The sequence below is a fragment of the Vulpes vulpes genome, chromosome 15 (assembly GCF_048418805.1).
Source record: "Vulpes vulpes isolate BD-2025 chromosome 15, VulVul3, whole genome shotgun sequence".
Classification (NCBI taxonomy): Eukaryota; Metazoa; Chordata; class Mammalia; order Carnivora; family Canidae; genus Vulpes; species Vulpes vulpes.
The window spans coordinates 60,383,433-60,509,290 of NC_132794.1; the positions used below are offsets into that span (position 1 = coordinate 60,383,433).

Sequence of the window (125,858 nt, forward strand, 5' to 3'; positions counted from 1 at the left end):
TCTGATCTTTCTTTTTTCCTTCCTTCCTACTTTGGGCCTAATTAGTGTTTTTTTCTACTTCTTAGAGGTGTTAAGTTAGTCTTTTTTAACTTGTGATTTTTCTATTTCTTAATATATGTATTTATCACTATGAAGTTCCCTCTCTGAGCTGCTTTGGAGCATCTCATGGATTTGGTAAGTTGTGTTTCTATTTTGATTTTTTTTTTGAGATATACTTTGATTTCTCATTTTATTTCCTCTTTGACCCATTGGTTGTTTAGGAATGTGTGTGGTTTCCACAGATCTGTAGATTTTCCAGCTTTCCTCATGTTACTGATTTCTAGTTTTATATTGTGGTTGGAAAAGATCTTAGTGTGATTTCTAACTCCTTAAATTTGCCAAGACTATTTTGTGGTCTATCATAATAGAGAATGCTTCATGTGCGCTTGAACAGAATTTGTATTCTGCTGCTGCTATTGCATAGACTGTTCTAAAGATGTCTTAGGTCCATTTAGTCTAATACATAGTTCAAGTCCAATGTTTCTTTGTTGATTTTCTGTCTGTATTATCTATTCATTGTTGAAAGTGGGGTGTGGAAGTCCCTTACTGTTGTTGTTGTCTATTTCTTCCTTCATATTTATTAGTATGTGCTTAATATGCTTAGGTGCTTCAATGTTGGAGATATGTGTGTGTATATATATATATATATATATATATATATATATATATATATCTGCGTTCTTTTGGTTTCAACTTGCATAGAATATCTTTTCCATTCCTTCACTTTGATTCTATTTGAGACTTTAGAGCTGCTGTGAGTCTCCTATAAGCAGCAGGTATTTGGGTCTTGTGGGGTTTTTTGTTTGTGTTTGTAAGTCACAAATTGGCTAGATGGATAAAAACAATTAGAGAATTTGAATAAAATGTATGAAGTGTAAATGTAATGAAATATAAATAGCTACATTTAAAGTATTGATATGTAGGACTTACCAAGTAAGCCACTTTATTAATTTTTGGTTTTTTGTATGTCTATTGCTTTTCCCTCAATCTCTAACTACTTTTGTATGTTAATTTCCATGGTGGTATGCTTGGTTTGCTCTTTTGTCTTTTGTAGATCTACTGTAAGATTCTGTTTTGTCATTACATTGTAAATTACATAAAACATAGATAAAACAGCGTATTTTAGACTGATAGCTATTTATCTTTGACCTAGAAAGTCTCCACCTTTTTGTTCCTTCTTTTTATATTACTGATGTTACAATTTACCTCCTTTAATGTGTTATTTAATGTGTTAACTATTTACAGTTATTTTTGCTAGCCTTTAACTTTTATACTACTGTTGAGTGATTAATACACCATCCTAATATAAAGTTACATTTTTCTAGTCTATTCTTCACTTTTACCAGTGCTTTGTGTATTTTCATGTGGCTGATGAGTGTCTTCATTTCAGTCTGAAAAGCTCTTTTCAGCATTTCTTGTATGGCAAGTCTGGTAGTGAACTACCTTGGCTTTAGTTTGTCTGGAAAGGCCTTTATTTTTCCTTCATAACAGAAGGATAACTATTCTGGATTAAGTATTCTTAGCTGGCAATTTTTATTTTTCCAGACTTTGAATATGTCATTCGATCCTTCCCCACCTGTAGAGTTTCTGCTGATATCCTAATAGGGGTTTCTTTATAGGTTACTTTCTTTTTTTACTCTGGCTGCCTTTAAGATTCATTCTTTATCATTGATTTTTGATAGTTCCATTGTAATGTCTTAGAGAAGGTTTTTTGCATTGAATAACTTTTTGCATTGAATAGGATGTTCTATTAGCTTCGTGAACTTCTATGTCCTCTTCTTTCCCCAGGTTTGGCAAGTTCTCAGCTATGATTTCTTTAAATGAATTCTGTCCCCTCCTACTTCTCTTCTGTTCTGGAACCCCAATTATTCAGATACTTGCCTTTCTCATGGAAACTGATGGCTCTTGTAGGCTTGTTTCACCTTTTTAAAATCTTAGCTCCCTCCTTTCTAACTGTATTATTTCTATATTCCTACCCACCAAGTTACTTCTTTGTTTTATCTGGTGTGCCCTGTGCAGACATATTGCTCTTCATCTCATTCACTGAATTTTTCAGCTCTATGATTTCTATTCAGTTTGTGTACCTAAATTTTATATTTATATATATAGTTTTATATTTTCATATATAACTTTACATATATTTATATAAACTATATATATAATTTCATTCTTTCTGATAAAGAACTTCTGTTCATTAATTTTATTCTTATTTCATTGAATTTCCTTTGAGTTTTCTTATAAATCATTGAATTTCTTCCTAATAACTACTTTTGAATTCATGAATTAGAACACAATATTCCATGCCTTTGAGTTTGGTTACTGAAGAATTGTTTCTGTGATAACATATTTCCTTGATTTCTCATATTGTTCATAGTTACATGCTTCTGCCTTTACATTGGAAGTAGCAGACACTTCCTTAACTAAGCTCTTATACTTTGGTTCTTACTATTCTGGTTCTTACTATTCATCATGCTGGCTTTTAGAAACCTGTCTTTTGTATTCCAGAAACCTGTCTTTGTTGTTATAGCTCAAGTTTGTGGTTTCTCCCCTTTGCCCTTGACTAGGTCCAATTTCTTGAGTACATCCCCTGTCTGCTGGAACTCACTCTCACAGGTGCACTCAGGAACACATACAAGGATGCAGCAGAGTAAGGGGTGTGTATTTGGCAGTCAGGGTTTTGGGGATAACCTGCCCAAGCCTTTTAAGAACTGATTCTCAGTTTAGTATAGCCAATGGGTCCTGTGAATGTAAGTCCCATTGGCTTTCAAAGCTAAGTGTTTGGAGGGCTCATCCTTCAATTGTAGATGTTAAAATTTGCAAGTGTTCAAACACTTCATTCCTCAGGTAGGTTACCATACCAGGGGTGGAGTTATGGCAAGTCTGTCAGCCTCTTCTACCCATTTTGATTTTGTTTTTTTTTTTATTATTCACTTGATATGTAAGAGTTGCACAGGGTTTTTTTCTATATATCTTTTATAGGAAACTGCTACATATGTTGCTGTAGACTTGCTGTGTCCAAGGTAAGAGGTGAGTTCAGGAGCCTCCTTCAGTGACATCTTGGTCCACAACTCCTTCATTCCTTTTTACTTTTTTTCCTTTTGCTCCTATGATTGGATATTTTCAAAAAATTTTTAAAGATTTTTTTAGGTATTTATTCATAGAGACACACAGAGAGAAGAGAGAGAGACAGAGACACAGCCAGAGGGAGAAGCAGGCACCATGCAGAGAGCCTGACGTGGGACTCGATCCAGGGTCTCCAGGATCACACCCCAGGCTGCAGGCGGTGCTAAACCACTGCACCACCGGGGCTGCCTGATTGGATATTTTCAATGGATATTTTCAATTGATCTATCTTCAAGCTCACTGATTCTTTTCTGCTTGGTCAAATCTGATGTTGAAGCTTTCTAACAAATTTTCAGTTCACTCATGATATTCTTCAGCTCCAAAATTTGTTTGGTTCTTTTTTGTTTTCTCTTTGTAGACTTCTCATTTTGTTCTTGTATTCCTGATATTGTTGAATTGTTTCTGTGTTCTCTTGTAGCTCTTTGAGCATCAAGAACAATTATTGTAAACTTTATATTAGAAAATCCCTGGATCTCCATTTCTTTGGGACCAGTTAGTGGAGATTTACTGTAATCTTTTGGTAGAGTTGTGTTTCCTTAACTCTTTGATCCCTGTAGCTTTGCATAGGTGCCTGAGTATTTGAAGCAGTCACCTATTCCAGATTTTATGGACTAAATTTAGTAAAGGAGGCCTTTCACCTGTAGGGAAGGGCATGCTGGAACATACTGTGACCCTGGGTCTAGTGGTGCAGGGTATCAAGTGCAGGGGCATGTGGCAGCACTGGGTCTAGGGGAATGTGATGTCTCTCTACTCAAGTTGCTAGGATCCAGATAAAAAACTGCATGGATTGGTAAGCATTGTGGGTGTCTGCAGTGGCTTCAAGGGCTATTGGATTCCTCAGTGGTGCCTCCTGATCCAGCATCTGGGGATCAAAGTAGACAGCAGTGGTGGCTGGAGCTGGTGATGTGCACACACTCAAGTGTGGAGGCTAACTACAAGTGCCTGTTTAGTGTAAAAGGCCAATTGCAGACACACAAGTTATAGTTGTGGGAGCCAGGGTTTGCAGCAAAGGCTAGGGTCAACTGTGGGCACACTGGAAGCTGCAGGTGCCCTGAATATCACTGTATACCACCTTGGCTGCTGTAATGGCAACTTTACCTGAGACCACAAACATCGGGGAGGCCCTGTTTGTGTGTTCTCCCCTGGCTGCACAGTCTCCCCTCAGACATGTGCACTGCACTGAAGGACAGTGATGCGTGTTCAGACATGTGCATTATTAGAAGGGTCAGCCCTGAGTATGCACACAGCAGTGGAGGTTAGCCAAAGGAATCTAGGCCTGGTTTCTTGCATTTACACAGCCACAGAGGTCTGGATTGGTTGCCAGTATAATTTCTGGGCTCCAGAAGGGGCTGTGGGAGAAGTTAAGAGTGAAGAGGCCCTCAGCTGCCACCAGTGAGTGTGAATATCTGAGGTAAAAGCAGGTCCATAGCAGCTGTGCTGGCTATTAGTTTCTTTGGTGGTGAAAGCTATCAGGTTTGTCTGCAGAGCAAGTCATTGGGAGCCACCATCACTCCCACTGTGTGGCTTATACATACAGCCTTTGCTTTTCTTCCTTGTTTCTAGCCATCACTATGTACTAAGTTTTGCCACTCCAGGTCCTTCATGCAGCGCTTTGAAAGGCTAGGGAAGCTGGATCCTCACTCACCAAGAGAGGGGAACTCTTTCTAGCTGAGAAGTTGACTCTTGGTGCTAAGCAATGCCAGCTTACGGAATAGGATGATGCAGGCAAAATGAAGCTGTCTCCCGCCCACACACACTTTTTTTTTTTTTTTTTGCAGGTATTCCCAGGTGTTTTCTTTTTTATTTCTCTGTGTTGCTAAAGTTTCTTAAGTTGGTTTCCAGAGCTCTCTCAGAGCTGTTTTTGTTCATGGATAACAGTCTAATTTTTATCTTTGTTGGGGGACAGAGATTAGGGTCTCCTACACCACCATTTTAGTGACATCACTCTTGAATTCTATTAAATATTGTCACATCAGCTTCATTATTTCAATTCAATCTTTTTCATCTTTTTTTTTAAAGATTTTATTATTTATTTATTCATGAGAGACACAGAGAGAGGCAGAGACACAGGCAGAGGGAGAAGCAGGCTGCATGCAGGCAGCTGGATGTGGGACTCAATCCCAGGACTCCAGATCACTCCCCGGGCCAAAGGGAGGTGCTCAATTGCTGAGCCACCCAGGCATCCCCAGTCTTTTCCATCTTGATCAGTGCCTACACTAAGGAACTGCCTTTCTAATGACTGGATCAAGGAGCTTCCTTGCCCCCTGTAGAATCTTTCTGATCTTTAAACAAAAAGTCCAAAGTGACTTTGGTTGTAGTCGGTAATTAGCCCTGAAATCATCAACTTCATTTGTCTTTTTTACTTTCAAAACCAAAGTGACAGGTGTGTTCTCTTGGCAGTTAGCCAGCCCTTCTAGTATCATTGTTCTGTCACCAGTAAACATGCAGTTTGGAGTTTGAGATGAAAGCCCTGGTGACTCCATAATAATTTTCCAAGGCTGGGAGTTCTGATAGCATTTTGGGAAGGTTACCACTTTGTTTTCCTATGGGTAAAAGCTCCCATACACCAGATTCTTCGGCAAATAAAGGTGATCAAAAATGAGTCTCTTAGCAGTTATGTGGGCAAATGTATACCACTTTACCCATCACTACTTTCCAAAAGAACAGCCTATCTTTTTAAATCACTGTTTTCCATGGCAACTTCTTCACATTGAGAGTCACAATAGTACAAAGGTGGCCCATGAAAACCCACAACTTTTGTTCCCAAATTATTCTTTCAAGCAGCCCACACAATCCCAGGCCATGTCAGCCTTTTCATCCCTTCCATAGTGGAAAAGAGCCTTTGGAGAGGTCAATGAGAACAGCTCATTCAGGTTTTTGGGTTTTTTTTTTTTGTGTGTGTGTGTGTGTGTGGTCATTTTGGGGGAAAAAAAGACCAAATATTTTACAAAGCAGTAGAATAAGCCCTGAAAACTTCTATATACTTCAGCACAAAGCTAGTGCTGAAATCCCAGCACACTGAAAAGTTTCCCTGCAATAATGTTGGTTTCAGAAGGCTAGAGGAAAAACATGAACAAATAATTTTCTTGTTGAAAGAATTATTTGTCCCTTGGTAGAGCTGAAAGCCTGCACAGCATTTCATAATAGAGTCCTTGGGAATAATCTGAAACAAAATAAACTACATTCATAACCTCATTCATCACTCAACAAATATTGATTGAACATCTACTACATGCCAGGCTATATGGGGACTTACGGTTTCCAAAGATGAATCAGCCCTGTATCCTTAACTATAGGGATCTGGCCAAACTGGTTGAAAAGGAAAACCATAGCATTAGCAGCATCAACATGATAATTCCTAGTAAGTACTAGGAACTAAGCTACATATTCTTATTTTTCATCTCCCCAGCAACCTACCAAGAAAATACAGATGATGTATTGTAAGTGATATTCTAGTGTACTGGCCAACACATACACAGCTAGGTGTGTAGGAGAGTCAAGGTAAAAATCCAAGCCACTTTGATTGCAAAGTCTGTAACTTAACACTATAATATAAACTCAGAGAAAGGACACTGGCAGTTCTAAAGAGAGAGAAATTACATCTCGGCCTTTTTTGTAATTTGGGGGTATTGGAAACCATATTTGCCTAGACTTGGTGTCATATTTATGCACATTTAACATAAAATTTTCCTCAGCCTAGGAACAATTCCAACATCTTTCTTCAGTTTCTCAGGGCTGATTACAATTTTAGGAAAAGTTACCGATTAGATTATGGATTTTAGCATCTTTGTGGGTTTTGTTGTGGGGGTTTGGGGTTTTTGTTGTTGTTGTTGTTTTGTTTTTTTAGATTTTATTCATGACATGCACAGAGAGAGAGACAGATTCAGAGAGAGGCAGAGACATAGGCAGAGAGAGAAGTGGACTCAATCTCAGGACCCTGGGATCCTGACCTGAGCCAAAGGCAGACACTCAACCATTGAGCCACCCAGGAGTCCCTGGATCTTAGCATCTTTGGATGAAACCTGTCCTGAGGTAATCAGTCCCACTCTGTTCTAGGACACTGTCTGTCCTATTTGCCCACTTCTGTCTCCTTTCTCTTCCATGGGGAAACTTACTAGGTGGTTCCCATAGGGTTCATTCACATCATCATCATTCTTCAAGAACATGATCTGATCCATATGGCCAGAATATTCCATTCCCACTGACCAACCAGTGATTGATCTGGTTGGGTTTCATGCCCATATGTGAATGAATCAGTATCCCCTGGGAATTTTTGCTACCTCAGAAGAGTCTTTTCCTACCAGGTATTAAGTTGGAAGAGTATACCATTTACCATCTTGTCTAACACAAAGGGCTGAGAGACAGAGTGAGGGCACTCTAACAATATTATTGCAGCCTAGGTCCCACATACCTGAAGCTAACCACACACTTGGTCTTTTCAGTACAGAGCTCCAATAAGTACCCTCTCCATAAGCTTAGTATGAGTGGGTTTCTTTCACTGGCAAGCACAAATTATGAATAATACATTAAAGCAGTTGTCTACAGGCTTCTTTGATTATATGTACCCTATCGCTAAATTTTGTTCACCCTCAAAATATATGCATGTGTTTATTATATTCTTGTATTGCTGTTTTAATATATAGTGTAGTTATAAAGAATACATAAAATATACATTATAATAAAGTGATTAAAAGTTAAATATAAATAAAAGTCTTAATGTTTTCTTTCTAAATCCCTTTGAATTGTCTTGCAAAGTAAAGCCCCTGAATAGTTACCTCCCTTGTTAGAGATCACTGAATAAGTGGAGACTGGGCAAGGCTTGACAGTGCTGAGAAGAAAATCAGAGCTCAGATATTAAAAATGGAGCAGTTCCTAGTGGTGATGGACTCTGTGGTAACACTTTGATGGTGGGTGATATATATCACTAGTAAAAATCACAGATATTGAGCCTTGAGAGAGTGGGGAATTTATGGGACAGAATGACGAGTAGCTCAGTAATGTTCTCTACTTTTCAACACCTTCAGAGGAAGCCCTCTGTACTCTCCCCATGGAATTAATTACTCTCTCATAACTCAACTTTGGCTCCCATCACCTTGTATCATAGATAGGTAATAGCCTATCTATCTCTTTCACTTAACTGTAAACATTTTAATCCCACTTCACTAATGTCTGCATCCGTAAGGTTTGCCTAACATGGCACTGGGAAACTTCTGTGATGAACAAATGCATGCATTACATCAGTCTAGAGCCAGAAAAAGAAATCAATTTAAGGCTCTTGCTTGGCAAGAGATAAGATAGTAAGAATTCCAATGTATTACTTCTTAGCCGAGGGAACTTCACATTGAGCTTTATATGGGTAACTTTAAAACTTTGTGGATAAGATCTGCAGCCTGAGTCTACCGCTTCAAAAGAAGAGACCATCTCTTATGCTTTCTCAATGACTCATTAAAATAAATGATAATAATAGCAAACATTCAGTATATGTGATAAGCTCTTTACATGCACCAACTAGAAAAAATATATATGTGCTATTATCCCTGATTTACATATGTGAGAACTGAGACTTTCAGAGGTTAAATAACTTGACTGAATTCACAGATTTGGGAGTCAAACAGAATTATGACTTCAAAGCTGTGCTGTATTAGAGTTTTCATTTTTAAAGCAGTGCTATGTCCTCTAAATTGCCTTGGCTGCAATCTTTCTCAACCAGATCTGGATCCTCATTGGCTATAGTTCCATTTAACCCCTTTGCTGACATTCTGCCTCAGCTTCTAGGCCTGTAGTAGAGCACTTCTACCTGATGCTACCCTATCTGAATCCTGATTCTAGCAACTCTCTGCTGCTGCCACCTGGCACCTAGAAGTACAGAGGCCACTTCAGCCCAAGTCATTCTTTACCAGCACTGTCCAATCAATAGCCACGTATGTGACTAAATTTCCCAGAGGCCACATTAATAAAATAAAAATAAAGGAAATTAATTTTGATATATTTAACCAATATATCTCCAAAATATTAACTTTGCAATACCAATAATTTGTTAATGAGGTATTCTACATTCTTTTCCATCAAAATTAGCATGTATTTTCTATTTACAGTACATCATAATTTGCACTAGCCACATTTCAAGTGCTCAGTAATCACATGTGGTTAGTGGTTACTGAATTTCTCCATTTTAGCTTTAGACATTAAATCCATTAGCTAATGTGTTCTACCAAATTAAACTGGATTATAACAGGAGTTTATCACTTGAGAGCCAAACTGATATAGCAAGGAAAGTATAGGCTTTATAATCAGATGGTCTTGAATTCAAATCCCAGCAAAATGATACAAAAAATCTTCACTAACTGGTTGTTTATAACAGTGAAAAATCAACATTTCTTAAAAATTGCCTTCACTAGTGTAATGGATAAAAATTGTGGTATCTTTCCATGATGGCATATTGTACACCATTTAAATGAACAAACTAAATCTACATGTGTGCACAACATGGATATAACTAAAAAAATGACTAGTGCAAAAATGTATTAAATGATAGGATACCTTCAGTATGAGACCATTTTTTAAAAGTTTAAATACATGTAAAATAATATAATGTTTATAGATATACACTAATGAAGTGAAATTAGAAAGACATGCCTAGAAAGCTATATATTCACTTGGGAATACTGGTTCTCTGGGAATGGAAGGCAGGAAATGGGATAACAATGTGGAAGGGAAGACTTCAATAGTATTTGCTATGACTTACTGAGGAGGAGGGAAAAAATTCTAAGACAAGAACTTAATCAATTAACAAATAATACCAAGAAGTCCCTTGCCTGAAGAACACTACATGTATACCCTCTCTTAGCAGTTTTGAGGAAGCAAAACCAGTAAGTACAATTCTTAATCTAGAAAATTTGTAGACAAGCTTCTATTTGGAAATCAGTTTTCCAAGGTAGCCCATCTTCCTACAAGGCAAACCCATACTTCAAAAACACTGGCTTGGAGAAGGTTAGAGAAGCACAGGGGGATGACTTACTAAATATTGAACTTACCACTTAGACAAATCTGGGAAGAAACACCTTTCTGAACAATCTAATGACTTATGTGAAATGGAGCATGACAAAGAAGTGCCTTCACAGGCTGCTCAGTCTGTAGGATTTCTACTTGGAGCTATATAAAGCATAAGAAAGCTTAAAGTAATTAATGCAAAGTTAATTGCCTTGCAAGCATTGGAAATTTAATACAATGCTTATAAGAGATTTATTCCTGAACATATTTTTTATCAACGTCTCCTAACCCATCTGTGCTTCTGCAATGAGGCTTCTATGCTAAATTGCTACGACTATCTCCATTTGCTCCATAATAATTATGTAAAACTTTTTTTCTGCCTATCCCAGTTCAATTTAAACACTGATTAAATGAGAAGTAAATTACTGTGGTGATAGTATTGATAGAATCATCATAAACTGGCACTTACCCATGGAAACAAACTGTCCACTAATGAAGTAATTGTACTCTTTATTTTGGGGTTGAGAACATTTCATGTAATCAGATGAAGTGCATACACATTCATGGGTCTCAATAAATGGCTATGTTATAAGAACAACAGGAAACTAACTTCAAGTTTTTATAGCATATAGGCTCTAGTTAGAAAATGAGTCCAGGGAAAGAGAAAATATATAATTTACCTTACCTACTTGGACAATGCTTATCCTGCCAAGTTAATATGTCTTCTAATGAAAGAGAATAGAAACAATTAATTCCCTGAAGAATAAAACATGCACATTCAAAGTAATAGAAATCCTGAGAAAGTTTCTACAAAGACCATAATAGCCTTCCACAAACCAGCATGCCACTGGTCCCTGCAGATAAACTCAACTGCTTATTAAAGATATTTTATGGTTAATCTTTATTTCCATGGTGGATTTTAAAAAAGAAGTGGGTGAATTAGCCCACTTAGACCCTTTTTTAAAAATCACAATATTAAACCAAAAAGAGACAATTAACCATACCACAGCTTTTCTGGAGATGAGTCTGGATTGGATCTGGCTGAATAGAATTCTTTGCAGCTGAAGAATACTTTACTGTGCAGTCTCATCTTTCTGGGACCTGTGCTGAGGGATGACAGATCCTTTAACTTCCCTAAAATATAACCCATGGATATCTAAGAACATGCTTTTCAAAACCTAGAACGATAACCTCTCTTGATGGATAAAGCTCATTACTAACTCAGGCAAGTACCTCAACCCATGTAATAGGAGTAAACTAGGACCAGACATAACCTGGATCCATCAGAAATAGAGGCATCACAAATATAGGCAATCAGGTGTGCATAGGCCAGGAGCAGTCAGAAAAGACAAAAATGCCTGAACTTCTTAAGAAAAAACATTCCCAGGCAGAGATGAGTCCAAACTTCAGCACATTTTAAAATATTTTTTTGTTTCTAATTATGAAGTTAATATGTTCTGATCTAAAGTAAGATCCAAACAAAATAACATTTAAAAACATCCATGACCCCATTTGTTCTTTCAGTGCTATACATAATTAAGAGGAAGGTCTCTCAACTTCAGAACTATTGACATTTTGGACCACATAATTCTTTGTTGTGGGGGACTGTCCTATGCATTGTAAGATGTTCATCAGGATCCCTGTCCTCTACTGACCAGAAGCTAGCAGCATAACCCAATGTGGCAGTCAAAAGTGTCTCTGGACATTGATAAATGTTCCCTGAGAGGCAAAGTAGCCCCCAGTTGAGACCACTCTTTTAGAGGAATTACATAAAACTCTGAAACCAGCAACTTTCACTTAATATATTTTCCTCTTTCTATGTAATTAGAAACATTTCTGCAGCATCTTTTTTAACGGCTTCAGATCAGTCTATTACATGATGCACTATAATGTATTCAACTGGTCCTTAATTTAATGTTCCAATGTTCTATAATATGATGAAGATCTCTGCACATACATATTTTGGCACATAATTATTTCCTTAGAATATATTAAGATTTTGGGGTCAAGGTTTTTTACTTTGTTTTTATAACCTCATTTTAAAACTTTGACATACTGTTCGTTGCGTCATTTTCTGTTTGAGACTGGTGTCAGCCTTTACTTGGGATATTTTCTCCCACCCTAATCCATGAGTGTAGGGATTGACTTCCTTATGTTCACTACAATATCCACACAGTGCCTTGAACAGTGCCCAACATACTACGAGCTCAATATTTACTGAATAGAAATATGGATAAATCAAAGAATAGCAGTTAAAATTTCAAACACGATGCAAATTACTAGTTTTGAAACTTACTTTGTCCAAAAAAAGCACATTTGAGATTGATCCTAAAATAAGCTATAGATGTATTTTGATTTCTGAGAAAAAAGGAAGAGTATTAAGAAGAGGCAGATTAAAAGTCTAAGACTTGAATACTTTCGAGTTTCAAGTTTGCAGCTGAAGTGAAGAAATTTTGGTGGAGGTAAGGAAGTAATGAATTATTTATTGAATACCCCTACCTCTGGATGTTCTTTAGAAGTCAATACCTGTTCAACTGTCCTTACGACTGTATAGCTTCATTCCTGGGAAGAAGAAAAAAAAAAGGCAATGTGGTTTCTTTGAATATTTTCATAAGTCAAGACTAAGAAATTTAGAAGATGCTGCTGCTTTGGCCAAGTATTTGTCTTGTAATGGAAACATTCTAAAGTGACATTGTACTATGTACTTGTCCAAATCTAATTAGTGGATCTTGAATCCCAAAGTCATTGGGGAAAATATAAATCTAGTTATAACAAGCACAAAAAATGCTTCAAGTAATAGTCCATTCTGCAGTTATGTCCACCCATAGATGGTACAATACACTTCTCAGAGTAAAAACCCCAACTCTCTTCACTCTTAGATTCTCTCCATCTATCGTTGAAGTAGGTGAGTTCTATTTTTTGTGATAGGCTACACCTTGACAAGAGGATAAATGGAAGGGCAAGAATATGGTATGTGCCTCATTTAAGATTCAAGATCCAACTCTCTTCACTCTTAGATTCTCTCCATCTATCGTTGAAGTAGGTGAGTTCTATTTTTTGTGATAGGCTACACCTTGACAAGAGGATAAATGGAAGGGCAAGAATATGGTATGTGCCTCATTTAAGATTCAAGGAGAAGTCCTAGCCAGGATGTTCATAAGTGAAAGAATTAAAGAAGATAAACTATGTAGATCCTGGCAAATGGACCATACCATCCTTCCTGCTTTATTCCAAAGCCACATCAGTTGAACAGGATATTAATCAAATTCCAATAAAAAATATTAAAATTATTGTCTTTGTACTCCATTTTCTTTTAAAACTTAAGAAACCTCCAGTTAACTATCATAGTGGAGTCACTAAGTAATTGGAAAATTATGTAACTACCGCTGAAATTACACAAACATCATGCCAAAAATATTCCTTACTTTGGAGAACAATTTAATAACAAAGAATTTGAGTGTTTAGTAAAATTCTCTTTGAAAAGGCATTATTTGAAAACCTCTTTGCATTAATTGCCTAAATTAAGAATTCCTAGATGTATTAGATGGTAGTCATCAACCTTGGGAACATTAGAATCACCTGGTAGCCTTTTTCCTTTACAGCTTTGAATTGACAAAATTGCAAGATATTTAAAATGTACAACTAGGAGATTTGATATACATTGTGAAGATTCCCTCCATTCAGTTAATTAACACATCTATCACCTCATATGTTTATCCTGTTTTGTGTATAAAAAACATTTAAGTTCTATCCTCATAGCAAATTTCAATTAAACAATAGTGTTATCAACTACAGTCACCATGTTTTATATTAGACTCTCAGAATTTATTCAACTTACAACTGAACCTGTACCCTTTGACAGACTTCTTCCTATTTCCACCTCCTCCCACCTCCAGCAAACAATTTTCTACTTTTTCTATGAGCTCAACGTTTTTGCATTTTCTTAATATTAGTAGTATTAGATTCCACATATAAGTGATATCATGCAGTATTTGTCTTTCTCTATCTGCCTATTTGACTTAGCATAATGTCCTTCAGGTCCACTGTTGTCACCAATGTCCATATTTCTTCCTTTTCGTGGTTGGATAACACACACTACATTTTCTTTATCCATTCCTCATCCAGCAATGGACACTTAGATTGCTTCTATGCCTTGGTTGTTCTAAATACTGCTGCAATGAACATGGGAGTACAGATACCTCTTCAGTGTAATTATTTCATTTCCTTTGGATATATACCCAGAAGTAGAATTACTGGATATGATAGTTCTATTTTTATTTTTTTTAGAAATCTCCGTATTGTCTTCCATAGAGGCTGTACCAATTTACACTGCTACCAACAATGTATAAGAGTTACTTTTTCTCCACATTTTTGCCAGCATTTATCTCTTGTCTTTTTTATAAGAGTCATCCCAACAGGTATGAAGTGACATCTCGTTGTATTTGTGATTTGCATTTCTATGATGAGTAATGATTTGAGAATCTCTTCATGTACCTATTGGCCACCTGTATATGTTCTATAGAGAAATGTCTATTCAAGTCCTCTACCTATTCTTTAATCAGATTTTTTCTATCAAGTTATATTAGTTCCTTATGTATTTTGGGATATTAATTTCTTATATATGATATGCAAATATTTTTTCCATTTGGTAGGTTGCCTTTTCATTTTATGGTTTCCTTTGCTATGAAGGAGCTATATAGCTTGATATAATCCTGTTTGCTTATTATTGGTATTGTTGCCCTTACTTTGGCTGTCAAATCCAAAGAATCATCACTATGTCCAGGAGCTTACCACCTATGTTTTCTTCTAGGAGTTGTAGGTTTCCATATCTCTTGTTCAAATATTTAATTCATTTTGTGTATTGTGTAAGATCGTTGTCTAGTTTCATTTTCTCGCATGTGGCTGTCAAGTTTTCCCAATATCATTTATTGAAGAGACTATCCATTCCCTATTGTATATCCTTGGCTCGTTTTGAGAAATTGACCACATATACATGTATTTATTTCTGGGCTCTCTATTCTGCTTTTATGCAATATCACACTGTTTTGATTATTGTAACTTTGGAACTTAACTTGATATCAAGGAACATAATGCCTCTAGATTTTTCTTTCTCAAGATCATTTTGACTATTCAAGGTCTTTTGTGACTCCATAAATATTTTATGACTGTTTATTCTACTTCCATGAAAAAAGCCATTGCAATATTGGCAAGGATTGCATTGAACTTGTAGATTGCTTTGGTAAATGAACATTTTAATAATATTAATTCTGCCAATCCAGTACTATGGAATATTTTCTTATTTACCTATATCTTTTCAATTTCTTCATTCCATGCCTTATAGACATCAATGTACAGGTCTTTAATCTACTTTGTTAAGTTTATTTTTAGGTACTTTAAACTTTTTGATGCAATTGTTTTCTTTCTCTGATACTTATTAGTGTATAGAAACAACCAATTTTGTATGTTGGTTTTCTATTCTGAAACTTTATTGAATTCATTTAATTATAACTTGTTTTTGGTGGAGTCTTTAGAATTTTCTGTATATACCATGCCATTGACAAATAGTAACAGTCTTAATTCTTCCTTTCTGATTTGGATGCCTTTTATTTCTTTTTCTTGCCTAATCACTCTGGCTAGGACTTATAGAAATATGTTGAATAAATATGGTGAGAGCAGACTCTGTTTTGTTCCTAATCTTAGAGAAAAAAGCTTTTAGCTTTTCAATGTTGAGTATGATGTAAGCTGGAGACTTGTTATATACCGCCTTTATTATATTGAGGTGCACTTCCTCTATACCTACTTTGCTTTTGTCATAAACAGTTGTAAAATTTTCTCAAATGCTTTTTCTGCCTCTATTGAGATGATCATACAATTTTAATCTTTCACTTTGTTAATATGGTATAGGCTATTATTGATTGATGGATATTGAGCCATCCATCTGTGCATGCTTGGGATAAATTCCACTTGATCACCATGTACAAACTGTTTAATATACTATTGAATCCAGTTTGCTAATATTTTTTAAAAGTTCATTTATGTAATCTCTACAACCTAGGTGGGGCTTGAACTCTGACCTCAAGAGCAAGAGTCACCTGCTTCTCTAAGCCAGCCAGACACCCCTCAGTTTGCTAATATTTTGTTGAGAATTTTGCATCTATGATCATCAGGATTATTGGCTTATGATTTTCTTTTCTTTCTAGTGTTCTTATCTATTTTGGTATCAGGTAATGCTGTCCTCATAAAATTTGAGCACATTCCCTATTCTTTTTTTCTTAGAGCTTGACAAAAATGAGTACTAATTCTTTAAATGTTTGGTAGAATTTAGCAGTGAAAATATCTGTTTCTGGACTTCCTTGTGTCCAAAAGTTTTTAACTACTAAATTAGTCTCCTTGTTCATTATTAGTCAGTTCAGATTTTCTGTTTCTTTATGATCAGTTTTTATGGGTCATATGTTTCTAGAAATTTATCTATATTCTTTAGGTTATCCAGTTTGTTAGCAGATATTTGTTTATAGTATCTTCTATGATGTTTCATATTCTGTAGTTTCTGTGTACTGCCACATCTTTCATTTCCGATGTTGTTTATTTGGGTCTTCACCCTTTTTTTCTTAGTCTAACTAAAGGCTTGTCAATTTAGTATATCTTTGTTTCATCTCTTCTGTTTTTCTGATCTCTATTTCATTTATTTCTTCTTTGGTCTTTGCTTCCTTCCTTATGCTAATTTTGGGTTTTGTTTGTTCTTTTTCTGGTTCCTCAGAGTATAAAGTTTGTTTTTTTGAAATCTTTCTTGTTTCATGATGCAGGCATTTACCATGCTGAACTTCCCTCTTAGAATAGCTTTATGTTGTATCCCATTAGTTTTGGTATTTACATTTTCATTTGTCTCAAGGTAATTTTTATTTCCTTTTTTATTCTTTGACACATTGTTCAGTAGTATACAGTTTAATCTCTGCGTTTGAATTTTTCCAGTTTACTTCCTGTAATTGATTTCTAGTTTCAAACCATTGTGGTCAGAAATATGTTTGAATTCAGTCTTTTAAAATGTACTAAGACTTGTGGCATAACATATATTCTGGAGAATGTTGCTTGTGTACTTGAGAAAAAATGTGTATTCCATTGCTTTTGAATGGACTGCTCTGTATATGTCTAAGTCTATCTGATCTAACATGTTAAGGCCACTGCTTCCTTACAAATGTTCTGATTTATCCATTGGTGAAAGTGGGTTATTAAAGTCCCCTAGTATCTTTGTATTACTATCTACTTCTCCCTTTAGGTCTCTTTACATTTGCTTTATATATTTAGGTGCTCCTATGTTGGATGATTAAATATTTACAAGTTATATCCCCTCATAGATTCGACCACATAATCATCATATAATGATGTTCTTCGTCTCTTAATACAGTGTTTATCTGAAAGTCTATTTTGTCTAAGTATGGCTGTCCCAGCTTTCTCTTGGTTTCCATTTGTACAGGATACCTTTTACCATCCCTTCACTTACAGAATATGCATGTCTTTACATCTGAAATTAGTCTATTGTAAGCAGGATATAGATGGTTCTTGTGTTTTTGTTTTTTATCCATTCAGCCCATCTATGTCTTTTGGAGAATTTTATCCATTTACATTCAAATTATTTATATTTAATGCCATTTTGTTCATTGTTTCTGCTTCGTTGTTCATATATTCCTTCCTTTTCTTGCTCTCCTTTGTGATTTAGTGACTTTTTTTTTTTTATTGGTTTGCTTAATTCCTTTCCCTTTGTCTTTTGTGTATCTAATGGAGATGGATTTGTGTAGCTATGATCAGTAGGCTTACAAAAAACAACTTGTAAGTCTATTTTAGATTGGTAACATAAGTTCAAACACATTCTAAAGCTTTTACTTCCCCTACCCTTTCAACCTGTTTTTAATATCACAAACTTTTATCATTTTATCTTGAGTATGCATTACCAAGTTATTGTGCTTATGGTTATTTTTATTATTTTTATCTTTTAAACATCATTTTAGCTTTATAGGTGATTATCCTCCACTACTACACCATGAAATTATTCTGAATTTTACTACGTATTTACCTTTACCAATAAGATTTACACTTTATGTTTCCCTATTAGTAATTATCACCCTTTCATTTCACCTTAATATGTCCCTTTAATATTTCTTGTAAGCCTGGTTTAATGGTGATGAACTCCTTCAGCTTTTCTTTGCCTGGAAAAATCTTCATCTTTCCTTCAATTCTGAAGGACAGTTTTGTCAGGTAAACTATTCTTGGTTGGCAGGTTTTTTTTTTTTTTTTCTTTCAGCACTTGAATATATATCATGCCACTTCCTTCTGGCCTACACAACTTCTGCTGGAAAATCTGCTCATAGTCTTGTATACAAGTTGATTTTCTGTTGTTGCTTTTAAGATTCTCTCCTTGCTTTTAGCTTTAGGGAATTTAATTATACTGTGCCTTTGTGTTGTTCTCCTTGAGTTGATCTTATTTGGACCCTCTGGACTTCCTTACCATGGAGCTCTACTGCCTTCTGTAGATTAAGGTTATTAGCCATTATTCTTCAAATATATTTTCCACACCTTTCTCTTCTTCAGGGACAATTATAATGTGAGTTTTGATCCATGTGATGCTTTCCCATAAGTCTGTTAAGCGATCTTCACTCTTCAATGTTTTTCTTTATTGTAATATAATCAACATACAATGTTAGTTTCAGATGCACAACATAATGATTCAACACTTTTAAACATTATTCAATGCTCACCAGTGATAAATGTAGTCACCATCTGTTATCATACATTATTACAATATTATTGATTATATTCCCTATACTGTAGTTTTCATCTCTGTGATTTGTTTCATAACTGGAAGTTTTGTACTTCTTAGTCATCTTTATCCATTTCACCCATCCCCCTACCTGCCTCCCCTCTGGCAACCACCAGGTTATTCTACTTAAGAGTCTGTTTCTGTTTTTGTTTGTTCAGTTATTTCATTCTTTAGATTCCGCATATAAATTAAATCATATAGTATTTCTCTGACTTATTTCCCTTAGTATAATATCCTCTAGGTTCATTCATATTGTCAATAATGGCAAGATCCCATCCTTTTTTAATGGCTAAGCAGTGGCCCATTGTGTATGTGTGTGTGTGTATACACACACACACACACACACACATACTTTTATTGATTCACTTACGGATGGACACTTGGGTTGCTTCCAAATCTTGATTAGTAAAAATAATGCTGCAATAAACATAGGAATGCATATATCTTTTTGAATTAGTGTTTTCATTTTCTTTGATATGTGCTTGGTAGTGGAATCACTAAATCATAAGGTATTTCTATTTTTAATTTTTCAAGAAACTTTCATACTGTTTTCCACAGTGGTTGCACCAATTTACATTCTCACTAATGGTGCATGAGGGTTTCTTTTTTTCCACATCCAGCACTCGTTTTTTTCTTGTCTTTTTGATACTAGCCATTCTGACGGGTAAGAAGTGATAATTCATTATGGTTTTGATTTGCATTTTCTTGATGGTTAGTGATATTGAGCATTTTTTCATGTGTCTGTTTGCCATTTTTATGTATTCTTTGGGAAAATGTCTATTCAGATCCTCTGTCAATTTTTTAAATCAGATTATTTGATTTTTTTTGGTGTTGAGTTGCATAAATTTTTCATATATTCTGGATTAACTTCCTATCAGATATTATTTGCAAATATCTCCTATTTACTGGGTTCTTTTGTTTTGTTGATAGTTTCCTTTGCAATGCAAAAACTTATTTTGATGTAGTCCCAGTAGTTTACTTCTATATTTGTTTCCCTTGCCTGAGGGGACATATCCATAAATATGTTGCTAAGGACAATATCCAAGAGATTACTCCCTATATTTTCTCTTAAGCACTTTATGGCTTCAGGATTCATATTTAGGTCTTCAATCTACCTTGAGAGGTTTTCGCTTGTTTGTTGCAGGGAGGGGTTGGTGTATGGTATAAGAAAGCAGTTCATTCTTTTATACGTAGCTATCCATTTTTCCTAATACCACTTAGTGAAAAGACGGTCTTTTCCTCATTTTATATTATTGCCTCCTTTGTCATAGACCACTTGACCATATACATGTAGGTTTATTTCTGGGTTTCTATCCAGTTTCACTAATCTACTTTTTTCGCCAGTGCCATACTGTTTTGATTACTATATCATGAAATCTAGGGTTATAATATATCCAGCTTTTCTTTCTCAAGATTGCTTTGGGTATTTGAGATCTTTTGTGGTTCCTACACATTTTAGGATTATTCTAGTTCTCTGAAAAAAGTTGGTATTTTGAAAGGGATTGCACTGAATCCATAGAGTGCTTTGGATATTTTGAACATATAACAATATTTTCAACCCATGAGCATGGTATAAACTTTTCACTTATTTGTGTCATCTTCAGTTTAACAATATCTTACATTTTGGTCTTTCACCTCCTTGATTAAATTTATTCCTAAGTATTTTATTCCTTTGGCACAATTGCAAATGTAATTGTTAACTTCCCTTTCTATTATCCATGTTTAGTGTATAGAAATTCAACAGATTTATGTATATTCTGTATCCTGCAATTTTACTTAAATATTTTATTAGCCCTAATAGTTTTTTAGTGGTGTTGTTAGGGTTTTCTATATATAGTATTATATCATCTACAAGTAGTGAAAATTGTATTTCTTTCTTACCAATTTGGATGCTGTATTATTTCTTGTCTGATTGCTTCCAGTACTACACTGAATAAAAGTGGCGAGTGGCCATCATTGTCTGGTTCTTGAAGTTTTCAGTTTCCCACCAATAAGTAAGATGTTAGCTTTCAGTTTGCTATATATGGCCTTTCTTACATTGACATATGATCCCTCTCTACACACTTTGTCAAGAGTTTTTATTGTGAATGAATGTTGAATTTTGTCAAGTCTTTTTCTGCTTCTATTAAGATAATCATATGGTTTTATCCTCCTTTATTATATCACATTGATGGTTTTGTGAACATTAAACTACTCTTGCATCCCTGTAATAACTCCTACTTGAGCATTTTTTTTTTAACATATTGTTGAATTCTGTTTGCTAAGATGTTGAGGATCTTTGCATCTATGTTCATCAGAGATATGGGCCAATTGTGTCCTTTGTTTGTAGTGTCTTTGTCTGGTTTTGGTATCAGGGTAACATTGGCCTTGCCGTATGAATTTGGAAGTTTTCCTTCCTCTTTCACTTTTTGGAATAGTTGTAAAATAGGAAGTATTAACTCTCCTTTAAATGTTTGGTAGAATTCACCTGTGAAGCCACTGGACCCAGGATCTGGGAAATTAGATTACTGATCTAATTTCATTGCTGTTAATTGGTCTGTTCAAGTTTTCTATTTCTTCCTGATTCAGTTTTGGAAGATTGTATATTCCTAAGAATTTATTCATTACTTCCAGGTTATCCAATTCGTTGGCAAAAAATTATGATAATCCTTTGTGTTTCTGGTGCTGGCTAGTTCTCCTCCCTCACAGCTGATTTTACTTGAGGCCTCTTCTTGATAAGTCTGGCTAAACATTTATCAATTTTGCTTATGTTTTCAAAGAAACAACTCCTGGTTTCATTGATCTTTTCTATTTGCTTTTATTTCATTTATTGTTGTTCTAATCTTGGTTCCTTCCTTCTACTAACTTTATAATCTGTTCTTTTTTAGTACCCTTAAGCATAAGATTAGGTTAGATTTTTCTTGCTTCTAGAGGTAGAGTTGTATCACTATAAATATCCCCCTTAGAACTACTTTTACTGTCCTAAAAATTTTGGACCATTTGTTTTCATTTTTGTCTCCATGCATTTTTTTTCTTGATTCACTCACTCATTGCTTAGTAGCACATTGTTTGCCTCCATGTATGTGTTCTTTCCAGATATTTTCCTGTAATCAACTTGTTTCATACTTTGTGATTGAAAAAAATGCTTGATAATTTCCATCTTCTGAAATTTATTGAGCTATGTTTAGTGGTCTAACATGTGGTCTCTCCTGGAGATGTTCCATGTGCATTTGAAAAGAATGTGTATTGCTTTTGGATTAATTTTACTGTATATATGTTAGGTCCATCTGGTCCAAAGTCATTCAAAGCCATTTTTCCTTGCTGCTTTTCTGACTGTAGGATCTTTAGATTAAGTGGTGTGTTAAAGCTCCCCATTACTGTATTACTCTGAAACAGAGATGAGCAGTATGCCTGATAAAGAATTCATTTAGCTCTTTCGACTTTCTTGTTCATTTGGAACTTATCTGTCTCATTTTGTCTATTTCTCTGTGTATTAGGAAGACCCACTACATCTCCTGGTCTTGAAAGTTGTTACCTTGTGTATAAGTCCTCTGGTTCCCCATAGCAAAATCCTCCCAGGTTAACAGAACCAGCATTCCAGGGAGGTCTCCTAGCTGGGCTGCATGTGCCCTAGTGTGGGTGAGCTGCATTTGAATTCAGCCTGCTGCAATGACCTATTTTGCCTGCTGTGTGTGCTTGAAGCAGGGTTTGGTCACTGGGCAGAGTCTGCTCCTTTTCTGTTAAGAGGAGCGTGTGAGATGGCTATGGGCTTATAGGTAGCTAGGTAGGGCTGCCTGTCAGACAAGGTGTCTTGCAAATAGCCTGTCTGCCACTGGGGCATGAATGGCAGGACTTATTCCCTGCACAGCCACCTAAGAGGCTCAGCTGCCAGAACAGCAGGCACATTGGTGTGTGTGGCTGATTCTCCTCCCCAGTGCAGTAGTTGGGAGTGGTGCCTGTCCCTGCTAGGATTGCTTGCAAGGTAAGACAGACAGAGCAGGAGCTATTTTAGAGGTATTCTTATGTTTGCAATACAATCCTCTGTTTTCATTTTCCTTGACCATGTTGACTTCTACATTATTAGGTAAAATAGCCACTTCTCTGTCTTGACAAGTGGTCCTATATATGAGAAGTCTATCAGGCTGGTCCCAGCTCCCTTCATAGTTGTCCAAGCTGCCTTCTTTGTTGTTAGCAGCCTCTAGTTGAAGGTGGGCCAGAATCTATCCCAATGTGTCCATCCCAAAGTGGAGGCTCTCAGTCATTACCTAGATGCAGGCTGATTAGAAGGCAGACCCTTGGGCAGGCAGACCCTCGGGCAGCCCGGGTGGCTAGCGGTTTAATGCCACCTTCAGCCCAGAGCCTGATCCTGGAGACCTGAGACTGAGTCCCACATTGGGCTCCCTGCATGGAACCTACTTCTCCCTCTGCCTGTTTCTCTGTCTCTCATGAATTAAAAAAAAAAAAAAAAAAAAAAAAAAAAAAAAAAAAATTAAAAAAGGCAGCATACCCTCAGGCAATAGGTGAAAAAGTATGCAGTTAAGCCCCTTCCAGGAAAACACTGGGAGTTGGACATTTTTGCCTGCTCCCTCTGCTCTGTGCCCACATGTATGTATAGCTGCAAGTAGCTACTCCTGTGCCCCTTAAGAACTACTTCTTTATTTGCTACTGTCCTGCGGGACTCATGAATGCAAGCCCCAATTCTATGAGAGCCAAGTGATTAACAGGTATGTCCCTTGGGCAGCAGTGCAAAAGCTGGGGCACAAATGTGTGTACAAGTTTCTTCCACAATGACGCTGGTAACTTCAAGTGGCTGTAGGGAGACAAAAGGAGAGATGTCCACTAGTTTCCTCAGTCTCCAGGGAATGCAGGTTGCCCCTAGAGGTGTGCTAAAGCCTGACCTGCAGTCAGCAGCTTTCAAGTATGCAGATGGTCCCCTTTTAGTTAAAAAACTAGGAAATACATGATTTTGCCTGCTCTCTTTGCACTGGGCCTAGAGAGGGTAGCCACACCAAGTGTTCACATGCCAGTAACCACTCCTTTGTTTGCCACATTCTTATGGGACCCAAGTCTCACTGGTATTCAGAGCTAGGTGTTCTGGGAGTCTATCCCTCAGGTGGAAGTCTTAAAAGTTGGGGAATGAGATGTGCAGTCCAAAACCCTTCACTCCATAGGGAGAAACTACGAGTTGGGTTTTTTCCTGATCACTGGTCTTGTGCTAGGTAGGGTTTAAGAGTGTGTCTCTTTCACATCCATTTCAATGTAGCTATTTTTTCACTTGGCCAATGTGTAAGTCACTTAGTTTCTGGATTTTTTTCAGCAGTAATTGCTACATATGTAATTGTACATTGTATGTCCATGGGTGGAAGTTCAAGAGGCCTATGTCAGTCAACCCTCTCATCTGGTAGCTTGTTTAAAAATACCCATGCCTGGGTCTCATCCCAGAGATTCTCATTTAATTTGCCTGAGATATGGCTCTGGCAATGTTAATTGTATGGCTGCCCCATATGATTCTAATATGTCAGAAGACTTTAAGGCCTGCTCTCTGGATGCTACTGTAGCTCATCCTCAACTATTTTGACCCAAACATTCCTGAATGCCTAATCTCTACGTCTCATTAAGCCAAAGGAAGTAAAATCACTTAGTAGGATCCACATTATTTCTGAGATTCCATTTACCAGTAGGAATGAAATGTTACCATATATGTTATGCATTTTGAGAACATGAAGATTCTTTTCGCTATCAGTTGTGAGACAACTCAGCATATTGAGCATCTTCGAAGCCACTTCTAACCTCAGATGAACGCTGAAGGTTGTCAGAATCTTTCAGTCCTGGGGAAAAAGAACTGTTGTTGGCAATAATCTCAACAGTCCTGGAGAATTTAAAGAATTGACAAAAGAACGATAAATACCAGTAAATTTTAAAAGTCCTATAAACTATAACAAGACTAATACAATTCCCAATGATTCAAACTTCTCAAGTATAACGTGAACTAATTATTTTGTTGCTAAATGAGGCGAACAATGCCTCATACCTAGCAGACACATTTTAAAACCTAATGAATAAACATTGAAATTGAATAAACAATAGAAATTTATTGCCCCAATAAATAAAAGCAAGCATTGATAAAATTTTAAATTTTTCTTTGGATAACAGGACTAACATATATTTCAGGCCCAATAAATATTTCTTCCAAAATTATAAACTGTAATTATTGGCATTGCTATGCTAATTTTTTAAAAAGACTGTGAATTTCAAAACCATTTCATTAGACTTGCTGTCTTAATTACACTCAAACTGGGAGAGATGATCACCTGTCCGTCCTGGAAGAACTGGTAAGAAAAACGATCCATTCCAGTCACAAAATAAAAAAATAAAAAAATAATCAAATTACTCCATAAAAATCTATCCAATTTTCCAGAACACCTTTTGGCGCTAGACTTTCTTTTTTTCCTTGAATGAATAAACATATATTGAGCAATCACCTGTGTGCCAGGTATAATACTAGATGCTGTTTAGAATATCAGCTAGGGGGAAATCCCTGGATGGTTCAGTGGTTTGGTGCCTACCTTTGGCCCAGGGTGTGATCCTGGAGTCCTGGGATCGAGTCCCACATTGGGCTCCCTGCATGGAGCCTGCTTCTCTCTCTGCCTGTGTCTCTGCCTCTCTCTCTCTCTCTCTCATGAATAAATAAAAACCTTTAAAAAAAATCAGCTAGGATGGAGTCAGAGTTTAATTCTAAGCTCTGCTCATTGTTAGTGACATGGATCAAGCTATTCAATTTCTCTTAAGCTCATGTTCCTCATCTGCAGAATGAGGAATGATTAAAGGGTTGTGAATATTCTAAGATATTCTATGCAATGTACCTGGCTGTAGTAACTGGCCTTAGAGTCTTACAACTCTTGAACTAGATGGTACGACACGTATGCAAATGTCAGCAATGATACTGAGAGGTTTTGACCTACATATTCTTTTTTAAACTATTTATTTATTCATGAGAGACACAGAGAGAGAAGAGGCAGAGACACAGGCAGAGAGAGAAGCAGGCTCCTCGCAGGGAGCCCAATGTGGGACTCAATCCTGGATCTCCAGGATCATGCCCTGAGCCAAAGGCAGACGCTCAACCACTGAGCTACCCAGGTGTCCTGATATTTTCTCCTTTGCAATGTTTTCCCCTACATAATTTTCATTTCCACTATATAGTCTTCTAATGTATTTTCTGGTAGTTTTTCTAGTGTATCTTCTAAGAAATAGGGGAATTATATTGCTACTAAGTCAAAAGCTATTAGCTCTGTTGTTTTGGTAGTATGAAGAATCTGAGGGCACTGAAGAGAAACTCTGAACAATGCAGACACCTATAGTTTAACAAAACATTGAATATGTTGTATTATCCTTTTGCTTGGCAAATCCTTTTAATTAGGTGGGCTATCTTTAATACTCCCTACATTGCATTCCTTGTATCATGAGGGCACCTGGGTGGCTCAATCAGTTAAATGTCCAACTCTTGATTTTGGCTCAGGTCATGATCTCTGGTCCTGGATCAAACTCCACATGATGCTCCATGCTCAACAGGGAGTCAGCTTGGGGATTCTCTCTCCCTTTTCACCACCCCCAACTTGTGCACACTCTCTACAGAAAACATCTTAAAAAAGAGAGAGAGAGAGAGAGAGACAGAGAGAAGGAGGAAATATATAACAGTCTCATTAGATGTACATTAGAAAATTGTGTTAAGTACCACACACTAGATAGGCATACTTTTCATTAGTGTTCCTAAGCATTGAATGCTTGGCACCAAACTAAACATGTATCACTTTATTGTAATATACTAAAGCAAGTATTTAAAAGAATTGAAAACTGAGTTCCTCAAAAAACTAAAGAGCCTATCTCTTGTATTTTTTGGTTGGCTAATATTCTTTGGAGCAATACTCTTTAAGTATTAACTGATTCTTACCAATTCATTGTCCTTATTTTTATTTGTATGTTCTGTGGCTCCTGAAGTAAACTATTTCTTCCACCAGCAAAGCAAGTTACAGGCAAAACCTCTTTAAGAACTCTGCCATACAGTCTATGCTCAGTCCCTCCTGGGATTTCTTGACAAGTGAATGCATCAGCCAAACCCAGAAATGCAGGCTGATCTATCACCACTAAACAAGTAGGCATAAGCAAAATTTGGTATGCCACCTAAGAAAACCCTGCTGTTCAGCAAATCTTCCCTACAGTGCAGATTTGATTAATGCTGAAGTCATAGAATGCTTCTTTTCGTATTGTAGTTCACTATTCGTAATTTATTCTTTGTATCTTTCAAGTTATTGGTTATTTAAAAAATAAACTCCAGTAAACCTCACATATGTTTTCCATTCAGTCACACTTACCAAATATCTTCTATTCACCAGGCACCCAATATGTGCCTAGGATAAGATAGAAACCATCCCTGCACCTTTGGAGATTATGATAGTAGTGGGCTGCCTGGGTTTGCTGAATGATATGGAGGTCTATTAAGATTTTTTTATTACTAACATTGAAAAAAGAAACCTACTGGCAAGATCATAGGGAAGCCACAGAATCAATGAGAGGTCAGAGAATGAGATCCAGTAACTGGAAGGTTATGCAGCAGAAATATCACTTTCAATCCCCGTATGATAGCTTCAATTAAGATATATAAGCCAGGGAAAATTTTGGAGCAGGACTCACTTGGTGGCACCAGAAAGTAAGAGATTTTTACATTCAGAACATAATACATTTTTAAGAAAAAGGTCATTTCTTTCAAAACAAATTCATCAACAGACACAGAAATTATTCAAATCAGCCTGAGGCTAATTAATACTCAATATAAAGACACACAGAGCAAAATTTTAAGTCACCTTTTCAATTCTATCACACAGAATAAAAATAGTGATTTTAGAAAATTCTTCCTACAGACTTTGAAACTGGGTTCTATCTTTTTTAATATCAACTTTCCCCTTATCAACAATTTTAATTCAGCAGGCTACTATGTTAATTTTTACAAGGCAGTCTTCATTCAATATTAGAATTTACACTATAAATCTGTGTAATTAAAGTCTGATGCATTCTTTTCAAACTTCACTTAAAATGTAATCTAAAGGACAAGGGAAAAAAAACCCATATATAAATTAGCCCTTAAAATTATGGGTGACAATTCACTGTTTTAAACTACTAGCTGACCAGTAGGAAATATATTGCCCCTCTCCATCTTCATAACAGAGAATGGGAAATAGTATGCTCATAATAAGTAAATTTTCTAGGTGACACTAAATGCTAAAAACTAACATTTTAAACCCTATGTAACCCTGTCTTTGTGGACTAAGTGCACTGCACTCAATTTAGCCATAGCTATTCCCAAATCCTAATACCCTCCACCTTTCTCCCAAGACAAAGTGCATTACTATGAGTTTTATGTGGTCACACAGCCAATCCTATTAATTAACATTTTAACACTAGCTCCAACGATAGTGGCCTTGAAATGATTACTTTAGATATATTACCTGATTGGTTCCTCATAAAAAATCCTGAGCTTAGTCATGTATCATTTCCATTTTCCCAATGAAGAAACCAAGGCATAGTCAAGTTGACCATCACTCAAGTAACTTTTACAATCCTCTCTCACAGCAATCACAGGAACTTGTGAGGACCAGATCTGAGGCTCTGGATAAATCCCTTCTACACACAGGCACTTGCATGAATATAAACCACTGCATCCTCCATCTTCTGTGTGATAAAAAGGCAAGTTACCTAAAAATTTTTCAATCTATAAAAGGAGAATGCTACTTCATAGGATATGATGGAAATAGGCCATCCTTATCTAACTTCTACCTACAAGATAAACATCTTTCAAGGTTTTCCAATTATAAGAAATGATCTGAGTTTTCTTTAAGTAAACTCTACATCCTGACATCATAAGTTGCATGCTCTCCTGACTGAACCAGCCATATGCTCCTCAATTAGTTTCTTTTCTGCTACCCTACAGGGTTTTTTAAGACAGATGTTAAAGGAAATTGTTTTCTATGACTTCCAATGCTACATTACCCTTAAGCATTTAGAGAATATAAAAGTTCTCTGTAGCAAGTGTCTGGAAAATTTTATGTTTTTGTGTTATACGAACTGCCCAGCAAAGGTCTCAATCAGACAAATAGAAATAATAGCACTGTACCATGCCACTTCTCAGGCACCATTTTAAAGGGACAAGTCAGTGATCCAACCAAGCTTATGAGGTTGCAGGGGGGTAAAAATGGCATCTGTATCCATATAGTTTATAATGATATCTGGGGTCTCAAAAATACTATGAATTCCTGACAGTTAAGAGAACTGTCTGGATGTTAAAACTGAGATGCAATGTCAGTTCTTCCTTTCAGCTCAATTTCCCAAATTGATAATCTCAGGCAATAGCTTGCTAACAGGATAGGAAATTTACTAATGGTAAGAAATCTTAAAGCAAACAGAAATCTACTTTAGAGTGAAAACTTGAAGTAATTTAACATATGTCTTTGATTTCATATAATTTCCCCTAATTGTTTTATCAATAATGTTTACAAATAAGAACACAAAGGCAAAAACCACACTGGAATTTGGATCTTCTAACACTTGGTCCAGTGATCAGTCACTTTTTCACTAATACCGAAATTAAAAAGTTCTGTCCTCAAAAAGCAATATAAAAACTAACTTAATATCCTTAAAGCTGCAAATAATATAGAAATATAAAAACATTAAATATGCAGTATATATTTTTAATTAAATGTATCTCTTGCTTCAGTAGTATTTGGGAGGGAAGGAATTATTTTCTTCCCACTAATACTTTTTTAAGTACCTTTTGAACAAAAAATGTGTACTTTAGAAATGATCTTACGTGCAAATAATTTGTGACCAAAAACTGTAAGTTCTTTCCTAAAAACAGAGCTCTTAAAAAAAAAAAAAAAAATCATCAACATATCTTAAAAGGCACTGCGATTCCTTTGCTTCTACATCATTACTATGCTGGAAAAAATCTGGTTCTATCAGGAATCTCAGATTGAATAATGTCCAAAGTGGAAAGTATACAGTGCCATTTCAGGAACACACACTGTTCAGCTCTCACCCCCAACATTAAGAGCTGCCTATCAAAACAATTAAACTAGGTCAAAACAGTCCAACATAATTAGCATAATGGCCTCACATATTGAAACCTAAGATGCTAAGAAACCAAAACAAATATTGAAAATCTTATTTTGATGAGACTATCAAAGTTTTTAGTTCCTTGTTCTAAGCCCCCTTTCTATAATATTAAAAGGAAATATTTTACTGCAAAGAAAATTTATTTTACATATTGCTAGCCATGAATTTTTGTCATTAGTTCTTACATAAATACCACCTACTGCCACCATCCAAATGGCAGAACCATTTTATTTCCACATTTCACTCTGTATTTATAAAAAAAAAATTTGCATGACTTACATAAATGTAACTATCAGCGAAGGTTTAACAATGAAGATGCAATCTAACATCCACAATATCTGATGTTTTACAGACAGCAATGTACAAGAGATGTACTTTTAATTACCTTTCATTTGAGTGACCTTATTTAAAATATAAATTGATAATTTATAAGTTCTTAGGCTCCTAAGGAGATTTTCAAACGCACTTATAGAAATGGAGTGAGATTTTTTTAAGAAATATCTTCCATGTCCACATCCTCTTGTAATTTCTGCACCATTTTTTCTTCCAGCTGCTTTCCTTTGCCTTTAAAAATAAATTTAAAAAACTATCAATTCAATGTGACTTTGCCAAACTCTTATTAATATTTTATAAAGGATCTTAAATGTTTTTAAATAACATTAACCATTTCTAAGAAATTTACACAGGTCTTATGATATGCCACGCATTAAGTAATAAGCATTCCATATACATTTGCTGACTTCACCATCCTAACAACTTGCATTTTAAATATGAGAGCATGGAGACCCAGACAGATAAAATTTTCCCAAACCACTCAATAAGCCCAGTAAGTCAAAGAGCAAGGATTTGAACCTTGGCCCTCTGGATCCAAGAAACCTACTTTTAAACTGTACTTACCTACCCACAGAGGGTTACCTAAAAAGTTAACTAGTGGCTCAATTCCTTTGTTTTGGGCATAAGTTCATATCGTCTATACATGAAATAACGCTCCAAGATTTTGTCTATTTTGTTTTAATAAAATGAGGTACAAAAATTAACCTTAAGACTTTTGCATAAATCTATTCAACATGTGGTTACAGAATCTGACTCACCCCCACTCACCCTCCCCCCGCCCCGGAATTTGACCTTTACTAAATAAAGTTTAGGCATGAAATCATTCTCTCACCAAAATTTCTCTCCCTTCAGGTAATCTGTATACGTAAATTATATAAAAGATGGTATCTGTTGCCAGCTGAGTAAAAGACTGGTTTTCTAGCACCTCACAAAAGAAACTATGTGCACAAACAACTACCCAAAATGCAAGACTACAAGCAAGTTACGTAATCACAAAAGAAAGGTTTTAATATAAAACAGTAGTTCTCAAACCTATATATCAAAATCAGTATCAGAATCCAGAGAGCTATTAAGGAACAGAAGCTCAGACTCAAAATTAATACCAAGTTCCCCAAGCAATTCCCATACTAACCAAAATTGGAAAACCACTACTATAAAATGTTGTTCTTTTATAAAAACAAGTCTGAAGCAAAATCTATGAAATTAGTACTCAAATCTTTTTTGATTAGCTTATGGAATATGATTTTATAAAGCGGCGAAAAGAAACACCATATGCAATAAGTTGGAACTGGGAAATACACAGTACAAATTATATTTTTATAAATCAAGTCATATCATAAATGAGATATTTATCTGAAAAAATACCCATAGAAAGTTGGCTGATACCCATTACACAGACCTCAAGAATACAGATTTTTTAACTCTTTACTGAAAGAGAACTCCTGTGTAATGTAGTACTTACCTGCAAGAGGGGCCCGGATAAGATGAATGTTTTGCTTGACTTCTTTGATGTCCTGAACTTTCTGTAATTCTTTATTTTTCTTTAATCTAGGATAAAACATATCAAAGTCAAAATTTCAGTTACTATAACTTCTTTAAAAGACATTAATTCATAAAAATCTTATTAGCCACGTATATGAGCAATGAGAACTCAAAATTATTTTCTAGTTCCTAATTAGCTTAATAGGATTCCTACACTACAAATTGTTCATTGGATTGTATCCCTAGTACTTACTTGGGAATAAAGTGGGATTTATATATTTGCTAAGTGAATGAAGAAATGTGATTGAAGCAGAGAACGAAATTTTAGACATCGATGTCTATTATATAAATATAGTACAAATCTCTATTTGTTAAAATACCTAGATCTTTTCTCCTCCAACTGAGAATACAGTCTCTGTTACCTAGTTTTTTTAAAACAGTACAAGAAAAAATCAATCAATCAATCAATCAATCAATCAGTACAAGAATACAAAACATATACAAGACTGTCATTTTAGACAAACATTTGGGCTCCCTTTCAATGCTTCAACATTTTTTTAAAGCCGGAAAGCTGTTGGCACATGCTTTTCAGTGACGAAATCAAAAACAAATGACCCTACTCTAGAGAAACAGGTTCCAGGCTGGAACCAGGGAAGTATAAGATGAGGCCACATCCTGTTGGCCGTAAATCAAGAAAGCACCTAAAGAAAAATGAGAAATTGTCAAAATGACATGGGAGCCTGCTGGAAGGAACTCCAATTGGCCAATCTGGAGCACTTAGAACATCTAAATAAATAATGACAAATAAGTAATAACCCATTAAATATCATAAGAATGAATACACACAGACATATGAATAAATAATGAATATATTTTGAAACTGGAAAAGTTCTTTTATATGGGAAAGCCAACTAATAAGTGTAGAAGAAATTACTGAGTTAGAAAAATCACCATTTGGCAACAATCACTGTAGTAACAGATTCAGACAAGACTCTAACGGATGCTAATACCAGTAGGTGCCAGTTTCAGAAATAAGGCATCCTATGCAGAGTATCAAAGTATTTCCACTAAGATATGTACTGATTAAAAAGGAGGAAAAAAACCTGTCCAATGGAGAAAATTGGCAGACACCTCTTAACTAAGGGATCAGTAACTTGCGACATCTGCTTCCTAAAATGTGTGTCCTTCTCATGCATCATCATTTCTATGATATTCTGGCCAAAGGTGTACCTAATCTAAACTAATCATGAGGAAAGCATTAGACATAATACAAAGTGAGGCACATTCTACTAAATAAATGACCTATACTCTTCAAAAATGTCCATGTCATTTAAATGCAAGATGCAGGATTTTCTATTGCTATATTCTAGTTCTATTGCTATAAAGAACCGGTGAAATCTAAGTAAGGTTCTATAATAGTACTGTTCAATGTTAACTATACTATTGTTACATAAGAGCATGTTCTTATTTTTAGAATATATACACTGAAACATACTCAGGAAAAGGGCATCATGTCTTCAACTTACTATAGACAAGGATACAGTAAATGTGGCAAAATGCCAACAGAATATACAAGAGTCCTTTATACTATTCTTGCAAATTTTCTGAAGTTATGTGAAAACAAAAAGTAAGAAAAAATATCTCTGGATTTCTACTAGTAAATATTTTTCCAAAAGTTACTTGATACATTTATTCATACCTATTCATTATAAATTTAGCTTGGCGCTTCTGTTTGATCTCTTCAACTCTCTTCATTGCATCAACTACGAAAAAAAATTCATACAAGTTAGCAAATTTTTGCACATCCAAGCAAGAGCTTTAATGATCATTCCTTTATTCTCATTTAGGAATGGGTTAAATGCAAAACTCATAGCAAAAACAATCCCTGCTAAAATAGCTAAAGAAGATAGGTACTCTTGATTGACATCACTGTTCACTCTTTACCTTTCACAAATATGTCTCTATTTTACAAAAAGTCTTTATGGCTACATTTTCCCTCTACTTTAAACCAGCTCAATGCTTCTCAAACTTTACAGAAAACCTAGATTAATGGCAACTAATCCCATTCTTAGCTTGTCCTCTCCATTTATAAAAGCACCATTCCAGGCATAAATACCACTATTTCTCCAAGTGCCTGGGATATGATCTGCACATGATGAACACTGGTAGAATGAATGAAATCAATTTGCCATATTCGCAACCACTAATATCCAACTGTTTTGGAAAATGTGTAAACGAACTGAATCCAAACATGCTCTAGAATCTATATCGGCATTGTATAAGACAAACCATACATGTAATTCTAAATTTTCTGGCAACCACATTAAAAAAAAAAAAAAAAAAAAAGAACATGACAGATTTTGTTTAACCACCCAACATATCCAAAACACTGTTACTTCAACATAATATTACCAAGGTTATTTTATGCTTGTTTTCACAGAAGTCTTCAAAAACCATGTATTTTATGTTCACAGCAAACCTTTATTCAGAGTAGCCACATTTTAAGTGCTCAGCAGCCCCTCTGGCTAATGGTTGCCATATTGGGCAGCACACTCTCAATCTAACTGCTCACACTCTATGGATGTGAAGAAGACCAGGATATTCACATAATCTTAAAATATCTCCCCACAATTTACTTATTAATTACAAAGGATAAAATACTAACTTTACAGTGAAGAAACTGGCCAGACGCCACCACAATAATCAAAGCTAACATGGCCAGTTATAGGACAACAGCAGGTGCCTTCTGACAGGACACAGTAACAAGAACTCAGCATCTAGGGTATTCCTGTCAAATATCCATTACCCAAATCTAACCTTGAGATTGCATCAGACAAAAGTCAATTAGGAGTTTTAGGGGTTTTATACCAAACACTTGACCCATACTCTTCAAAACTGTCAATGTCATGGAATATAAAACTTGCAAACTATTCCAAATTCAAAGAAACCAAAGAGACGTGACATGTACTATTCTTACACAGGTCTGATTAGATAATAATACTGCATCAATGTTAATTTCTTGATTTTAATAACTACCTCAGTTATAAATGAGAAAGTTCTATTTTTTTAGGAAATATTCTTATTTTTTAGTTCTATTAAATTATTTAGGGAATAAAAGCATTATGTATGCAACTTAAAGTTCAGAAAATTACAGAAGGATAGAAAGAGAATACGTAAATTTAATAAAATGTTAACATTTCAGGCATCTGGTGAAGGATATCAGAATTCTGTGACTTTTCTGTTCAATATAAAATTAAGTCAAAAACATTTAAGTGTAACCTGGGGACCAGCCACATTGGCATCATCTGAGAGCTTGTTAGAAATGCATATCTGGGGCCCCTGGGTGGCTTAGTCACTTAAACATCTGCCTTGGCTCAAGTCATGAATCCCGGGGTCCTGGGATCGAGTCCCACATAGGGCTCCCTGCCCAGTAAGGAGTCTGTTTCTACCTCCCTCTGCCCCTCCTCCCTGCTTGTGCATACATGTTCTCTATCTCAAGTAAATAAAATCTTAAAAAAAAAAAAAAGTATAATGCATAATCTTAGGCTCTACCCAGAAATGCTATATCATAATCTGCATTTTAACAAGACTCCTCAGAAGGCCCTATGGGACCACTGGTATTAAGATGATGTTTGTATAAATAAGACAAAGTCAACTCTAATTAAATTTGCACATGCTAAATATGCTAGATATACAACTTTGACAAAAATTGATAAGGCCAAGTTCTAGTACTCAAAAGTATATTTATATCTTAAAGTTCCTCAGAAGGCAAAAAAAAAAACAGAAGTAGCAGGTAAATCCTTTCTAAACTATCCTTTTCTAAACTAATACATTTCAAATATTCCAGAAGACTGAAAAACTTTAAATGTAAGAAGTACATATTAAAAATTGATCTGCAATACAGAGACATGAGGGATAAAATACAAACTATTCTTCCTAGTATTCTTGTTTTTGAAGTTCTCCTGTTTCTGTGAACATCAGCATCTTAACAAAGACTGCTGAGTCCACATCTTCACACTATTCAAAAATGTAAGCAATGAATATAAAACTGTCAACAGATTAGCTTACAGTCCTGATATGTTGAAATAGGGGTTGTGAGGAAATAACAAATCTTTTAGAAGAGTAAAAACATATTTTTCTGGAACACTACTAACACACTACTAACAATTTTTATTACTTGTGTTAACCAGCAGGAAATAGTTTTAAGTTCCAAAAGACTCCTACTGTCTACACCAAGCAGATTTTCTTTGAAAAATCTATTTTAGGATTTCAAAAGGAAAGGATAATAGAATCTATGAAGGAAAATCAACAGGGCACTGCTTCTTACAGATTTTACATATGTATAAATAAGTGGGAGCAAAGGAATTAGAAAATTCCTGGTATTCCTTTGTAACTTACTAGTTTTATTCCATAACTCTCGCTGGTATTTGACAGGTTCATTTCTACGTTTTTCAAATTCAAATGAATTATCCTGTAAAAAGGGAAAGATAGGATTTTAGGAGAGATACAAAAGAAGCATTTCTTCAAACTTTTCTCCTTTTCACAACAGTTCCAAGTGTTCAACCATGGACACATACTAAGATTCCCCAGGGTGACCCTAGCAAATGCAAGTTTCCTTACTTCTCTTCTACATACCAGATGTATAAGACAGCCCAATGGAAAATATCAATCTATATACAAGTGATTTTTAAGAAGACAAGAGGAGGATATCAGCCTCATCCTCTAGAGGGTCACATACCAATCATGGAGATTTCAAACAAACTGAAGAGGCTTCCCTAATTTCCCATTAGCTGAGACTCACAGGCAGAAAACTTTCTTTTAGGCTAAACCATATGATTACCACTTTTCATAGATCAAAAAGAGTCAGATATTGAGACCTTCATATGGTTCAACCTACATGCCTAACATGTTTATGTATTTCAATATTTATATACCTTTATTATAGTATAAAGGTAGAAAACTACGTATCTTCAAAAAAATGTGGTGCTGCTCTGCATGACATACTTTTCTCTCAGAAACTCTTCAGGTCTCCTCTAAATACAGTTGGTATTTTGACAGTTAATAATCCTATTTACCTTAAAACATGTGGAACAATTTTAGAAACACTACAGATTTCTCAGAATAATTATAGGTGTACTTCTTAGTTTTCAAATCTTGAAATAGGCAAATGGAACAGCACTAACTCTGTATTTACCTATTTCATTTATATACACATGACCTATTCAGTCACAATAACCTCAGTAATGACAAGGTAACTGGTCACCAGCAAATGACTGTGACTGGCATCCTTTCTTCACTAATGCAGTGGTAACTTGCATTTGAAGTGCTGTTTATTCTCGTCCATACTGAAAATTATTTTTGTGAAAATAATTGTGACTTGGCTTTGCATCTTGTCAAAAAATATTCTCTCCATTCATTGAAAATGAAGCCAAGAAGGGGCATCATTGTAACTGCTTAGATACTGCCCTTAAAGTAGTAGAGAGGTTGGAAGGAGGAAGTCATGGAGAGAAGGAACAGATTACAGATCTTCTTCCTTCAAAGGTTCCTCATGCAGCAGCTTTCACCTCCTCCTTTTATAGGGGTCAAATACGGATAAGATCCACCAGGCCCTTAGAGCAACTCAGTAACAATCTGGCGATGGAAGCTCATACATGAAATTCCCTCACCTCTGACTTCCCACTATTCCTCCTTCAAACAACACTATTAACTAATTTCTCTGCTCTCAAAGTCCTGTAAGGAAATCCAGAAACTGACAAATGAGTCTATTACAAATCTCATCAAAGCCTTCAATGCTGTTCAAGAATCCTTTAATCTCTTAGGTTCCTCTCAAAATCCTTGAGTAGTAATTTCCAACTTCACCCCAACCCATTTAAATGATTTTCCTTTTTGTTTGCAGGAGCTAAAATAAGGAAAATCACTTCCATAAATTGAATTGGGAATTTTTTTTCTTTTCAGAATTCTACAGATCTATGGTTTTTAGGGTCATGTGAGAATATTATTATGATAGCCAAATACAAATAAATCGCTCACCAATCCTGTCATAGAAAGTCTTGTTATAGTTAATTAAATTACATACCCTCCCACACAAAAGTTAAAATTTTGAAAACTGTAAAAATTATATTGATAGCTAACTATACTCACCACTGTAAGCTCTTTACCAGCTGCTTTACGGAATGCTTTAGTCCACCTGACCTTGCGAGGATTGCGCTTCTTTTTAAAGTTTTTATGACATTTGGATTTACAGAATCTGAATACCTAAAAGAAAAGTTAAAATAGTGGAGTCAACATTAGGAATGTTTCTATTCTAGGATGTTACCCTGCCAGATAAAATATACTGCAAAGTCTGAGAAAACGGCAATGGCTCTCACTAACGATTCCTTCTACTTAAAACACCATCTAGAAATATAGGAGGCATGTAAGATTAAATGTAAACTGAACTATCTTTTGACTATTTTTGACTATCAAATGTCATCAAAACTAAAGATGCAGGGCCCCAAATATACGGTTCAAAACTCCTTTTCATAGATTAGCAGTAAAACCTTAAAATCACCTTGAATAAAAACAAGTTTCAAAGAAAGTCATTTATTTAAATCCTTTCCCACTTAGAAATTCTCTATATACCTCAATGGGGGTGAAAGTCTCAAACACCTATTCTGACATCTCCTTTGGTTCTTTCTATCCTTTTTGTTTTTGTTTTGTTGTTTTTTTGTTTTTTAAGATTTTATTTATTTGTTCATGAGAGACACAGAGAGAGAGAGAGAGAGAGAGGCAGAGACATAGGCAGAGAAAGAAGCAGGCTCCATGCAGGGAGCCCGATGTGGGACTCGATCGCAGGTCTCCAGGATCATGCCCTGGGTGGAAGGCAGACGCTAAACTGCTGAGCCACCCAGGCGTCCCTATCCTTTTTGTTAAAAGCACAAAATAATTTCAAAAAAGCAACTAACATTAGGCATAGATTAGTAAAGTATTTACTCAGAGGTCTACCAGGAAAATTCTTCAATACTTTTAATTCTCCACCTTTATCCCAGATGATATGATCCTTTACCAGTGCTAACTTCTGATTTAATGATGCTTCAATATGCCTCTGAAATGGCTTTTTGGGACTCATTATGTCTAAAATACTTATTTTGTTACTTTGTAATCTCTTAGAACACATTACAATTTGTATATGTAGAGGAAATCTGAAGAGAAAAAGTACTACCTTGGAGTATATGGATCTTGACAAAGAATCTTAAGTTGAATTATCATACCTAGAAGATGTGTCCCATAAAAAAAGGTCAAAATGAAGTATAAACATTTCAAATTGTGTGTGGATCACAAATCTGTATATATTATCACAAGTCAAAATAATTTTCATTTTACGTACACTTTGTTCAACAGGGGAAATTCAAGCAGGTCCCTTTACACTCTAGAACATCATTTTCTTAGAAATAGTATGTATTATCAATTTAATCTGACCTAGGTCAGTCCTTCCTAGTGAGCCCTCTCCTAAGAGACAGGAGTCAAAACATGTCTTTATTGATGAATTACTTTCAAAGCACACAGGAATATAGGAATACAAGTGGGTCTCCTGGAATATCTCACTATGAATCCATATCAGTAATTTTTTTTCTCTTTCTTTCTTTCTTTTTTTTTTTTTTTTTACTATTTTCAGCCCAAAGGACTATTACCTTTGAAGTAAAAGCCTTCTATATTTATTACCTACTAGGTAACTCCTAGACAAGTTTCTGAGGTCTACCAAATGAGAGGTCTGAACTTGTCTTGGGTCTCCTCAATTCTAAACAGAGCCAATGAAAAGTTACAGAGAAGTCTCCTTGACTTCTGTACCTAGATGTTAACTAAAAAGGACAATGAAGTACCTGAAGAGACTGGAATCATTGGAGATTCAATCAAAAATCAACGATTAAGAAAGATCTACTATGTATCTGTTATTACCAGGTGCTAGGAACACAAGTATAATTAAAACAGGATACTCTACCTCTAAAGCCTAGGTTAGCATTGTAATAAAGTCTCAATTTACAAAGGAGGGACTGAGATCAGGATTGGACATAAACAATATATACAATGATCATATTTAAGTAATATAGAAATACAAAATAAGTGGTTAAATCTACAGTGGGGTAGGTGGTGGATGGATTGTGAGGCAAAACTTCATAGGCTCAAGTTTCCCTTTTAAGCTAGTCATCCATCATCATTCTCAGTTTTCAACATGCAAACAAATGATGTAATACTTCAGCTTCGAAGTTCTTCTTCAGCTTCTTTCTTCTACTGTATGAATACTTACCAAGCACCCATTAAGGGTGCACAAGTTTTTTATGTTTGCAAAGTATATGAAAATATGGAACATTAACACCTATTCTAACCCTTAAAAAGCTACCCAAGAAGCATGAGACCGAGCTTTCTACGAAAAACACTCTGAAAAGCTAAGAGAAAAAAGAAAGACTGGTTAAGAGGCTATAAAAATGACAAGTGCTTAATCTGGAACCAGAGTGGGAGGGTAGAAAGAAGGCAAAGACCACTATACTTTGCATAGGCAGACTGAAGACTTCGTAACTAGATTAAAAAGGTAAAATGTTGAGGGACCTGGGTGGCTCAGTGGTTGAGTGTCTACCTTAGGCTCAGGTCGTGATCCTGGGGTCCTGGGATGGAGTCCCACACAGGGCTCCCCACAGGGAGCCTGCATCTCCCTCTGCCTATGTCTCTGCCTCTGTATGTGTGTCTCTCCTGAATAAATAAAATCTTAAAAAAAAAAAGTGAAAGATTCAAAGATGACTCTCATATTTCTAGCAAAACTGTCTAAACATATGACAGCGGTATTAATTCAAAAAGCAAAAAAGATCTGAGGTAATTAGGAACTCTTTCAGTAGGCTCACCATTAGATACAAAAGGGATTTCCCCATCCGGTGGAAAATTCAGACTAGAGCTAAGAAAATACAGGAATCATTAACACAGAAGAAAACGAGATACCTATCTTCCTTAGTGCTTTAGGGCCTCTGCTTTTTATATCCTCAGGCAACTCTTGCTTTGAACCCACAGATCTTTCCTAGAGTAGACTGGCTCCTCACCAATTCAAAACTGTCCTTGCTAGCAAGAGACTTCCTAATCAACATGAACTTCCACTGTGACTGCCAGATGAACACCTAACTCTAGATAGCTCCCATGATCTGTTGTTCTAGTTCCTATATCCACAGGATAAACAGTGCTCAACAAAAATCATAAAATTATGATGACCTACATCTACAAAGCCATAGTGCCATTGTGAATTAAATGCCAACCTAACAATCATTTAGTTCGTTTCTATGGACTTTTTACCATGTTCCTGAGAGCAAATATTCAAAACCTTTGCCTGTTCTTTCAAGTTCCCAAACCTAGCTTTGGTCCCACACTTTCAATAAGAACCCCTTGCTCCTATAAGAGACAGAAGGTGATGAAGCAGGATGTAATTCCTTAGTACATTAAAATCACCTGTTAAATATAGAGTCCTAGATCCTTTTCTCCTCTACACAAAGATACCAATTTAATAGATCTAGTAGAAACCAGGAATCTTTTTTTTTTTTTTTTTTAACAAGTGTGTAGTGATTCTGAAGCAAATAGGAGGTCAAATTCTAAGAAACAATGTGTTCAACAGAATGAGATTCATTCTGCTAGAAGACAAATTCATGTATCACTCACAGTCTTTCACAACCAGGCCCCATATTTTATGTTTATATACGTATCTTTTTTTTTTTTAACTTTTATTTATTTATTCATGAGAAAGAGAGAGAGAGAGGCAGAGACACAGGCAGAGGGAGAAGCAGGCTCCATGCACCGGGAGCCCGACGTGGGACTCAATCCCGGGTCTCCAGGATCACGCCCTGGGCCAAAGGCAGGCGCTAAACCGCTGGGCCACCCAGGGATCCCCTACGTATTTTTTTAAATATAAACACTTACACGTGTATTTGTAGCTTTACCCCAAGCCTCTATCACCAGCCACAACCCACTCACCTCCTTAAAGAGATTGCTTCGCTGCGCCTCCGCTCCACTGTTCACTTTACTTCCACCTAGAATGTCCTCTCCTGCTCACTTTAGGCAACATTCAAGATCCAAGATAAATGACCTCTCCTTTCTGGGCCGTTTCATATATGACCCCGCTCAACTCTCCTCCAGCACCTTTGTAATATATTATTACTACTAGGCCATTAGGCAACATTTCTATCAACTTCTACACGTCACGGACATTCCCAAGTCTTACTGATCTCTTTGGACACAGACCTTAATAATGATGCTTCACTGGGCACGCACTCAACAAAGTTTTCCGAATTCAAGAACTTCCCTCACGTACAACAATGGCCAAACGGCCCAACCCTCCCCCCCCCCCCCCCCAAACTCCCAGACTCCATCCGGCGCAGGCTCGAGTTAACTCGGGAACCTCATCGCCGCCAGTATCGTCCAAGGATGAGCTGGTGACCCAGCTCGGCAGGGGTCACCCACAAGGAGAAATTCCCCAGGCCGAGGGCAAGGCCAGAGCTCCTCACAAAATCACCCTCTCGTGAAGGCGGCGCGGAAAACCCGAGCCAACCCCCCTCCTCCCAGCCCGGCGCAGGAGGGCCCGGCGCCGCGCTGGCGAGGCCTCACGCCTGGGGGAGCGTCGCAGAGCGCGCGCTGGTCTCGGCCGCCTCACCTTGCAATCGTTGCGGACAAACATCATGCCGTGGCCGGGGTAAATAGGACCCGAACAGAAATAACACTTCTCGATACGCATGCTGAAAACGCGTGGGTTCCCACTGACCAAAAGCCCTTCTTGAAAGGAAGTGACGTAGCCGCGTCACAGGAAGTGATTCTCTTCAATACCCGACCCGGAAAAGAGGGAGCGTCTTTCGCCCCAGAGAGCTCGGAGTCCTACGTGACCGCGCCTCCGAGCGGCCGTGAGGCGCAGGCGCGGAGCTGCAAAATCGGCCTTGCGTGGTGCTTGTCTCCCTGCGAAGCTCGCCCTCACAGCGCCTGGTTTTCCTCTCTACCATAGCCTACAAGGTCAGCGTTTACTCATAGCTCATGTGGTTTGTGCCCTGACCCCGGCCGACTCTCCGCACCCTGGGAAGTCTCCGGGAACGCCTTTCTCCTCAGCCCGGCCTCAGACCCGCCCCTTCCGGGCGTCCCCGGGCCAGCGGGGCTGCAGTCTTGAGGAGCTGCGGCCGCCGGCGGCTTCGGACGCTGCGACAGAAACACGATTCTCTGAGGCTTGGAGAACGTTACCAACAAGTTTTGAAAGACTTGTAATTATTTTTACCTTTTCTCCTTTCAATTGGTATACGTGTGGTAAAAACAAAAGACATTTTCGTAGGAAACTAAGGTTCCTTCCTCAGACCCCAGGACTTCCTCCGCGGTGGCAGTCGGTTCCTTTTATTACCTGTCAAGAGTTTTCTCTGCATAGAAAAAAACGTGGTTTGTTTTGTTTTAAATTTTATTTATCCACGAGAGACACAGAGAGAGAGAGAGGCGGAGACACAGGCAGAGGGAGAAGCAGGCTCCACGCAAGGAGCCCGACGCGGGACTCGATCCCGGGCCTCCAGGATCACACCCTGGGCCGAAGGCGGCGCTAAACCACTGAACCACCCGGGCTGCCCCAAAACATGTTTATTTTGGGGCCTGTGTCTCCCCCTCCTTTTTAACACTAATGAGCATCCTATGCACCCTTTTCTATGTTTCTCTGTTATCTGTCTCCCATTACTGGAATAAGTGCTCCGTGAGGATAGGGATTTTTTTTTTTTTTTTTTTTTTTTTTTTTGTCGTTTTTGTGTACAGGCACAGAACAGTTTCTGGCACATAAATACATATTTTATTATTGATGAATATTTTAACATTTTTTTAAAATTTTTTTTTAACTTTATTTATTTATGATAGAGAGAGAGAGGCAGAGACACAGGCAGAGGGAGAAGCAGGCTCCATGCACCGGAAGCCCGACGTGGGATTCGATCCCGGGTCTCCAGGATCGCGCCCTGGGCCAAAGACAGGCGCTAAACCACTGCGCCACCCAGGGATCCCTTTAACATTTTTTTTAAAGATCTATTTGAGAGAGGGGGCACACGAGTGGGGTGAGGGGCAGAGAGAGAGAATCCTCAAGCACACACCCTGCTGAGCCAGGAGCCTTTCACCAGTCTCCATCCCAGAACCCTAAGATCAGGAGCTGAGCCAAAATCTAAGGTCTGTGGCTTAGCCAACTGAGCCACCCAGGTTCCCCTAACATTCTTTTTAATAGTTTTGTATTACTGTATGAAAATATCATTTTTATTGGCCGCGTATGGATGGACATTTGTTTCCTACTTTTTAACATAACAAGCATCCTTATATTCCTGATGGGAGAGTCCACGTTGTGTGAATGAAGGTATTGGTTGTTAGAAATCAATCAAGATAGAAGGAAAGTAGCAAGCAAAAAGCAATTTATTAAGGACAGTATTCTCTCAAGGTGGGAGAGCAAGAAGGCCCAGAGGTGGGAACCCCTCTCAGGGCAGAAGGGTCCTTTCCTTTTATAGCCGCGAGGTCTTCCATATAGAGGGGGTGGTTTCTAATGGAGGCTGCTTCCAATCACTTGGGAGACTCCTCCTACTGGTTGGGTGGGAGAGTATTTTTGACCCTACAAGGTTTGTACCAAGACCACCATAGTCTTTGCCCATGATGCGCTGGGAAGCCTAAAACCACAATGTAAATGTATTTTAATGAGTCTAGGGGTTACCCGGTGGCAGAGGTGGAAGAGAAGAGCCATGTTCTGCACCTGTGGCTCTTGGTCTGTTAGCCCCAGGTTTTGGAAGCCACAAAGCCAGGATGTTGAGAGGTCTTGGAATCCACAGAATTAGGATATTGGGCTCCCAAGCTTCTAATGTGTAACCTATTTATGACCATCCTTGCCTCTAGCTCATGTCTAACTAAATGCCCACTGTATCACTTAGTGATACACTTTTTTTTTTTTTTTAAAGAGAACTTATCTTCATAAAACTAAGTCAGGATATGATATGTAAGCTTTTAAAATTTGGAAGATAGTACTGAATGCTGTCTAAAAGGTTTTATCAGTTAACACTCAACAACCAATAAGATACTAATTTTACATTCTTGTCAAAAATCTTTACCAGTCTAAGGTTAGGATTGGTTTATTATTTTAACTTGCATTTCTCTATGAATGAGGTCATGAATCTTTCCAAAAGTTTGAAATCCATTTTGTTCTGTGAATTGTCTGTTTATGTCCTTTATTTTATTTTTTTTAATTTTTTTTTTTTTAAGATTTTATTTATTTATTCTTGAGAGACAGAAGGAGAGACAAAGACAGAGACACAGGCAGAGGGAGAAGCAGGCTCCATGCACCAGGAGCCCGACGTGGGATTCGATCCCGGGTCTCCAGGATCGCGCCCCGGGCCAAAGGCAGGCGCCAAACCGCTGCGCCACCCAGGGATCCCCTGTTTATGTCCTTTACACAGTAGTCAACTATGTTGATTCTTAAGAGTACTTTACATATTAAGGAAGTTAATGCTTTGCTGATATTTAGGTATTATTTCCCAATATATTGATATTTTAAAACTTTTTCCTTTTGTCTGGTAATTTTTTTTTTTTAATTTTTATTTATTTATGATAGGCACACAGTGAGAGAGAGAGAGGCAGAGACGCAGGCAGAGGGAGAAGCAGGCTCCATGCACTGGGAGCCCGACGTGGGATTCGATCCCGGGTCTCCAGGATCGCACCCTGGGCCAAAGGCAGGCGCCAAACCGCTCCGCCACCCAGGGATCCCTTGTCTGGTAATTATATTTACTTTTCTTCTCTAATCATTTGACTAGTAATTCCAGAACAATGTTAACAAAGGCACATACCAGAAATATTAGTAATAAACATTTGCCCAATACTTCATTGTCAACCAAGAGACTAAAAATTATTTTATCCTGGTCTAATCCTCTCCCTATTCCCATCAACAATTGCAGGAGAGCCTCACCAGTCCTCCCAAGCTATTTATACAATTCCTTCCCAACTCAGTTTTCTCCTGCTACTTGAACAAGAAATTTCCTGCCCTTCTCACTTACATGATCACCCAGCATCCTCCTCTTACCTTCATGTCAGAGACTACATCCCTTATCTGTGCTCTTAATTCCATTCCCTAAAGTTTCATTAGAGGCTTTGTTCCTTTCAATCTATGAGCATAGTCAGTGCTTCACATTAGGTTGAATGGATGAAAAAAAGCTATCTTTGAAGCTTTTTTCTTTCCAATTATTACAACAGAATACATGAGAAAGGAAAAAACGACATGTATTCCACATCCAATAAATTAAGCTAAAGTTTTGGAAATACTGTTTCATTTATCCTTCTTGAGAGGCATAACTCCTCAATCTGAAAATGTCTTTTATCATTACCAAAAAATCCTCAGCTCCTGTCTTTGCATATATTGCTTCTCATTTTCTCTAATTTCTTCTTCTAGAATTCCTATTGGACATAAATTGAAGCTTTTTTTTCCCCTCTATATCTCTTCTCTCATCTCTCTTCTCTCTTACTTGCTCTTTATCACTGCTGAAGTCTGTGTAATTTCCTCCAAGTTTCTAGTTCACTAATTCCCTCCAACTGTGTCAAACTTGCCATTTAACTTTTGACCATTAAGTCTTGAATATCAATGACTAGATTTTGCATACATGAAGTCTTTTTTTAAATAAATCTTGTATCTTTAATAATGCCTTCTTTTCCCAGATATTTCCTTTCCTTTTGTGTAATTATCTTAAACATTTTTACTTTATGGTCCCCATCTGATGGATATATTATTTGAAGTCCTTAAGTGTAAAATACTGCTGTTTTTGATTTACTGATCCTTGTTCATGATGGACACTGAGTGAGGAGGAATGCATTGTCATTTTTGAGAGTTCATCTTTAGTAGAATGTTTTGGAAGAGTCTTGTAAAGTGCGGGTGGAGGTGCTCCCTCTGAAAAGATTTTGCTTTGCTTCTACCAAGTATTTCAGAATTATTACCACAAATCACATTTTTATGTTAATTTCTTGGCTTAGCCAGAGACAAAAAAAAAAAAAAGGTATTATAAACGTGATCATCAAACTTGTGTAAAAGACTATACATTTTACAGAAAAGACCAAGACATAGAGTGAGCCCTGGCTTTCTGTTTGGGAGTAGGGACTTCCCCATTCCCGTGCCCTACCTCCGCTATATCCAAGATTTTCTCTCCCTGCTCTTGGCCTGTAGTCCTTTTTTTTTTTTTTTTTAATTTTTATTTATTTATGATAGTCACAGAGAGAGAGAGAAAGAGGCAGAGACACAGGCAGAGGGAGAAGCAGGCTCCATGCACCGGGAGCCTGATGTGGGATTCGATCCCGGGTCTCCAGGATCGCGCCCTGGGCCAAAGGCAAGCGCCAAACCAGTGCGCCACCCAGGGATCCCTTGGCCTGTAGTCCTTAAAACCAAGCACCTTGATTACGAACACTGGCTGGCAAATGAAGCCAAAAGCAAACCACACTCAGGATCAGGCTGTAATTTCTCTCTTTTGCTGCCATTGCTGTTGCCCTTATTATTGTATGTTTTGTGGGGGAAGAGGTGGTCACAGGATATTTCCCCTACATATTGAGAGATCAACAGTACATTTAAAAATTAAATTCATTGTATTTTATCCAGCATTATGTAAATGTTCTATAATGGAAGAACTTTCCAGTTATATAGTTAGTCACCAATATTGCCCAAAACAGAAGACCATGAAATGCCTTTCAGAAATTTCCAGTTTATAAAAATATCAAAACATTCCCTTTGAACATCTTAGATTGTTAGCAATCTTGACATCAACTTTAAGATACAGAACATACTTCTCAATTTTCTAATTTTTCATAATAAACCATAAACATGGTTTTGTATAAACATAGTCTGTATAAACATTTTTGTGTTTTTTTAATAAATTTATTTTGTATTGGTGTTCAATTTACCAACATACAGAATAACACCCAGTGCTCATCCCATCAAGTGCCCCCCTCATGCCCGTCACCCATTCACCCCCACCCCCCACCCTCCTCCCCTTCCACCACCCCTAGTTCGTTTCCCAGAGTTAGGAGTCTTTATGTTCTGTCTCCCTTTCTGATATTTCCCACACATTTCTTCTCCCTTCCCTTATATTCCCTTTCACTATTATTTATATTCCCCAAATGAATGAGAACATATGTTTGTCCTTCTCCGGTTGACAGCAAAGGATACAGTCAACAAAACTAAAAGACAACCTACAGAATGGGAGAAGATATTTGCAAATGACCTATCAGATAAAGGGCTAGTTTCCAAGATCTATAAAGAACTTATTAAACTCAACACCAAAGAAACAAACAATCCAATCATGAAATGGGCAAAAGACATGAAGAGAAATCTCACAGAGGAAGACATAGACATGGCTAACATGCACATGAGAAAATGCTCTGCATCCTTGCCATCAGGGGAATACAAATCAAAACCACAATGAGATACCACCTCACACCAGTGAGAATGGGGAAAATTAACAAGGCAGGAAACCACAAATGTTGGAGAGGATGCGGAGAAAAGGGAACCCTCTTACACTGTTGGTGGGAATGTGAACTGGTGCAGGCACTCTGGAAAGCTGTGTGGAGGTTCCTCAAAGAGTGTATAAACATTTTTGAAGCTGTTTTTATTTTCAAATTCTATTCCTCTTTGAACATTAACAGTGACTCCTATTTTGAAAACTGTCTCAGTTAACCCTGTTGCCACGGAAGTCTTTGGTGCAGTCCACCCATAACCTACTGTGTCATGACCCTTTTCTGTGTAGTGGCAACACAATTTTGAAGAAAGCTGCCTATGTCCCATTTGTCATGGAGTTTATATCTTTTTTTAAAGATTTATTTGTTTGAGAGAGGAAAAAAAAAGTGTGTGAAGGGTAGAGAGAGAGGTAGAATCTAAAGCAGACTCCAAACGGAGCACAGAGCCCTGTACAGGGCTCAGTCTCACAACTTTGAGATCACACCATGAGCCAAAACCAAGAATCAGATGCTCAACCAAATGTGCCACCCAGGCGTCCCTGTTGGAGCTTATATCTTAATAGATGGAGACAAACATAAAACTGTATCAAGTAGTGATTATTGACAGCATGAGTGGGAGGGGCAGAAGGAGAAATATAATGAAGTATGTTCACACATCAACTTGAGTAGACCACTTTTTAATTATAAGCTTAATTGGCACAAAGTTCACTGAAAATACACTTCACTTTTACAGTCTTATAAATAGAAAAATACACAGATGCACAAAAATGATACTATGATACCAAATTCAAACAAATGATTTCCAAAGAATACAGGTTTATTTCAATAACTGAAGATGGTTCTTGCATGTGCACTATATCATATGTATGTTTGTGTGTCATGCTTAAGTCCAATGGGATATGTAGCTAATTGCTCATTAGCAACATAGAAATATTGAAACATACAAATATTGCCTTCTATTTAACTACATAATAGACCATATAAAATGCTGTGTGATATGTAGCTGTAAAATTATAATTTGCTCCACTGAAGTCTACAACAAATTTAGAAGGCACTGCTTGTGATAAGGACTCTGCCCTGGTAATGTCTGGATCTTTTCCTCACTGGAATACAGAATTCAAACAGGACTCAATGACTTTCTTAGTATTTAAAAGAAGTATTCATTTCAAGAATAGAAATATGTAAGATCTCACTACCACAGCTAACTTCTTAAAAGAGCGGTAGTAAGTGGCAAAGAAACAGGATACATACTCAATAAAAAGCTATTTGAAAATTACCATGTAAAAGTAATTACTTCCATCATAGCTGTATTTTTCTAATTACAGTTCTTCCAAACATTTGCCACCACAAAATATGTTTATTCTTTGTTTAAATTATGATGAATGGTATTTCTTCTTAAATAGCCATTAATCTCTTTGGAAATTTTACTCAAACCACTTTAATAAAGAATTTTCCCCTTTACCTTTATAAACACCTACCATGAAGCATATTTTAAAACCACCTTTAATATAAAGACACTTAGGCAATGCAGAGGAATCCATGACGTTGGCAAGACCCAGCAAGTGCAATAAATGCCTGTGATCTCAATAAAAAATATAGGCTATAAAGGCTTCATTTTTCTTATATTGAGCTATAGTATCAATGCAACTGCTTAAATATATAACTTTTCTTCTCCCAATAGCAAACATTTTATGTAATTAGAATCTAATTCCTTGAATTCCACCAATGTAAAAATAAAACAAGTTGCAAATATCAATAACATAAAGTGTGATGATGAAAACAAAAGATTAGTCCACAAGCTAATTGAAACTGAAGTCTGAAGATGCCCAACATTATAAATATGAAGAAAAAGAAGCTGAATGCTTACTTATCAAAAATAACTTCAGCAGAAGCACCAGCTATGTTCAAATGTGGCCAGCACATAGGCCAAGTATAAATGCACAGATCACAGTGAAATAAAGCCATAAAAATCTAATTCCCAGATCCTTTAATCAACCCTTCAGAGCACTGGGAATATGGTAAGGAGCTAGAAACCCCACTTCAGTTGCTCATACTACATTAAGATACCCCTAGCCTCATCCCCAAGCCCTTTCCTACTAATAAGAGTCACAGTGAGTATATAATTAGTCAATCTGCCTTATCCAGAGTCTATAGATATAACCATAATTTATTCTATATTCATTTTAAAGAGATTGTTTATATAAGTTAGTACTCAAGGACATTGAACTGATGTTTGTATATATTCGTATTTAACATTGAAGTGGTTTATTTATTTTTTTGAAGTGGTTTAAATGGCATTTTACAAGGTCACCTACACTACAAGTAGAATTTTTTTTTTATTTGGATTAAGAACTGATAGTTTTAGAATTGTATCTAATATTTTGAGTGTTAGACTCTGGACTGATGTATTTTAAGTCAGGAAATGGTATCTTTAGTCATTCTACATAATAAACTCACTCTTCTGTGGCTATAGAATCCTCAGTCCTGAATCATCTACTGCAATGGGCTAAGGTTTTATAAGGCACTTTCGGCTGTGTGAAATACTTCTCACAATTCTCAGGCTGAATCTTAAGTATTTACAAAGCTGCAGCAAATTAATCATAAAACCAAATGCTTTATTGATCCTAAGTGGGACAGTAGAAGCCATTTGTACACAATGCCTGTTCATCACTCTCTGTGCTATGTATCACCCATAGAGAAGATCACAGACATGGGCCACTTGAGTTACTATGTAGCTCACTGGACTCTTCAACAGCCACAGATCCCCTTCTCCTTTGCTTCATTCAAGTGATCTGTGGAGGTATGACCGTTGGATCGGACCACTCCTTCAGGAATCCAGGATTTGTCTACACATCGTTCCATTCGCTTCATTATCAGGTCCAGGAGCATCTCGATTGCTTGGCTTATGTTTGTCCCATTGGCAGCACTAGTTTCAAAGTAGGGGATTCTGCAAGACAGAGACAACTCAGGTAACAACATATGGAGGGAAAAAACAGTGACCTTTGCCCTTGATAACTTCAAAAATGAGCGTAAATATATAAGATGATAAAAACACTTTACCACAGGGGCACCTGGGTGGCTCAGTCAGTTAAGTGTCTGCCTTTGGCTCAGTTTGTAGTCCCAGAGTCCTGGGATCAAGCCCCACATTGGGCTTCTTGCTTGCCAAGAAGCTTGCTTCTCCCTCCGCCCCGTCTTTACCCATCCCCTTCCTTGTGTGTGCTCAATCTATCTTTGTCTCTCTCTCCGTCTCTCTCATAAATCTTAAAAAAAAAAAAAGAAAAAAGAAAAAAAACTACCATAACAGTGTACACTAAAAAGTTTTTTTTTTTTTTAAAGACAATAAAATAATTGACACTAAATTCCTAACAGACAAAAACTCCTGGAACTTTTCATTCCCATTTCACAGATGATTAGACTGAGGCTCAGAAAGATGAAGTAATCTGCCCAATTTCATAAAGAAAGAAAGTAGCAGGGCTAGGATTTGAATCCACAGCTGCTTGATTCCAGTGTAACCATAAATTCTACTAGTTCAAATTAATCTACTTGTATGAGGATTTCCAAAACAAATCCCTTTCGCTTGCTGCACTTGGGGGGAGAGACGGACTCACACTTCCTGTAGGAGCTGACAGGCCTTTCAGCTGGACCTCGGCAATTCTCTCCTCCTTTAGGATAGCTCTTAAAAACTGGTTGAGGAACTCTCAATTCATTTAAACATTTATCCACCCACCGGTGAGTACTGCAAGACATTGTTACTCCACTTATTTTACCATGCCCATGTTCAATCCCCTTCATATACTGACTCTCAAATATCTTAACCAAATAATGGTATGCTGAGCAAATTACATGGTCTTGGCGTTTTTAAACCTCCTACCTGGCTACATCTTTGGTTATTGTGAGTCTTCTTAATTCCATCTTCATCTGCTGCCTTGCCAACAAAATGATGATAATGCATCTTTCCCACTCCTCTGGTCACATGCAGTATTTGATTACCAAGTATGAAGAGGGCATCCTTTGTGTGGATTCAATAAATATTTATTTATTGAGTAGTTATGATGTTATTGAGTTAAATCACTGGAGCAGTGTGTGATGCTGCCATTGTTACAAGAATACTCTTAGATTGAGAAGTCTCAGAATTTCAGCACTTATATTTTTTTCATCATGCTTTTTCTCAACTATGCTATGAAGAATCATTTAATGTCTACAGAAAATTTCTCATACTTAAAAAGAAGGCTTAATCATTCTACCACCCTTCAGAAATATATTGTTTCATGGAAAAGCAGCTGAAAAACCCATCCCTCTCCCCAAGAATAATGAGCTGAAACTGGAAATACAAAAAGAGAGTGAGAGAGAGAGAGAGAGGAGGAAGAGGAGGGAAGGATGAAAGGAAGGAGAGAGGAGAGGGAAGGAAAGAAGGAAATAAAGTTGTTGGATGGAAGAACTTGCTTATCATAGTATTGCACATCTAATTTTTTGAAATCCCCTCAAAGTCCATTATAAATAGCAAATTCAAGTCCTAAGCGTCGAGTTCCTCAACTGACTCTCCATTAACCTATTTCTACTTTCCATAGTTTTTTCCTCTCAGCTCCTAAAAATTGCCTCACAGTTATTTTTGAGGCATAAATTAGAAACCATAGTTTAAAATACCTTTAAAAACTATAAAATATAGAAGTTACAAACATTTTGGACAATGGTTAAGAGCCATAACCTCGGAAGCCAGGCTACCTGGATTTAAATCCTAGTATGACTTCTTCTTACCAACTATATAACTCTGGCAGGTTATCAAACTGTGTGTGTCAGTTGCTTCATCCATAAACCTAAATAATATCATTAATCATAGAATATCGGTACTCTTAATAAGGATTAAATAAGTTAACATTTGAAGTGTTTATATCAGAATCTGACATATACGAAATGTGTCATTTCTGACATGTGTGTCATTGACAAGTGTTACTTATTTCCAACACAGAATAGGTTAAGTTACAAAAGTTTGCTTGTAATTTTGTTAACACTCAGAACACATCATCTCATAGAAACAATGTCCCTGAGTCATGGACAATCATGGCTCCAAGAGATGTGAGCAATATTATAAACATTCAATTTCCAAAGTAGCTTACAAACTATTTGATTTAATTTATAAGGTAGCTGATCTACAGTACTGCCCTAAATTCTAGAACCTGGGACCATGCTTCCTTCCCTATGTCAGGGATGATTCACTCAGACCTGTCCTTCCCAAAGTGCTTCATGCTCCAAAGCATCTGCCTACCATGAATCCGCATCAAATTCCTCATTCCCCCAAGTGATCTTCACTAAATACAGAGAGAAACAGATTTTACTTTACTGATTAATACTGAGGTATAAATGACTGGTGCTTCTAGCAGACCTATAAGCTATTGTCTAATATATTTACTCAAGCAAATATTTAATTGGTAGAACTTCAGCATTATAGGAGTTGTTATAAATGTTTAAGTCATTCATGTTAATATTGTACATCTTTTAATAAGATGTAGTTTAGATTTAGAACTCTAAATTCAAGTAACAACCTTCTCTCCTTCAAGTATATTTTCCTGCCATTTGTGAACCTCCAGGTCATGTGACCAAGAGTCTGGTTAACAATCTTAATCTTTAGACTAATCAGACTCTTCTGAGCAACTGGGGCAATGCAGTTTTTGTTTCTACAAGAATTAATGAATGTTCAATTCACCTGGCTCTGTTCTCCACTCTTTAAAAGCTGCCAGAGGAGAAGTGAGATCCACAGAGAATACTCTGAAATAAGACCTTTCCACAACAAAATTATGCTCCAGAGACAGAAAAATGGACTGTCCAGCTTGTCTTAAGGGCAAGGGAGAGTCTAGACGATGGAGTTAGTACTATTTTTATGTCTGTATCTTCTTGACGTCCACTTTTATAAGGCATTTAGGCTACATTATCTGAACACTTCTTATCTGCAAAGAAGATAATAGTGGTTCATGGGGTCATGACAAGGAGGAAATGAGATAATACAAGTTAAGGACTTAGCACAAGCCTAGCATCCAGCAAGTGCTCAAGAAATCTTAACCTAATGGATTTTTCTTCTCTAAAAATCATATTCTGCTTTTCCTAAAGCTTACTAGGCAAAAATTTAGTAAAATTAGCTTACATTCAGGAGGGTCAACTGTCCCCCTTTTTAGCCATAGAAAGAATGATAATGTTCCTTCTCTCCACATGGTGGTGCTAATGTAGCATTAATTTACTAGGGGCAGTGTCGCCAAACCTTTGAAAAAACCCCGTGCAGCTAATTGTGCTATCAATCCAAAAATGACCACTCAACAGCCATTTGGAATGCATGCAGAACACCAATTTTGGTACATTTTTTTAAAAAGAGATTAATCACAAATGTTAAATAAAATGAGCAAAAAGACAAACTACTTCAAATCAATGACAAGGGATGGTATTATTATCATTTGCAGGCTTTTGCCAGGATATCCTGCTCATGCAATAGGTCAGGATCCACATCAGTCTGGTTTCTTTTGTATTATTTATTTCCACAAAACTAGAAAATCCTAGATTACAGTTAGAGGTTGTCAGGAATGAAAGCAATTATATTTGATGAGTCTGTCAAATAGTTCTAAATATTTGGCTCACATATGGAGCTAGATATAGAAAATGTTTTCACTTAATTAAGAAATGAGTCTCACTACTTTTCACAGTCTGTTGTCTTACAATAAAGGGCTGGTGTTGGACTGGTTCTACCTAGGAGATTGTGCCAAATGAAATCTAGATCCTCTACTAAGTTATGTGGGGTTCTGAAAATCAGTCTTGTGTGTTTAGGTTTTTTTTTTTCCCCCCCAAGTTTTTCACCACCAGGTTAAGGCAACTATTCCTTAAAATTTCCTACCAGGCGCCATGACTCTCTGGATATGCCATCCATCACTGAACTTCGTGGTAAATCCCTGTGGGAAATGTGATTTTCATCCAATGAAATGAATCACCAAGGCTGGAATTTCCAACTTATGTGTGAGTTCCCAAATAGGACCACTGTTGTTTGTTCAGCCACAGTACTTGGAGGAATTATTATTTATGCCAATTTAGAAAAATGTTCCCATGGGTAGAAATTGCACAAGTCACGAAGCCTATAAATCAGCGACTCTTAATACTGGCAAATGTTACTGATAATACAATGTATGTCCTACAAGGAATATGGATCAGTCAAATCCTGATGTTTAGTTTCAGCTTATGTGTGTGGTTTTAAAACATGCCCGATGATACAGCATTATTTCTTAATAAAGGAAGGATGTCATGAAGTATGCAATGAATCAAATTACTCAAGATCAAGCTATTCATACATTTCATCTAGTTCAGACTAGATAGGACACTGAGCATTCTGCTGAGCTAAGCCATTTGGAACCCAGAAATGGTCTGTACTCATATTATTACTGTTGTAAATAAATGTTAACACATTCTTCAATCCAGAAACTCTTGAGCACTTTCCTTATTAAGAGCCATCCTCTTTCAGTGGGGAAAGAATTATCTTAAATTTGCTACCCTTAAGAAAATAAATCTTAAAGGTTCTCATCAGAAGAAAAAAATATAATTGCATGTAGTGATGGATGTTAACCATACCTATTGTGATCATTTTTGCAATATATACACATATCCAATCATTACATTGTACACCTAAAACTAATACAAGGTTATATATCAATTATTTATCAATTTAAAAACATATGCTGCCCATTCCTTTGTATGGCACATGAAATATGTATACATTCAATTAACATGCTTTCATCATATTCATAATTTTCTGTATTTCCTTCAACTCAGAATCAAAAACAAAAGGCTTGTAATGACTTTCAACTATCCTGTGTGAAAAAAGAAGAGTGGGAAGGCATTTAGATGCAGCCATTTTTACTCACCAAGTCCTTGCCTGGCAACTTATGGCTGGCACTCCCTCAGTACCAATCCCTGTGTCCCTTCCCAATCTATATCACAGCTGATTTAATCAACTATAAAAGAAAAAAACCTTTCCTCAAACATGGATTTTCCAGTGATGGGTCATTAAGCACACTTCCCTCACCTATGCATAGCACAGTAAACAATTGCTTCATATTCTGTGCATAATGATTTGCCAACTATACTGTCAAGGGAAGTATCTGCCAGCACACACACCTGATAGTAATTTGACATGCATGCCAGTGGTTCTCAAAGCGCTGTCCTCCGCCACCTGCAGGAGCAATATCTAGGAATCCTTTAGAAACAAATTTCTGGGCTCCAAGCCAGATCTACTGAATCAGAAATTACTTGGGAGCCAGAGTTCAGGTGATTTTTGACACACACTAAGTTTTGAGAGCCAATAGTATCACCTGAACGAGGAATGTTACCAATGCTGTTTTTTTTTCCCCCTAAAGATTTTATTTATTTATTTATTCATGAGAGACACAGGCAGAGGGAGAAGCAGGCCTCATGCAGGGAGCCCGATGTAGGACTCAATCCCAGGACTGCGAGATCATGACTTGAGCCCACGGCAGATGCTCAACTGCTGAGCCACCCAGGCATCCCAGCCAATGCTGGTTCTGTTTGCTCTTCTAACATATTTGACTTTGTAGCTATTTTTAAAAATGTTTCACAGCAACAGTGTAGACTGTCCTCATTTTGACTGGCAGGAGAACAAATTCGGACAAACTTCCGTTTTGCTCCTTTGTCTGACTTCATTTATATTATTAATGAATATAACATACTAGAAAGCATTATTTTGCCCTTGTTCTAAAAAAAAAACTAAAAATTACAGGAAATTAGAGGTAAATGGATTATTTGCCTACTAAACATAAAATGTCTGATACTCTTCATTATACATTCAATTCACCCTTTCCATTTTTGACTGCTACATGAATGTCTTATTCTCAGATTTACTTGTCCTTGCAGAGGAGAATTCTTGCAGACAAATATATTTTCCATATTTGTACTATAACATGCTCTTTATTAGGTTTGTGAAGTTTTTCTGAGACAGTCTTTCATTCTCCAAGCACATATATATTTAAGAGAAGCACTTATGAATCAATGATTTATTTTTAGGTACTGGGGAGAAGAGATAGCACAATAGTAACAAAAAAATGTGAATTTATCAGACAACATACAAATGATACAAAGATGTGCCATAAACCATACTCTACCACTATTAGCATGGAGATAAACTGACCAACACAACCTTTTAGTACATGTGCAATCAGTAAAAATATCAGGATTACAAATGAAAAAAATTCTGTGAAAATGATCATTAAACTTATATGCCAAATTTGTGAAATGTATGTGTACTAAATCATTTCATTAAATCTTCTGAAACTGCTAAACAGCCTATAGAACTATATATTTTTTTAAGATTTGAGAGTGAGAGGAGTGTGCGTGTGTGTGTGTGTGTGTGTGTGTGTGTGGAGGGAAGGGGCAGAGGGAGAGAGAATCTTAAGCAGGCTCCATGCCCAGCATGGAGCCCAACACAGGGCTTGATCTCACAACCCTGAGATCATGACCTAAGCTGAAACCAAGAGTCAGACACTTAACCAACTTAATGACCCGGGTGCCCCCAGAACTTTATTTTATTCTTCCAAATTCCTAAGGAAATTCTGTTTCCATCTCTTTCTATTCTTCTCCAGTAGATTTCATTATCTTACCTGCTAATCCTTTCTCTCATTTTAACTTAATTCAGAAACTTTAGATAAAGCCCCTCTTATGAAGTACTCCCCAGACCTTGTAAGCTGGGCACAGACAAAAGACTCTCTCCAACTTCCCCTACAGACAGAAGGCAATGTTGGGCTTTTTATACCAGGCAGGATGTGGAATCCTAAGAACCAGAACAGAAGAAACCAACAAAGTCTGAAGAAGTCGAGAGGGGGATAAAGTCAATCCTGGCTCTCTTCCAGCCCTTGAGAACATACTTGTTGGATCTAGCCAATTTTCCTAAATGCCCTATTTCTTTTGGCCTCACTAACCTACTTCTTACAAGGATGGCCTAGGTGCACGGTTTCCATTGCTTCATCACTTACTTCCTCCTTAACCCCTTGCAACATAGCTCCCAGCTCCCAGTTTCGACACTTCACTATTCTCGGTATCTGGCCCTCCCTCTTTCCTTCCCACTACACAATATGAATGCCTCTCAAGAGTAGATAAGCATATCAGAATTGCCTGTGGGGCTTTGCCAGTCTCCACCTCAGAATCACTACACCAGATCAATTGTGTCAAAGCTCAGAAGTGAGGCCCAGATCTGAGTATTTGTTAAAAGCTCCACAGGTGCTTCTAACATGACAATCACGTGGAGAGGTTTTTAAAGACACCAGTGCCCAGGCCCTCACCTGTGGTGGTTTTGTACCATGTCAACTTGGTTAGGTTGAACATTTCTCAGAATTTCCTTTCCAGTTAGGGAAGATCACAGGAGAAATTCAGGGGAGTTTTGGGGGTGGAAGCGAAGCAGCAGCCATTCTGTAGCTCTCATACATCATTGCTTACCTACTGGCTCATCTGGTTGGCATAAACCAACAACCAGACCTATACCTGCTCCACCTTCCTCCCTTAGTTTCTCCAACTCCTGGGCCAGGTGTGTGTGCTTAGCTCTGTGACAAAGGTCCCTGGCTTCTCTAGGATACCCACACCATCCAGGTCAGAGGCAACCCAGCACTGACCCGGTTTCAGTCTGTCATTATGGGTCCCAGCTGGTGTCTGCTGGTGTTTGCTCTCCACACCTTAAACCCACCTTCTTCCTGACTACCTGACCTGTGGACTTCAAGTTTCCGCATGAGAAACAACACCTTAGAGACTGCTTAACCAGCTCTCCAAGTGCATAAGGTCAGATACCTGTAACAAATCCCTTTATATGTAAGTATGTTTCTTCAATTGAATATTGAACCACCGATAAACCACTCCAGACCAATTACCTCATAAGCTCAGAAGTGAGGCCCAGACACAAGCATTTCTTAAAAGCTCTTCAGATGCTTCTAACATGGTTAAACACCATCTACCCAAGAGTGAAAATCTCCACATCCTATTGCAAATCTGTGCCAGATTATGTAAGCCATTAGAGTTGAGGGGACTACACTCCCCAGCCCACCTTGCCTTGTTCCACCCCTAGAATTGAAAAAGATTTAAAATCCTGTTCTGCCCCCACCCTACTTATTTTTTCTGATTTATTCCTTTTTCTTTTCCATAAATATAGCCCCTACCCACCTAACAGATCATCACAATCTCCCTGTCTCTAGTCTTTCCTCCCTCCATTTCACCCCACCCACCAACCCTAGACTGATGTAAAGAAGTACTTATCATATCCCTCCATGCTCAAAAGGCTTTCAGCAACTCCTTGCCACCCACCTCCCACACTCACCCAAGATCAAATCTACTCTCCTTACCTGGTATTCTAAACTCTCCAGACTCTGACTTCTTCCCACCTGGCCAACCTATCTTTCTACTTCTTTCCCAGTATGAACACTATCCTCAAGTGTTCTCTGGTCCTCCATCAGTCCAAAGAAGAAAAAATAGTCATCACACAATAAAGAGAGAAAGGCCCTCTCCTGGCCTCCTTGGATTCTGTAACCAGGGCCAGTAGCTGGGTAACATCCCCTACATACCATTCCACACTACCTCTCTCTCTCTCTACTTCCCCTTCTCAATTCTACTTGCTGCCTCCCACCTATATTAAGGGTAATTAGCATACACATTTGAGTTCTCATTGTATCAGAGGTAGAAAGTAAAGCACAAATTCCTTTGTAAAGGGGACCTTGACATTTTTAATAAGCAGCACCTAACCCCTTCTTTCAGGTCCATTTAATGCTACTGTGATGCTATTCCCAGAGCTCAAGGAAGACCAGTTTTTAGATGATTCTTCACCACAAAAACATAACCTAAACCAAGGGAATCTTCACAATCCTCTCCCAGTAGAGAAATTTCAAAGCCCATAGGCCTTCTTATATGCTGGGGCTCTCTACAGCAGCACATTGAAAGTTTCTTGCTGAATAAAGAGAATTTTCTTATCCCATGCATCTCCTACGTTCATTTTGGGGAAGCTGACTTATAGTTTGGGTATCTGCCCTCAAAAGTGTCTTCCTTTAAACATCAAGAGATTAATAAAATGGTATTGAAGCATGGCCCTCACCCAATGTTTTTCCTAGGGTTCCCACTATCACATAACATTAATATGTAAAGTAGGTGTTTATACCTCCCAAGGCCTACATCTGAGTGTGTTGTTTCAATTCTTTGCTTTTGCATTTTCCGTTACCCATTCATGTGCTAATTTTTGAAGTGGGAATGTTTTCACTAGATTTTTCTACAAAAAGACTCACCCATATTTCTCTGCAAGTCCTCTTGCATCCTCCTCTTTTACTACTCTCTGGTCTTCCAGATCACTCTTATTTCCACATAACACGATATCTGGGTTTTCACAATATGCATGCATTTGTAGTTGGCCTGTAAGAAAAATTATTATAGGTAAATAATATAAGTGTGTGATCAATGGAGAATATATGAAAAACTGTAATATGGATATACGGTCATAAGGAAATGGTATGCTTTCAAAGCATCAATAACATAATCTGCAAAACTGAATGATGGGATAGAGATCTAAACCTTATCCTTAAGCATATATCCCACCTTATTTGTGTCAGAGAGGAGTAGGAGAATTCGCTACCCCTCCAAAAGTGTAGGCGTGAACATGAGCAACCATGGTTGCACACACATGTGGTTTCTACTGAAGAAACCATTTGAAGAAAAAATTGAAGAATTTTTAGTGCTTATTGCTAATCTTAAAGCTCTGCTTTTTGTATAGTGTCTCTCCACAGCAACATTTTAAAAAGAACTGTCTTCCTATGAACTAGCTTGTTTCTATCTGAAATGTTTTCACATTTTTCTACTATCCTAAGGCAGATTCAATTCAATTAAAATAAGCAAAATGTAAGACTAATGAGAGAAAACCTAGAATAAATAGGAAGTGAGTCTGTCACCAGAACCAAGGGGAAGCAAAAGACTACAATTCTTATTCCACAGCTTTTATCACTTTTTACCTGAAAACCTATAAATAGGCATACTTTATAAAAAGCAATTAAACAAAAAGAGCTTCACTAATCTAATTTTCCCACTAAAAAGAGCTTTCACTAATCTAATTTCCCAAGTAAAATAAAGCCTTATTTCTTATTCACTATATCCCGTAATGAAATTAAAGCAGCCCAAACTATCACAAGAAGACCTAGCTCAAAGTTGGAATGACCTAATTTATTTTTTATCATGGTTAACCAAAAAGTGTCGACATTTTAGTTCCTCATTACAAAGTTATGTTCATTATATCTTATCGAGAGAAAATCTAGTCAGCAAGTATTCACTGACCATTAACATAGGCAAGACACTTGGTGCAGATTTTCAGGGCCCTGACCATTGCCTTCAAGAGACAACTGGGCAACAAGGCCTATAGAGAGGCAAAACCAGTCTATTCATGTTTCCAATAACTGCCATGTGCTTTCTTTCCTCCAGGAAGCTGGTAACACATGCTGTCCCCACATGCTTGAATACCCAACCACAACCTTCCTTCCAGGAATCCCCACTCTTCTTTTATGACTTGCCTCTCAGTTACCTCTACTGTGAAAGCTTTCTAGTCTCCAGAGTGGCTCTGTGCTCTATTAACCCCCATATGTGTCCAGTGTCATGATTATGAACATGAACTCAGAATTGACTATGTCTAAGGTTGAATCCTGGCTCTGCCATTTATTAGCTGTGTGACCCTGAGGAAGGCCATTTCTCCATCTGTAAATGGTAATAATAATGGTACTTACTTCACAGAGTTAAGGTATGGATTAAATGAGTTAATTCAGCGATTCTCCAGGTAAGGTCCATGGACCTTCTTCAGGTGCCTCTAACATGGTTAAACACCATCTCACCCGAGATCAAGTCTACTCTCCTTACCTGGTATTCTAAACTCTTCAGGGGATCCCTGGGTGGCGCAGCGGTTTAGCACCTGCCTTTGGCCCAGGGCGTGATCCTGGAGACCCAGGATCGAATCCCATGTCGGGCTCCCGGTACGTGGAGCCTGCTTCTCCCTCTGCCTGTGTCTCTGCCTCTCTCTCTCTCTCTCTCTCTCTCTCTGTGTGTGACTATCATAAATAAATAAATAAAAATTAAAAAAAAAAAAAAAAAAAAACCAAAAAACTCTTCAGACTCTGACTTCTTCCCACCTGGCCAACCTATCTTTCTACTTCTTTCCCAATGTGAACACTATCCTCAAGTGTTCTCTGGTCCTCCATCAGCCCAAAGAAGAAAAAATAGTCATCACACAATAAAGAGAGAAAGGCCCTCCTCTGGCCTCCTTGGATTCTGTAACCAGGGCCAGTAGCTGGGTAACATCCCCTACATACCATTCCACACTACCTCTCTCTCTACTTCCCCTTCCTTTTCAATTCCACTTGCCTTACCCTTACCAGGAAACTCGTTAGAAATGCAAATTCTCAGATCCCACCCCAGATCTACTTAATCAGGAATGCTGGCATATGGAGCCCAGAATCTGTGTTTTAACAAACACTCTAGGTGATCCAGATGCACACACACACTTGAGAACCATTAAATTAATATGTTAAAGCATTTAGAAGTGCTATGTAATTATCAGTAATGATGTTTAATAGTGTTTATTTTAGAGACTCCAGGAAGTATGATTATTGGTGATTTTTCTTTATATTTTTTCCTTCCTAATTTAAAAAGAGGGGTGTAGGGATGGCTTTTCAGATAGAATACTAATAATAAAAATATAGAGGCAAAAACATGTAAAACATATACCTGTTGGCCTCTTATACCATTCATGTGAGGCTATAGAAGCCATGTTTACAAATTCAGGCTACTTTAGAGTTTCTTTATGAAATAGGCTGCCTCTAAATGAGGAATGACTATGGGCATGACTTTCCTATCTGAGCTCCAGGAGGACAGATGAGTGAATACAACACCACCTGATTCCTTTCAGCTATCAGATTTAAGTTCAGAGGACTCAGCTCTCTGTTCAGTCTCCTGAATTCAGCAGGGCTCACCTTTGGACTTGTATGTATCCCATTTTCCGCAGTAAATGGACAGCTTTGGAGTCAAGAGACAAAGGACTGCAATGGCAGCTCTGGAGAAGCAAAGGGAGGGTGGAGACCGGCTCTCCTCTCCCTGGGCAAGTCAGGCCCCAGAAGTCAACTACCTGTTCAATGCAACAGTACCTTTGTTCTAGTATGTACCCCTCAAAAAGAAGAAATGAATGATCCCTGTAATATTCAAAATGCTAATAGGCAGAGGACAAATAAAATGTATAGATAATAAATTTTTATTCCTAATTAAGATTTGATATTATGACCTTTGACACTGAACTTTTTTTTAAAGGGGGGTTGGGGGAGAATATTTTCCATTGAAGATATGAAATCCTCAAAATGTGTAAGTTTTCTCTACCTGTGCAATAAGACTTCTTTTACACTATAAGGAAAACAAAAAATGTATAGATTACACATAATTTTCCATAATTTTGTTATTTATCTAAATCATCTAAAAAGTCCTGATAGGCAAGAGCCATCTGTCTCAGAATTTCCATTTCTACCTGTGAAAATAGGTGGGTTGTTGATCTCCCAATGTTAAGATTGTATGAGCACATCTCTAATAAGAATCTTATAAAGTGTTTGACTTAAAGCCCAGAACTTGTTAGAATGATACAAAGAAGAGGATGATGAGCAAGGGCTGAGGATAAAGGACTAGAAAATAGCCATCATCATTCAGCTTTAATCGAAATAATGAGGTGTGCAATACAAGCACCTAACAAAGTAAAGCCCATAAGCATAACTAAATTTGAGGAATTTGTACTTAAAGTATTAAATAGCTCTTCAAACCATAATGATTAACTTAGTTGAGAAGGAGCATAAAAGGCTACTGAACTGAAAGCCAAATTCCATGTCCTCAGAGAAGTTGATTACTGTTTAAGTCCCAGAGTCTTCATTCTAAAATAAAGACACACCACCTGCCTGAATCTTCCTCCAGGGTGCTTGCGAGGGTCAGATACAAAGTATGTGGAAATGCTTTGAAAATCATGATCTACCACATAAATTACTTATTTAAAAACTCATTCTTAAAAATAAGATTTTCTACTATTAAAACTACAGCCAATGACCCCTTCATATTTTTTTATTTTTAAAAAGCAGGTATTTTTAAATAAATGTTTCATTTTAAGGATTTGGATGTTAAGAATTTAACATCACAGCCTTCCCCAATAGATTCTCTAGGTTGGTGCTATTACAACCAATAGAGAAAAATGTATGTTTGCCAACTGTTAGTGGCAGGATTTTAAGAGGCTACTAACCAATCATTTAAGAGACTGGGATCTCTGCAAAGAGCCAAGATGAAGGTAGGTGTGTGTTTCTCTCTCTCTCTCTCTCTTTCTCCCTCTCCCTCTCTCTCTCTCTCTCTCTCTCTCTGTGTGTGTGTGTGTGTGTGTGTGTGTGTGTGTGTAGCTCTGAGTACAGAAGAGACATAGAGCCAGGGGTGTGATCTATTAAGCCTTCAAAACATATTTTGCTCTATGTAGTAGATGTATTAAGCCCTGGTTGATATAAGCCTGATAGCATACAATAGGCAAGCAGATACTTAGAGATTTAACTTCTCTGGGCTTGTTTCCTTATCTATAAAATGGGGATAAGAGCATCCTCTGTGGAAAAGCCAAAAAGATTACATGGAAAGTGCTTCCATGTTCCTACAGGATAAGTACTCAAAAAAAATCAAAGTTAGTATTACTAGGGAAAACAGTATTTCAGTAATGTTTGCCCCCAAAGTAAAACCTTGCTCCTTTAACAGCATTTTTAATAGTACTAGGAGCTCCTCCAAAACAACTTACAACAGAAGCAGAATTTCAGAGAGCATTGTATTGTGAGAAGTGGGGAGCAGGAGACAGAGAAACAATATCACTTACTTATCCAGTTTCTGACATTGAGGAAACTTTGCTCATTTGTCAGATCAAAAAGCAGAAGAAATCCCATAGCATCTCTGAAGAACGCTGTTGTCAAGCTACGAAACCTAGGAACATAAAAGCAGATTGGTAACCTAAATCATGCCCCCACTCCTGAATATAAAACTAACAATAGTGCCGTTGGCCTCTTCCAATAATTCATCCATGACAAATTGGGTTTTTAATAATGTGCCATTGTTTTTAATAACTTCACATTATATATGCATATAGTATTTTTCAATTACACAAAATCTAGCAAAGTATGCTATCAAATAGATACCTAGAGCTAGAAAGCATATTTGAAAATATATTGGGGCTTTATAAAATGCCAACAATTATCAAAAGTTCTATTTGGAATCCAATCTCTTAGAGAACAAAGTGATGGGTACCAGAGGGGAGGTGGGGGTGGCTGGCTGGGTGGGTGAAATAGATAAAGGGGATTAAGAGAACACTTATGCCAAGCACCAAGTAATGTATGGAATTGCAGAGTCACTATATTGTACACCTGAGACTAATATAACACTGGACGTTAACTGTACTGGAATTAAATCAAAATAAATAAAAACAAGCTGTGTAAATTTTTAAAAATTAAAAAACAAATTGAATAATGATATTCCAAAAGTGTATAAGACAGTTATTTATCACTTACATAAGTTTTTGTGTTAATGGACCATGTGATTTGAACAGGGACACAAGAACTAGCTCATGAGGGATGCCTGAGTGGTTCAGTGGTTAAAGTGTCTGCCTTCTGCTCAGGGTGTGATCCTGGAGTCCCGGGATCAAGTCCCACCATCAGGTTACCTGCATGGAGCCTGCTTCTCTCCCTCTGCCTATGTCTCTGCCTCTGTGTATCTCATGAATAAATGAATAAAATCTTTAAAAAAAAAAAAAAGAAAAAGAAAAAGAACTAGCTCAGGAGATCTTAGTTTCAGTCAAGAATTTACTGTACAATTAAGAGTTAATTAGACTAAAAGCAATGGTGCTTGCTGTGTATATTTTCCTCATCCTGAAAAAGTTTGGCTTGACTTGATGTTACAATGGGTTCCATGACCTTCTAATTTCCATCTCTAAAGACGTCTCATAACTCTGATAACCATTTCTTTGGCTTTAAGGTGGGAGTGGTATTGACTTAGTCCCTATGCTTTCTTGGTACTCTCTCTCCCACGGCTTTATTCTGCTCTCTCCCCTCTCTCTCCCTCTAAAGGTTGGTTTCCATTTTATTTCAATGCAAAGTCTGCAACTGACAGGCATAGACTTCAGGAAAGGAAATACTGGTATGAATTTGTCACCTAATCTGTTATTTTAAGTTTTCTCAAATATTTCTAATCCATGTTTTTACAAAAAGAGTTCTATATTTTAGGAATATATACCAGAGTAGTTATAAATGAAAATATCTGATATTTAGATTTGGCTTCAATATAATTTGGAGGAGGGGCTAAGAAGGGGTAGAGGTATATATGAAATAAGGCCACAAATTGATGACTACTGAGACTTGGAAATATGTACATGATTTTATTATACTATCCACTGTGGTATATATTTAAAGATTTCATAATAAAAAGTTAAAAAGAGAACTCTTCAGGTGCACCTATGTGGCACAGTTGGTTCAGCATCTGACTCTTGGTTTTAACTCAGGATGTGATCTCAGGATCATGAGATTAAGCCCCTTGTTGGGTACTGCACTCAGTGTGGAGTCTGCTGAAGTTTCCCTCTGCCTTTCCCTCTAGCCCTCCCCTACCCTGGCTCACTCACTCTCTAACTCTAAATCAATCAATCAATCAATCAATCAATCTTAAAAAAAAAAAATACTTCAAGGAAACTGTGAGAAAAAACAAAAGCTATAACTAACTGAAAGAAATTTTATATCAAGATTTCATGTGGCTTATTTTAATCAAGCAACTTCTGACCATATGAGTTAATTCTAATCATATTTTCTGTGAGGTTTCAGTAATCAGCTGAGAATAATGCATGTATGTCTGTAGTTGTCTTTGTGGCTGAGTAAATAACAAAAGTAAATGGAGCAAAGTGTCTTTAAGAAGAGAAACGAAGAAAGAGGAGGAAAGAGAATTGGGGGAAGGAAGAGGAAGGAGGAAGAGAAAAAAGTAGAAAAAGTAGAAAGTCCCTAAGTAAAATAGTCTATTTGAAAAGGGCTCATTTTTTTTTAACCTTGTATGAAATAGACATCATTATCATTTCAGACTGATAAATTTCCTGCAGATTTAGCAGCAAGTCTTATCTAAGTTCAGTCAACTAATCAGCTGGCCTTTTCCTGGCTCAGGTACTGTGTGAAGGGCATAGCTGGTTTTCACTTTCCTCCAGTAAGGAACAGATAACTGAAGATCTCATACCTCTCTTGCCCTGCTGTGTCCCATAATTGTAGGTGGATTCTTTGGCCTCTGCCAATGGCTCCATCTGGCCCATTGGCTCTGTATACCTAAAACAGCAAAATGAAAAAGAAAACTTTTGAGACCAGTGAAATCTTCTCACTTTTCTGTTCAGTAAAGTGCCCATAAGCATCTAGACTTCTAAAACATCCCATATGGAATACAACCTTGTTTGTATGCTATTCAAATAATTGTCTTTGGATAATATAATAATTTGTATTAAAACATAAATATACACATATATTTTTATAAATATATTATGAAATATATAAATAACACATAATTTGTATAAAAATAATAATCCATTCACCTTTCCTCAAAGTTCCCTCAAATCACTAGTATTTTTCCCTATCCCATCTTTATTTATTTTTAAAGATTTTATTTATTTATTCATGAGAGACACAGAGCGAGAGAGAGGCAGAGACACAGGCAGAGGGAGAAGCAGGCTTCACGCAGGAAGCCTGTGCAGGACTCTATCCTAGGACTTTAGGATCACACCCTGAGCCAAAGGCAGACGCTCAACCACTGAGCCACCCAGGCATCCCTCCCTATTCCATCTTTAAAAAGTATTCTGAAGCAATTTTATAAGAAGGACCTCTAGGGGATTCCTGGGTGGCTCAGTGGTTTCGCGCCTGCCTTTGGCCCAGGGCGCAATCCTGGAGTCCCAGGATCGAGTCCCGTGTCGGGCTCCCGGCATGGAGCCTGCTTCTCCCTCTGCCTGTGTCTCTGCCTCTCTCTCTCTCTCTCTCTCTCTCTCTCTCTCTCCATCATAAATAAATAAAAATAAATAAATCTTTAAAAAAAAATAAGAAGGACCTCTAAAGATCTCTTTCTCCATAAAAGCAATGAAACACTGGCAAAAAAAAAAAAAAAAAAAAGCCCAAATCCACTTTTTCCAAACTCTGAAAATTAACAAAAGCTCACAACATTCCAAGAAGCATCTATTTAAGAAAAATGGCTGAATGTCAGTAAAAACAATAAATTTTGTGCCATTTTAACTTTTCCTATCCCATACCATTCTCCCCAACTCCTAGTAGCCTTGAAAACCAAGAGATGAACCATCTGGGGCTAACAAAAGCCTAACCAAAAAACTTGAAAAAGAAAAGAAATGAGATGTACATAGGGATATTTGAAAAGCTCCAAAGTGTTCCTTGGAAAGTTCCAGGCTGGTCTCATGTAAAGGACTGAACATATGCCTAGGAAAGAATTGAAAAGACCTTATTGTCTTATCTCTGGCTGTGATGCTCTTCTCAAGCAGGAAGTGAAGGCTAAGGCAGAGCTACAAATAGACTGCAGGAGCATTAGGCACATGTTCCCAAATGGGCATGCACACATGAACACGAACACACACACATACACACACACACAAAATGTGTCAGAAAAAGATGACAGACTTACTAGTTCAAGAAATCTGTCCACTCAGGGACACCTGGGTAGTTAAGTCAGTCAGTTAAACATCTGACTCTTGATTTCAGCTCAGGTCATGATTTCAGGATAACAAGATAGAGTCAGGCTCTGTGCTCAACACAGAGTCTGATCGAGATTCTCTCTCTCCCTCTCCCTCTGCCCCCCTTCTTAGGAAATGGGGAGGAATCGGACTCCAGAGATGCTAGATTATATTATTCAAAATGTCCAGCTTTCAATAAAGTATATGAGACACAAAAATAAAGTATGGTTCATACACAGGGGGAAAACAAAATCAGCAGAAACCATCCCTAAGGAAGGTCAGATGTTGGACTTACTAAATAAAGACTTTAAATCAGCTATTGTAAACATGTTCAAAGAACTAAGGGAAATCATATTTAAAGAATTAAAGCATGGGGGTGCCTGGGTAGTTCAGTTGGTTAAGTGTCTGCCATTGGTTCAGGTCATGATCCTAGGGTCCCAAGATCAAGCTTCAAGTCAGGCTCCCTGCTCGGCCCAGAGGCTGCTTCTCTCTCTCCCTCCCTCTGCTACTCCCTCTGCTTGTGTTCTCTCATTCTCTCACTCTCTCAAATAAATGAACAACATTTTTTTTTTTTAAGAGCTAAAGAATAATGCCTCATTGAATAGGGAATGTTAATAAAGAGATAGATAGGGATCCCTGGGTGGCACAGCGGTTTGGCGCCTGCCTTTGGCCCAGGGCGCGATCCTGGAGACCCGGGATCGAATCCCACATTGGGCTCCCGGTGCATGGAGCCTGCTTCTCCCTCTGCCTATGTCTCTGCCTCTCTCTCTGTATGACTATCATAAATAAATAATAAAAAAATTTAAAAAATAAAAAAATAAAAAAATAAAAATAAAGAGATAGATATTGTAAAAAGTAAGTTGCTGTAAAAGGAATAATAAAGACAGTGCTTCAGGCTGAGATAAGAGGACACTGGGCAATAAGTCAAACCCATAAAAAATAAAGAGCACCAAAAAGATAACTACATAGATAAATATAAAAGACAGTATAAATGCATTTTTATAATTCTTTCTTCCATCTGATTAAAATACAATTGAATGAATAATTATAAATCTATTGATGGGCACATAGCATATAAAGATGTAATTTGTATGACAATAACAGTGCAAAGGAGGGAGTAGGAAATGAAGCCATATGTAAGCAGAGTTTCATGATAGTATTGAAATTAAGTTGGTATTAATCCAAACTAGACTGTTAAATTAAGATGACAGTTGTAATCCCTAGGGTACCAACTTAAAAAATGACTCAAATATATAGTAAAAATAATTAATGACAAGGGAATTAAAATGTTATACTAAAAAGTATATGACACAGGCAGCCCTGGTGGTGCAGCAGTTTAGCGCCGCCTGCAGCTCAGGGCATGATCCTGGAGACCCTGGATCGAGTCCCACGTCAGGCTCTCTGCATGGAGCCTGCTTCTCCCTCTGCCTGTGTCTCTGCCTCTCTCTCTCTCTGTCTCTATGAATAAATAAATAAAATCTTTAAAAAAATAAAAAAATAAAATAAAAATAAATAAAAAGTATATGACACAAAATTAAGTAGTCATGAGAAAATATAGGAACAAAAAATAAGACAGAAAACAAGTAGCAAAATGGCAAACATAAATGCCTTTTATCAGGAATTATATTAAATAAATTACTCCAAATAAAAGGCAGATACTGACAAAATGGATTTAAAAACATGATCCAACTATGTACTGTCTACAAGAGACATACTTTAGATTCAAAGACACAAAGAGGTTGTATATAAAAGGATAGGAGGAAAATACATGCAAACAGTAACTAAAAGAGATCTGGAGCTGTACTAATATCAGGGAAAAAAAACTGAGACAAAAATTGTTATTGAGGACAAAGAAGGATATTTTATAATGATAAAAGGGTTACTCTATTGAGAACATATAGGGAGAAAGGGAGAGAAATAAACATGCCAATCATTATATTGGAAGACTTCAAGACTCACTTTCTATAATGGATAGATGAATAAATAGGCAGATGAACAAGGAACCAGAAGGCTTACCACCACTATAAACCAAGAACAAAACAGACATCTATAGAACACTTCAGAACATATTCTTCTCAGGTACACATGAAACATTCTCAAAGACAGGCAATATGTAAGATCATAAAACAAGCCTCAATAAACTTAAGTCTGAAATAATACAAATTATGTCTTCATTCACAATGGGGTAAAATTAGCAATTATTAGCAGAAAAAATTTGGAAAATTCACAAATACATTTTACACAGTCTTAAATTAACAGTCTTAAATAACTGATGGGCCAAAGAAGAAACACAAGGGAAACTAGAAAATACTTTTAGATGGATAAAAATAAAAGCACAACTACAAAAAAAAAAAAAAAAAAAAAAAAAAAGATCAAATGAAGCTAAGGCAGTTACCAGAAGGAAATTTATAGCAATAAACAGCTATATTAAAAAAAGAAGATCTCAAATCAATAACTTAACTTTCAAACTTAAGAAATTAGAAAATAAGAGAAATTAAACCAAAAGCAAACAGAAGGAAAGAAATAATAAAGAGTGGAAATAAGGTATCTTTTCTTTGAAAACATCAAACAAATTGATTGACCTTCAGCTAGACTGATCAAGGATAAAAATAGAAGACTCAAATTCCTAAAATCAGAAGGCTTTCAAAAGATCTCCTGTATAACCAGATATACTATAAATAATAAAAATAAAAATTAAAATAATTTGTTAAAGATTTAGTTATTTGAGAGAGAGCACAAGCAGAAGAGGCAGAGAGAGGGGGGAGAGGGGATCTCAAGCTAACTCCATGCTGAATGGGGAGCCCAATGTGAGGCTAGATGTCACAACCTGATCATGACCTGAGTAGAAACCAAAAGTCAATGAACTATGTCACCCAGGTGCCCAAATTAAAATAATTTTTAAAGAAATTTTTAAGAAGGACAACACTACCAACCTTACATATATAAAAATATTACAAATGAATACTATGAACAATCATATGCCAAAAAATTAAATAATCTATAATAAATTGAGAAATTCCTAGACACAAAAAACTGAAATTAACTCAAGAAGAAATAGAACATATAAAGAAACATATAACTAATAAGGAGACTGAATTAGTAATCGAAAACTTCCCACAAAGAAAAGGTCAGGCCCAAATGTCTTCACTGGTGAATTTAAGCAAGTGCTTAAAGAAGAATCAACACCAATTTTCCCCAAACTCTTCCAAACTATAGAAAAGAAGGAAACACTTTTCAACTCATTTTTATAAGGCCAATATTATCCTAACACCAAAACTAAAGGTATCATGAGGGGGAAAAAAAATCTACCAACCAATATCCATTCTAAGTATTGACACCAAAATACTAGCAAACAGAATCCAGCAACATATAAAAAGGTTTATATACCATGACAAAGTGAAATTTATCACAGGAACAGCAAGGTTGATTTAACTTACAAAAATCAATCAATCAATATAATACAATACATTGTAGTAGAATAAAGGACAAAAATCAGTAACTATCTCAATAGATGCAGAAGAAAAGCCTTTGAAAATCTTCAACGTCTTTCATGATAAAAAAAAAAAATACTCAAAAACAGAAAAGAATGTCCTCGGGTTGAAAAACAGCATCTATGAAAAAACACAGAGCTTACATTATACCTAATGGTGAAGGTCTGAATGCTTTCTCCTTAAAATCAAAAACAAGATGAGGATGTCCCCTCTTATCAGTTCTATTCAACATTTTACTGGAGGTTCTTGCCAGGGTAATCAGGCAAGAAAAAGAAATAATGCATATCCAAATTGGAAAAGAAGAAGTAAAAGAGAAGATGGTATGATCTTGTATATAGAAAATCCTAAGGAATAAATATACACACACACAATTTGAACTAACAAACAAGTTCATCAAGGTTTCAGTATACAAGATAAATTCACAAAATAAATTATATTTCTCTAGTGGCAATGAACAATTCAAACTGAATTAAGAAACAATTTACAAAAGAATGAAAAAGATACTGAAGAATAAATTGAGCAAAGAAGTGTACAACTTAAACTTTGAAAAAGCTACAAAACATTGTTGAAAGAAATTAAAGAAGATCTAAATAAAATGGAAAAATATCTCATGTTCATGGATCAGAAGATGTAACATTATCAACAACCAATATTCCTGAAATTTATCTACAGATTCAGTGCAATTCCTATCAGAGTTTCAGCTGGCTTCTTTGTAGAAATTCCACTTGAATTCAAGTGGAATTGCAAGGAATCCAAAACAATCTTGAGAAAGAAGAACAAGGTGGGAGGACTCATGTTTCCCAATTTCAAAACTTAGTACAAAGCAGATGTAATCAAGATAGTACTGGCTTAAGGATAGACATCTAGATGACTAGAATAGAATTGAGAGCCCAAAAATAAACACATATTCATGGTCAATTGATTTTTCAACAAGAGTGCCAAGATCATTCAAGGGGAAAAGAATGGTCTTTTCAATTGTTGGACCCCTACCCACACTGTATACAAAAATTAACTCCAAATGGATCACAGACCTAACCATAAGGGTTATAAATACTTATATGTATATATTTAAAAGAACATTTATCCAGAATGTATTTTTAAAACTCTGAAAAGTGAAGAATAAAAAGACAACCAATTTCAAAATAGGCAAACAATTTGAATAGACATTTCTCCAAAGATTACACAAATGGCTAATAAGTACATGAAAAAAATATTGCTCAAAAACGTGTCATTAGGGAAATTTATGTCAAACCTACAATGAGATATCACTTCACATGCACTGGAATGGCTATAATCAAATAGACAATAATAAGAGTTGGTAAGGATATGGAGAAAATGGAACTCCTTCCATATTGCTGGTAAGAATATAAAATAGTGCAGCAACTTTAGAAAATTTGGAGGTTACTCAAAGTTAAACAGAGAGTTATCATATGGCAAATTAATTCTATTCCTAGGTGTATACCCAAGAGATTTGGAAACATAAGTCCACACAAAAAAATGTATATGACTGTTAATGGAAGCATTATTCATAATAGCTAAAAAGTGAAACAATATAATTGTCTATCAGTGGATGAATAGATAAACAAAATGTGGTATATCAATGCAATGGAATATTATTTGGCCATAAAAAAAGAATGAAGTTCTGATACATGCTACAATATGGATGAATCTTGAAAACATTACGCTAACTGAAAGAAGCCACACACAAAAGGAGGCATATTGTATGATTCCATTTACATGATATGTCCAGAATAGTCAAATCCATGGAGAAGAGATTAGTGGCCAGAGAAGGGATAAAAGAGGAATGACTGCTAAAGGGCATGAGGTTTCTTCTGGGAGTGATGAAATGTTCTAGAATGAGATGCACAACTGTGAATATGCTAAAAACCACTGAACCGTACACTTTCAGTGGGTGAATTTTGTTATGTGAATTATATCTCAATAAGGTGATTTTTTAAAAAACAAGATCATAAAATGGAAATTAATAAATATAATCATATACATATATACTTATTCTACAATTATATTTCAATACTAAAAAATTCATGAAATCCTATTCTCACTCAGTGGGTCTGAGTCTCTATAAGACTCTCTGTCAGAAAAGACCTAGAGTAGGAGGGAATGCATTCTTCTATCCTGGAAGCCAGAGACCCTGTACCTTTTCCAGGTAGAATATGCTCCATTGAAAGATCTTTGTCATTAATCTCTTGACCACTTGTTGATCCATGTCATGGTAACAGTTGATTCTTCAGCAAGAAATGTAGTTCATGGTGAAGGCAACTCTAACACAGTGACCTCCTGCCATCCCCTCCACCATCAGAATAACTATCAGTCCTATGGCCCCTTATATTAAAAAAAAAAAAAAAAAGTGCCCCTTCACCATTCAGTAGAACCTCTTCCTTGGTTTCTTCCCAGATCAACATTCACTACTGGCATTCTCACTCCTAGGTCAACCTCCCCCTCCTGGCAGCATGATGAGTTCTGCCACTTAGCGTTCCATGTGGGACTGAATTAAGATAAAGGTCATTAAAAATGACATCAAAGATGGACGAAATAGTCCACAAAACAGGAGTAGGGGGATCCCTGGGTGGCTCAGCGGTTGAGTGCCTGCCTTCGGCCCAGGGCGTGATCCTGGAGACCAGGGATCGAGTCCCACGTCAGGCTCCGTGCATGGAGCCTGTTTCTCCCTCTGCCTGTATCTCTGCCTCTCTGTGTCTCTCACGAGTAAATAAACAAAATCTTTAAAAAAAAAAAAAAAAAAAGGAGTAGGAGGGTGAGGGTGGTTTGTAAGCTTCATAACAAAGGCAGACAAAAAACTTTGTAGAGTTCTGAGGGAACATACAAGCCAAAAGGGTATTCAAGGGAAAATTAAAAGAAATCTTCCCTTTTGTCTCCTTGGTTTTATATTAAATGTCATTTAGCACAATCTTTTAAATCACATTGCAAAGACTGAACATACTACACTTTCACATGCACCCTTCAATTTTATATTCCAAACTTTGTCCTTCTAATTCCTACAAATAAACTAGACAGACAGGAAAGCACTGATTCACAGATCACATTGTCATATAGAACTTACCACTCTTTTTTCCCTGAAATCAATGCCCACTGTCGTGATAAATTTGGAGTTAAATTTGCCATCTGTGTACTGGTAAAGTACACTGGTCTTCCCTACTCCAGAGTCTCCCAAAGCTAAAAACTTGATGAGGTAATCATAGTCTCCATCAAACATAATGAAGAACTCAGTGGTTCACCTGTAAAATACAAACAAATGCATATTTTAAAAAAGCCATTAGGAAATATTTGAATATTCCATGAATACTATCAGTTACTCTAAAATCCAGTTCAGTAAGTACTATGTGACACTTATATGCCTAAGGGTTCTGTGAAAAGGATTAGGTACTATTCACTGCCCCCAAGGGTCTAATAATTTGCTAGAGGAGATGTAACAGAAATAATAAGTAACAGCTTAAACTTAATGTGCATATTACAGTACCATTAAGACAAAAATTCAAAGTGAGAATAAAAATTAAGAAGATAACCACCACTAAGTCTACCATGCAGATACAAAAATTTTAAAAAGAAATAAGGAAGGAGAATGTTACAGGAATAATAATAGAGTGCAAGTGGTTCCAATTCCCCCCCCCACACACACACCTTTTTTCAAAGTCTCCTGGTCCTAGATCTCAGGCTTTTCTCTTTTACTTGGACATTTAGGCAATTTCATTTATCCTATTCATTTTCAAATGTCACTATAGTTCCTTCAAAGACAATACTAAATTCACAAGCAAAATTTGGCTTGTGGCATTATTATTATTATTATTATTATTATTATTATTATTATTACATACCTCATGTTAAGTCAGACTTTCTTAGAATACCACTGCTCCCCTGGAAACTGAGTTCAGATTTGGGCAGCCATTGTTCAGAAGTCACAGTTGGCTCATCTACCTATACTTGCCTTGGTATTCAAACAAGAAATGCTACCAATTCAGGTTTTTGATATTGACTAAAACAAAAGTGCAACTTAGAGAAGAAAAATTCTTGTTTTTACCAGCAAAGCCTAACCATGGTTATTTTTATCCTTTGCAATGAGCACTTCTCATGATTTGTTTTTGTTCTCTAAATAGATTCAAACTACTGAAAATATCAGTCCAACTGAAAATGTAGTCTGTCTCCAGGGAAGGCTTACTTATTTTTATGCTCCCATTTCTAATACCAATAAACCCTCCTCAAAATCAGAAAAATAATGAGCTATCCCACTACCACCTGCAACTCTACATGCCCATTCAAACATGCATATTCTCCCATCCATACACACATCAGATGCCCTATATTAGATGCTAATTTTCCTTTCATTGTCTATTTCCACTCAGCCTCACACTGGAAAACTTTACTACCATTCTCATGCTTCCTACAGGATTATTTCTATAGGTCCATAAAATTAAAAAAATTCAAGCAAGGACATTTATTGATTTTCTATGTTTCTTCCACTACCCCATCCTCAATTTGGTGACTCATCTTATGCTCAAAAATCCTGAATACTAACCCCCAAGAGCCACTGCAATTTACTTCCTCATGGTGCCTTAGTAAAGAGCTAGGACCTCACATTCAGATATGGCTGGTCAGCTGATAAAGGCAGAGATTCCACAAACATTCATAACTCTATTTGCACACTGTAAAGAATGACACTTCACAGATGATGGCTTTCCTACATTATAGCTTCTGTATTCACAGGTTTGGGTTGCCCGTATTAATGGTATATAACATAAGTCCTCTCCAGAAGATAACCAATATGGTACAAATAAATATGCTAGTATCGTATTATAGGATCTCATTTGGCTCCAAGTTATTCATTAATAAGAGCTAAGAATTTAAAAACAGGCCCAAATAATGTTTAATCATTTTGGAAGTTCCCCTAAAAGTGAATAAGGAAGCAGAAGGCAACTTCAAATTCTGCAATGAGAATGATACAACAACACTGTGGTTACCTTAGTTCCTCTCTACTTTCAGGTTGAACAAAGGTTGGTCATTTCTGTATCTATGTTTTTTTTGTGTGTGTGGTTTTTTTTTGTTTTTTTTTTTGTTTTTTTTAATTTTTATTTATTTATGATAGTCACAGAGAGAGAGAGAGAGGCAGAGACACAGGCAGAGGGAGAAGCAGGCTCCATGCACCGGGAGCCCGACGTGGGATTCGATCCCGGGTCTCCAGGATCGCGCCCTGGGCCAAAGGCAGGCGCCAAACCACTGCGCCACCCAGGGATCCCTGTATCTATGTTTTTATATCATTTAAGGTACAGGAGAAAATGTTATCACCAATGGCATCACTCAGAAGACTGCCATTAGGATTCTCTAAATCCACTTGAATGGAATTCAAAGACAGATGAAACTATCTCTGCTGCACCAAAATTTAATGTGTTAGTTACTAGGGGAGAAGAATCACAAATATAAGTCTAAAAATGTTCTTTGTGGGTTTTTCTATTCATGTTAATAGCAATACATAACAATTTGTTCCCAAACCAAGCCATTGTAAAGGAAGTATTAACAAACCAAATACCACAGCTAAAGGTATAAATACCACCATCAATATTAATCATAGTTTGCACTCTTCAAATCACATCTCTAGGCAATTATCTGCCTTGTTAATCTGAAAATAAATGTCCAGACCTTTCACTCTCTGGGTTCAGTTTTCCCAAAGATGAAATACAACCCAGAGAGAATAACTCATTTGCATAGACTAGAAAATAAATCTAACTCCAAGTCCAAAGTCCAGTATACCTCCAAGCTTACTGTCTGTTACTCAAGTTTCCATAAATGCATGTTGGCTTAAAATGACCAGGTACTAATTGTACAAGACAGCCTAAGAGGTAACACATGATTTCTGAAGTCAAGAAGAACTGGGCTGAACCCCATGTTTCCCACATGCCAGCTACTCAGATGTCTCTGAGTCTTGGCTTCAGGTTTCCATTCTACGAAAAAGAAGATACTTTATACTCATTCACACCATTGTTCTAAAGATTGAACAAGACACTCTTTGTGGAGTACCCAGCACAGTGTTTAGCATATATTAGAACTCAGTAAATGTTAGCTCACTCTCTTCACACCATTCTGAACAGATCAGACTGGCTCTAAAGACCCAGATCAATCACTGAAATTGCCTATGAGCAGCTCAAAACATATTTCTAATACAAAGGATTTCTGACTGGCTCAGAGTAATTTGCTCAGTCAACACAGATCACTTTTAAACTAATTCTGATCTTTTTTGGCTGGTTTAAAATATTTTCAATTCATTTCAAATTGATATGCCTATTGAAAAAGAAGTTATGACCAAGTTAAAAACAGGTTCAAATCTGTATGAAACACTGCAGTCCATTCTAACAAGCTCATACTTGCTCAAAAAAAAAAAACCTGAATGGTTCATTCTAGTTCAGAATGAAAGACTCAAATTCAAAGAGGTTACACCCACAAAACTATTTCTGACTGATGTAAAGTCACTTTGGCTAAAACGAAATATATCTAATGAAAATTACTTGGGTCTGGTTTCAATAGCTCAAACTGCTTCAAACTAGTTTTACCTAGCTCAAATAAGTTCTGACCTGGAAGGCAGTCAGAACTGGCTCATGTGAGGTTTGTTTGGTTCAGAGTATATTTTACTGAGTCAAGTTAGTGTTGACCAGTTAAATATCTCCAACTGAGTCAAACTTGCTCTAATTTTATCAAACTGCTTATAACTGGTTCATGTCATCTATAAAATTGTTTTTACTGTCCCAGAATGATTAAAAACTGGTTCCAACCAATCCAAGTTGACTGATCAGAAAGATGTTCAAACAGTTCAAGACTAAAAATCTAAAATGATAAACAGAAGCAAAAAAAGCAATGGTTTGGTGTTTTAAATCTATGTCAAACTAACAAACTCAGGTTTTTACTGATAATTACCTCAATTGCAGATAGTCTATACCCCAAATTGATCTCCACTACAATATAGTTTCTTTCTATATCTGAACAGTTTGTATGTGTTGGAGAACAGTAAACAAGTTGGGAGAAAGGAGTACAGGCACACTGGCAGAGGAGAATATGAGAAACAATAGGAAAAGGTGTGATGGGTGACAGAGATTTCCTTGGTTGACAACTCACCATTTTATCTCAGGGATCACAGCAAAACATTAATCCATGATCCAACAATAAAACAGATATTTCAAGTTAAGGAAAATCTGTAGCAAATTTGGAGGCTATGTAAAGTGTGCCCTAAATTGGTCACAATGACTAGGCTAGTCTGGGTTAACAGACCAGAATTCTAAAAAGTAAGGATGCTGCAAGTAAATAAAAGGACTTAGGAAGGAGGCAGGCCTTCACTGATAAGAGAGATTTTTCAGGTTTGGGGCAGGGTATTGAGGGTAACAAGTTTCTAATCTGAGTTTGCACCAATTAGTCAAAGCCTAGAATTAGTGGAACCATTTCCAGCTTCAGCAGAAAATAATTCTAGTGCATAGCAAACTATAGCCCCAAACCCGTCCTGCAGTCCAATTTATGTGTTTCCCCACTGCTTATCACCACCAGATGAAGAAAACTTAATATTAAGTTTAAACTGCTGGTAGGTCTTCATATAGAACCACCTTCATATCAAAAAATTATTTTTGTTTCTTATTCTTGTTACTCCAGTCTTGAGTGGTCAGGGGCCTACTCCCCATAGAGAAAAAATTCCATTCCCCAAGTATGGAAATAACATAAATTATTTTTATGTTGGCATTTTAGAGCAGGAAGGGAAACACTGAAAACACATGGTGCAAGATTTGACATTTGGGACATCCAAACAACATTTTGTGCATAATATCTGCAGTGAGCATTCCAACCTATTGATGCTTGAGAAGTTAGTTCATGAAGGCTTTTCCCAATTACATTACTCTTGCTAAAAGCGGGTCAGAAGCCTAGGTCAGATGCCCACACACCAAGTACTTTACAATCCTTATCACAGTCCTAAAGTCAGGGGCTACATACCACACACACTTCCTCAGTGCCATTCTATAATGGATGCTCCAATGAGAATACAAGTAAGTGCGTCTTGGGCAGTCTATTCACATGCTAACATGGGCTCAATTCCAGCATGTTGTTGAGAAAGAAGAAAAAGTGGAGGTTAAGAACATGGACTCCAGAATCAAATCACCTAGATGTGAATATAGTCATTTCACTTTAGATCATTTAATCCCTGTGCTCACTTCGGCAGCACATATATTGAAATTGGAAAATTTGATCCCTTGGGGTGCCTGGGTGGTTCAGCCAGTTAAGCGACCAAGTTTGATTGCAGCTCAGGCCCTGATCCTCAGGGTCCTAAGATGGGCCCTGGGTAGGGCTTTGTGCTCAACTCAGCCTCCAACTGCTCCTCCCCACCCCCCTCACATGGTCTCTCTCTAATAAATAAAAATAAAATATTTAAAAAATAAAAGAAAAAATTGGGACGCCTGGGTGTCTCAATGGTTGAGCATCTGCCTTTGGCTCAGGGCATGATCCCACGGTCCCAGGATCGAGTCCCACGTGCAGCTCCCTGCACGGAGCCTTCTTCTCCCTCTGCCCGTGTCTCTGCCTCTCTGTGTTTCTCATGAATAAATAAATAATCTTTTAAAGAAGAAAAAAAAACTTTTAAAGAATATTTAATCCCTTTGCTTCAGGTTCCCCCATTTTAAAAATGGGAATGATTTTTTTAAATTAATTTTTATTCTATTAACTATCACGCATATGCTTTCTTATCTTAAGTTCTTTATAACTGGGATGCATCTTTCATTTCACAGTCTTATAATGTACGACATCTTGCAACTGTTACTAAATGAGGAAGCACTGGAGATAGTTGTAGGAAAATATTTCATTAGCATCTTCTAGCAAGATCACAAATGCACCATCAACACATTTTAGATTTGAAGGAGCTGTAAACCTATCTCAGGAGGCTGTGGTAAAGATAGAGTTAGTGTATACATGAAGAGTTTAGAACAGTGTCTGGCACACAGTAAATCTTGTATGACTATTAACTGCCATTAGCATCATCATCTTGCAATCTAGCTCCCAATGGTAAATATGCAGACAATATTCCTTTCTTTCCAAGAACTGTAAGAAAGAACTATGCCCCTAAACTAAAAACTAATGAAAGAAAAAATTAGGAACTTGTGAAGAGCACTTAAACCAAAGTTCACTTCTTTAAACTCTGTATCTCCTTCAGGAAGTAGCATCTGAGACACCTCAAGGAAATGCCTTCTAAAAAGTCAAGAATGACTCTAATTTGGGACATGCAAAAGACTTTCTTACTCAGTTCACTTCCATCTATCCTCCCTACACAAATATTTTTTCAAAGTGCTCTCCACCCTCACTCTCACCAGACTAACAATAGAAAGCAAGGAACACCCACTTCCTCAACATACACTAAGTAGTGATAATTGCCTTCAGAGAGAAAGTCAATGATCTTCTTCCTTATTTAAAAAATAAAACATATCTTAATTGTTCTTAGGGGAATAAAATAAAAGAGAGTGGTTTTAGTCAGAGCAAAGGAATTAGATTTCTCTCCCTCCCTTCTCCATTTCCACTCCCCCCCACCCACACACACACATACACACCCCTAGCCCAAATACTCCATAAAGCTTCCTATGAAAGTCAATCCTAGACTCCAACCTTAGGATCCCCTATCATTAGGCAGACTCATTCTGAAACTAATTCAGATAGGTCAGCCATTTCTTGAAAGCCAAATTTTCTCTCTCTCAGCCATATTTAGTACAGAGAATTTAAAAAGAGGGAGGGATAATATTAACTGAATAGATGTGCCACAAACAGTACTAGACATGCATGATTTTATCAGCACACCACCCTTAAAGATAACTCAAGGGTCTGTACAAGACTTATACTACACAAAGAGTGATATTTTCTTAAATATAATGGGAGGTAGACTCAGGTTCAAATTCTGACTGTTTCTTTGACCTGGTCTGAGTTCTTTACACTAAGCCTCCATTCTTTCAACTATAAAATGGAGATAACAATGGTTAAGTGACATTATCCACAGAAAGCTTTTAGTGCATTGCTTATATAAAATGTTCAATAATTGAAACTTGTTTTTAGCAATACTATGACTAAAAATATCATCAAGTTCTCAGCAAGGCATGTCACTTTATGATCTATTCTTAATCCACTACCTGAACCTTTAGAAAAAACATAGGAAAAATTCAATTTAGGTGCAATCACTTATGAGGTCTCTATCCATTATGAAAGCTATGTTGGCATTCCAATATAACACTGAGTTTTATCTGTATGATTTTTGGCAATTTCAGAACTGAAATGTTCATCAGTTGAATACTTAAATTTCCAAAAGAGGAAACTGAATGAAGTCCAGAGAAGACAAGTGAACCATATAAAATCAATCAGCCAGTTAGATGTGGAGCTGAGCTAGATTCATAGTCTTCTAAATTCTAGTTCTATACCCTTTTTTAACATATCATGTCTTTTGTTCTCTCGGTAATCCTTCCTTCAAAGCCAGGAACTTCAGTTATAGTTGATTTGATTCAGGAATCAAAAGTTTTCTGCAGCGCCAGCAATTATAGAGATGAATTACTTTATAACTAAGGCTTAGACACACAGAAGTTGGTATAAAGGACCTGTACTTCTGTCTCTGTCACAAAGCTCTTCCTTCTGATGAGTTTCCCCCAAGGAGACAGGTCATAAACTGAAGGCATGTCTGCCTCTTGTTGGTCACAGCAAATCTAAGAAATTATGTATCTTGATACTTGTACTATCTCCTGTAAATCCTCTTTATGTCTTTCTTTCCTGTGGTTTCAAAATGTAAAGAGAGCAGAAAAATCATGGTGTTTTTCATTTCCCTACAGATTTATTTGCTATTGAGCTTGATGCATTCCTTTCAAATCAAGATTATTTCCTGTGGTGCTGCCTGAAATTCACTGTAAGGATACTTCTTCAGGTCATTCACTAACTCTTTCATTCATCAAATATTTATTGAATGCCTATTCTGTGCTTGGTGCCAGAGCACAATGGGGAGCCAATATTCAACATTAAAACCTTACACTTTTAGCCACTTCCCAATCTATATTCTTTTTTTTTCTTTTCTTTTCTTTTTTCCAATCTATATTCTAATAACTATACCCACTTCTTTGCATTTTCAAAAAAGCCAATCCTCAAAAACATTTTAATCTTCCCTTGTAAACATAGTACAACATGACATCAAAATTCACATCCCCATATTGTTTTTTCCCTGCCGATATGTGCACGTCACATGTTTGGCATGCATATAAAGATGCAAAAGGAATAAAAGTGTAAAGCTTAACAGAGAAAAAAGAAAACTTTTAAAAGAGAAACATGAGGTATACTGTAAGAAATTTTAACTAGAAAACATTTTGAATTTCTTAGAAAGGTTAATAAGATATTACAGTGTTCCTATAGAGTTTATGGACTTCACTTGCCTTGCCCAAAGTGATTTCTACGTAGAAATAGGAAAATATGAATATAACTATTACTTTTCAGACAAAACACAAAACATCAGCATTTTTGAGACCTACATTGTCTCATGTTCTGTTGTACATATTAATGTCTCCTTATTCAAGGATTCATTTGGAGAAAAATGTTCACGCAACAATGACTGGCATAGAACAATAAAGCCTATAGGTGTTTTTTTTTAATTTAATGTTAAAAAGCAGTAGATTTTTCTCCTTTTGTTTATGGCACCATTGATCTATTCTTGGTTCTGAAGAATACACATAATAGAGACAGCAGAAAGGGGGAAGAGAAATCATACAGAGTGGGGCAGGACAGAGAAGGCATTTTATAACAAATCAAGATATGAGTATGGTAACTTGTGGTTACCAAATAAGCTCTGGTTACAACTGTCTTAGATCATTGCAATTCCTAGACCCTAAAGTAAAATACATCTACTTTCACTATAAAAACAAGTGTCCTGCCCAATAGTGGGGCTCCCTATTTTCGCAAGAGGAGATAGCCTCTGCCTTTTGGGCACGTGAGTTTCCTCTTTTCAATTTCTGGTCTAGGCAAGAGAAGATAGGTTTCTGCCCTAGCTAGAAATCTAGCTTTTCCTTATCTCCTAATTGAAAGAGGAGTTTGATTTTATCTAAATTGAGAATACTATATAACTGCATTAGATATTCTCCTATTACCTATGATTCATAAATGCATTCCTATCAATACAATGTAGTAATATTATGGATCCATCCTTAACAGTGAGGGGAGATATTCTTGGCTAAAAACTGACAGGATCTAAATTCACCTATCATTTGGCTTTATATTTATAAATGTGCCTGCTACATAGGAATATTTCATTCTCCCCATTTAAAAAAGTGAAAAGACTAACTTGTAGTAGATAGTGGTATTCCAGCAAAGCAAGTTATTCAGAGAAAAATAAAATTACCTGCAAATACCATTAAATATACATTTTCAAATACCGGCAGGACATTCGAATATATCTTCATTTGTAAAAAGCTTCCTCTAGACATTTGCAAATCCTTTATGAGTATTAAAGAGAAAGACTAGGGTAAAGAAAAAATAAACAGTCTCAATCCAGGACTTGATCTACCATTTCTGAAATGTTACCATCACCTCAGTAGGTGAGCAACATAACCCAGTAAACAAATAATACAAGCAACTACACATTAGGGAAGAGGGGCACACTGGAATTATTCTTGAAAATAGAAAGTGTTTTCCTGGAAGGCCAGGAGATGATTGTGGGATGATTCAAATGATATACTAGATGTTTTATTGTTTTTTAATTTATAGAGACCATTGATTGATTCATTTACTTAAGAGACCTTATTTGTTACTTAAGTTTCTTTTAGGGTCAGAATATGAGTGTTTATAGGAATTTATGGAAGGTAAGCACTGGGTGTTAAATTACTTATAGATTATGGTAAGTACCTTTTGTTTTATAGATATAAGGTTAACAGGGAAGGGCACACTATAGAATATGGCATTTATAAAATATAGGCCATACTGTGGCAACAGGAGTGGTTGTTTGGTTTGCTGAGCAATATCTCAAACAATATGAGAGCAGTCCTATAATGGACACAACCATATGTGACTTCAATGTCCAACCCATGGTTAAATATGGTTCTTAATGACACCACGAAGCTGGAGAGTCTCCAAGAATTTGACAGAAGCACAAAATCTGTAAAGTCTACTTCCACACAATGGTTGCTTTTTATAAGCACATAGAAGATGGTTTTAACAGACATTGGAGTCAAGGTCTCCTATATTCAAACAACAGGACACCACCACCTATCTGTGTAGAGTGAGAAGCAAAATGCCTGATGGATATCAATATATCACAGCTCTTCTTATGATTACAAAAGATTAAAGCTAGAACACTGATCTTATGGCCTTAAGCCTGGCACTTTTCCACAATACCGTAAGAATGACACTGACACTTTATAAAACTCTCAAAGAACGTAGTAAATAGATTTTCTGAAAATGTAAATGGAGGAGTGACTTAAAGTACCTGGAAGGTAGGATAGCTTCAAGCCTAACTGGTTGACAGAGGGAATTCTGTTATTAACAAGACAAATGGTGGCATCTTGCTATGTCAGAGTGCCACCAAAGTCTAGGGCCTGGGACTCAAAGGGAGAAATATTAGAAGTGACATGCTGCTCCCCTAGCCAGGACTATAAGGATGACAAATCAAGCAGCACTCAAAGGACTTGATATTGGAATGTGCTTTTCCAAGGTTCCAAACACACCGCACCTTTCCATTATTCACTTAGAAATGGAGTCGAGTTCTGCCAAGCTTTGTCCTCCCAGAGCACAGCACATGTGTGGTGAGGCCTTTGACCAGCACAGCCTGGCTCTCTCTTGCATCTCACCTGCTTCAAGTTTTTTGTGTGCTGCCATCGTCCAAATAATAACAGTTACATAAATATCCCTGAGTTGACAATAACTAGGGAAGAGAAGAGCTCCTTTATCACTGCCTTTTTTTAAAAAATGAGAATGTGAGTACTCTGTATTTATTCATCCCATAGAGAAGGTGTGTCCAGAATATATAATGCCACCCTGCCTTTCCAGACCCAACCATTTGCACACTAAGATTATTATTTTCACTGTTGTTTTATAAGTGTGATTTCTACAGTATACTGAAATCATTTCACTGATTTCTTCAACAAAGGACAGAAATCATACTGTCCCTTTTCTGTGATGAGAGATGCTACACCTGTGTACTTGCAGGAACTGTGAATGTTGAGAGCTCCCATCCCACATGTCCTACTCCAAAGGCTAAACTGAACCATTGGTTTCATACACAGACACTTAAAATGGCTATTAAGATATGCCAGATATGGTTCCACTTTTCCCTTGTCCTGCCTGCCCCACACCCTCACCCTTGTTGGCTAACATTCAGCACAGCTGTCCTCAGCTCTTAGGAATATGCTTTTAGGGTACATGGTGGCTTATTGATGCATAGGACCCACCACTTCACAGCTGGCATTCTTTTCCACAGTCTAACATCCACCCTATGACCTCCCCATGCTGAGTTCTAAAAGCCTTTTCTAATAATTGCCCTTGTGCCATGACCTCTCTGCTTTGTTCCCCTTTCTGGCTTTCTTGTCTTTTTTTAAGATTTTATTTATTTATTTGACAGAGAGAGAGCATGTGTGCACAAGCAGGGGGAGTGGCACACTGAAGAAGAAAGAGAAGCAGGCTTCCCCACGGAGCAGGAGCCTGGTTCGGGACTCCATCCCAGGACCCTGGGATCATGACCTGACTGAACCAAAGGTAGACACTTAACCAACTGAGCCATGCTGGTGCCCACTGGCTTTCTTGTCTCTTATCTCCAAGTACTTTCTCCAAACTCTAGTTTGTGTGTGCAACAACTGACCTTACATCAACAATGCCAGTCAATGAATGCACTTTTTTTTTTTTTTTTTTGTAACACAGTGAGCTGCCATGTTAACTTCAAGGTATTGGACCCTCCTCAATAAGCTCAAAAGCTACTGTGTCTTTAAGGACTTCTACTTTTCCAACAAGGAAAAGAGCTTTCCCCTATCTATTTCTGGGAATAGAGCCATTTCAGGAACACAAATACTTCTCAATACTATCCTAGTTTTGGCTTTCCCATAATGTTAATGAACCAGCAGCAAACTGATACAAGTTGGTCCTGAGTTTAAAACATCCATAGGAGTCCTGGGTGACTTAGTTAAGTGTATGACTCTTGATTTCAGCTTAGGTCTTTTTTTTTTTTAATAATAAATTTATTTTTTATTGGTGTTCAATTTGCCAACATACAGAATAACACCCAGTGCTCATCCCGTCAAGTGCCCCCCTCAGTGCCCGCCACCCAGTCACCCCCACCCCCCTCCCTCCTCCCCTTCCACCACCCCTAGTTCATTTCCCAGAGTTAGGAGCCTTCCATGTTCTGTCGCCCTTTCTGATATTTCCTACCCATTTCTTCTCCCTTCCCCTCTATTCCCTTTCACCATTATTTATATTCCCCAAATGAATGAGACCATATAATGTTTGTCCTTCTCCGATTGACTTATTTCACTCAGCTTAGGTCTTGACCTCAGGCTCATGAGTTCAAGGAACGAACGAATGAATGAACGAAAGACATCTGTAAATATTTCTACCATGTAACAACTTAGTTCCTTTATTTATTTTAATGATTTTAGTCACCACTTATTCGAGAGAGAGCATGCACATGAGCAGGGGAAAGAGCAAAAGGAGAGGGATGAGCAGGATCCATGCTGAACTCAATCCCACGACCCTGAGATCATGACCTGAGGCAAAATCAAGAGTTGTATGCTTAGCTGATTGAGTCACCCAGGTGCCCCACAACTTAATTATTTTAAAAACACTGAAATACTTCTGCTCAGTGAGGGAGACCATCAACAAAATGATAAAGCAACCTACTAAATGGGAGAAAATATTTGCAAATCATATATCTGATAGGAGTTAATACCCAAAATATATAAAGAAAGTCATAGATCTTAATACAAAACAACAACAACAAAAACAAACCACCCACAAATAATCTGATTTCAAAATGGGCAGAAGACCTGAATAGATATTTTTCCAAAGAAGACGTACAGGTGGCCAACAGACACATGAAAAGATGCCCCAAATCACTAATCATCAAGGAAATGCTAATCAAAGACACGGTGAGATATTAGCTCATATCTTCTAGAATGGCTATTATCAAAAAGACAGGGGATGAGGATGTGGAGAAAAGGAAGGCTTCCTTTTGCTGTTGGTAGAAATGGTGCAACCACAGTGTAAAACAGTATGGAGGTTCCTCAAAAAAATTAAAATAGAACAACCATATAACCCAGTAATTCCATTTCTGGTATTTGTCCAAAGAAAATGCAAAAACTCAAAAAAATATATGTGCCCCATGTTCATTGCAGCATTATCTACAACAAATAGATAATTTAGAAACAACCTAAATATCCATCAACAAATGAATGATAAAATAAAATGGGATGGATACATACATACACACATGCACAGAGGAATACTACTCAGCCATAAGAAAGGAAATACTGCCATTTGTACAACCTGAATGGACCTTGAGGATATTACACTAAGTGAAATAAGTCAGACAAGGAAAGACAAATCTGTATGATCTCACTTATATGTGGAATCAAAAAACAAAACAAAATAAAACCCCAAGCTCTTGGATACAAATTGGTGATTGCCAGAGGCAGGGACTATGGGGTGGGCCAAATGGGTAAAGGGAATCAAAAGGTAAAAACTTCTAGTGATGAAATAAATATATTATAGGAATGTAATATACAGCATGGTGACTGCAGTTACTAACACTATACTGCATATTTGAAACTTGCTAAGAGAATAAATCTTAAGTTATCACACAAGAATTCTGTATGTGACAGATGTTAACAAGACTTAATGTGATCATTTTGCAGTATACGCAAATACTGAATCATATTGTACACCTGAAACGAATACAAGGTATATCAATTATACCTCAATTCTTAAATTTAAAATATAATTTTTTTAAAAAATTGATATAGGCTCAGAATATCAAACTATTTCCTGATGTTTTAGCACCACTAAAACAATGACACTAGGATTCTTAGCCTTTAGTGTCCATTAGGTGTCAGTAAGTTACAGAGAGCTGGACAGAGATCTTTTTGGTCCCCCTCAGGTCTACTCTCTCAGCAATGTATTTGTAATGTGTGTTGAACTACTCCCTAAATAGTATCATATTCTTTAATAGCTGAATCAAAAGGAAAGAAAAGAAACTCACCTAATGGACAAGGTCTAATAGGATGTACTTATTGGTTCTCAGGAAGTCTTTCCTTGTTCCACCTATTCAGTATGCAGTCTTGGAATGGACTGTTTGCATTTCTGTCAGCAGCTGTTTATAGAATGGGGTGTGCCTTGGATTTACTTATGCAAAAGGACTGAGGAACTACAACGTACTTGCAACCATCCAGCCAATTTCTAAATCAACCTGTCGGATCACAGTTGGCTATTTCACTATTGCTATTGACTTCTAATTTTATTGCATTTTGGTCAGTAAATGTGATCTGCATAATAAAAAATATAAGGTCTGTTAAGGTAAGTTTTATGACTGTTCCAAGATTTCTTTAAAAAATTTGTAACCTTGTTGTATCCAGAATTACATACATACTAGTTCTAGCTAGTTTTTCACTCTTATATAGATTTATTTATGTTTTGCTCTTTTATCTTTTCGTTTCTGAGAAAGGTGTGTTAAGAAACTGGATTGTATTTATTTTTATGAAATAAATACAAGGGAATGTCCTAAAGGAGATAAATATAAAGCACTATAAAAGAACAAGGCTTTGCAGTCCCTATTCAGAGAGGCATTAAATTTCTGGTCCTCAATTTGTGTTTTGTAGAATTCTGAGATCCATGAAGGTACTTCAAGAGTTCCGTAAACTTTTATTCAAATGTCCATTTTCCCTTGTTAGTTTTTTGAATTGGAATAAAAACTCTCATAGTCAAATGAGTTATATACAGATTTAGAGACCTCCAAATTGTTCACTTATGCTGCTTGGCTAAGTTATTTGCTTCTGCTCTTCTAGCATATATGTTATTTGAAATTTCTATAAATGTATCATTAATTTAGAAAGCTATAATTTGCACTCAACTTTTTTCTTTTTCTCTTTTTTAAAAAAATTCAGAGTGGATTCATGTGTCCACTCTTGTGAAATTATGTAAAGAAGCATATGCCAGCCATACTCAATACATGACAGCAAGGCTCAGGCACATCTGTTCAGCACGTTTGCTTTCATCCTGTTAGGACTGTCAATTGAGCAATAAAAAAAAAAAATTAACACAATATGTTTCATCAAAACATTCAATTATAAAAATAAAAAACAGAATGTAAATGCAATAAAATTCAGTTATATATAATTATATAAAATGAACATTCTATTATAGATCACTGTAGAGATGGTTTTATGTTTGGGGAACTTCTTGTTTGACTTACATAAATATGATCAACCTATCCTAAGTTTTGGTTATTTCTTGTCTATAGCAGATCAGTGTCTTTCACTGCCTCAGAAAACTGCTTTGGTTCAGCTAGTAGCAAAGTTTCTTTAGCAAGTTTCTTCAAATGAATTCTTACATGGCACTCCAACATACAAAACCAATGAGAATGGAACCATTTCGATGAAAAGATGGAGACCTGACTTCCAAGGCCTGTGGCCCAATAAAGACTAATAAGAGCTCCTTGTACACATTTAGAAACCAGTGAGGAAAGCTCTACCTTTAACCCAACTCTGAATCATCTCATTTGGTTTTGTTCCTTAACACTTCCTGTCTGCCTAAACACCTGAGACTGACAACTCATTTTGTAAGGCCTGCCAGACTTTTCTATTGAACAGCTCCTAAAGATGCCACCTCTTGGATCTCCTCCACTTACCACAATCTTAGTAGTTTTCTCATCTGGGAGGGAAAACCTAAAATGTATTGATGTTCCTGGTGAGGATTCCAAGAAGTGTTACCTAAAGCTTGAGAGAGTAAGATAAGCCTATAGGAAAGAATCTTGTAGACAATGCTCAATGGATCACTCACAAGAAACCTAAGAGCCCTGGGTCTAAGTCTAAATAGTCCTGGGAAAATCCAGACCAAACTGGCCAGAAGTGAACCAAGAGGCAGCACTCCTGACACCCCCACCTTGGGTCAGGAACCAGTATCCTTGAAACGGAAAATGGTAGGAGGATGTTTCTAAACAGCTACATTGGTGATCCTTTCCTAAAGGGTCTAAATGGACACATTGAGCCATCAGAAAATATATCCAGATTCATCTAGACTCAAGAAGCTATACTTGGGGTATAATTCTCAAAAGTCAAGATATGTTTTGAAGAACAGTTTGAAATATTGATAGAGCAAACTTAAAATAACTCAGAATATATTATTTTGTGCTATGTCCAAAGCCACTTTATACTAAATTATAACCAGAATAGCATAGAGGCACAAACTTTCTTTTTAATACTGATGGGAGAAAAACAGAAAATTCTCTTCACTAACTTGATTTTTTTCTATGAATTCAGGAGAAATTGCTAGTATTATATTTTATCCACAGAACCCCTTGTTACAGCTAATGGCTATGTCATGAAGAATGCTTTTATATGAAAGTATTACTACTTAAAACTATTAGAAAATTCCAGGGAAGCAGAAAGGGGTATAAGGAAAATGGGAAAAGAGCAATCTCTAGTGTTCCCCACCAGAGCAGGCAGGCTCATGTGAAGGGGACACAGAACCACTTCCAGACACAAGGGGTTAAATACAAATGCAGGTGGTCAAAGTCACATCAAAGTCAAACACCAATAAGGTAAGGAACAGATCAAAAAGGGGAGAAGTGGCTTATGGATCGTGAGAGTGTTCCACGAATTCAGAAGAACATCTAGTCATACAAACTGGAGAGACCTTCTAGCTCATTACAGCCAGCAGGAGCAATATCTAGAAAAAAAGGCCCCTGGTAGCTCTTGCTTTATCAAAAACCAGAGAGATTCTCTTACCCTCTAAGTCAGGGCAATTTTTTCCATCTACTTGCTCTCCTCTGTTAGTCCATTCAATTTCAAAGGCTCCCTAATTATTCCAACCAGGTTCCTTCACTAAAGTTTCCTCTTTCTATCCTGGAAAGATGGAAAGCCATGCATCTAGGTTAGCATTTGGTTCCCCAAAGCCATACCTGTCTTTGTTACTGGCTAAGCCTGAGACACGGGCACCTATGAGAACCAAGCTCCTGTGCCTGAATGATATTTTAAGTCAGGGTCTAACGTATATAGGGGCCAATGTGAATAGGCAAGATGGTCACTCAGAAAGAATCTAGAAAGCCTTGTTTTGTTTTGTTTTTAAAGGAGTAAATAAAGAAACCTCAATTAAATTTACTGATATAAAATAAAAATTTTGACTGTGAATCAGTAAGAGAACAAGTCAACTGGATAAAGAAAATTATAGACAAGAGGAACATGAAGCACATCACAACACCATGAGGTCATAAGAATCCATGAATTTATAAGAAATTGATGAGCAACTTCAGAAATTTTGAGTGGTTAGAGGGCATTAAAGAAACAAATGACATTAATTTTTTTAATGAGGATGAAATGAGATTCTATTTATAAGAGAGGTGACTGTAAAGTAGTAAGAAAAGGTTTTATAAGCCACACATGGAAAAAATCAATCTCACAATTCTATAAACATGTTCTAATAGTCCACTTTTTAAAATATAAAGACCTTCCACATACCAACAAATTAGATTATAAAAGTTTATAGGTTGTATGTTTTGACGTCAGGAATGATCTTTCCACTAAAAAAAAAATAAGTAAACAAAAAGCAATGCTATCAATGGTATCCTTTTTAAATTAGAACCTTCCCACATATATCTGCATATCACATAAAAATACATTGCTATATAGCTATCAAGCACTAAAAATAACTAAACTTCGAATAGACCCCAATGATATTAATCAATTTTTAATGAGAAATCACCTTAAAAATTCATATATGAATGTCCCAGAAAAGGTTTTACATATTCACATTTCAGAGTACACTGTATAGAAATTACAATTTTTAATTTGAAATAATTTCCCTTAAGTGCTGGTGCCTTTAAGTAGTTGAGATACACATTCCTTCAGCTTCTATAAAATAACTCTAAACTGTGAACATTTTGATAGGAAGGGAGAGATATTAAAGTTCAATTACCATTAATCTAAAAGGACTTAATCTTAAGTTCTCTGTAGGAGACAAGAGCTCATAAAAAAACATATATAGGCTTCTACTATTAGGAAACTGGACATTTTTCATATCCACTCTAGGAGAAGAGGTTTTACATTTTGCTCAGATGCAAAATGTTTAAGAACTCAGGAGATGCAGTGTGATTTTTCAAACCAAAATGTGGGGCATGTGGTCTGTCAGTGGGTTTTTGTGACCCTTTCAGGAAAAGGAAATATAGTTTGGAAACATAGTTTAGTTGTCAAAGTACTGAAATTTCTAAAGCATCTCACTAATTTATGGGGCAAATGCACAAGAATATGTGAAATGAGGCAGTCCCAGAAAAATTCACAGATTTGGTCATCACAACACATCTCCATGCACATACGACATGTGTATTTATTTGCGTTCCCTGTACTTTTGACCCTAGGGCTCAGAGCTGAGGCCCTACTGATTGCCACAGTAGGGAAAAGGAAAGGGAAGGGAAGTTGTTTCAAAGGAAACATCCTTACGTATTCATGTTCCTTTTCTCACAGCCTCAGTAATTAATAAAATAATCACAAACTAAGCCAAAAGCTCCTCTACCCACTCCACTCCCACCTTGGAAACCTGTCTTCATAATCCACATCCTACTCTGGATATTCCTTTAACCAACATTTGGTTAAACATAACTCAAATATGTATGAGTGTTTTATTTTGCTTAACTCATATGAGTATTATGCTTCTGCTAAGTACTCCTCTCCCTTCTCATGAATGTGTCTCAACTCTCCAGTAAACTTGCACATTTCCTGAAGACTGTCTCCTTGTGAATTACTTATCCACCACCCCTCATCACTAGACTAACAACAGGCCAGCTGTCACTCAACTGCTAATTGTGCTTACCATCTGGCTTTCTCCAACAGCCTCTTCCTTCCTCTGGTTCCCTCTGTTCATTGCTGATTTCATTCAGGAGAGACCCAAAAAAAGTGTCTTGGGGCTCCACTGATAGCTGCTCTTTTTTGATAAATTAAATTGTATTAGTGTTCAACTCAACAGTATTTGAGAAGCAACTTCTATGTTGCCCAATACTGTGCTAGCAACTATGAATGGCATGAAAGAAATATGTGACCCAACCACTCTCCTCAATAAGTTGGTAATTGGGATGATGAAACAAAATGAATTAATTTTCAACAAAGGACAAGTAAGATAATCAGGAAACAAAATGTCTAGTATGCCATGTAGACCACCCAGCACTGGACATCAAAAGCGCAAAGGGCTTGAAGTCAGAAGACCTAAACTCTGCTACTTACTTCCTAGCTGTGCGACCTATGGCAAGTCACATAACCTCTCCAAGTCTATTTCTTCAATATGGAAATATTTATCTAGCAATATTATTGGAAGGACTAAAGAATACACTTTGTGAATGCATTTTACAAACGATAAACTGCTGGGTAACTATAAGATGGTGGTTTTATAAGACAAATAGACTGTGGGAGGTCAGAAAGAGGCAACTATCTGACCAAGCCTTCAAGCAGGAATCAGAGCCTGAGCTGAAAACCTTCCAAGCCAAGAAGGACTTGGCAAGGTGGTCAGGAATAGGAAAGAAAAAGCACATTTGGTGCATGGCTGTGTTTCAGCTTCAATTTAACAAGTATTGAGAAACCCTGTCAATTACTTCAAAGGCTACAAATATGACTAAGATAATTCTTCCCCTAAAAATTTAGAGAGACATAAGACAACTATAAATTCAAAGGAATGCTTATAAGGTAATGTGGCAAGGTGAAGAGGGCTAGACAACTAACCATCAGTGTGTGGGTATCTAGTTCTGGCTCTGCTACTATCTGTGTGCCACTCAGCATGGGTCACTATCCCTCTCCAGGCTTGTCTCCTTAAATATGAAATAAGAGGTTTCGACTCCATGGTGTCTTTCCTAGAAAACATTCTATTCTCTGATTGTAGGATCAGAGTCCGGGGTTTAACCATAAGAAAGTTCAATGGTGTCATGGCAGCAGGTATCTCTGGTATCACTTCTTACTCCTTAAAGATGAAAGCCTAGACAAGGTCACCAGCAGTGGGAATGTGGAAGGAATTCAATAGATGTTAATTTAAAAACAATAGAATGTAGTGGCTCAGTGGGTACAAGAGAAAGCAGCAAAGACAAAGAGCTCCAAAAAAATGAAACTGGGTGGGGGCACCTGGGTGGCTCATTTGGTTAAGCATTCGACTTCTGGTTTCGGCTCAGGTCATGATCTCAGGGTCCTGAGATCAGGCCCCATGTTGGGCTCTGCATCAGTGTGGGGTCTGCTTGTCCCTCTCCCTCTGCTCTTCCCCAAGCTTGCTCACTCACTCACTCTCTCCCATAAATAAATAAAATCTAAAAAAAAAAAAAAAAGAATGAAACGGAGTGATCAGACAGCAAAGTGGTGTTGCAGACAGAAACAGGCCATTGAAGTGGAGAAAGGGAAAAAGTTGGAGTGGACATAAGGTTTTCGTGGTGGGTATAAGGTTTTTAGACAGGAGAGATGACAAGATTGGATTAGGACAGGTGGAATGTTAAGGGGTCAGCAAAGACACACAGAAATGCCTGAAAACCACCTCCATTCCCTATGGTCCCATATTTATCTCTGTCCTTGGGACAGAGGCAGGGGGGCCAATGGTGAAATGTCAAAAAAGAAGGCCATGACTGTACCTACCACAGAAGAGGGAACACACAAGACCAAGGATCACAGCAGGCATTATCAGCCAAACTAAATTACATGGGACATGGTGGGCAATCCCTGCTGTTCTGACAAAATTTTGTTTGCATTCCTCTGTTGTAAGGTATTTTATCTGGCAGTGATTAAAAAGGAAATGTCAGGAAGACAGCTGGATGTCATTTTGCCTCCACAGCATGTTCTCCTTTAGGGAGCCAACATTAAGGCATCCACTCAGTTTCAAACCTCAGACCCTTGCCCATCATCATACACCACCCATCAGACTGCATGTTGATGAAAACATATTCTTACCAAGAGTAATATCATTTTCATTCAGCCTCTTTCTGTGTCTCTCTTTATTGACTTGAAAGCATTACCACTTTTATCACCGATATTAAGAAATGACATGCCAAAACCCTTCTCTAATTACTTAGTGCCTGTGGGTTTTCAGAGAATTAGCAGAACTAAACCACGTTCCCCATGTTTTTGTTCTCATTTAAAACAATATTGCTATAAATATGTATGTGCACATCTCCTGATGCACACTAGCAAGATTTTCTCTTGAAAATTGCTTCCCAATATTTTCCTTGCTATATGAACATGCAGGAGTTCTTCATATATTCCAGATACTAGTCCTTTGTCAGTTACAGATGTCGCAAATATCTGTTCCCTGTTTGTAGTTTATCTTTTTACTTTTTAAATGGCTCTTAATCTTTGAGTAGTCAAAAGAAATCCTTATTTACCTAAAGTAAAGATATTCTTCTATACTATTTTCCTAACATGTTGCCTTTTACATTTAAGTCTTTAATCCATTGGAAATTTTTTAAGGTGTATGTAGGGATCCAAGTTCATAATTTTTCCCTGGAGAATATCTAATTGCCCCATAAGCATTCATTGAAAAAACTGTCTTTTCTCTAGTGACTCACTATATAAAAGCAGATCTATTTCAGGGCTCTTTTGTTCCTTGGTCATTTTTACTATCCCTGGGCCAATGTCACAAGACCTTAATTACTATAACTTCATTATACAAATCTTCCTCAACTTACAATGTGATTATGTCCTGATAAACCCATCATAAATTAAAATATCTTAAGTCAAAAATGCATTTGATACACCCAATCTACTAATCCTTAAGGCTTAGCCTTAGAAGTGTTCAGAATACTTACATTAGCCCTAGTTGGTCAAAATCATCTAACACAAAGCCTATTTTATAATAAAGTGTTGACTCTCTCATGTAGTTGATTGAATACTGTACTGACAGTGAAAATCAGAGTGGTTGTCTGGGTACAGAATGGTTTAAGTGTACCGGTTGTTTACTCTCATGATCAGGTGGCCAACTGGGAGCTGAGGCTCACTCTGGCTACACAGCATCAGAAGAAAGTATCCTACCACATTGCTAGACTAGGAAAAGATCAAAATTCAATATTCAAAGTGCAGTTTCAACTGAATGCATATTGCTTCCATACCATAAAGTCAAAAACTCTTTAGTTAAATCATTGTTAAGTCAGGGACTATCTGTACAACTTTGTGCCTGGGAAGACCAGTCTCCTCAACCTTACTGTGGATATTCTTAACCTTTCATATTTCCATCTAAGTTCTTCAAAAACCATATGGGATTTTGACTGGGATTGCATGAAAATCTATATAGATCAAACTGAGAAGATCGACATATTCATGATATTGAACCTAGCTGTGTATGTACATGCTATCTCTCTCCACTTATTCAGGTCTTTCTAAATGACTTTTAAAATGTCATTAAATAAATTCTCTTCATAAAGACTTTTTACATCTGCAGACTTATTGATAATTTATAGTTTTGTCACTATTGTGACATGTTTTAAAAATATACATATACCTTCTATTATTTAGCTGCACTTATTCTAAACGTGATAAACATAGATAAAAATAATTACATTTTGTTTCTTTCTTATCTAATCTTTCTACTTTATATTTCTTGTCTTACTGTGGCAGTTAGGAACTCCAAAAGTATTTAATAGACAGTCTTGTCTTGATTCTAACATTTCATCATTAAGAACATTTGCTATAAAAAAAAAAAAAAAGAACATTTGCTATAGTTTTTGGTAGATACTTTTGGGGATTAAGGAAGTTCTCCGTCTATTTCTAGTTTTCTAGGAATGAGTATTACGAATGGGTATCAGTCTTATCAAATTTTATTCTGGCATCTATCAAGAAAATTATGTAATTTTTCTCCTTCAGTCTGTTAATTAACAAGCTTTTACATTTATTGTGCCTTTGATCTTTAGTTTTCCAGTCTCCTTTCTTCTTCTCTGACCTGACTTCTATTCTTTTTTTTTTTTGTATATTTTTTATTGGCGTTCGATTTGCCAACATACAGCATCATCCCAGTGCTCATCCCGTCAAGTGCCCCCCTCAGTGCCCGTCACTCACTGACTTCTATTCTTGATTTACACTTTCACCCAAGATTTTTCTTTCAAAGTCATTCTCTTTCTTCCTGGTCAGTCCTAGGAAGGGGAAGACTGTAGACCTCAGAGTTGTTCATACATACTTGAATGAATAAAAAATGAAGTATATAGTAAATGCCAGGTATTTGAGGTGATTACCCAAAACTGATCTTCAAATTACATTTATATAAGGTTGTTCTTTTTTGGAGCTAACTAAAACAAGGCTACTTGAGATGCAGTCTCTTAGAGACATAATTATCATAGAAAGTTTTTCAATTGAAATAGTGTTTCATCCCCTAGAGAAATAACAGAAAGTCATTAAGCTATCTTTTGAATTTTCTTTTCAAGACTATTCTTGACTTCAAGTACCAGAACTCAAGCTCCCCCGTTACAGCAGCTAGCAATTAGAGGTAATAGATTTCAAAAATAGGCATTTTGGAAAGATGCAAAGTGCTGCTTATACACACTCTGTAATTCAACATTATCACTCAGAAGGGTCAGCCCATACCTCAAAACCTTGGTTCAGAACCTAAACCAGACCAGCTACAATGATGATCTAATTTGTAACAAACAATCCAGAGATGGAGGGAAAAACATAGGCATTTCTTTTTGTTTAAAACAAGGTGAACAAATCTGATTTTGGCCATGATGCATCAAGGGGGTTTATGGTTCTAGGGAAGTCTGGGCAGGTTCTCTCTTAATAAAAGATTATATGTTTGTTTATTCATTTAATAGGTGAATCATCCAGTGCATGCTGTGCGAGGTGACAGAAATGCAAATAAGACACAGCACCTATCCTCACAGAGTTTAGCATTTAATGGAGGGCATGGACCACCAAAGCAAGATGCCAAGTATGGTTAGTATCTATAGTAGGCATAATGGAAGGATCTCATTAATACCTAACCTAGACATGGGCTGGGTGGGTCCCAGGGGAGGTTTCTGAGAAGTGGAGGAGGGGGTTTGATGACTTCAGATACAAAGTTCTCTAAGTACTCTGCAGTCCTAAACAGTATATATAAAGGTAGTATCCTTTGGGGGGAAACACTCCATAGCTCCATGGTGTAGAACAGGAGAGGGAAGGAAGAAAAGCTGTAAGATCCATGGACCCTATCCACAAACTCGCCCCATCTGACCCAACTGCCCATACACACATACAACCCAAGAAGCTACGGTTTAAAAAAAAAAAAAAAAAAGTCAAGATCCTCGAGAGATACTTGGAGAAACGACTGAAGATGAGTATCACCCAGGTTCCTCATCTTTCTCGTCTTAACATGCCTCTTGGTATGCTCTGGGCTCTACCCAATCTGCCATCTCCCCCTGCTAGTAAAAGTGTGAACTTAATACTTTTTAAAAGGTGACAATACCTTAATTTTAAAATTAAAGAAGTTGAAACTACGTTTCTAAGCTCTACAAATACTAAATTCTAATTATTTAGGATGTTCTTTAGAAAAAAAAACATTGCAAAGTTTTTTTATTGGTCTATGTAATTATCCTAAAATCTATTTTAGTCCATCATGTGCATCTATTTGACCAAGGATGTTAGACAAGGTATGTTCTAGAAATGAAAAGGGATACTTATGCAAATGAAACAGAAATCAGCAAGCAACTCTATAACAAAATGCTAAAATCTTTAGTTCTTAGAAAAGCAAATTAAACATCACAATATAGTATTAGAGTCTATATCTGACTCCAAAGAGCCCACAGCCACTTCCTCCAGTAAATAAGTTTTATAACAGTATTTAAAAACAGTGCCTTTTCAGTTTGTGATTTCTACCAGCCTTTAATCACTTTTAAACATTTTTAATAACTATTAAAGACTGAAGAAAAAGATTTCTATCTAGCCTAAACAGAACATTTAAGTTGTTTTAGAGGGAAATAAACTTGGCTTGACTGACAAATGTGAAATGACAAAAATTCTAAAGCACAGGAGGATATAGGGATGTACCACCTGGAACAAGTATGGAAATACCTCTCAAGTAACCTACACCAAATGTCCCTTAAATATAACTGACATTAAATGCAAAATGACATACAAATACCCGAAAGGTGTCAATAGTCTCAAGTAAAGTTTGATAAGTAGACTGGCCTATGGGGACTATCAAAAGACACAACAGCAAAGCTTGAAGTCACTGAGGAGGGAGATGATTAAATTCAGGCACCAGCCTACAAGCACATCAGTTAAAACATCGTGCATTTAACAAACAAGCATTGAGAACATGCCTTGCACTCATAACTATGTGAACCAATGAGGTAGTTCTGGATGACAAAGGTCTAATAGAAGCACTCTCCGTGGAAATGAACAAGAACTGCAAAATATGTACAAGATGCTAGGCAGGTGGGAGTGCCGGGCAGAGAGGGTTAGAAGGAAGAGAAGCCCAATATGCCTCGTGGGGCAATCAGGAAAACTTCAGAGTAGCATCTTGAAGTAGTCAAGGACTAAAATTGGTACACAAAGGGACAAGTGATACATGTGAATAGACAAAAATCACACAGTTCATAAAATGATGTGATAAAGGACTTCACATTTCATATAAACATCATCCTTTAAAGAAAACAAAAACTATTAACAAAATGATCTTTGATGCTAATCTGAAAGGTGTAAATAACTATTGATGGAATTAGGTAAGGGCTGTCTGGTATTCAAAGTACAAAAGCCAGACAAAGCTTACAGCCATGATAAGGGAGCAAGTGCCAGCTGACAGCCTGGGAGGGTGGTAGTGGAGTGAAGACATTTGCACTTGCAGAGGCATAAGAGGGAGAAGGGTATGGCACACTGAGGGGGTGGGCAGATGGATGACTAAAGGAGAGTGCATGGGCATAGGAGAGGATGTGTCCAGACAGAGGCTACGGAGGTGGGAGAGACTCTGCAACCGAGGCCTGAAAGGACTATTCCATAACACAAAAAGTCGGTGTTATCCTCCTCTGGGCAATGGAAAGCCACTGCAGACTTTTATGAACGAGAGGAACATAAAGCATATACCTTAGAGGGATATTTCCAGCAGCCACATGGAGACTGAGAAGGCACAACAGATGGTCAGGAGGGGATGGGAGAGATGGTGATTTGACTTGTGTCAGTGACAGTGGGAATGAAGAGGAAAGGATTAATTCAAGACATATTTAGGAAGTAGAAAAATCAGTATAATTTCTTAACTCACTGGTTTAGGAGTAAAAGATAACCAAAACTTTGGTTTAGTAACAGAATGAATTAACAGAAAAGATGACTTGAGATGATTACTATAACCAACACTTACTTTTCTAAGCCCTTCTTTTTAAATTTATTTATTTTTTTTAAGTTATTATTATTATTATTATTATTATTTATTATAGGCACACAGTGAGAGAGAGAGAGAGAGGCAGAGGGAGAAGCAGGCTCCATGCACTGGGAGCCTGACGTGGGATTCGATCCCGGGTCTCCAGGATCGCGCCCTGGGCCAAAGGCAGGCGCCAAACCGCTGCACCACCCAGGGATCCCCCTTCTTTTTAAATTTAAATTCAATTAGCCAACAGTAGTATATCATTAGTTTCAGATGTAGTGTTTAATAATTCATCAGTTGCATACAACACCCAGTATCTAAGCCCTTTAAAATACCAACTTACTTAGGGGCACCAAAGTGGCACTTGGTCAGTTAGATGTCTCTTGATTTCAACTCAGGTCATGATCTCAGGGTTGTGAGATGGAGCTCCAAGTCAGGCTCCATGCTCAGCATGAAGTCTGCTTAGGATTCTCTCTCCCTCTCCGTCTGCCCCTCCTGCTTGTGCGCTCTCTCTCTCTCTCTCTCTCTCTAAAATAAATAAATCTATATAAATAAATCAATAAATATTTATAAATAAACACCAACTCATTTAATCCTCACAACAACCCTAATTTTCAGATGAGAAGATTAATATACAGAAAGGTTAAATAACTTCTCCAAGCTCACTCAACCAGTAAACCAGAGAGCCAAGATTTGAACCCAGACACACTACTACAATGCTACAGCATACCAGACATGATCAATTAAATGTCCCTAGACATGTTGGACATCCAGGGAGTTGTGTTTAACTGGCATTTGGAAAACAGAAGTAGGCTTCAAAAGAGAAATCAGGGTTAACAATATGGATTTTAGAGTTATCAACATAATTGATTCCTGAGGCCATGGGAGAGATAAGATGACCATTCAGAATGAAGGGAAACCCAGAAGGACACTAGGAAGATTTTTTAAACAATAGTCCACAGTCACCAAAGCACAGAGGTGCCAGCTTAAAGACATCAGGACTTTCTCCTTCTTGTGAAACAGGGGAGCCATTCAATATTTGCTGCGTGATAAATCTAGCATTCTCAGCTAAAGGTTCCCTGCTCAGATAACATCAGAGAGAAGAGAAACCTTATGGAGTATGAAATGGAGAAAACAAACAAACAAACAGATGCTCTCATTTCTTGGAAGAATGATCTGTATCTGCATTCTCAGGAAGTGGCTCCTGCCTCCAGTGCATCAGCAGTGATGCAAACTCCTCTCCTGAGCAGCCCTCTGATCTCACTCATCCTCTCTCCACCCTCCGACCCCCCACAGAACCCACTACTATTGAGAGGGCAGAGCCCCAGCCATACTGCAGCAACACCAGGAGCTCCGAAGCAAGTAAGAAAACGTTCCCTTGCAAAGACAGTACAAATGAATTAGGGCTTCTGCGAAAATCAGCTTTTCTTTTTAATGGGCTTTACATGACTCATCAGCTATGAGGTATGCAATGCCTGGGGCTCTAGCTATAAATCCACCAAGTGCAGAGGGCAGAAGAAAGGAAGGGTAGCGAAAAGATGAACACAGATCTCAGGAAGCTTTCATCCTAAAAAGAGAAAACAGAAACAGAGGGAAGTGGTGAGCATTTCCTCTTTGAGCACTCAAGTACTGAGGGTCTCGAGAAGGCGGAAACTGGATCAGCAGCGGAGGCAGCCTGAGTTCCGGGACCTGTTCAGAGGTGCAGGTCTCGGTTGCTATGGTGCCACCTGCTGGCCGCAAGGTTTCATCAGCATTTTCTGCCACAGTTCCTGTCGTGTGGGTAGCAGCAGCAAACAAAAAGAAAAAATAATGGTTTTTGTATTCTAATAGCTGCAACCAAGATGGGGATAAACTCCTTTGGAATATATTAAATCCAACCTGATGTCTATGGGTAGGATGCCCTCATGAATAAACACTACTCCCCAAAATATTCTTTTTTCAAAACTGTGTGTGTGTTAATAATCCAAGAATCTAGACAAAGTCAACTTATAATTAAGGCTTTTTCCCCACAGTGATTCCTGACAATCGGTGTTCTGGAGTCACAGGAAAAAAGCCTGACCTCACAGCAAAGACAACAAAATGAGGAATTTGGTCAGCGGCCTGGAGTGGAAGTCAGGACACTGTCTTGACTCTGACACCAACCAGCCGCATGACCTGTGTGTCTGCATCCAGATTCTCTCTTCGTGTAAGGACTCGCATAGAGGGAAGACTATAAGATGAGACACAGTGAGACTCGGCCACCTACAAGCCAAGGAGAGGAGCTTGGAACAGATTCGTCCTCACAGTCCTCAGAATAAACCAACCCTGCAGACATCTGCATCTCAGACAATAAGTGTCTGCTGCTGAGGCCACCCAGTGTGTAGTGCTTTGTCACAGCAGTCCCAGCAAACTGGTGCATGTCCAGAAGTAGACAGAATTGTTTAACGAAAATCAGACCCCATGAGAACCAAACCCCAGATCTTTCACTCCTGCATACTATCACTAAGCATCTATAAAGGGGGATCCCTGGGTGGCTCAACGGTTTGGCGTCTGCCTTTGGCCCAGGGCGCGATCCCGGGGTCCCGGGATCGAGGCCCGCATCAGGCTCCCGGCATGGAGCCCGCTTCTCCCTCTGCCTGTGTCTCTGCCTCTCTCTCCTCTCTCTAGGACTATCATGAATAAATAATTAAAAAAAAAAAAAAAACTAAGCATCTATAAAATATACGGTCCTTTCCTTAACATAACCACAATACCACGGCCAAACCTAACAAAAGTTAACAATTACTTGGGGGGCAAATTTAATTCATAGAAGAAATACACCTAATACTAAAACACATGCTTACATAAAGCTTTCCCCCATTAAAGCTGTAACAATATTAAAAATAAAATCCCAAAAACCCTTAAGCTTAGAGCAATTCCTTAATCAGCTCTCTTATTCAACATATTATCAGAGAATAAAAATCTGTTACTTTATTAAAGTTAAGAAAAGAAAGGAAAATGCAGTCAGTATTCCTATCCACGATACAGTAAAAATGTATTTTTCAAACTCCACCCCAGAAATTTAGCATGTGTCTTAAAGTCTTTAGTTTAAAAAAAAAGTTAACATGTGCAGTGGTATTCTATGTTAAATCACACATATTCTAAATACATGAAAATTGGCATGGTGGAATTTGAAACCTCTACAAAAAACATATATATATATATATAAACACAAAACTATACCTTGAGGGAGGGAGTATAAGTTGTTGTTTTTCTAAAATTTTAGAAAAGTTGCTCCCAACACTTCACCAATTAGACAACTTCCAATCACATGTCCTCTTCAAAAAGATTACTTTTTGCCTACATAATACAAAGAGAAATGTTAAAGTCAGAATTGCTTACTTATAAAAGGTTTTCAAAAGAGTCTTTTGAAAAGCAGTCCGCTCCATCAACTTTCAAAATCAGGCATCTCTGTAAAAACCCACAATCCAGCTAATTAGTCTCAGCTGTTCGTCATATGGCCTGCAGACCAGTCAAGTGATTTTGCCCCTTTTGAGCTTACTAAAACCCAATTCCACTGGCCTCTCAGACAGAAGGTGGCTGTATTAACCTCTTCTGGTGTTAGAAGACTAGTACTCCAACTCTTTCTTTCCCCAATCAAAAAAGTAGAATATTTGTTTTCTTGAGAAACTCTAAGTATTGCATTCTCCAGGCCCTTAAAGGTTATATTAACATTGTTTCTTCACAAATGCAATGCCTGATATAAACCAACAACACAGGAGATCAAATGGAAGTGCAGAAGGAATGGGGCTAGATAACTTACCAGACCTCTCCTGGCCTCCAGACCCATAAATAAACCTATCTATTGGGAGGTGCACCCAGAATTTTTGCCAGCATTTCAAATTCAACATATCCTGCCCTTGACTTACCTCCTTTGCTCTTCTTTCCAAACCCTGCTTTAGACCCCCTTCTCTTCCTGTGTCTTGAGTAACACAATCCCAATACCCACCCAACAAGAAATCTGATGGTCCACGGTGACTCCTCCCTCTCTTCCCCTCCCATTTCCAACTGGCCACCAAGTTCTAGAGATCCTTTCTCCTCCCACCTTTATTCCAAGTTTTTATTAGTTCTATCTGGACAGCTACAATCAACCACTTACTTGGTTTTCTGGACTCCAACCTGGCCCTGCTACCAATCCACCTCCCACACCACACCCAAAATGATCTTTCCAAAATGCAAATGGATGTCCATCACTCTCCTCTGCAAAACCCGTCACTGACTCCTCACGAGCTCCATAATAAAATCCTTACTCCTTAGACTTCTGCCTTCGGTATCACCCACCATCCCCTGCTCTGACTCTAGCCACAAGAACTATTTATAACTCTCTAAAACCAGTGGTTTTCAAAATGTGAAATCAGTATCATCAGCATCAGCAAGACATGGTTAGGAATGCACATTCTTGGGCTCACTCCAGGTGTACTGAATCAGAAGACATCAGGATGGCCACACGGTCTCTGTTTTAACAAGCCCACCAAGTGATTCTACTACACAATAAACCAAGAACCGCTGCTCTAAGCCCACCAAGCTAGGTTCACCAAAACACGTGGCCCTTTGGCTCCTTCTGCCAATAACGCTAAGTTAGATGCCCTTTCTCTGTGCTTACTCTTTCCCAGAGCTGGTCAACCCTAATGGTGATATCCAATTTATTTCTCCTTCTTGGTTGGTAACTATCTTGGAGACAGGAATTGTATCTTTGGTTCGCTCATCCCACAATCACTTGCTGAGCATATAACGTGTCCCTGAGATGCTGGGCTTAAACTAATTAATCTATTCTTTGCCTCTAGAGGAAGCCACCCTCTAACTTTGGCAGCTTGATGTATGACTGAACTATCACTAACCTCAAGAACTGTGGGCAACTAAAAAAGCCCGAACATAACCAATCTGAAATCTCTCAGGGTGAACGTCATGGAATTTTTGGTTCACATCTGATGTTGACTCAGATGGACAGACATGGTTTATAAAGGGAGAGAGAGTGCATTTTCATGAAGATTTACGTACTCCTCTATATTATCTCACAGTAACCTCTAGAATTTGAAGAATAATTTAATAAGGGAATGTACCAAGATTTTTAAATCCCAGATTAAAATTCATTAAATTAGCTTTTCTTAATTACAGTAGTTGAGGAAAGTTTCATATTAGCACTTCTCAATCTTCAGCATGCTTAGGACTCTCAAGGGATTTCGATAAAATGTTAATTCTGATTCAATACATCTCAGTTCTCCACTTCTAACGAGCACCCGGGTGATTCCCAGGTACTACTGATGGTCCTCATCCAAGAATAGCACTTTGAGTAGGTAAAACTTCTATTTTGCATAGAACTATTGGTCTTCCCATTACAGCAAACTTTTTTTGACCCCTCTGCATTGAAAGCTTTCTAAAATGTCTTTCCAACTTCAGGATAAAGATGGCTTTCTAAAACACCTTAGTTCTGCTACATCCCCATATCCAACACAGCAAAAATAGATGGGTTTTCTTTTAGACATTAACTCACAAGGACAAAGAGAAAATGATTAGAAACAACAGCAACAAAATGTGGAAGCTAGAAAGTAAATGGACAAGAGATAACTGATTACCAAACCTGGGAAAGGTGATTCTTTATCTGCCACTAGGGAAAGCCAAAAAGCAAGTCATCACAAGATCTGCAAAAGAGCTCAGGCATTCAGAGCCCCCAAACATTCCTGGAGGTGATGGGATGGTAAAGTCAAGACTAAAAATAATGGAAGTTTGCTTAGATCCCAATTCTCTAAATACTGAGATACCTCCACCTCCCACCTACATGCTAGAACTTCCAGAATGCAGGCATTCTCCACGGGCAGGTGGTTCAAATGTTCTTCTCTGGAGAATTCACCTAGCCCCAGAGGGAAGACCTAAAGTAAAAAAACAAACCTGGGACATACTGATCTGACTAAAATTATGAAATAACTGTTGAGGGTGGGGATGGAAATGGCATACACATGTGATAGAGGTAGGTGGGGAAACGAGTTAAAATTGTCTTTCTCCATAGTAAAGCGTCTAGTCATAGGCATTTAAATAATGCTTGAAACTGAAAATCGACCATAGAAATATCCAGTATGTCATTTAGAGACAAGGGATGTAGCTACGAGCAAGTCACCTAATTATAAGAACTGAAAGCAGTTGTCTCTGCGGAGCAGGAAATGAGCTGGGGGAGGGAACTAATGGTTTTTTATAACAGGCCTGTAAGCACTATGTCCATCTATAACCTTAGTAAAATTTTAAAAGCTAACTCATACAAAATACAGTAGTACATCCCACTCCCCTTCCATGGTTTTGTTTTCTGGGGCTTCAGGTACCTGGGGTCAGTAGTGGTCCAGAAGAGGATGATCCCTGAGGATTCGTCAGAAGGCCAATAGTTGCCTAACGCTACATAACAAAGCCTACGTCACTCATCTCACTTCATCCATCATGTAGGCATTTTATCATCTCACATAATCACATGAAGAAGGATGAGTACAGCACAAAAAGATATTTTGAAAGGGAGAGAGATGGAGAGAGACCACATTCACATAACTTCTACTCAGTATATTGTTATAGTTATTCTATTATTGTTAAACTCTTACTGTACCTAATCTATAAGTTAAACTCTAGCGTAGGTATGTACGTATAGGAAAAAACATAGTATACGTAGAGTTTAGTACTATCCACAGTTTCAGGCATCCACTGGGGACCTTAGAACATATTCCCTGTGGATAAGGGGGAACTACTGTAAAATGTAATGTCCATGCTTTACTTTTTTTTTTTCTTGGAGATTCAGGGCATCACAATAAACATCACTAACTTGTGCTACCTCCTCAGCATCTAAGACCTACAGTATTTAGATCCCCTGCTGGGGATCTGGGCTCTGGAGACTCTGAATCTCAGCTTTATCACTCACTGGCTTTGTGATCTTCAGCAACTTCATTAACCTCTCTGTGCTTCAGTTTCTTCATCTGTGGAACGAGGATAATAATAGGACTATTTTGTAAGAATTTAATTATGTGATACATATAAGTGCTTAAAATAGTGGTCAGCCCATAGTGTTCAGTAACAGCTATCTTTATTAAGGTCTGTTTCCCCCTGTAATAAATGCCTCCTGACCACCGTATTGATTCCACCTTTTATTCATTTATACTAATTCTCCTTGCTCCCACCTTCAGCCAGATATCTTTCATCATAGTAATCAGAATGCATTCCTAGAATAACCACTTCCCCTTCCAATGCTGTTTCTAATTGACAAAGCACCTGGGAACCAAATAATCAAGCTTCTTAGAACTGCACATTGGGAATCCCTGGGTGGCTCAGCGGCTCAGCGGCTCAGCACCTGCCTTAGGCCCAGGGTGCGATCCTGCAGTCTCAGGATCGAGTCCCATGTCGGGCTCCTGGCATGGAGCCTGCTTCTCCTTCCTCCTGTGTCTCTGCCTCTCTCTCTCTCTATGTCTATCATAAATAAATAAATCTTTAAAAAATTTTTTTAAAAACTGCACATAAAATGGAGGAAAGTGGGCACCAAGGAATGTTCTGAAAGTCTCTCTGTGAGAGAGAGCAACAAGTTTCAATATTTGAACCATCTATCTGACTACTCAGAACCGTTTTGGGCTTACTTCCTAACTATCAACTGTAGGTCAGTAAGCTGGGTGATACTTAGGGTGACCAACCATCCCAGTTTATCCAGGACTGTTTTTGTTTTAGCACTGACAGTCTTGCATCCCTGAAAACCTCAGTCCCAGCCCTGAGAACCTTCCTGAGCTTGTTTCATCATCTGTAAAATAAAGGGTAATATCTACTTTGAAAGTCTGTTGAGGATTAAATGAGAGAATGTTTGTATACAACCTGACAAATAGTAAGCACCAAGTGGTAGCTCTAGCTACTGTTCTAGTTACAGTTACCAACTCTAATATCAGTGGCAAAATAAATTTTCTTAGATGCTTACCATGTAACTTGGTTATTTTCTTCCTGGCAAAAATAATTTGCCTTGCATACAATAGATATTAGGAGACTGAAATGTGTGCCTCTGTGAATTTCCTTCTGCCCTTGCCCTACACAGTTTTATTTCAGGGACTAAGACATATTAAAGATATTTAATATTTCAACATTGCTGACTTCTCCACTGGGCAAAAGCCTGGGAGGATCTAGCCATCTTTTTGACACACGTATCTTTTTTTATACAATGGGAGACCTGGAGTATTTATGTCAGTAGCTGCTTCCAAACCTTGGACCAATCAGCATGCCACCTCACAAAGAAGGACATCAGGCATCATACCTGACATTCTTTTTTGTTCTCCTAACATCCCCATGTGGTGCCCAAAGCCTGTGAGCACAGGAAATACTGGAAAACCACAGAACCTCAAAAACGTTGAGGAGCACCCAGTCTAACCATTGCGGATGGAGCCAGGACTAGATTTCTCCAAACTGGCCTGATGCCCACTGGCAGCAGAATCACCTGGAGTACTTGATGAAAAGTCCTGGGTTCTATCCAGGCTTCTGAATTAGGATCTCTGAGAGAGAGGCTAGGGAATTTGCATTTATAACAAGCTTCCCAGGGGATTCCTGGTTAGCTATAAGAAGGTTTGAGAGCAGCTGTTCTAGGGAGACAACAGATAGCAAAACATACAATTACAGTTGGTCAAATGACCTGTAAAGAAGACCATATTTGACCTCTACCAGCCTCCTATTTCAAATCTGTAAAATAAGGATACTAATACTCACCTAGCAGGATGGTGGTAAGAATTAAATGAGGTAAATAATAGCCTTGAACACGGTTTCTCACACATAGGTGCTCAATAAGTATTAATCCTGCCCCCTCCTTCCTTATGTATTGCATTCTAATGAAAACTTATAACAACAGGTCCCTTTTTTGAATAAATGTCACCAAAGAAAGCAGATGGCTAGCCTAAGTTGAGCCTTAATGTTAGTAAGTCATGGACTAAAAGGCAGAGGCCAGCAGCTTTAACCAATGATTGAATTGCAAAACGTCCCTATGGACAGAGCTTCTCAAACTTGTGTATGCATCAGAATTTTCTGGATGGTTTTAAAATACATACTGTGGGTCCTACCTCCAGAGTTTCAGATTCACTACTTCTGGGCTGAGAATCTGCATTTCTAGCAAGTTCCATATGTGCTTGCTGGTCGGCCCCAGAACCACACTGATCATCACTCTGCAGCCCCAGAATCCAAAATCTAATTGATCTGACACTTTGTAATAAAAAGGGAAAACTATGCTATATGCATTTCCTGGTTAGTTCTATGTAAATAAAGAAAAAAGTAATAAACCAGCAATTTCCGAGGTGCTGCTGCCTCTGCCCTTGAGAATCTTTGTGGTCATGTTCTGTGAACAGTGCAGAGAGAAGGCTGGGAGATTTGAAGGCCATCTCCCTGCTCACCCTATGTGCAACCCTGAGTGAGACACTTGATCTCTCTGAGCCTCGGTTTACATATCTGGAAACAGGGGTGGGCTCAGTCACTGATTCCCAAAACTGGTCGTGCACCATTAACCATTTTGGCAGCATTTCAAAGAAAACATGGATTCCCTAGCCCTGACTGTAAACGAACAAATTAGGATCACCAAAGGAGAGACAGAAAAATGTGTGGCTTTGTGTGGGTATGTTTTAATAAGTCTTCCTGTGTGATTTTCACAGGCAGCCAGTTGTGAGGAACCATTACCAGGGTGATCTTTCAGGCCTCTTCCAGCAGTTCAGCTCTCGGATCTTTTTGATTTCTAAGTCCCTATGCCCTGAGTCTGTGCTTACCGAGTAACTGTCTTCTTTTATATTTGCTCCCCATGGAGTTTTACTACAGTACATTAGTCCTCAAAGAAAAAAATCTAGGCTGCTTAACAGTTCCACTTCTCAGATATCAATAAACTAGCATTCTGGTTTTAGTTTAAAAAACAAAGTCCAATGTAAGAGAAAATGGGAATCACATAGGACAAAATCTGCAAAGTAATCTTCTCTATCACCGACTGCTCATTATTTTTTTTTTGAAGATTTATTTATTCATGATAGACAGAGAGAGAGAGAGAGAGAGAGAGAGAGAGAGGCAGAGACACAGGCAGAGGGAGAAGCAGGCTCCACACCAGGAGCCCAACATGGGACTCGATCCCGGGACTCCAGGATCGCACCCTGGGCCAAAGGCAGGCGCCAAACCGCTGAGCCAACCAGGGATCCCCCCTCTGTCACTCATTATTAACTTAGCATCTGTCATGTGCATGTATGATTCTAGGGGTTAAGCACATAGCACTTCACAAAACACACAAAGTTCCTGCCCTCGTGGAGAGAACATGTTAGCACCAAGAGACAGACAATAAGTGAACATAAGGATAAAAATATTTCGAATAGTAATAAACACTGTGAAGACAACAACACAATAACAAGATAGTGAGTGACCAGCAGCTACTTTCAACAGTCACGAGGGTGAAAGCCATCACCCACTTCTTTGAGGGGGTGATATTTAAAATGAAATCTGAATGATGCCAAGGGACCAGCCAGGTAAGGATCTAGAGAAAAACACATCGAGGATGAGTTAAGGGCAAGTGCAAAGGCTTTGAGGAAAGAATGAGTTTGGCATCTCCTAGGAACAGAAAGGAAGGAGATGAGCCTGGAAGATGGAGGCACAGGGATGAGCTGAGATCATGGAGGTCAGGAGGCCCAGATCATGAGGACCCCAACAGACTACGGTCAGAACATTTGAATCTTGTACCAACTGCAATGGGAAATGGCAGAGGAATTTAAATCAGAAGAAGGATGTGATCTGATTTACATTTTTAAAAGATCATTGGCTTTGTGTGAGGAATGGGGTGTGGCAGAGGCAGTGGGAGGGGGCAAGAATAGGACCAGAAAAGCAGCAACATAGGGAAGAAATCATGGTGGCCTTTAACTGGCAGCTGGCACACGGCCATAGTGAGCACTCAGATCTTTCTGGATGGCTTTAACTTAGGTTAAAATCCTAATATACTGGGCAGCCTGGGTGGCTCAGCAGTTTAGCACCACCTTTGGCCTAGGGTGTGATCCTGGAAACCCAGGATCGAGTCCCATGTAAGGCTCCCTGCATGAAGCCTGCTTCTCCCTCAGCCTATGTCTCTGCCTCCCTCCCTCTCTCTCTCTGTGTGTGTGTGTTTCTTATGAACAAATAAATAAAATCTTTTTTAAAAAATCCTAATATACTTGTTTCACTTCCTGTAATATTTCAGAAAGGTCAAGGAAGAGACACTGGTTATTAAAGTTCCACCCAAAAGTCATTTCCTTCAAACAAAACAACACAACTTTGTCTTGCCCATGTTACACCTGGTTACAATTAAGAAATATTAGCATAGGGACATGGAGAGAACACAATGGAGAACCAGCAGACAGACTTGTTTTCTAGAACCTTCAATGTCATCAATTAACCATGTGGCACTGAACACAGTTCTAAACCTCTGAGGTAGAAGGCAGGCTGAACTACCTGGTTTCTACAGCCTACCAGCCCTTAAATTACATGATGCTGTAAGTATAGTAAATAAGGTTTCCTTAGCTGGGTGGCAAACGGGCTGATGACTTAGGGTAGGCAGTTTTTGTTGTTGACCTTTAAATCTTTCAGGGAGGCTCTACATAAGCAGAAAACCAGTGTGAATGAAGAAATTGTCCATCTCAATATATCCTTGAGAAACTCTAAAGTCCAAGGCACCCCTGGCACAAGGGTATGGCTGCTGGGTGGAAATTTGGGGAGTAGATACTCCTGGCCAGCTGAAAGCTCATCGTGCATAGGTGCTGAAAGCACAGGTCTCTGAGGAATTTAGAGACCAAGCCTTCAGTCACAATGCTCTCTGTGGGTTTCTGGCAGGCTTCCACTTATGCTGAATCACATGGCAGACTTCAGACAGGCTGTCACCACAGGGTCCATTTCTATCAAATGGTCCACCTGGCATTCCCATAAGGACCTACTCTATGTGACCTCGGAGGGCGATGGTTCTCAGTCCCAAATACCCAAGAGAATCCTTTGTGGGGACTTTAAAAACAATATCAATATCTATGCCCTCTTCTACATTTTATGACTTAGAATTACAGTAAGAGAGAGATGTGAAAGACAACAGTGGTAGAGTCAAGCTAAGTTAACTTTATCTGATGGAGAGAATGTGTAACTCAGGAAAATGCAGACAAGGGAGATTCAGTGATTTGTCTAAGGCAGAGTTTTTCGCTCTCGGCACTTTGGGCACTTTGGGCAAGATAATCCTCTGTCATGAGGGGCTGTCCTGTGCCTCTCTATCCACTAAATACCAGTAGTAACTCCTTGATTGTGACAACCAAAACTGTCTCCAGACATTGCCAAATGTCCCCAGGGAAGGAGGAGGTCAAAATCAGACCCAGGAACCACTGGCATGATATCACATAATTATCAGCAATATTAGAGACTAAAACCCAGGCTACAAACTCCCTGCTAGGATGGCTCCCCCACATTCAAGCAGGAGCTCCAGAACAAGGGATGAGTCACTCCCTGAGGAAGCATCACAACTCAATTCATGGCTTTCTGTGCCTAAGCAGAGCAGAGCAATGGACACTTAACCTTGCCCCTGAACACGGAAGCCCAGTCAGGAATAGCCAGCAGCTTGTTTGGCCACATTGGTCTCCTGTATTTAACTAGAATAACACCTTATCTTTTCAAGGGCTGTAGACCTTTTTACTCATTCTTGGGGTCACTCCCTTGTAGTGGTGAGATTTATTATGAAAATTAATCATGCGTTGTAAGAAACAAAGAAATCCTGACTACCACCATAGGTTACATTTTAAGTTTTTGGGGTATCTCAAATGAACATTTAAGTCATAACCTATTTCTATGCATCTTATTCCTCCCTATATTACAGCTACTATAACCAGAATAAAAACACCTTATCATAAGGTTTAGTTAGTTGGCTAAGACCCTGTCTTTGCTTTTAATGATACAAATACACAGTAGATAAGTAACCAGTCATACCCAGATAAGAGTTGACCAGCCCCTCATGTGGTGGGATCAGAGCAGGATAGATAAACTGCAGTTAATAAGAACGAACAGATTTTTTAGTCTCTTGGCAACCAATTTTATTATTATGCTTTGATCTGGCAGCTGGTAAGGCTTTATATATGAATTAATCAACAAACCTATGAAAAAACAAGATTAGTGGCTCTGAAACATGGTATTCTAGTGACAGAGAAAGCATGTTCATTTTCAAGGCTGCTTTCTTAAATAGGTATAATTTTAAGATAATAATAAAATAACCCGGTGTTTTATAAGAACACTTATCGATAGGGAAAGGTACCTGTATCTATATAATTTATTCATCCTTCCCATATCTCTTCCATATTTATTGTACCACAATGTGAGGGGATGGGGGATTTCATAGGAGTAGGCCACAAAGCAAGCAGGCTGTCAAGAAGACAATACTGGGTTGTTGTGGAATTATTGTCAGTAAATCCACGGTAATCAAGGCATCTTATAATAAAAACTTAAAAGGGATAAAAATGTTAACACTACCTCAAAAGGAATAAAAACACATTGAATGACAGGATTTCTGGCATCATCACAGGGAATACAACCAAATGGTGGCTTTTGACAGTCCTTTGGCTCTCAGAGAAAAGTCAAGCGTGTCTCATGAGAGTGGCTTTGCCTGCCACATTTGGATCTGTGGACTGGAAGGACAGTATGATAAGGGAGTGATCATAGGATAGTGACAACAGAAGTGATTTAGAGTGGAAATTATTGAATCACTATATTGTGCACCTGAAACTAATATAACATATAACACTGTATGTTAACCCTATTAGAATTAAAAAAAAAAAAATAGAAGTGACTAACGGTCAACATAAATATATATATATATATATATGTATATATATAAAACATAAATATAGATATATAGATATAGATATCTTATGGGAGGGCATCATGCAATAGACAATCCACTGTGCCTGGAATTCCAGTCCTGGCTCTGTCACTGACTCTGTGATCCTACAAAGTGACTTAGAGTCTGTGGAGATGAATTTCCTTAACTATAAAAGACTAAAATAAAACTAAATCTTCTTCAACTTCCTTCTATTTCTTATACTCCTTGAGTTTACAAGTCAATCCTCTCTGTCCTTAAAGTTTTTTTTTTTAAGTAATCTCTACATGCAATGTGGGGCTTGAACCCTCAACCCTGAGATCAACAGTCACATGCGCCACTGACTGAGCCAGCCAGGCACCACTTGTCTATCCTTAAGATGGACACATGTGCAGTCACCAAAATAAGACACAGCTCAGTCATTCTTTGGACATTATCATGATCAATTCATTTCCTATTCATAAACAGGGGTTTACCAAACTAGAGCTGCCAGATTAAGTACAAGATACTCAGTTAAATTTACATTGCATAAAAACAACAAATAGTTTCTTCATGTAAGTATTTATGGAACATACTTATAGTAAGAAGTTATTCATTGTTTATCCAAAATGCAAATTATTTTTTTTTTACCTGCTAAATGTAGCATCCTACTTCGGACCCCACATTAAAAGTTTGATTTTTAAGAAACAAAAGTCTGATTCCATATATGTGGGTAGTTCTAAGATAGCTGGGGCCCTAAATGGGAGGCTTTCTCAAGGGTAGCATATACAGAGGCAATAAACAAACAAATAAGTGAAAACAGAAAACAGAAAATAACTTTCAGTTTTCCTCTTGAGTAAGTGAGGCATCAAATTTTAGTTAACAGTAGGTAAGATATGAGTAGACCTCACTCATACAAAACAAAGAATGTGGTGAGCCTTCTGTGCTGCTTGACCACACAGGAGGCCAACCAAACTGGATACTCACTGCTCCACATCTCACCCTCCGGACATAAAGTTAATTACAAACCCTTTATCTCATCCTCCAACTCAGTGCTCCTGTCTGCTTCCAAAGTAATCAGCTTAAGGGAAACCAGATCATAAACTTAAACTTCCTGACCAAGAGGCAGAGGAATAAATGTGGTCTAAACAAAAACTGCACAAGGCATGAACAGCAAAAGCAGTGAAAGGGAAAAATTACTCTCTTCAGAAGATAATCTTGTTTTGATAAAACCATACAATCTTGCTTTTCAGGGACTCACACTATTTTTTGTTAATTTTAGCTTTATTTAAGTATAATTGACATATAAAATTGCAAGATATTGAAAGTGCACTCATGATAATTTGATGGACATTTACATTGTGAAAGGATTCCCACCCACCCACCTAGTTAGCTAGGAGCTCAGACTTTAAATATGCAAGCTCTTTTATTTTCAGGAGGTTTCAAACATATAATTTACTAGGGAAAAAAAATATATATATATGTCCCATGTATATGTAAAAACAATCCTTTTCCATATTTTGCAGTGAAGATACAGATAGGACAGACACATTCCAAGATAAGTTTAAATAATAATGGATGGCAGATTCAAGTTTTAAATAACTTATAAGATCAATTTCTGTACTCTCTAGGCTGATTAATTCCATTTTCACTGAGAAAGGGCAGCAGGACATCCTACTCAACTGTAGCCAATACTGCTCTATCAGAAGCGGCAGGACAAGATGGACTAAAATAAGATATTTATAGCTGTTGGCTGAGAAAAATTAAATGTATGGACTATAAGTTTTCAATTATAAAAATAAATCCAGGTTTATTCATTAAATTATTGGCATGCTCAGCAAGAGCTTATCAAACATATAAGACTCAAAAAATAAAAAAATGAGGGCACCTGGGTGGCTCAGTGGTTGAGTGTCTGCCTTCAGCTTAGGTTGTGATCCTGGGGTGCTGGGATCAAGCTCTGCATCAGGTTCCCCATGGGACCCTGATTCTCCCTCCACCTATCTCTCTGCTTCTCTCTCCCTGTGTCTCCCATGAATAAATGAATAAAATCTTTAAAAAAAAAACTCAAAAAGTGAGCTGAAGTCATGCTCTTCCTCCAGGATAATATCCTCCAGGATATTACAACCTAGCCATAAGACATAGAAGGCAACATATGCATAAACGGTTGATGTTGATAGTCTAAAGCAGTTATGTAATTAAATGCCAAAATGTGTGTCCGGAGTTGCAATTTCAGTTAGAAGCCAAAGAGAGATTAATTGTAGTGCAAAATATTCATCAAGAAATGAATTTCCATTTTCTTGAACTGGAATTCAGCACAAGCAGCAGTATCACTGGAGGCAGGCCCCAAATGCCCCCACACATTCCGCCCAGGCTCCTCACTGCCACCGTGGGAAGAACCCAAAGCCTTTACCTTTCCAAGGAGGCTAAAGCCATTGTCTTGGGAGAATAAGAGGATAGAATAGAACAGACATAGGAGATGTTAGTGTAACTATGGATATTGCTTCTCTTATGTGAAGTGTGAAGGATCAGAGAGAAAGCAACAGTAGAGTGATCCTCATTTCTCAGCTCTCATTCCCTTTTCAATCTTTCTACACATATTTTTTAGAGCTTATTACGTGCCAGAAACCATTCTAGGTGCTATGTACCCCATAGGGAACAAGACAAATTTCTGACCTTCATGAAGTCTATTCTACCAGTGGGAGACAATAGTGGCGCGCGCGCGCGCACGCGTGTGTGTGTGTGTGTGTGTGTGTGTGTGTGTGATGACAGTTACTGCTATAGATACTCCAAAGAAAAGAAAAACAAGGCAAGAGGGCAAAAAATGGTGGGTGGGGTGAGGGATGTTATTTTAGATGGGATGGTTCAAGAAAGCCCCTCTAAAGAAATGACTTTTGACTTGAATGAAACAAGTGAGAAGAACATTTGAGGAAGACATTTGAAGGAAGAACATTCCAGGCAGAGGAAACAGTAAATGCAAAGGTCTTAAGGTGTGGGGTGAAGTGGAGTAGACAAAGGGAGAATGATGGAAGACGAAGCCACATACCACATAAGGGGTTTGTAGGCCATGATGAGGACTTTTTCTTCTGAGATAAAAAACTCTTGGAGAGTTGTGAACAGAGGAGTGAGTGGCATAATGAGCTCTGGCTGCTGCGTTGACAGTAGACTGTAGAGTGGTGAGGGCAGAAGCAGGGTGGCTCTGCGGGGGGCTTTTGAAGTAATTTCAGTGAGAGAAACGATAGGATCTTGGTAGAAGCAGTGGAAATGGTGAGATGGTTTTTATCCTATACAGATTATATTTTTTTCAAAGTAGAACCACTGAGACTTGCTGAAGAATTAGATGTGGGAATGAGAAAAAGAAAAGAATCAGGGGTCACTCCAGAGTGTTTAGTCTGAGAATCTAGAAGAGTAAAATTGCCATTAACTGAGATGGAAAAGATTAAGTGAAAAGCAAATTTGGAAGGGGGAAATCAAGAGTCTGGTTCCCAGAGATTGTTGCCCACTCTCAAACCCTTACATCTGTTCTAAAACCAGAGCAACAGAAATTGAGAAACTGATCTTAAATTTCATATGAAAATTCAAGAGACCCAGGATAGCCAGAACCATTTCAAAAAAAAAAAAAAGAGCAAAATGGGAGGACTCACACTTCCTACTCTCAAAACCTACTACATAACTACAATAATAAAGACACTATGATACCTGCATAAGGACAGACAAATAGATGAATGGAGTAGAATTAAGAGAATAGAAATGAATCCTTACAAGTTAAGAAAGAAAGGTTAGGAGAAAGGAAACAAGGTGGGAAGGTAGGAAGAAAGCCTGAGATAGCTAAATGAGTTTTCCTCAGGCATGAAAATAAATTCATGATTGAAAAAGAAAGAAAGAAAGAAAGAAAGAAAGAAAGAAAGAAAGAAAGAAAGAAAGAAAGAAAGAAGAAAGTAGGAATGAAAACCGACATTATTTTATGTCGGAAAAAATGATCTTCAGTCAGAATCTTTCAGTACTTTATTAACCTTTCTTAATCTCTAACCATCTGTAGAACCCTGTTTTCCAGATTGTTTTGTCCGTAAAGCAAGTTTTTAGGAAGGCAAAAAGGGGGCGGGGGGGGGGGGGGGGGATAGGAACAATGGATCACGAATAAATTAAATCAGCAATTATTACAGAAAACTTCTAATTGGTAACACTACTCCCCCCTCCCAACACCCCAGTGAAGAGCCCACCTTAACGGGATAATCCATGGAATAAGAAAAAAAAAAACATCTGTTAGCCCCCAGAGGTAAGGAAGAGGACCCTGGGGCAGAGCACTGTGAAGCCATGTGGCCCAGGTGGCCAGCAGGAGCCAAAAAGCTGCGGAAAAAAAAAAAAAAAAAGTCGGGGGCTCACAAGATTTGCTTCATTTCAGGCCTGACTTTGCTTCATTAACTGGTGAGCTACTGGGCCAAAGACAAGGATTCGGCAACGGTTATCTAAGCTGTCCCCACATCAGCGCTGCCCGCAGACAAGACCCAACCAATGCCGGCTGCCAGGCTGCGGTTCCTGCCCGCCCGACAGCCGACAGCCGACAGCCGACAGCCGGGAGGGCCCTCTCGCGCCCGGCCAGCGGGCAGTCCAGAGCCTCATCAACAGGGGTGCAAAGGCGTTAAGTAATTAAGCTGGCAACAGGAGGGAGGAGAGAACTATGGGGCAGAGCAGGGGTCTGGGAGCTTCCCGGGACCTGCCTCCCCCCCGCCCCCCCCCCCCCCGGGGACCCTGGCACCTGGCCGTCCCCCGAGGCCCCCGCCGCAACCTGGAGCTGCAACTAAGCAGCGCCCGCCCAGGCTGCCCCGACCCCCGCGCCGAGGGCCGGCGGGAGGCAAAGCCGCTGTGGGGCGGGCTCGCAGCCTCGGGGTCTGGCCCCAGGAGCCGCCCCGCCGTCGCCCGGGGGGAGTCGGAACCCGCCGGCCGCCGGGGTCGCGCGGCGCCTCCCACACCTCGCGCCGCCGCGGGGCTCACCTGGCCGCACCTCGAGGTCTCCCCGCCGCGGGCCTGCGCGCGCCGCGTCCACCGGGCGGCCCTTTTTGGGTCCTTGGCGGGTATTTTCCGTCTGGCCCCACATCACTTCCCGTAAAGGAGAGCGAGGTGGGGGCGGGACCTCCTGCCACCTCGGGGAGCACCCCCGCCCCACGCCGCCCGCGCGCTAGGCGGGCGCCCCCTCGCGCGCCGCTCCCGGTTCCGCCGCACCCGCCGCGGGGCCCCCCTGGGAGCCCCGGAACGGCTCCCGCACGCGTGGTTGGCCGCTACCGGGGCTCCACCGGCCTTCCCTGGAAAGCGTGAAACCTTGAGAGAGAGAGACTTGTCTTCGTGTTGAGACGCAGGGGGGACATTTACAACCCTCCAGGATCCGTGAGCTGCGGGGGTGTGGCTTCGGGACTCGCGCCAAATGTCCTCCCCCAAAAGCCATGTTCTAAAGGTGTTTTCCAGGGCATCGGATCGGCGTCCCCACTGGCGTAGGGGTCCTGGGCAGCAGCGGCAAAGCCGGCCCCACCCAGGGTTCCTGAGGCCCACGGGCTCCTGCGCCAGGTGCTCCCTGGTCCAGCCCCCCAGGGGCCACCTCCGTGCCGAACGTCCGGCTCTGCCACTGTCCATCCCGCCTCGCCAGCTCCTCCTTCGGATCCGGCTGGGGCCTGGCCTTGCCGGGGCAAGGGAAAGCTCTGGGGTTCTTGGAAATGACAGGAAGGAGAAAAAGTAAAATTCTGGCAGGAAAAAAATAATGCATTTCTGAGAAGGAAATGACAAACGACGTCTCTGCTTGTACAGTCTAGTTCGGATTATAAAATCACTCTAAATTTCTAAAAGAGAGCAAATCGTTAAAAAAAAAAAAAAAAGGCAAAGTACAGCACCCTAGAGAATAGCAGCTGTAAGGTGAAAACTGCGAGCCTTTGCTGCCTCCCAGCGGCCTCCTTCTCTTAGCGCTGACGAGTGTGTGCGCTTGCTTGGATCTGCAGCTGTGAAGGTGGTTCAGGCCACCCCGGGGTTACCACTCAGAGGCAACCAAATTTCTCCTCCAGTGGCGTCGGGGTGTGGACAGTGGCCTTAATTCTGCGGACTCCCAGGCAAAGCACCTCTGAACCAAATAATTCCACATCAAAGCAGAGCAAAATGATTGAAAATCGAATCCAGCTTCTCTTACCACCTGTTCCATCTCACTGATCTGTGTCTACTTCCACCACAAATCTCAGCTGTCCCAGGTCCACCTACCCAACCCCATCATACTCCAGTCTGCAGCTACTCACAGTTTATACTACAATTAGCTTTTCAAATATATGTCCAATTTACAAAATCACTTATAGGATAAATTATATCAAATTGTGAAATATTGAATATGCATTCAATGTAATATTTAAAGGGAAATATAACAGAGTAATGTCAGAGTGAGAGATAACAAGTTTCATCAGGGTGATAGTGTCAAGTGTCAAGGGATGTTCCCCGGCTAAGAAAGGCCAAAAGACTGTTGTTGGTAGTGGCTAAGATAGGAAAAGTAGCCCCATGTTCATGTGTAAAGGAGCAGTTCTGGGAGTTACTGATCAGCTAACAACTGAGGTAGCAACAATGCATCAACTGCTAATGGCTAATATGCTACGAGGAGAGACTTCCCCTTCAATCTTCCCCACTCCTGAAGCCAAGCAGGGCTGTAACAGGAATTTAGCAAGAAGGAGATAAAAAAAAAAAAAATAGACAACGGTAATGTGGCCGATTCATTTCCCTTTCATTCACGGAGTCCAATTTAGGTGCTAGAGATGTAAGATGTAATAGTGAACAAGGTAAATTGGCCCCTGTCATCAGTAGCTTGATAGATCAACAAGTAAGTAGTTAATTCCAATGTGGTGAGATAAGATCCTTCATAAAGGAAGAGTGTTACTGGAACACAAGTGACACCAAATCAAGACTTCCCAGAGAGAGGGACATCTAAATTAAGAAGTTGTGAACAAGGCAGGAAGATGAAGGAAAGGAGAGCAGAGGAAAGACCTGGAGGCAAAAGAGAGCATCAGGTATTAAAACAACTGAAAGAAGTTCAGAAAAGCTGAAAAACCGAGTAGAAGGAATCAGAGGAGAAACTGGAGGAAGAGCAGAGGCTGGATTTTGAAGAATCTGGAATGATTATAATTTATTTACCATTTACTATGAGTCAGCCAATATGCTAAGGAGTTTGCATATATCCCCTCATATACTTCTCACAATTGCCCTCTGAAATAAGGACTATTTCTGTCTCTAAATTACAGATAAAGTGAGCCTTAAAGCAATGAAGCAACCTGACCAAGCTTATATAGCTGTAAGTGGCACAGTCAGGACTAGAACATGAAACTCATTTTCAAATGGCTACAAGGTTAAGAATGGGTTTCAGAGGCCAATTAGCATGCTGAAATCCAAGTAAGGTATAATAGTAATCTGGTTTAAGAACATGACCATCAGGATGAAGATGAATAAACAGATTTGAGATACTTAGGAGAGTAAATCAAGAAGACATGATTGTAGGTGGTGAAGGAATGGGAGAAATCCATGAAAATGCCTGTTTCTGGTTTGGGCAACTAGGAACCATTGAGCAAAAGGAAGAGAGTCCTGTTGCAACAGGGTAAAATAGGCCATAATGAACAAGTGTAGGACATTTTAACTTGACATATCAGCATTGAGAGAACATACAAGTGAGACTGTTCAGTGTGCAATTGAATAAACTGATCCGAGGCACAGAAGACATGAATGGAAGTTATTGCCCAAGGGGTACTCAAAGACATGAAAGTCAATGAGCTAGTCTAGAAAATGTACTAAGAGGGCAAAGAGGAGGCTTGAAACAAAACCCAAAGTCTGAGAAAAGAGTGTCCAGGGAAGTAGGAAGAAAACAAAGAGAAAAAGTTATTAGAAAAACTAAATATGTTTAATATATCTTATACCAATTCAAAAACCCTCTGTCTACCACTTCTTACTCTAGTCACAGAACTGGTCACAGTATCTCTGTTGCTATATTTAGCAGTAAAAGGGTATCATGTGGGCAACTTACCTTCAAAGGGTTTAGAAAAAAAAAATAATGTGTGTGTTCATGTGTGAATACACATATATGGAGAGAGATTAAAGCAAATTTAGTAAAATGCCAACATTTGCGGAATCTGGGTAACAGGTATACAAAAATTTTTTGTGCAATTTTTGCACCTTTTCTCTAAATGTGGCATTATTTCACAATAGTTTTTTTTTAAACAAAAAAGAACTTTTAGAAGTCTCTTAAAGGGATCCCTGGGTGGCGCAGCGGTTTGGCGCCTGCCTTTGGCCCAGGGCACGATCCTGGAGACCCGGGATCGAATCCCACATCGGGCTCCCGGTGCATGGAGCCTGCTTCTCCCTCTGCCTGTGTCTCTGCCTCTCTCTCTCTCTCTGTGTGACTGTCATAAATAAATTTAAAAAAAAATTAAAATATAGAAGTCTCTTAAGGAAATCCCATTGGATCAAGTCTAGTGGCCCATTTAAAATCCATCATTTTCTTGGCTTTCTCTCCCACTTTTTTACTCCTACTATCTGCTCTCTTCATCTTAGAGTTAGAATGGATTTGTGATGAAATTGGAGAAACTACCACCTGATTTTTCCATGGAAGGCACTGATGACACTCCTTTCAGGATGACATTGGTGAGGAGGCCACTGACGCATTTGAAAAGTTCAGTGGTGGTTGCTCTTTATGGGTGGAGATTGACAGTTGAAGATGCTGCTGCAACAGGTCTCCCTAGCATAAACTAGAAATAAAAGAATCCCCACTCACTTAAGCTAAAGGCATTCCCTGTCCCCAGCACTGGTCCCAGGCCTTGCTAAAGCCTGCAGGTAAGTGCACTCCACACAGGGGGTGCCTCTGGATCACTTGGCTCTCGTGGCCAAAAGGGCTTGTGTTCCTGGGAACTACAGGATTGTAACAACTGGAAGTCATTTCAGGGCAAGCTACTATCCTGAGGGCACTGCACAGACAACCAACCAAAACATGCCCCCAGTCTGCCTGTAAATAAGGCCCATTTATTTGTTTCACAGCTTTAAACTGATGGACAAACTCTAGGTTTATCAGATATCTCAGACTACAGAGGCACTACTAGGAACATAGCCAGGGAAACACCATCTTTGCACCCTCCCTAGGCTTCATCACAGCTAACTGGTACTTCCCAGAAAGTAGTTTATACACTCATCTGAAGTCCCAATTCTTACAATTCTAACCGAGGGGACACCTCTGTATCTCCTGGTCTAGGGGTCAGCAGGGTCTACAATTGTGCATCCAAAGGATTATATATATTCACATAATTTAAAAGTTCTGCTTAAGGATCTGGCTTCCAATTAGCCTGAACCCAGGTATTGACTGAGATCACAGGTCTTAGCACATCATCAACAGTTGGGGCCCATTAAGAATAAATCAGTCTACTTAGAAAATCACAAAGGTTTCAAAGACGAAAAAGAGGTAGAGCAAGGTTGAACAATAAAGTTCATCTCCTACAAAAGACTAGTCCTTCAAGCTGGGAGAGGTAGCTGTTTTGCATTATACTTAGAAACAAATATGGAGAGTCAAGTCAGTTGGAAACAGAAAAATATGTTCCAAAAAAAGAACAAGACAAAACCTCAGAAAAAGACTTTAATGAGATGCAAAAAAGTAATCTACCTGATAGAGTTCAAAATAATGGGCATAAAGATGCTCTCCAAACTCAGAAGAATGGATAAATATGTGAGAACTTCAACAAAGAGGAAGAAAATATAAGAAAGAACTAAACAGAAATCACAGAGCTGAAGGACATAACCGAAAAATACACAGTAGGGGTTCAACAATAGACTAGATGAAGCAGAAAAAAG

At 38.0% G+C, this 125,858-nt stretch overlaps 2 protein-coding genes and 1 long non-coding RNA gene across 10 annotated transcripts; all 3 read right to left on the reverse strand.

Moving 5' to 3' along the window:
- Nucleotides 1-11,162: 11,162 nt before the first annotated feature.
- Nucleotides 11,163-24,771, reverse strand: LOC140595636 (uncharacterized). The gene is made up of 3 exons (XR_011997389.1): nt 24,639-24,771; nt 12,652-12,714; nt 11,163-11,258 (listed from the first exon to the last, which is right to left on the reverse strand). It is a non-coding gene; the product is annotated as an uncharacterized lncRNA (long non-coding RNA).
- A 244-nt stretch (nt 24,772-25,015) lies between these two features.
- RSL24D1 (ribosomal L24 domain containing 1) lies at nt 25,016-43,043 on the reverse strand. 3 transcript variants are annotated; one of them, XR_011997388.1, is made up of 7 exons: nt 42,582-43,043; nt 38,063-38,176; nt 36,320-36,392; nt 33,621-33,684; nt 31,902-31,987; nt 26,055-30,670; nt 25,016-25,564 (listed from the first exon to the last, which is right to left on the reverse strand). XR_011997388.1 is itself a non-coding variant. In XM_025995358.2 (6 exons), exons 1-6 carry the CDS (start codon nt 42,660-42,662, stop codon nt 30,597-30,599), a joined length of 492 nt encoding a protein of 163 aa, XP_025851143.1. In that variant the 5' UTR covers nt 42,663-43,043; the 3' UTR covers nt 25,016-30,596. The 3 variants fall into 3 exon arrangements, 1 of the variants encoding a protein (XP_025851143.1); XR_011997387.1 differs by having other exon boundaries at nt 26,015-30,670; XM_025995358.2 differs by having other exon boundaries at nt 25,016-30,670.
- A 6,015-nt stretch (nt 43,044-49,058) lies between these two features.
- Nucleotides 49,059-121,213, reverse strand: RAB27A (RAB27A, member RAS oncogene family). Of its 6 annotated transcripts, none has more exons than XM_025995027.2 (7): nt 121,008-121,213; nt 105,401-105,517; nt 75,750-75,924; nt 67,697-67,782; nt 65,313-65,416; nt 60,694-60,817; nt 49,059-51,344 (listed from the first exon to the last, which is right to left on the reverse strand). In XM_025995027.2, the coding sequence occupies exons 3-7, from the start codon at nt 75,900-75,902 to the stop codon at nt 51,146-51,148; spliced, it is 666 nt and encodes a 221-aa protein (XP_025850812.1). In that variant the 5' UTR covers nt 75,903-75,924; nt 105,401-105,517; nt 121,008-121,213; the 3' UTR covers nt 49,059-51,145. The 6 variants fall into 6 exon arrangements, with proteins under 6 accessions (XP_025850812.1, XP_025850866.1, XP_025850943.1 ...); XM_025995081.2 differs by having other exon boundaries at nt 121,018-121,130; XM_025995158.2 differs by lacking the exon at nt 105,401-105,517 and having other exon boundaries at nt 121,008-121,144.
- Nucleotides 121,214-125,858: the final 4,645 nt, after the last annotated feature.

Excerpts from the sequence above, each read along its gene's own strand:
- RSL24D1 (XM_025995358.2), bottom strand. The coding sequence starts at position 42,662 with ATGCGTATCGAGAAGTGTTATTTCTGTTCGGGTCCTATTTACCCCGGC. Across the intron at positions 33,685-36,319 it reads AGAGTTATGGAATAAAACTA|TTGATGCAATGAAGAGAGTT; the intron begins GTAAGTTACAAA and ends TTTTTTTCGTAG. Across the intron at positions 30,671-31,901 it reads TATCCGGGCCCCTCTTGCAG|GCAAAGGAAAGCAGCTGGAA; the intron begins GTAAGTACTACA and ends TTATTTTTAAAG.
- RAB27A (XM_025995027.2), bottom strand. The coding sequence starts at position 75,902 with ATGTTTGATGGAGACTATGATTACCTCATCAAGTTTTTAGCTTTGGGA. Across the intron at positions 60,818-65,312 it reads CAATGTCAGAAACTGGATAA|GCCAACTACAAATGCATGCA; the intron begins GTAAGTGATATT and ends TTTTTCTTACAG. Across the intron at positions 51,345-60,693 it reads GGACTTGCAGAGAAATATGG|AATCCCCTACTTTGAAACTA; the intron begins GTGAGTCTTTTT and ends TCTGTCTTGCAG.